This window comes from Brassica napus, chromosome C6 (genome assembly GCF_020379485.1).
Source record: "Brassica napus cultivar Da-Ae chromosome C6, Da-Ae, whole genome shotgun sequence".
Taxonomy (NCBI): domain Eukaryota; kingdom Viridiplantae; phylum Streptophyta; class Magnoliopsida; order Brassicales; family Brassicaceae; genus Brassica; species Brassica napus.
The window spans coordinates 41,194,592-41,338,770 of NC_063449.1; the positions used below are offsets into that span (position 1 = coordinate 41,194,592).

At 34.0% G+C, this 144,179-nt stretch overlaps 13 protein-coding genes, 1 long non-coding RNA gene and 2 other non-coding genes across 19 annotated transcripts; 6 read left to right on the forward strand and 10 right to left on the reverse strand.

Annotated features, from left to right (window-relative positions):
• Positions 1 to 16,080: 16,080 nt before the first annotated feature.
• LOC106406572 (proline-rich receptor-like protein kinase PERK9) lies at positions 16,081 to 20,220 on the forward strand. The gene is made up of 9 exons (XM_022704795.2): positions 16,081 to 17,878; positions 17,954 to 18,349; positions 18,429 to 18,512; positions 18,623 to 18,693; positions 18,960 to 19,036; positions 19,124 to 19,271; positions 19,353 to 19,514; positions 19,595 to 19,911; positions 20,011 to 20,220. Exons 1-8 carry the CDS (start codon positions 16,774 to 16,776, stop codon positions 19,787 to 19,789), a joined length of 2,238 nt encoding a protein of 745 aa, XP_022560516.2. The 5' UTR covers positions 16,081 to 16,773; the 3' UTR covers positions 19,790 to 19,911; positions 20,011 to 20,220.
• Positions 20,221 to 20,436: 216 nt separating this feature from the next.
• Positions 20,437 to 20,999, forward strand: LOC106406573. Its single transcript, XM_048761823.1, is given in 2 exon segments — positions 20,437 to 20,937; positions 20,939 to 20,999. Coding segments are annotated over 2 exon segments (444 nt in total). The 5' UTR covers positions 20,437 to 20,554.
• LOC106406571 (putative phospholipid-transporting ATPase 9) lies at positions 20,914 to 27,031 on the reverse strand. The gene is made up of 10 exons (XM_013847265.3): positions 26,279 to 27,031; positions 25,649 to 26,070; positions 23,694 to 25,153; positions 23,351 to 23,627; positions 23,186 to 23,274; positions 22,967 to 23,075; positions 22,677 to 22,886; positions 22,383 to 22,607; positions 22,114 to 22,305; positions 20,914 to 21,816 (listed from the first exon to the last, which is right to left on the reverse strand). The coding sequence occupies exons 2-10, from the start codon at positions 26,054 to 26,056 to the stop codon at positions 21,187 to 21,189; spliced, it is 3,600 nt and encodes a 1,199-aa protein (XP_013702719.2). The 5' UTR covers positions 26,057 to 26,070; positions 26,279 to 27,031; the 3' UTR covers positions 20,914 to 21,186.
• An 8,439-nt stretch (positions 27,032 to 35,470) lies between these two features.
• LOC125588530 (secreted RxLR effector protein 161-like) lies at positions 35,471 to 36,229 on the reverse strand. Its single transcript, XM_048759924.1, has one exon. The coding sequence runs from the start codon at positions 36,227 to 36,229 to the stop codon at positions 35,471 to 35,473; it is 759 nt and encodes a 252-aa protein (XP_048615881.1).
• Positions 36,230 to 42,323: 6,094 nt separating this feature from the next.
• LOC106406873 (lysine-rich arabinogalactan protein 19) lies at positions 42,324 to 43,370 on the forward strand. The gene is made up of 2 exons (XM_013847615.3): positions 42,324 to 43,063; positions 43,158 to 43,370. Exons 1-2 carry the CDS (start codon positions 42,380 to 42,382, stop codon positions 43,251 to 43,253), a joined length of 780 nt encoding a protein of 259 aa, XP_013703069.2. The 5' UTR covers positions 42,324 to 42,379; the 3' UTR covers positions 43,254 to 43,370.
• On the reverse strand, positions 43,289 to 44,269 carry LOC106406874 (mitochondrial protein import protein ZIM17). Its single transcript, XM_013847616.3, has 4 exons — positions 44,031 to 44,269; positions 43,842 to 43,953; positions 43,642 to 43,776; positions 43,289 to 43,542 (listed from the first exon to the last, which is right to left on the reverse strand). Exons 1-4 carry the CDS (start codon positions 44,168 to 44,170, stop codon positions 43,435 to 43,437), a joined length of 495 nt encoding a protein of 164 aa, XP_013703070.2. The 5' UTR covers positions 44,171 to 44,269; the 3' UTR covers positions 43,289 to 43,434.
• Positions 44,270 to 44,923: 654 nt separating this feature from the next.
• On the reverse strand, positions 44,924 to 49,173 carry LOC106402596 (phosphate transporter PHO1 homolog 1-like). 2 transcript variants are annotated; one of them, XM_013843363.3, is made up of 13 exons: positions 48,583 to 49,173; positions 48,193 to 48,496; positions 47,942 to 48,097; positions 47,643 to 47,866; positions 47,480 to 47,551; positions 47,193 to 47,322; positions 46,782 to 46,905; positions 46,437 to 46,686; positions 46,194 to 46,343; positions 45,951 to 46,103; positions 45,565 to 45,843; positions 45,344 to 45,480; positions 44,924 to 45,250 (listed from the first exon to the last, which is right to left on the reverse strand). In XM_013843363.3, exons 1-13 carry the CDS (start codon positions 48,805 to 48,807, stop codon positions 45,160 to 45,162), a joined length of 2,295 nt encoding a protein of 764 aa, XP_013698817.2. In that variant the 5' UTR covers positions 48,808 to 49,173; the 3' UTR covers positions 44,924 to 45,159. The 2 variants fall into 2 exon arrangements, with proteins under 2 accessions (XP_013698817.2, XP_013698816.2); XM_013843362.3 differs by having other exon boundaries at positions 47,643 to 48,097.
• An 8,398-nt stretch (positions 49,174 to 57,571) lies between these two features.
• LOC111204057 (extensin-like) lies at positions 57,572 to 58,316 on the forward strand. The gene is made up of 3 exons (XM_048759925.1): positions 57,572 to 57,905; positions 58,029 to 58,117; positions 58,209 to 58,316. Exons 1-3 carry the CDS (start codon positions 57,572 to 57,574, stop codon positions 58,314 to 58,316), a joined length of 531 nt encoding a protein of 176 aa, XP_048615882.1.
• A 17,756-nt stretch (positions 58,317 to 76,072) lies between these two features.
• Positions 76,073 to 77,167, reverse strand: LOC125588531. The gene is made up of 3 exons (XM_048759926.1): positions 77,140 to 77,167; positions 76,699 to 76,844; positions 76,073 to 76,603 (listed from the first exon to the last, which is right to left on the reverse strand). Exons 1-3 carry the CDS (start codon positions 77,165 to 77,167, stop codon positions 76,073 to 76,075), a joined length of 705 nt encoding a protein of 234 aa, XP_048615883.1.
• An 8,532-nt stretch (positions 77,168 to 85,699) lies between these two features.
• Positions 85,700 to 85,771, forward strand: TRNAP-AGG. Its single transcript has one exon. It is a non-coding gene; the product is annotated as a tRNA-Pro (tRNA).
• A 535-nt stretch (positions 85,772 to 86,306) lies between these two features.
• On the reverse strand, positions 86,307 to 87,149 carry LOC106405197 (protein IDA). The gene has a single exon (XM_013845781.3). The coding sequence runs from the start codon at positions 86,677 to 86,679 to the stop codon at positions 86,449 to 86,451; it is 231 nt and encodes a 76-aa protein (XP_013701235.1). The 5' UTR covers positions 86,680 to 87,149; the 3' UTR covers positions 86,307 to 86,448.
• Positions 87,150 to 89,924: 2,775 nt separating this feature from the next.
• LOC125589412 lies at positions 89,925 to 90,031 on the reverse strand. Its single transcript, XR_007325605.1, has one exon. It is a non-coding gene; the product is annotated as a small nucleolar RNA R71 (small nucleolar RNA).
• Positions 90,032 to 100,442: 10,411 nt separating this feature from the next.
• Positions 100,443 to 102,830, reverse strand: LOC106406655 (piriformospora indica-insensitive protein 2-like). The gene is made up of 2 exons (XM_013847352.3): positions 102,088 to 102,830; positions 100,443 to 101,717 (listed from the first exon to the last, which is right to left on the reverse strand). The coding sequence occupies exons 1-2, from the start codon at positions 102,301 to 102,303 to the stop codon at positions 100,638 to 100,640; spliced, it is 1,296 nt and encodes a 431-aa protein (XP_013702806.2). The 5' UTR covers positions 102,304 to 102,830; the 3' UTR covers positions 100,443 to 100,637.
• Positions 102,831 to 105,548: 2,718 nt separating this feature from the next.
• LOC106406656 lies at positions 105,549 to 107,342 on the reverse strand. Of its 2 annotated transcripts, XR_007325466.1 has the most exons (4): positions 106,620 to 107,026; positions 106,449 to 106,541; positions 105,978 to 106,353; positions 105,549 to 105,834 (listed from the first exon to the last, which is right to left on the reverse strand). It is a non-coding gene; the product is annotated as an uncharacterized LOC106406656 (long non-coding RNA). The 2 variants fall into 2 exon arrangements; XR_001281591.3 differs by having other exon boundaries at positions 105,549 to 106,353; positions 106,620 to 107,342.
• A 160-nt stretch (positions 107,343 to 107,502) lies between these two features.
• LOC125589279 (glutathione S-transferase T3-like) lies at positions 107,503 to 110,546 on the forward strand. Of its 2 annotated transcripts, XR_007325465.1 has the most exons (3): positions 107,503 to 107,960; positions 108,054 to 108,122; positions 109,762 to 110,546. XR_007325465.1 is itself a non-coding variant. In XM_048761824.1 (2 exons), exon 2 carries the CDS (start codon positions 108,590 to 108,592, stop codon positions 109,421 to 109,423), a length of 834 nt encoding a protein of 277 aa, XP_048617781.1. In that variant the 5' UTR covers positions 107,503 to 107,960; positions 108,054 to 108,589; the 3' UTR covers positions 109,424 to 110,546. The 2 variants fall into 2 exon arrangements, 1 of the variants encoding a protein (XP_048617781.1); XM_048761824.1 differs by having other exon boundaries at positions 108,054 to 110,546.
• Positions 110,547 to 119,590: 9,044 nt separating this feature from the next.
• On the reverse strand, positions 119,591 to 119,998 carry LOC106405055 (CLAVATA3/ESR (CLE)-related protein 12-like; the record flags this gene model as incomplete). Its single annotated transcript, XM_013845669.3, has 1 exon — positions 119,591 to 119,998. A coding segment is annotated over one exon (408 nt), but the record flags the coding sequence as incomplete, so codon positions are not given.
• Between the last annotated feature and the right edge of the window lie 24,181 nt (positions 119,999 to 144,179).

The following is a 144,179-nucleotide window of genomic DNA, read 5'->3' on the forward strand; positions in this document are numbered from 1 at the left end:
ATAACGGTACAAATAAAAAAAATACTAACCAAGTGCTATGGCCTCATCGTGGGTTGGGTTGGAGAAATGGGAGATGCTCTCGACCTGGTTGTTGAACCAATAGATGAACTGGCATGACCCCCGGATCCTGGTGAGCAGCAGCGTGAGGGGCAGCGTGAGGGGCAGCGGGAGCTGGAGCGGGAATATATGCGGGAACCGAGTCATTAGACGATCCCGATGCACGGGAAGTGCTCACCGAACTATGTCGAAGACGGGCTGCGGGGCGGGCTTCATCCTCGGCCCTAAAAAAAAAATTAATACATCAAACATATTTTCAAATCATTTCTATTTTTAATGTTTTCATTTATATATTTACAAAAGACTATTAAACCTTTTATTATACATAGTTTATTACTAGAAACTTATAAAAAATAACAAAAAAATATAAATTTTTTTATTATACATGATTTATATATATATATATGTATACAAAATTATAAAAAATTTATAAATATAGAAAAATGTAGTTAAAAATTTATAAATGAAGAAAAATGTTGTTAAATATTTATATATATTTTTTTAAAACGTTTTATTATACATAGTTTATTAGTGGAAACTTATAAAAAATTATAAAAAATTTTAAAATTTTTTATTATACATGATTTATATATATATATATGTATACAAAATTATAAAAAATTTATAAATATAGAAAAATGTTGTTAAATATTTTTAAAAAATTTTAAAAACGTTTTATTATATATATTTCATTACTGGAAACTTGAAAAACGTTTTTAAAAATAAAAAAAAAACGTTTTAAAAAATCAAAAAAACGTATTTAAAAATCAAAAAATGTTCCAAAAAAAAACTAAAACAACAATCCAAACAACAATCCTAACTTATATATACTAAACTATCAATCAAACAACCTAAAATCCGAGATCTAACTTCCAAAACCCTAAACAATTGAGATTAAAGAAGGTTTGAGATGATTCTTACATGATTTAGGGTTTGGGGGAGGAATCGCCAGTGTAGAGGGAGGAATCGCCGGTGTAGAGAGAGGAATCGCCGGTGAAGAGAAGAATTTAGAGAGAGATGCGGAGATAACGAAGAAAGAAGAAGGAGGAGGGTTATTATATCAGACGATTCCGACGGACACGGGTTCGTCGGAATTCCGTCGGTATAATTAAAATATACCAAATGCCAATTCGCGAAAATTTTCAAGTGGTTTGGTTCTCCCGGGCAAATTGAAATTCCGACGGAATGTGTCCGTCAGTATATTCCGACGGACACATTCCGTCGGTATATTCCGACGGAATTCTGACGACTTAGTGTTTAGGGTGTTGATTTCTAGTTTCTAAATGCAAAATCCAAATCTTTGATAATATATATAGTATTTGCATAAAGATTTAACAAGAAAAATGTTTTTTAACACGATTTTACACAATAACATTTTTTGTAGTGTAAGCTTATATAAATATGATTGTATAAGTATATAATGTTAAGATAGGATGTTATGAAAACAATGATATGCATACATAAATATTTTAATGACTTGTTATATTTGAACGATTGCGATCTAATACTATACTAAACACTTATTATGTGTTATTTTCATAGTTTTGGCATCAAAAATTTATAGATTTTTATGATTGAAACTTTATAGAAAAACACATCGTCGGTATTTCGTCGGAAAATACCGACGACATTCCGACGAACTGGACAAGTTCGTCGAATGTCGTCGGTATTGTCCGACGAAATACCGACGACCTTTCCAAATTTCAATGAAACCCATTGTCATCGCTATGTCGTCGGTATATTGCGAGGGATTTCCGACGGACAAATAAAAAAAAAAAAAAAAACTAATCAGAATCTTCTGAATCTTCATCAAACTCCCCAACCTCGGCTTCCGGCTCTGAATGTACGACAACATCATGTCCAAACACAGTCAAATTCTCAACGAGTTGAACATTTTCCAAATCTTCAACTGCCTGGGCGTTGCTGGTAGACTCTGGTTGCAATGGCTCATCATCATCAGAAGTTCCATCCACTCGTCCTCTTGGGTTGATTTGCGTTACAGTAACCCATGGATCGTCTCTGTACGTCACCCGAGGGTAACTGATGTAGCACACCTATACATATCAATTATACAAGTATTAGTAAAATATATAACATTAATTAATTATATTGGTAAAAAATTATGAATAGATTGACATACCTGATCAGCTTGCGAACCAAGAATGAAGGGATCATAATATTGAAGTTTCCGCCGCGAATGAACTGATGTAACACCAAACGCATCAATCTTCACTCCTCTATCTGGGGTGGTGTCATACCAATCACAATAGAATACTACACAACGCAATTCAACCATTCCAGGAAATTGGATTTCCAATATTTTTTTTATGTTGCCATAGTAGACATCGTCACCAGAAGAAGATGAAACACCAGCATCATTTGTTGTCTTAGAATGACCTTTCCTTTTGAATGCATAGCCTCGCGTACAAAATTTAGGATATGATTTGACCACATAGTTTGGTCCCTGCACAAATTCGCGTATCCAATTATCGAACACAAGACCTCTGGCCAAACCATTATTCACCTATAAATTAAAAACATATATGATTGAAAAGTTAATTAGTTTATAAATATTAAATTTAAACTAATCATTTGCATAGTGTAATATGATATATGACTCACATAACTACGAAGCCACGCAGCAAATCCGTTATCTCTAAGTTGTCGAAGCTCATCTTCTGTTGCATGCCTGTGAGTCATACGCAACTCCGCCATATATACACTATATACAAAAATATTATCAATATGAAATAAATTTATTGAATATTAATCTAACAATAAATGAATAAATATTTTTACCTCTCATATTGTAGAACATCTTCACAGTTGGTGAGCAAATATGTTTGCAAATGAGCGTGCTCAGTGTCCGTAAGTCTCCGCTTCGTGAATTTTCCACTAAGTCGTCCTATTTCCTTAAACATGCTTGGGACAGTAACATGATATGTTGCTCTCTCCCCTCTATCATCATGCCGAGCAGGTCTTCGGTGTTTTGTATGCACTTCTGGTGGAAAATAATTTTCAGCAAAGATTGCAGTTTCTTCATTGATCACCTGTGCCACTATAGATCCTTCCACCCTGCTTTGATTTTTGACCATCTTCTTCAGATGATGCATATAACGCTCAAAAATATACATCCATCTGTACTGCACAGGACCACCAAGTTCCAATTCTCTTGCGAGATGAATAGCAAGATGTTCCATTACATCAAAGAATGATGGAGGAAATATCTTCTCAAGGTTGCACATGCTGGCTGGTGCGTTTGTCTTCAAATTATTAATACCCTCTTCAGTCACTACTCTGCTGCATAAGTCGCGGAAGAAAACACTAATTCCTACATAGATAAAAGACATAATTTTTGTAAGTATTAAGTTTTTATAAGCATAATTGTTAAATATAAAAATAAATTAAATTGTAAAAATATAATATACCTGCAATTGCTTCATGAACATTACGTGACAATAATGCTGAAAAAGCAAACGGAAGGAGGCGCTGCATAATTACATGACAATCATGACTCTTCAAGCCAGTAAAATTTCTTTCGCTTCTATCAACGCAGTTCCCCAAATTTGATGCATATCCGTCAGGAAATTTCACTTTATCTGTAATCCAATCAAAGAACTCTTCTTTTCTAGCACCATCCAGCCGATAAATGGGAAAAGGGGCCGTACCGTTCTCATCAACGTGAAGTTCAGAACGATCACAAATATCGACTAAATCCAACCTTGACTTCAAATTATCCTTCGTTTTACCTTGGATGTTAAGGACTGTGTTCATCAGATTATCGAAGAAGTTCTTCTCAATATGCATGACATCTAAATTATGCCGCAATAGATGACTCTCCCAATATGGCAGATCCCAGAAAATACTCTTTTTGTGCCAGTTATGTAGCTCTCCAACCGCATTGACTCGAATGTTTTCATGTCCACCTACATCTGGCGTCCTTTCTGCATCAAAATACCTAAACTGCTTCAACAAATCTTTCCACTAACTTCCTCAGGTGGACCATCAAACACCTGCTTGTTCTTCGTAAACGAAGTCTTACTCCTGCGGTATGGATGATCAGGTGGTAGAAATCGTCTGTGACAGTCAAACCAACACGTTTTCCTTCCGTTCTTTAGTTGGAAAGCATCTGTGTCATCTTGACAATATGGACATGATAGCTTCCCATGTGTTGTCCATCCAGATAACATACCATATGCTGGAAAGTCACTTATTGTCCACATAAGTACTGCCCGCATCTGAAAGTTTTCTTTGCGCGAAACATCGTATGTCTCAAAACCATGCGCCCATAGTTGTTGCAACTCATATATTAGTGGTTGAAGAAACACATCTAGTGATCTTTTAGGATGATCTGGCCCGGGAACGAGAATTGAGAGAAACAAAAACTCTCGTCGCATGCACAAGCTCGGCCGTAAGTTGTACGGTGTCACAATAACTGGCCATAGAGAATACTGTCTTCCATGCTTTCCAAATGGGCTGAAACCATCAGTAGATAATCCAAGATAAACATTTCTTCTCTCTTCCGCAAATTCTGGATATGTTGACTGGAAATGTTTCCAAGCCTTTGCATCTGAAGGATGTCTAATCTCACCATTTGTGGAATGCTCTGCATGCCATCTCATTGCTTTTGCTGTGCGCTCACACTGATACAACCTCTTCAATCTTTCCGTCAAAGGAAATACCACATTCTTTTGAATGGGATCGGAACTCCTCCCCTCGTCTCCTGATAACGAGGTTTCCCGCAAAATTTGCATACATTCTGTGTCTCATCCGCTCTCCAGTAGATCATGCAGTTGTCAATACATACATCTATCACTTCATACGGTAGTTGAAGACCTGCAACAAGTTTCTGAACCTCGTAGTATGAACCCGGTGCAAGGTTATCCTCAGGTAGAATACCTTTGACAAAATCAGTAATCGCATCCATACATTCTTCAGCCAAATTATAGTCTGTCTTAATACCCATTAATCTAGTTGCAGATGATAAGACTGAATGACCATCTCTACAATTTTGATACAAAGGTTGTTTTCCTGCATCCAACATGTCAAAAAATCTCCTAGATCCGGGGTTTGGTTCTTCCCCTCTATAATGATCATGTACCATCTGCTCAGTACCTACACCATAATCTATATCCGTTCTAGATTCTTCTAACCTAATATCAGGCTGAGGTTCACTAACAGGCTGAGGTTCGCTAGTACTACCATATTCATAACCAGTTTCCCCATGAAGGTACCAAACTTTATAATTACGTGAAAACCCTTTCATATACAAATGAGTCCAAACATCAAATTCTTTTATAACCTTATTATTATTGCAAGAAGAGCAGAGACATCTTAACATACCACTTTTTGCATCCGGTTGCTGTTGAACAAGCCTCATGAATTCTCCAATCCCTTGAACGTATTCTTCCGTAAGCAAATTGGTGTTCGGATCCAAATGAGGTTTATCCATCCACGAACGATAATAAACTTCTGAAGACATGATTTTCACGGAATTGTTATGACTAAAGAGAATGAAGAGAGAATGAAGTGTGAATGAGTTGAATGAGGAGGGGTTGTATTTATAGGAAATTGCTTACGGACCTCCGACGACTTTCCGACGAAATTCCGACGGATGTAAAGCAGTCCGTCGGAATTCCGTCGGTATTGTCCAATCTCAAACGGCTATACAACGGTCATATATATTTGTCGGCAACGGTCACATGGTTCGTCGGAATTCCGTCGGAAAATACCGACGGAATTCCGACGACTTTACTGTTAATCGGAATGTCGTCGGAAATTCATCGGAATATACCGACGAACTTCCGACGACTACAACGGTTACATTTTTTATCGGAATGTCGTCGAAAAGTCGTCGGAATATTCTGACGACCCTTGTTTCGTCGGAATTCCGTCGGAAATGGCCGACGGAATTCCGACGACTTCATTTTTTTGGATTTGGTCGGTAATCCGTCACAAATCCGTCACAAATGTCCGACGACATTGGTGTCCGTCGGAACCTCCGTTGGAATTCGGCGTGTTTTCTTGTAGTGTATATAATAGTTACAATTTTAATATTTTAAAGAAATTAGATACATTGTAAATTTAAAATATTTATTTTGTATTAAAATAATAAATTGACATTACTAAAACAATAAAATCTTATCAATATATAGCGTTTTAATTTTTACGAATATGCTATATATTTATGGTTATAATACTTGTCAAGATAGAAAATCTTATAATTAGCATATCATTAGAATGTAATGAAAATAATAAGATTTTTTTGTAATTTTTTATTCCTTAACCCAAAAAAATATTAGGGAGATCAAAAGGGATCAAGAAAACTCCTGCTCTTGCTATCAAACAACCTTCAAGAATAAAACTCAAAAATTATGATATGTCATAGAGTAAATATTCTATATATAAAAGACATCATATCAAAGTGTATTGGCAGTTTTGATATTGCATAATATTACAATTTTCCTTTAATGTATATTTAAGGAGTTTAGATATATTTTGATTTTTAAAATATTTATTATATTTTAAAATAATCAACTTACATTCATAGAACAATACAATCTTATCAGTATACTTTTAAATTACGTTTTGATTTTTACGAATATGCTATATATTTATGGTTATAATACTTGTTAAGCTAGAAAATCTTATTAGCATATTCTTTTAGAATGTAATGAAAATAATAAGCAAATTTTTGTTTTTAATTTGTAACCATTATTTAGAACCGAATAAAATTTAATACTATAATTGCATAATTTGGAATTTTAATATATATTATTAATACTACATGAAATAAATTTATACTTGTGAAACTTAGTGAAACATTTTGTTTACATATGAATGTATGAGTTACATTTTTACACTTGAAATGTGCATATAATATAATAATAATTTGCAATATTGGTAGTTTGGAATATTATCACTGAATGAAAGGATTTTATACAAATGAAATTTGATGAAACATTTTTCAAATGAATTTTTGACGTAATATATGTTACAAGTATTTCTATATGAAATGATTGTAGAACGTTATATATTATATAAGTGTAAGCCACAAATGAAATTATTTTTCTTATATAAGTATAAGCCATATTTTTTTCGACAGCTAAAAAAGATTCCTTTATTCATCATGTTTGTAGGCCATCTCCAAAGTAAAAAACAAAACAAAAATGCTATGATATTTAATAGTATACATAATTAACAGATATATCATATTTTAACAGAATATAACTATTCTCACCTATTTTTAAGGTTGTATTTTTGGTTGATCAAAGCAAATATCAAGACATTAATAATCTAGAATTGGTCTAACATAGACTATTGTATAGTAAATAAAAAATAGGACCCTAAATTATAGATTAGATTATATGAATTGGAACAATTATACGGATAGCTTTTAGTAGTAATAGATATAAAGAAGCTCTGTTTTGTTTTGATAAATTTTGAATTGATAAATTATACCAGTCAATAAATTAGTCTAAATTAGCGTTAATATGAAGTTTTGATTAAAAGCTAATAGTCATACATAATTATGTAACAAGCAAGTTATAAATGAAATCAATGCCAAGCTCGATCCCGAATGATCTTTTTTATTGATAAACAAGTTAGCAATCGCATTGCACTCTCAGGCCAGAAGGAAGTGGTAGGTACCCTAACGCCTTGGGGCTGTGGTTTGATACAAGATGAGGGAGGAGTAGAAGATTAGTTTCAATATCATTCTTTCAATGCAATTCTATCTGTTTTTACACATTATTACAGTCGTAGTACAAAAGTTTAAAAAACATATAAATGAAATCAATAAAAACCATCAAAAACAAGTAATGAAATATGGGAATTGCAATACTTGACAGAAATTTTACATTACTGACTTGTACATGTACTTAATTATGATGAAAAATATATTTCTAAAAGGTTTCACTGTTTCATGTTGTCTTCACCAGCAAAAAAAGCTGAAAGAAAGGACGTTTATATTGTTGCGTCCATTTAGGAAAAGGTGTTTTTAGCCAAATCAAAATCCATGTAAACATTCTTATTGAATATTTTTCAGGGAATATACTAATTTTGATGTTAATTTTGACCATTGTAAACTTTATAACTTAATTACTATTAGATCTCGATCCGCGCGGTTGCGCAAATGTTTTTTTTCATTTATTTTTATTTAAATATTTTGTTTTCAATTATAAATTGGTATATATTATAATGTATATGATGTGTTTCTATCACTTTTTTAAAATATAATAATTTTAACGTATATTTTTTTTTATTGAATTGGTTGTTTGAAACTTTCACAAATTATTAACAAATTAAACTTTTAGCTTCATAGATTTATATTGTCGAGTGTATTAAGGTTGTTCAAACATAATAATATTAGAGTATACTTGTTCTCATCAAATAGATTGTTTCAAACTTTCACATGTGTTTATTTCTTCTTATATATTTTTTTGTTTGTTGGATTAGTATTTCATTATTGAATAAATAAATATAAATAGAATTTGGAAAATATTAAAATATTATCATCTCCAAAAATAATCAAACATTTCACAAAATAAGAAAGTTAACAAAAACTAAACTTAAAGCTTCGTGTATAAATGTTATAAAGAATTTAATTAAACATTTAATAATATTTTGTAAATGAACTATATACAAAAGACAAATCAATGTGAAATCAATTTAGTTTTAAAAATGTACCTGATTAGGTATAGAAGTCTCGAGAAATATTTTTGCTCCTTGCAGTCTCTTTCAAATACGATGGTACATGATATGGAGGTAAAAATTGATAACACAGTTTTCATATCATTTTTTTTTTGCTTGGAAAGGATTGATAGTTTTTTTTAGTTCCTATAATGTAGCAATATTGTGTTATAGACATATTATTTAGTTCTTATAATCTAGAAAGTGAGTTAGTTAGACCTATAATAATGATAAGATTAGAGATTAAATGTAACATGACTTTCTAGTAATATGTCCATTAGGTCCATTTAAAAAAAAATTCACACATGAATCAAAGTTGTGACTTCTGTTTTAATATATAAGATTTCACAAAAAAAAAAAGTTAACAAAAACTAAACTTAAAGCTTCGTGTATAAATTTTATAAAGCAATTAAATAAAAATTTAATTATATTTTTTAAATGAACTATATACAAAAGACAAATCAATGTGAAATCAATTTAGTTTTTAAAAATATACTTGATTAGGTGTAGAAGTCTCGAGAAATATTTATGCTCCTTGTAGTCATTTTCAAACACGTTATTTAGTTCCTATAATGTAGCAATATTGTGTTATAGACATATTGGTGATGATTGGTTCAACTGTGGCTCTAAAAATTTAGCTGTAAAAATTTAGCTGTATGTAAATTGGTTGTAGCTGTAAAGTTGTTACTGTAGATTTTTTTGCAAAGACTTTTGCTGTAGTTAAATTTGTTGTAACTGTAAGGCTGTAGATATTTTTAAAATAAAATATGTGAAATCTGTGATGTATATATAAAATAGTTATTTTTTATCAATTAAATAATTTATATTAATATTTTTTATAAATTCTCAAAGTTTATTGTTATTTAAAATGTGATATGTAAATAATATATATTTTATTTAAAATATTTCAGTAATTTTTACAACACCCAAAATTGAATTAAATATTTATAGATGTTTTTAATTATGATTATCTAATTTATTTGATAGTATAGATAATTTTTTTATTTCACAGATTCTACGGCCTATAAAAGAAAGCTTTAGGTTTTTTACCTAAAATACATTAAAAAAATTTTGCTTTAATTTTTTTTGCTGTAGTTTTACAAATAAAGGTAAAACATGATTGGTAAAAGTTTATAAAAACTTGATTTAGGTTTTAACTATTAAAAATAAAGCTACAATATGATTGGTAAAGTTTAGTGATTTAAAAGTAAATAAAGCTAAAATAAAGAAATAAAGCCCAACCAATCACCCCCACTATTTAGTTCCTATAATCTAGAAAGTGAGTTATTTAGACCTATAATAATGATAATATTAGAAATTAAATGTAACATGACTTTCTAAGAATATGTACATTAGGTCTATTTTTTAAAAAATCACACATGAATCAAAGTTGTGACTTCTATTTTAATATATAAAATATCATATAACAGACTTATCGTTCATTCCCAAACACTGCATTAAAATAATATATTTTCGTTTTACTTAAGGATTTGTAGTTTTTTCTTTCTATAACCTATTAATTTTAGAATAAATTTCAGAAATAGTTTATATACTAAAAATGTTAATTTTATCTATCACTATTTTTCATTCCAAATAATTTTATATATAGTTATTTGTTTTAAAGGAAATATATATTTAAATTTTGAGGTCTTTCTCCCCCAGCGGACCCGCGGGGGTTCGCAATCCTAATATACATAATACATATATTAACCCATTGGAAATGGTCTAAAGAGTATCTGTGTTGTATCATTGGATACTGTCTTGTTACTGTTAGATAACTTATACTTAGTGTTTGATTTATTTATCTGTTAGTACGAACTCAGTTTCATTAGATGAAGGCCCACAAAGGTTATAGAGTATGAGAATCTAAGAAGAAAAATTATCAGACATAATTGTCAACTTTCTACAAGGATTTTTGCTTGTATTGCATAAACAAAATAACATTCATCTGATATATGTGATCTTAGAGTATCTACTATGTAGGACTTTATTTTTTCTTTCAAAATAGAATAAAAGTAAAAATAAAGTAAAAAAACTTCAATCCTACTCCATTTATCATTTCATAACAGAGTGATAAACAAACAAAAATAGATTACTCTATTTATAAATTAAACTTTATTATGGAATGATATTTGGAGTTGAGTTGGAACAATTCTTACTCTATTTTTATTTTTGCTTCATTTTAAAGAAAAAAATAGAGTACAGTTAGAGTGCCTTTATAAAATTATCTTGTATGATTATATGGAAAATCAACACCCATTAGTAGCGATTTGGCCATTGTGTCATCTTTGTAACTAGGTTCTCCAAAAAGAGTTACCTATCAAAATTAACACGATTATTAGGAAAATACTATACAGTATATTTATTTACTTTTAAAATCGAGATACTCAGCCATCCTATTTTACAAAATTTAGCAGATTCTGCAACTTGTCCTGGGCTGCACATGGGCTCATTCTCGAGGTCCATAGTTCAAGATGGTATTTGGGGAGGGGAATACAGTGTTAGATTTTGGCCATATGTTTCTTCTCTCTTGTCCATAATGTGAACTTTAGTGTGTAGATAAACCTCTGATTCCTGATACTGGTTAATAGAAAATACCCAAACTTGCAGTAATCTTCATAAGTAATTTAGATTAAGATATTGAGAATAGTTGGGGTTAGAGCTGTTGTTTTCCTGACTGTTTAGCTTTAGTTGACTTAGGCAGAGAGACCTGAATCCATTATGTGGATAAAGAAAGTAGCTGCATGCATTTGCTTATGTTAATAATTCTTTTCCGAGTGTTCTTCTGTTTTTAATTGTTCTGTATAGATAATTCACTGAACAGACATATATTGTGCAAAGAGCAAATGAGAAAACTGGGAGATGCGGCCATTCATCAAGAGCTCAAGATTTATCAAATGGCTTTCAGATTAATAAATAACTAGAATTTAACCCGCACGTCCGTGCGGGTATTATATTCATTTAATATAACGGTATTGTTTTACCTGAATAATGGTAAATAAAATAACAATAATCATACTAAATATAAAAATTGTAAATTCAGTCATTTATAAATACAATAATTGTAAAATTTGCATTTGTAAATATAATTTATTGTTTCAAATTTTCATTTTATTTCTCGTTTCTTGTATACTAATAAAGCAAAATCTAAAAAAAATATGCTATGTTTTTTTTTTCATTTTGATGTGAGTAAAGTTTTTTCGTTTGTAAATAACTAAATCTACCATATATAAGCAAATGAACAACAATATGGATCAATATTTTTTATATGATTGTAGTATATAGTGTTAGCACGTTAACTATTTGAAATAATCAAATAAATAAATATTTTTTAAAACATAAGTTGGATAGTTTTCATTTAATTATATATATTTACAGCATTAATTTTATAAGAAATATATTATTAAAATTGAAAATTTGGATGTAACTTTGAAATTTAAAATTTTGAAATGATAAATAATTTATACTATATGATTTTGGTTTGGATTTTTGTATTTAGATTATTAAACATAAGTTACATTTACATATGATTTTGATTTTATTATATGATTTTAGTATGGATTTTTGTATTTCAAAAGTGCACAAGCTAAAATATTTATGATAAAAAGAAATTAACTAATAAAGAATAAATTATGTTTGCATTTACCAATTTCACGTACAAAAAGCCATAGCAATCATAACTTTGCTCAAATACTTTAATGAAACGGTATAATGAAAATATTACGTATGTACCTACTATCTAGCATATTTTGTCTCTAATAGAATATTGGGAAAATTGTTTTTTAGAGCAAAAAATGATAACTATGTCTTTTTAGACTAATATCTATTTTGTGTCATTTTTTGCCTATAATACCCTTTAATATTTTTGAAAATAAATTTAATAAATAGTTTTACAAACAAACAAAAATTGAAAAAATAGTAACTATTGATAAAATACCTATATGAACTTAGTTGGTATTTTTTTCAGTTCTAAAAATGTTTAAATCATAATTTTCAGATTCTGTTCTAAATAAAATATAAATGACATTCTACGAAGTAGAAAACGAAATCCATTTTTTCGTTGAATCTACAATGTTTAGAATACGTGATCTACGTAAATAAGAGTATTCTAAAAATATTTAGAATACACATTCTACGCTTAACCTACCGATCTAAAATCTTTAGAAATCAAAATCTACACATTAATATAAATCTAAAACACGTAGAAACCGACTTCTACAGATTTATTGTAAATCTAAAACATGTAGAAATCAAAAGTTACACATTACTATAATTCTAAAAACCTGTAGAAACTGATTTCTACAGATTAGTTGTATTTTACGAATAAGAAATCAGTTCCTAAAAATATGGAAACAAAATATTTGAGAATATTCACTTTCATATTTTGAAAAATCGTTTTTTTAAAACAAAAAACCAAAAAAAAATGTGGTAACCTTCTTCTCACGCCGTCTTCTATATTCCATTGATTGTTCACAAAAATTTCACAAAAATTTCACATTATTTCCACCAAATCAGTGTGAAATTGAGTGAGTTAGGGTTTATGAACTTGAGACTTTAATTTTCTCCCCCTTTGTTCGTGAAGGAGATGAGAAATTATGGGTTTCATCCCAAAGAAATCGAGTTTAAAGAGTTGAAATCGTATTTGGTCGGTTCAAATCAAGTGGGAAACAAACCGGATATAACCGAAGAAAACCAGAAAATCGATTTGGAATACTTACGTGGGCACGAGATCGATCGGTCTATAATTCGAGATCGGTCGATCTGTATGAAATCGACCTTTGCCGATCGAGTGAAATAGACCAGGTCGATCAGTATATGCTTAGATCGATCGATCCGTTCGACCTTGTAATTTCGGATCGATCGATCCCGTTTGATCGAACCCATTATTTATTATATTTAAAAATTACAATTTTAAAGGCATTATTGCTATTTTGAAAATAATAAGCTTAATGGAATATAAAGTATATGAGATTAGTCTAAAGGGACATAGTTATCATTTTATTGTTCTAAAAAAACAATTTTCCCTAGAATATTTAGGATTTTTGCGTTTATATCATAGATTTTTTTAGGAAATGAAAGATTATCATCTTTTAAGTTGCTGTAATAGTTAAATATTAGGGAATCTCACTTACCATTTTTATGGAAACTTATATATTAGTTTTTGTAAATTTATTTGTTAATTAAAAATAGAGTGGCATTCACTTGTAATTATTAAGGAAAACTTACGACTAAATACTAATTGTACTTCAGTTTTAATAGTTTAGATTTGCTTTTAGGCTAAAACCTCTGGCATACTTTTTGTTTGAAGATTACTTTTGCTCTTATGAATCTACAATGGATTTTCCTTGCGAATCCATCTGTTCCCCTAAGAAAAGTGTGCCACTTTCAATCCCGTTCTTTAAAGTTCGTTCCCCATGTGAAACATCACTGAAAACACCAAAACCAGTTTGACATATTCTGCAGTCACATCATGAACACATGTTACCCGTATGAACGGGGGATATATACCTTCATTTATAAAACAATACAATGGAGTCAATGTAGCAACCATATTCTGGAAACACATAAGTGGCAAAAGCAGAGAGGTGGCAGGTGTTTCCAAGTAATAACACCGCTCTTGTACAATGATGCAGGATTAAACAAAGTGCGTTTTAATTATAATTATATAATGACTACTCTTTTCAAGATCCTCACTTAACTCACACCACATGTACCAGTAAAGAGATGACGCGGGACCCTCTTTTTACTTTGAGGGCTTGTTCACATTTCTGTAATGATGAGAGAATGTCACGTGGTGACTCGTGACTGGTGAGTATGTAAAAGAAAGAAAACGGAAATGTTTTGGGATCACGAGTTGTAGTGAATGTTTGGGTTATTTTTTGTTAAATGTTTGGATCAGTGTCTCCCCCTTTCACCTTTTTGCCTTGTTTATAATTTTTCTTGTGAAAATCTATCATAAATTTTCTGGAACCGGAATCCATCTATACTACTAGTGTTTTAAGTTTTGAAAACGTAATACTATTCTTGTTTTCTAATCATGTTCACATTAGTTATAAGCAATTATATAATAATAAGTTTTGAAAATATAATTTAAAATGGAAATAATTTATCTACCAAAACTAGCTTAACTTTATGCTGTAAAAAAAAAAAGCTTAACTTTATTATCTAATTGTCAAGGGAATTTTTTTATTATGCTCAAATGTTTTTTTTTGTTTTATTATTTCTCTATTTGTGTTATCACTCATCACCAATTTATAAATCTGCTATATAATGATGAAAAATAATATCGGATTCAATCTATACAATTTTAGAGAAAATTAGTTAAAATACTCTAAGTAGGTTATCACTTTTCAAAAATACATTCAATCAAAAGTATCTTAATGTTTGAATTTAGAATTTACTGATTATTGTTTGCGGTTTAAAATTCAGAAGATGAAATTGAGTTTATAAACTTCTGCAAATGTTTAATAAATTATTCTTAAACATTAATAAATAAATATGAGAGTTACTTTATTTTTATCACAAATTTAAAGTATATATGAAAATAAAATATATTTGAAAAAATAATATAAAATTTGTGGTAAAATTGAAATTCTTTATAAAAAGTATTTGATTGAATTTATATGCTCCTGTCTATATGTTAATTACGCTTATACTCAAAATTTATTTATATGTGAGTTACCCACGCGTTATTATATTTTTAACACTATCTAACCAGAAAGATTTCCACATTTTCTACCCATAATAAATAGAAACCCTTAAATATTTTACAATTTACAGTATGCAATTATATATTAAATACTATATAGTTTCAAATATTTTATACGTACCCCTCAAAGACAACTATATGTATTATTTATTTATTTATTTTTGCTAAAAATATATGGATTATTCACAATTAGTTTTTCTTTTAATAAAAATAAATTGTATTATGTGACCTCCTTTGGTCAAATTGTATATCTGTAAAAGTCTGTAGATGCCATGTGCTATAAATGAAACTGCTAATAAAATATACGAAACTTTGTCCTTTTAAATGAAATGTACGATGTCAAAAGAAAAGAAAAAACGTAAATATATATACGCAACCGAGAATTATAAATTAATTTCTCAAACGGTCAAGTCAAACTATAAACCATCTTAGAAAAGTCAACATGAAATATACATCTTAAATACTAGTATAGAACAACATCTCGATATCAGTTTAGTAGAAAAAAGTTAAGAAAAATAAATGCACAATTTGAAATATTTATCTTTTATCTTGTCAAAGAATTTGATATATTTATCAGTGTTTGTATTACAGTTAACTGATTTATAATTTATGGCTAATCGTCTACTTAACGTCAAGTAAAAAAAGAATGTCAGATGTCATGTGAGATTGATACACTAGAGACAATATTTCTTATAATTATCATCGATAGATTGATGACAAAGCGCGTTATTATATATTAAAATTGAAAAAATTGGTAAGTAGCATAGTTTGATTATTTGGATCGGTTATGAATTTAATTATTTCCTTATAAGAAAAGCAAACAATTAAGACCTCGATTTTTTGACGACCGTTGATTTTGACGTAGCATTGAAGTATTCCCAGAGAAGGAGGACGCAGAAAAAAAAAAAAATAGTTTCTTGTTTTTGAAGCCCGGAAGAACATTCGATTCATTGTTACAGATTCAAGTTTGGGAGTGAAAGGAGACAAAGCTACTCGTGTTCTGTAGCATGCCTTTTTGGTCTTTTAATGGCTGAAGACTTTTCAGTTTATGGTGTGTTCAAGTGAAGAAGCTATTACAGATCTGAGGTAATCTCAGTGATCTGGTTTTGTCTGAGTGATCTAACTATATCATCCTCGTCGTCGTTTCTCTCTGTCTCTCTCTTCTTTGTGGTTGGAGTAAGTTAGGGTTTAATCAAAGGCAGAGTTGCCGCTTCTTCACGTTAAGTGTTTTTTCCGGTTGGTAAGAGTTTGGTGGACCCAAGAAGCGTGTCGGTGATAAGAAAGTAGATTGGTTTTGTTTGCTGTCGGAATTTTAGATGGCTACATCTCCGGCAGAACCTCCTGTTTCAAATTCTCCACCGTCTCCACCGGTGGCTTCACCGCCTTTGGGCAATTCTCTTCCGAGTAACAATGCAACTTCACCACCGCCGTCTCAGTCTCCTCCTCCGGCCACACCACCACCAGTGACATCGCTGCCTTTGGACAATTCTCTTCCGAGTAACAATGCAACTTCACCACCGCCGCCGTCTCAGTCTTCTCCTCCGGCCACACCACCACCGGTGACATCGCCGCCTTTGGGCAATTCTCTTCCTAGTAACAATGCAACTTCGCCACCACCAGTGACACCGCCGCCCTCTCCATCACCACCGCCACCAAACGGAGCTCCTCCTCCGGTTACAACCTCCCCACCAGATGGATCACCTCCTCCTCCTCCTCTGCCAAAACCACCTGAGGCGTCTCCTCCCCCACCGCCACAGCCAGTGATCCCTTCACCTCCTCCTGCAATTCCACCACCGCCACCGTCGGTGCAGCAACCGCAAGCTTCTCCTCCACCACCTCCACCAACTCCACCATTACCCCCACCTCCTTCATCTGTTTCTCCTCCACGGTCTTTGCCTTCACCACCAACCTCACAACGTTCTCCTCCTCCGCCGGCTTCAGAACGTCCCATTCAGTCTCCACCTCCACCGCCTTCAGAGCGTCCCATTCAGTCCCCACCTTCACCGCCTTCAGAGCGTCCTGTTCAGTCTCCTCCTCCTCCTCCACCTTCAAGACCTCCCACTTCATCTCCTCCTTCTCCTTCGCCGCCTTCAGAGCGTCCTATTCAGTCTCCTCCTACTCCTCCACCACCAGAGGATACTAGTCCACCGCCTTCAGATTCTTTTCCACCACCAACATTCTCTTCTCCTCCTGTACCAGGTTCTAACAATCCACCTCAGAACAACCCTACTCCTAGTTCTCCTGATACTTCAAATCCTAGTAACAGTAGTGGCCTTGGTACTGGAGCTATCCTTGGCATCACCGTCGCAGTGGCGCTTGTGTTGTTCAGTCTCATTGGCCTCCTTGTCTGGTGCATAAGAAGACGAGAAAAACGGCTTTCAGCTGTTAGTGGTGGCTACGTCACACCATCACCAAGATCAGGTACTACTTTGATTAACATGTCACTTTTGTTTCTTACATAATGCCATTTCTTGATCTCTCACTACACATGCACAGACTCAGCTTTCTTTAGAACGCAGTCATCTGCACCAGGGAGTCATCGCACGTACTTCTCACAGTCACAATCAGGTGGGTTAGGCAATTCAAAGGCCTTGTTCTCGTACCAAGAACTTGTCAAGGCAACAAACGGGTTCTCGCAAGAGAATCTTTTGGGCGAAGGTGGGTTTGGTTGTGTATATAGAGGGGTGTTACCAGATGGGAGAGTCGTAGCTGTGAAACAGCTTAAAGTTGGTGGAGGACAAGGTGACCGTGAGTTCAAAGCTGAGGTTGAAACCCTTAGCAGAATCCATCACAGGCATTTGGTTTCCATCGTGGGACATTGCATCTCTGATGACCGTAGATTGCTTATTTATGATTTTGTCTCTAACAACGACCTTTACTTCCACCTTCATGGTTAGTAAAAAAGCATTTTACAATTCATATATACATGGATGCACACACCACTGGTACTTACATTACGTCTTCTGAATAGTATCCAAAGAGCTTCTGGACTGGGCAACACGTGTTAGAATCGCTGCTGGTGCAGCTCGTGGACTAGCTTACCTCCATGAAGATTGTAAGTTGCTTCTCACCTCACTGGTTTTAACCTTTTCAGCCATTTTTTCTTGCTTTTGATTGTAACCTTTTAAACCATTTGGCTATTCTTACTGAGCTGTCTATTGTCAGGTCACCCGCGGATCATCCACAGGGACATTAAGTCGTCTAACATTCTTTTAGAGGACAACTTTGATGCTCGGGTAACACATTACTCCCCCTATTCTTGATTTTTCAAGGTTTTAGTTACATGGTGACTAGTGCCGGTCCTGAGATTTTGGGGAGGCTTGAGGTGATTTAGTAAAGGTTTTAAATAATTTTTTTTTTTTTACAAATTTGGGAAACTATATCTATATAATTCGTTTCAAAAAAATTGTAGACTAATGTTTCACCAGGCTATGCCCAAGCCCAAGACCGGCTCTAATTATTGGTGAATTTGACAATATCTAAACCTCTCACTCTCTTGTAGGTTTCTGACTTTGGTCTTGCAAGATTAGCTCTTGATTGTAACACTCATATCACCACAAGGGTTATGGGAACATTTGGGTACATTCTTGCTTGCCTAGTTTTGATTAAAGGGCACAAGATTGGCATCTACTTGATATTTTTTTTATCTCATTCATCCTTTTGCAGCTACTTGGCTCCTGAATATGCATCAAGTGGGAAACTAACAGAGAAATCAGATGTATACTCCTTTGGAGTTGTTCTTCTTGAGTTAATCACTGGACGTAAACCTGTTGATACATCTCAACCACTTGGAGAGGAGAGCCTTGTTGAATGGGTACACCTTCTATTCCAACCTTACTTAACCTGTAAAACATGATTAGTCCTTGAGCTGTTTCCCATCTCTGTTGTTGTTCAGGCACGGCCACTGATAAGTCATGCCATCGAAACCGAGGAGTTCGGTTCTTTAGCAGACCCTAAGCTTGGAGGAAACTATGTGGATTCCGAAATGTTTAGAATGATTGAAGCAGCAGGAGCCTGCGTGCGCCATTCAGCTGCCAAGAGACCCCGGATGGGACAAGTACATAACATTTTCTCTTCATGTTTACTCTCAAGAGTTTTTTACTTTTGCTTAGAAATTTGAAATGTTTTTATTGGCAGATTGTGAGGGCTCTTGAGAGTTTATCTGCGGAAGACCTCACTAATGGGATGAGACTAGGTGAAAGCGAGGTCTTTGACTCAGCTCAACAGTCAGCAGAGATCAGATTGTTCAGAAGAATGGCTTTTGGTAGCCAAAACTACAGTACAGATTTTTTCACACATACTAGTTACAACAGCAGAGACCAAAACGTGTAAATATCATACACAAGATATGTTTTTTTTTATCTTCTCGGCGTTAAGAGGGAACAAAACCCATCAAGAACAGCTAAGTTTTGTCTGAAAAGCTCCCAAGCTCACTTTCTTGAGTGCTCAAAACAGTATGAATCTCCTTTTGTTTCTTTGTTTACTCTTAACTTGTGTTCATGTTCTTGTGTCCATATGGTGAAACTAAAGAGACTACCAAATACAATTTGCAGAAACAGACGAGCATGTGGTAGAGGAAGATGAGGAATAAAGGTTTACTTATGTTCTTGAGCAAGAGGGTTTTGTTTCTTACATGAAAGCACTTTTTGTATCTATTTTTTTTTATGTTTCTAATTTTTTTTTAAATCTTTACCTTCAAGTTTTATGATAAATCAACAAGGATCTTTCTGTGTCTCGTTGAAGAACGTGTTGATCTGGCTCAAGTTATACATCTAAGAAGACGCATTTACCCCTATGAATCACCATGATGGAGAGTATAATCAAAGGAACGTAGGAAACAAAAGAATCTTAGTTGCTTTGACGTCCAAGATACCTAAACAATGCTTTTTTAAAGTGTAAAGATCCCTTGTGGATTTTCATACAGTTATGAGAAAAAACAAACACATGGGATGTTGCTTTGCGTTGCATTGTTGATACCAATATTGGCAAAGGAACACATTCCTTTGACACAATCCTATGTAACCTCTCAATCTATGTTTCCTCCTTCCTTTATATCTTTGTTGTTTTACCTTAACAGTTTTCAATGCATCAAAAACAATGGAACAAGATTGTGGTGCTTTTACAGCAGATTGTGTTGTCCTCTGTTGCTGCTGTGAGTGCTTTATCCTACAGTTCTTTATCTTCATCTTCTACAAGATGCCTTCTAAAGTTGCTCACAAGATGAAGAGGTTTGTCATCAGGAGGCTGCTCAGAGGAAAGAAGAGAAGATTGCTGCCTGCAAAGGATGAGGATTGCAGAGAAGAGGAGCGTTTGCCTGGTGATGTCTCCAGAGTTAGTTGCATGGAAGATATTGAGGAGATGTTGCATGAGCTCTCCATGGAGGGAGAGTTTGTGTTTGGGAGTTTCTGGCGTCAAGGAGAGACTACAAACGATTTTGACTTCGGAAACTCACAATATGAAATAGAAGAAACCAATGATCATTCCTTTGTCATTGCTCATCACACAAGATGTCTTCATTGCTCTAAGAATGACAATATATTAAAGGAATCTTGAAAGAGCCAAAGAGAAAAGACTTAGATGCTATCTCTCTACTAGAAGTATGGTGTATAATCTTCAGAGTTCACTGTAAGAATCTACTTTGTTAATCAGGCAAGGCGCTCAAGAATCAGAATGTACAACTGGTTAACAGTCTATTTACGTCCTGGCAAGTCAGTTGTAAAATGGTTAACTCATGATTCAGGCTCTGACCTCCTCACTGATCTCTTTTTAGCTTCTAATCTCGCGGTGAACCCAACTGTTGTAGGCCTTATTGATCTTTGCCTCACCATATCACAGTACTCAGGGTCATTACACTGACCCTCATACCTCAGCCACTGTATCATCCCATGGTACATTGGGAAGAACCTCATCTGAACCGCGGAGTAGATGAAGTAAGGCAGCAAAGTAGATACAACCACAAAGAGAGTGATGACCCAGTAAGAAAGCGACGGCGCCAGAGCTTCAACAAAGACTCTATACGCACTGGTTGATATACTCGCTGGAAGCTCTCCGTAGACGGTCATGAAGAGGTACCAAACGAGGATGGATCCCCAAATGACAATGTGCTGGATGAGTGTGAAGTAACTGATGGCTAATGCCATCTGCAAGTTCACAACCCAGACGATGCATGTGTACATTGTCCCTCCTAAGATCTCTTTCCCAGGGGTTTTGCCTTGGTGGTTGAAAGCTTGTGGCTCAAGAGAGCTTTTGCAGAGGAAGAAGATGATTACTGCGCTGTAGAATCCGTTGAACATCCATCCAAGTATCCTCCGCCAGCTGAAGAGAACGTTTTGCACACCTTCTTGGTATAACAGTGGAAACTGTGAATCCAAAGACAAAACAAAGAGTTTAGTACACATTGTTTAATACTCCCTCCGTTCCCGAAAGAATATATTAAAAATACAATATATGGTTACAATTAAATTTATTATTTATTTTTACTATACACTTTCCAATAACTATCAACCAATGATATTTAATCAATTTAAATAAGTTTAATTAATATTTCTTAATTATATACAAAAGTACTTTAAAAATATTGAAAATCTAGTATTTATGGAACAAGAGGGAGTATGTCAGAAGAGTAAAGCTGTTTTAATGTAATGAAAGAAGTTTACCTTGAGACAGTACCGTGCAGATACATCTTGGTCGAAGACACCAAGAGCAATAACCGGAAGGGACGAGAAGCAAACATTGTAAAGAGATAGGAACCAATCGTTGTAAGCAGGTGTTGATGAGAATGTTGTGTATGCTTCATACAAGAAGAGAGTGAAACCAAACGTAATGTTCTTGTAGAAGAAGTAGCAAATCTGTGAAACAGAGAAAACTACTGTCAAGATTATGTTAAAGAGACTCATGTCACACGCACACTAAAGTGGGTATATACCATTGTTGAGATACGCCTGTAACACCAGTGTCCATGGACTAATAACAAACGTTCCAGATATCTAAACTGAGCAATCGCAATGTCACTTGACATTACAGCCTGCATGCCTTCCACACCGCTGATGCCCACACCAATATCTGCTTCTTGAAGCATCCCAACATCATTTGCGCCATCACCAATAGCTAATGTTGTTTTACCATTTCCAGATTTTACTAGCCTTGCCACCTACATTTGCCATGTACTTCTTGAGAAAAATCTTGACAGTAAACAAAAGTTTAAACCAAAGAAACTGACCAGAGCTTTCTGTTTTGGTGATGAACGACAGCAAATGACAGAAGCACAACCAACGGCGAGCTCTAAGAAGATGTGTTTTATATCATCGTCCAAGGCGTAAGCAAGTGACTTCCCATCAATGATCAAAGCAAAAGCATCAGAGTTCCCACCAGCATACTTTAGCTGAGTCTTTCCATTGATTATCTGCAATAAGACATTCTCTTTTGATGCCTGCAAGATCAAACCAACCACTTTGATTCATTTTATCTTACATAATCTTCTGAAGAACTATCAATGTTTTTTTAAAAAACCTTAGCAATGGCATCTTTCTCTCCAGTTTTCTCCAGTGAGTGGATCTCAGGGGTCTCCAAGTTGATTATGATCTGCTTCATGTCTTGTCTGAGTAAACTACTGGCAAAGCTGTCAAAGAGACGCATACAAAAGAGTTCATAGAGTGGAGAGAATAAACAAACAAAAAAAAACTATATACATGAACTCAAAGAGTAGGTGATACCCAGAAAAATAGATACCCAATATTGATAGCAGTCTCCATTTTGTCACCAGTCAAAACCCAAATCTTGATTCCTGCTTGTGCTAGCTTGTCAATGCAATCAGGGACCTGAAAAAAATCAATGTTAAAAGTGTTTTCAATACACTAAAATGATTATATGTATAACATCAGTGGCCATGCTTACTCCATTTTGGAGTTTATCCTCAACAGCGGTAGCTCCAAGAAGGATCAAGTCTTTCTCAACTTTCTCCGTGACTTCCTCTATCAATGATTCTCTATCAGCACTAACCGAGCTCTTTGCTTCACTGATTCTCACACTAAAATCTTTGTATTCTTTCTCGTCGAGTTCACGGTATGCAAGTATCAAAGTTCTAAGGCCTGCATCAGCATACTCGTTGACATGGTCCCTTGTTTCCACCTCAAACTCTCTACCGTTCTTAGAAAGTCTCTCAAACATAACACTGGTCAAAGAAACAAAATAAGTTCAAAAAGGAAGATATGTTTTTTTTTAATAAAGTCACACTTACTTGTCTGCTCCTTTACAAAGTAGTAAGAGCTTCCCATCTTCATCCTGCACTATCACCGACATTCTCTTCCTTGTGCTGTTGAACTCAAGAACGTTCAGCACTTTGTACAGCCTCTCAACTCTTTTGCCAGTCACAAGATCAAGCTCTCTTACAGATATACTAGTTTGAGTTCTGTTATAAAACTCAAACCCAAGCTCCCTTGCTGCAATAACAAAAGCTGCTTCATCAGGAGACTCAGCCTCATAAGAGATCTTCTCTGTGTCCTCATCCCCTTCAGGTATCACCGTATGGCACACCGCAAGCAATCTCAAAAACTTCTGAATAACATCAGCGTGAGGTTCAGTGACCCAGTTCCCATTCATTATCCTCTCATCTCTAAAATTAAACCCTTTCACCTTGGCCTCTTCAGCAAACGGTTCCTTATTGTACTCCACATCATCGCTCTGAAGCACCAGAGGAGAGCCTTTCCTCCTTCCCATAGCCATCTCAACCTCAGTGACGCCGCGTCCGTAAGCCGTCCCGGCGACAGAACACTTGATGAACTCCATGGAGTTGCAAGTCAATGTCCCAGTCTTGTCGGAGAGGATTGTATCCACCTGACCAAGCTCCTCGTTTAAATTAGAGGTTCTTGCACGAGCCGGCTTGTTGGCTTCCTCGTAGTACATGTGGATGTCTTGGTTGATGAAGATGCTCTGAAGGACTTTAACAATCTCTATCGAGACATACAAAGATATTGGAATGAAGTAGCTGTACAGCATAGCCGCTGTTAGGAAGTGATAGAAGGCAGCAACATGAGCTCTCTTGGGGTCAAAGAAGATAGATGAGCTGTCTGGTCTCAAGTACCATCTCTTCACCACACCGTCCTTGAAGTCATCTCTTGTTGTGACTCCAAAGATGACTGAGCCAATGAATGACATCAGAACCACCATGAAGAACATGAGGTAGATGATCTTATCCATCTTTCTCTCAATCATGCTTCTCTTGGAAGGAGGATCCGTTGAGTTCTGTATGACCTTTGTGTCGTGACCAGTGAAGATAACCGCGCCGAAGATGAACTCGGTGTTCCTGAGCTTTGAGTCTCTGAGGAGAAGCTGTTGAGGGGAGAGAGGGTACTTGGTTCCTTTAAGCTCCATGGTTCCGACAAAGGAGTACAAGTTGGCGTTTGGATCCTCGCATTTGACGAAAGCTTCAAAGCCTTTGAAGTTAAAGTCTTCCCTCAAGGAAGAGGTTACTTCTAGTCCTTGTTTGACTTTGAGATTGGTTTCACCGTCTAGGTTCATCGTCTCTACGTAGCAGATAGCGTCCTCGTAGCTAGATGAAAGGAGAACAAGATCTGCAGGGAAGAACTGGTTCTTTTCTACCTTCACTATGTCTCCGACGCTTAGAGTCTTCCACTCCTTGGAATCAAAGTTCCCATCTCCTCTATGCACTTTTACTCTCCTATTATTCACCTCAATGTCCTAATAACATGAAAATGCTTGTATCTTTCAGACAAGATCAAGAAAAAGACTAGTCGTGGGCATATTATCCGAAACCCGAAAACCGAACTGGAGCTAAACCGAAAAAACAAAACCAAAACCGGACCAAAGTTTACAAAAACTCTAACGGTTCCTATTTCTCTATTCCCTACAAAAAATGGAAACCCAACCTGAACCCGACATTATCCGAACCCATCCGATCCAAAAGATCCCTAACCAATCCAAATGATTCTATATTTTCAAATACTCTCAGATTAAGAAATCAGTGTAGGCAGCGTCTAGGCGCCGCTTAGTGGATAAATCGGATCCGATGATTTTTTCAATCCATTCTTTTAAAAAAAAATTGGTCTAGATGTTAAAAAAATCGTTCTTGGCAATAATCCTCTATGATGCACCTAACCACCACTTAGCCATTTATTGAACATTAAACAAGACCATAATTAAGATTGCAAGAAACTAAAGAATCAAAGAGTATACCTGCTTGTTGCGGCGCCAATCTTCAACACCTTCTTTAACCATAGTAGCACCAATAACGAAAAGGAGAGGAAAAATGGCGCTTGCAGCAGTGTAAGGAGCCAAGGGAGTGAAAGACAAGACGCCAGTGACCAAGAAGTAGAAGTTTGCGACTCTTCTGAACTGCTCAAAGAGTGATTTTGGCAAGAAAGTGGCGAGAGTGTACTTGGTTGTTCTCACGTAGTTGTCGCTGTAGCTGCTCGAGTCAGCTTCGGGTGAATCAGGCTCGTTGATGAAGACGAGACGAGAGTAACCGGGTCCTCCGATTTGAGAGTGGTCTTGCTTGAAAAACGCTTGAGTGCATGTGAGTGTGTAGAGCTTGCTTAAGTGGATTCTTCTCCTTCTTCGTCTCTTTAGTCCACTTCCTGCCATTGATAGGGAGAGATCTGCAGGAGACAACAAAAAACTTTGAATCTTTTTTGGATATTCAAGAAACCCTGAAAATTATATTCAGACAGAACTGAATTATTATAATAACACCCGCGAGAACATTTTTAAAAACGAAGAAAAATAAAAGTTGTATCATTTTTTTGGCTTTTATAAATTAAAAGAAAAAGAAAAGAAAAAAAAGACAGTAAGCGATTAAGGCAGGACCTCAAACCAACCGAGGAGAAAAGCAGACAAGACCGTGACTGGTTTTATTCTCCGGCCTCGTTTTCTGTGACTCTCTCCGGTTACCAAAATTTGTTTTTTTTTTCTTTCTCGGGAAAATGAGAGTTTTTTTTCTAGGGAAAATGGATTTAGAAAAATTGAGTGAGTGAGAGAGCTGAGATCAAGAAGGGTGTTTACGAAAGGTTGTGATCTATGAGAAAGTTAAGATCTTTATAATCTTATAAGCCAAGAAATTGGAGCTTGAGTGAGAGAGATCTCATGGATTTTTATGAATTTATAGCCAGAATGATCTTCTGCCAATCCAAACAAATTGGGAAGACGAAGAGGACGAGGAAGAAAGAAACAGAGAGAAAGTGCCAAGATTCGGACAAGTCATGGTTCCCTTTCTACAAATATAATTAATAATAATGTTTGATGGAATAACAACAGCAAATCTCAAATCCTCTCATAAAAAAAATAATTAAAAACATTCAATAGAAGGAAACAAACTTTTGCTCTGTGTACAGACAGAACACAGAAAACTGGACTTCTTCTTTTTTTTTAATTTGTATGTTCTAATGATTGTCAGATTATCAGAAGAACATACGAGAAAAAAAAAAAGAAGTGAGAATTAATTTTGGTTAGAGAGGGGAAAGATGAAGAAGGAGAAGAATCGATTGGAGGAACATTAGATGCGCCGTCGTGGCGGAGAGAAGGTGAGACCAGCACACAAAATGCGGGTCAAACACACTTTAAATTCATCTATTGCATGAATGAATTCTTCTTATTTAATACTATAGATATTCTCTCTTTATTACTTTTAAGATTGTTTTTGTTTCACAATAGAGATGTTTTCATATATCTAATCTAGGTAACTTTAACTTTATCAAAAACTGTATATTCAATTGTGTTTTTATTATTTTTGTTTATAATTAAATAAATTAGTTTTAAATTATATTTTAATGATTTTCGTCTATAAAATATAATGTTCTTAATATGTATACAAAGAACCAAAACTTCATCTATAATAAAACGGATGGAGTAGTATATAAATGTCTGTACCTTTGTCGTTAAACTCTTGCAACAAAGGATTGATCCTTCTGGTATAACCCAACCATAAATAGGAGGACTGTACATTTAATTAGAGTAATTAAAATGTGATATTCCCTCCGTTTCATAATAGAAGTAGTTTTGGCTAAAAACACGAAGATTAAGAAAATTATTATGTTTTTAAAAAGTATTTTATAATAAATAGGTTAGATATAATTTAACCAATAAAAAATAAGTCTATTTAATTTGATTGGTCACACTGTATTCAATAAATGTAAAAGTTACATAGAAATACGAAAACTACTTATATTTTGAAACAAAAACATTTCTCTAAAACTACTTACAATATGAAACGGAAGGAGTATTATTCTATTTTAAAACCATTATATATGCTCATATTACTTTTCTTCATTTTCTCTTTGACTAATAATATATATAATGAGTACAACTCCATAAAAAATGGAATAATTAAATATAAGATGTTCTTATGTTGATTGCAAAAGTTCATATTATAATGAGAGTACTGATGAACGAAGGTAGTCACGTCACATAAGACTCACCAAAAGCAAATTAAAATCGATCTTCCAGAGTCATATTATTAAGTTGATCCGATCCCACCAGACAAAACCCCAGTCTCGAGATCATATGGAGATATCTTCTTTTTTATGATACTGTTGGATTGCTTATAGACTATAGTGAAGGGAATTTTGAGCTAACTCAATCAGATCTGATCCAATACAAGAATGGATGGTAGTTCAAACAATTTAGATAAATGAATTTAAACATGGAAGATCATGCATGTCAACATATCATATGCACATTTTTGTTTGGTTTAAAATTCAAAATCCCACAAACACTCAATTTATCATAATAGTGCTAATAATGAAATATTTTTTTGCTCAATGAGTTGGGGGAAGTACTTTATATTCTCAAGAATTTGGTATGGGTTATTAGGGGACTTTGGATTTAATGCATAAAACATGCCACCGGCTTTGTATAGTTTGGTATGCATCATTTATTGAATGAATGTGGCTTTCAAGTTTCAACTAAATGTACTTCCTGGTTCACAAATACATCATAATTTATTAAAATGAAAATTGAACAATCATATTGATTCATATCGTTAGTTTTGCTCTGTTTGAAACGTTAATGCATGCAATTAATCAACTTCCTCTTGGTGACAAAAAATAAATAAACTAAACGTCTGTTTCTGCCTTTCTAGGTATCACTTATGTAGAGGCATACTTTTTGTTTGCAGCCTCTTAGGTTTTCTCCTGTTTTAGCCATTACTATGCTACAGCAATGAAAGGTGTGTAAAATCTATAATAGATTCTAAAGATCACGATCAATTATTTTATGCATTTTGTTTCATGCACACGCAATCATCGTATTAACTAATAGCGCTGGGAAATTGAGTTTACTCGGGTTATTCAGGTTTCAAGTTATTGAGGTTGTGGTGTTTAGGACTCGCTCATGAACCGAACATTTTTTGGATAGGGTCAGTTTTGGTCGGGCTCCTATCTTTTTATAAAACCCAAAACATAACCGAGAATTAGAAATTGTTCGGATTTAGTGTGTGGCGTTTGATTTTGACTGCGAGGGATCTTCCGCCGGAATGGTTTCCGCACGACCTGGAGTGGACTTCTTCCATTATTCTTCGAGCTTTCTCTCCCTCTACGCAGGTCATGAGTGGCCCGGAAAATCTTCATTTATAGAGTTCTCCATCGACCAAGACGTATCACGCGGATTGGGTCTTAATCTTTCGGGCTGCCCATTTTTCTGCCGGGAGTTTCCCGTCGGCGATTTATGCGAGGATAGATTCTGTCCAAGGTTTACTGAATCCATATTCGGACAGCTCTGGATCCTGCACTCCCTGGATGTCGACTTCATCGGGATCGCCGTCGGGTAAATCGATTAAGTTTATAATGACAAGAGGCCCGATGCTAGGATGCTCTATGAACTCTACGGCAATTACCCTGCTCAAATCCGGATCTGAACTAGACGCCAAGACGGCTAGGGCGTCGGCCTGAGCGTTTTCTGCAGGAGGGATCCGAGTGAGAGCGAACTGATCGAAACTTTGAGCCAAGTTTGGAACAAGATTTAGGTAAGCATCCATTCTCTCGTCCTTTGCTTCGTATTCCCCATTGTATTGGCTTGCTACAAGTTGGGAATCGCAATAGGCGTGAATGCTGCGTATCTTCAGGCCGTGAGCCAATTGTAAGCATGTGATTAGGGCTTCGTACTCGGCTTCATTGTTTGAGGCGTGGAACACTAGTCGTAATGACTGTTCCAGCACTTCGCCGCAAACTTGACTAGCAATTACTGCCATATACTTTGTTATTACGTCCATTGACTACCATTTTACAGTCATAGACTTCATTACGTCCATTGACTTACGTGTGGTATAATTTTTTATTAATAAATTATATTTTATATATAATTATTTTAAAATTAAATAAATAATAATGTTTTATATTTTGGATATTCGATTATTTGTTCGATTTCCGATTTGGTTCTAGTTTTTTGGGCTTGGAGAAATAAAAATTGTTCGGATTTTTATAAATTTTGGTTTGATTTCAGTTTTGCTTTTTTCTGATTTGGTTATAGTTCTGTTTTGGGGTTTTGGATAATATACCATATTAAGTAAATCATCTTAACGTCGTTTTAGCTAAATCACTTTCCTAAATTTTAGTAGAGTTAAACAATGTTCAAGCATATTTTAAAGATCAGTCCTGTGATTAAATTTGTTGACGATTGTTCGCCGTCAGCGAATATCGATGCTAGTTTTTATAGTGTGCATGGATAGGCTGTAGGCGTTTTAAACGTTTAAGAATAAACTTGACTCATCTTGTGCATGGAAACTCGCTAGGCGCTACGCGTACGGCGAACCCGAGCCTAGCGAGTTATCCGAAAATCAAAAATAAATCGGGGAGTACTCGGGGATTTTTTTCTGATATTTTAGCCAAAGATACGTATATATATTAAATATGATGAGTAATAACGAAAGTAGAGCGTGGCCTAGTGGGTCGGGTTGTCTATTTTCGGTCAAGGAACCCAAGTTCGAATAGCAAGTGGTGGGATTTTGCTCTATTTTTTCGTTTTTCTTTAATAAGTTTTACAATTACGATTTTACCCACTTTTTCTTCAATCTGCAGGTCGTGTTTATGCAACACTTCCATGGCGTTCTCATGCTTTTTATCGTTTTCACCATTTTTCCTTTGTTTTATGCAGTAAAGTTACTAGATCTACTTAAAAACATCAGATTTCGAACTTAAAACCTAAGAAAATCATTTTTCCGTATAATACAACCGAATCGTTGCAAATCGCCACGCTCACCCACCGTATCACGTTTACTCGGCCGCGGCCAGGTGGACGCGTTTTTGAACATGGGTACGAAGTAATATTTATGAGGTCATTTATTTTTAATATTTGTTTTTAAAATACACAAAAGTACAATAACAATATTTTGTTTATTACAAAAGTCAGCAATAGAAACTATCATAAAGTCACAAGGTACATATACGCATAAATGAAGTATTACGGGTGATCTTAATTTGTAGAATTGATCATCACCATATGTATTAACTCAACTTTTTACTCTGTACGTATAAACGATTTGCTTCGTTCACTCTTAGAATCAGAACTCTAAAAGTTAATTAATTGGTCATATATGGTAATTGATCATATTTGGTACACTGGTACTTGTCATTATGGCACCAAGCGAATTTCACTTTACGGCGAATGAGAACGCATCCGATTTTTTCATATAACTAACGTTTGAATTGTTTTATGTCGCATGACTTATCTCAGTGTGCAGAGGTCGACTCGTATTTTATTATAATATGACATCGATGTGTGCCAATTTAATATTTTTTATTGATGGCTTATCCAGTAGTTTAGAAGTTGTTTTAAAAGTTGAGCAAATAGATTTTATATGATTCGTAGACCTAATTCAAGATTTGGGATTTTCTCAAAATATCTGAATTTGGGATAATTTTGTTTATTATCTGGATATCTATACTAAATTCTTATGCTTATATTCTAACCACCGTGATAACACATATAAATATATTGTATATATGTCACTCTATCCAAATACTTTTAATGCATTTGTCTAAACATGACAAAGTCAGTAGTCTGCAGTATTTTCGTATGCGTTTAATTCGGTAAATCGAACTAATACAATGTTAACCTAATTAACAAATCAATTCAGAAAACTAAATATATTTGATTATGTTTTAAATAGAATCATGTTTTTTCATTGGGAATCAAGATAAAAGTTTTACAATATATATATATATATATATTATATTTAAATTCATAAATCAGAAATCTTAAAAGACAAAATCTAAGAGGGAACCTAAGTTCTGATTAAACAACACCGCTATTTATTTCTCTTACCGAAACACTCGAGCTGTATTGTATGCGTGGTGACCGTTTGGCACGAAATAATTTGCATCTATTCGTGGGTCGGGTTCACTAGTCAAAGTATCGATTGCGCAACTTTTCAAGTTACTGGTCCGTTGATTTGTGGTAATTCTTGGCACATCTAATCTACGATAAAAAAATTAGTTTTCTATTTTAAAGTTGTAATATACTATGAATTTAGCTTCAGAAAACATAATTTGCTTTATGCAAATGCAACGAGATGCCACACTCTCAATAATGTCGACATGAAAAAGGAAAATAAGACTAATATGCCCATGAGAATATCCCCAAGATTCCCCATGCAAACGAGAGTAGCTACAGTAATTATATAATACAAATCATGTCTTATTCAGTTATCCCTTATTATCAATTATTTACAAAGCCTACCATAATTTTCATTAAGCAAACATACATTGAATAATTACATATATTGACGTAGTAATATATTTCGAACACGATGATAGAGATACACATACTCCCTAAACATGATCCAAAGTACTCATAAATCTACCAAGCTACAAAACGGTGTCCAACATTTGATTTTTTGTAATGGTTATTTATATATCTTCGGTGGGTGTCTCCTCATCGGTATCAGGCAAATTAAAGAAAACAAGAGCAAAGAAGTTTCTAAATTGTCCGTACATGTGAAGTATGAACAATTTATTAGTAATGCATGATACCGATTATTTATTCATGAATCGACGTTGACGGGAAGAAAAAAAAATAATTGATGTTGACATAAATAAGGAGAGCTTGCCACGAAGATGGTAGGAGCCGACAGAAAGCTAAAGTCCATAATTAATTTTTTTGTTAAAAGATAGTGTACTAATGATCGACTATAGACCATAACTTAGTATTCCTCATTTATTATTGTCTATTTTCTACCAGCGATGATAAACACAAATGAAACACACGGCAAATTGTAAATTCTGATTCGAGATGCAATTTTAGAAACCTTAGCAAAGAAAACTTTATAATGCAACCAAACCAACTCAAAGTAAACAGAAAGAATTAGAGGTTGATTGTTTGCAGTTTTTGAATTAGTTTTTGGTTTCTGTTTTTCTAAAAACTATTTTGCATCCGATCAAGATTTTGAAAGAATAGATTCCCTAAAATGCAGAGAAACTAGTTTTTCCAAATAACTGCTTTCTTAACATAAAAACCAAAAGCCAAGTTTTCATAGTTTTTTTCATCAAACGGTGGTTTTCGGTTTTCTAAAAATTGTTTTTATCATATTTATGCTTTAATGTAAGAAAACAATAAAAATGATAATCACTATAAACAAATAAAGTTAAGTAAAATTCATTTTCTTACTATTGGTACAATTTATTAAAATCTGTGATATATATATTCTTTTTGTAGTTTTATTTTTTAAACACAAAATTAACTTCTAAGTTAATTTTTTAAATATTTGACCAAAAAAAATCATTAATCAAATTTTTGAAGAACCAAAAATATAATAAAATTTGAATTTAAGAATTCAAAATAGATTTATAATTTTATACGATTTCCCAGACTTATAAAAATACATTTAAATTTTATTTAGTATGTTTAAATAATCTAACTATTTATATTTTTGTTTATAATATTTGAATTATAGAATAATTTTAAAATATAAGATTTTTTTTACTTTTTTAATTATGTATTGCCATTTTTGAACTGCATTAATTATGAATTGTGGTTCATCTATTTAGTTTGCATTATTTTCTCTTTTAAAATAAATTTATTAAATAAATAAATATATTTTAAGTGGTAATATTTTGTATTATTTGTTGTTTTCATAGTAAGTAATATTTTATTACTAATTTTTATTTCAACTTCATACAAAAATAAGTAATAAAATTATAAAAAGTATATATAACTTATGTTTAAACATAGAATTAAATTTTGTATTATTTGTTGTTCTTTTGAAATAAGCTTATGTGTGTTTTGTAATGATATTATATTTTATTATTCCAGAATAAATATTTTACTATTGAAAATATTTTCATTTCATTATTTTATAAGCAAAAGCTAGAAACTAAAAACCAAAATCTAAAATCACCATTCATGTTTTTCAAAAAACTAAAATCTATTGCAAAATTAGAAACCAAAAACTAAAATCTAAAATCCAAAAACCAAAAACTAAAAATCAAAAACCAAAAACCAAAATCTAGAAACCAAACAAACAATCATCACCTTAATTGAGTCGATGTTCCAGTTTTTGGGAGTAAAACCTCCATTAGATTAGATGCTGGTTAATTACATTTTTATCATTAAACTTTGAAATGTTATTAGAGATCTATGTTTATTTATTTATTTGTGATTAATTAATTCTCTGATGTTTATTGGAAATATTTGGATTATGCGCCCAATATATTTTCTTTTTAAGTGCTTGTATAATTAAATAAAGTTGGTAGCCATATAGTCTAAAGTTGTGATTGGTATTTACGATACTTTTTCCCTAAAGATAATTACTTTAAGATGACGACGAAATCTACGCGGTTTACGGAATCTTCAGTTAACCGAGACAATTATTCCATCAAATGTGATTTGAGAAATAAATTGAATGCTAAATATTTTCTCAATTATGGTTAACATTTTAATTTAGACTTCCGTATACTTGACATTTTCTTTTGCTTTTTGCTTTTTGTATATTGTTTACACTCTACAAACTTGAATACACAATAACAACAAACACAATCCATTATCAGGTGTGCAACATAAGTACATTAAGTAGGGAACAAAACCAACGGCGAGTCAGTGAAGCAACTTCTCTTGCACAAAAAATCTTGTAAAAACAATTGATAAAAAGCGTTTAAAATCGTCTGATGTTAAGCGAAACACAGGAAATACATAGTATGAGGATATACAAAAACTTGCTACCTACAACTAAACAGTATATAGATTTATCGCTAATTATTGAATTTGTTTAGACAAATGATTGTGCTAATTTTGTAATCTCTAAATTATCAAAACTTATTGGACCATATAAAATTAAGTGGAAGGTTGTTTCATATTGTATAAATATCATATCGGAGACTTGGCATTTCGGATGATATTTTTACGTACACATCCCATTCGTATCATCTAAGGACACCACTTTGGTCAGTACAACATCTTTGGTCTTTTTTTCGTCATCCTTTTGACGCAATTATATGTAACTTTAGTGTTGTCTTATTTTCTTTTGCCTTTTCGATCTCTCTCTTTTTTTTTTTACTACTTTTAGAGCTACACTTTACGTTGCTCAAAAAAAAAGAGCTAACACTTACAAACCATTTTTCAATTTATGTGTTGTATGGTTTGATTATATAGGATGAATTCAAATATATTTTCAAAGCATCAGATGCTTTATTTTCTTTTTGGTAAATTTCAGTTAAGCTCTAGATAACGACAAAAGATAACTATATTCTAAACCTGATTTCTATAACTAGAGCTCTCTTTCAATGATAAAACTAAACACCTATACAAAACCCGAATTTTGCAGCAGGGCCAAGTTAAAGTCACCAAGAACACAATGTATAATAAAACCTTTCGCTTTGTTTTATTAATATTTCTTAACTTTCTTTTCTAATGTTGTAGATATCATCCTTACATTGTATCTCTATATATAAGTAATAGAAAACCTTAGTTTTATCCTATTACAACATGATCTAGAAAATCTTAGACTTATCCTAAACCTATTAGTATTTGTTATCCAACTTACTTTAGGATAACTTGTTGTCTAAGCAATAAAGCTTATCCAACATTCACCCCCTTAAGCTTCATGTTCTTTTGAGCTAGATCTTGTACACAGATCTTCTCCCTCATCTCTCTGAATAGTGTCTTCGCCAATGCTTTAGTAAGTACGTCCGCGAGTTGTTCCTTGCCAGGGACGTGTTCTACATCAAGTTGATCACTCTCAATGCATTCACGTATGAAATGAAATCTCTTGTGGATGTGCTTGCTTCTTCGATGAAACACTGGGTTCCTAGTTAGTGCAATAGCTGACTTATTGTCGATTCTGATCAATGTCTTCTCATCTTTTCTTCCTGTGATCTCAACCAACAATTCTTGAAGCCAGATGGCTTGCTTAGCAGCTTCTGTAGCGGCGACAAACTCTGATTCACAAGAGGAGAGAGCAACTATCTCTTGCTTTTGTGAACACCAGGTTATAGGTGTATCTCCAAAGCAAAATAAGTGGCTAGTGGTACTCTTACCATCGTCTATGTCAGTATTATGACTACTGTCGCTATAGCCGACAAGTTTCTTAGTTCCTCCTTTCTTATATACCAAGCCGAAACCAAGAGTGCCTCGTAAATATCTCAAAACTTGTTTAAGGGCATTACCGTGTGACTCTCGTGGAGAGTGCATATATCGGCTTAGTAGACCAACCGAGAAGGCTAGGTCAGGTCTTGTGTGGAGGAGATACCGAAGACAGCCAATCCTTCGTCTGTAGACAGTTGCGTCTATCTCTGGTTCTTCTGTTGATTTGGATAGCTTGAGACCGAATTCCATAGGTATTAGTGTCGGGTTGCAAGTATTCAAGCCTGCTTCCTCCACTATACGCTTTGCATACGCTTCCTGTTTGATCTCAATTCCTGATGGCACTTATCTTACTTCAATGCCGAGATAGTAACTTAACTTTCCAAGATCAGACATCTCAAATTGCTTTGACATTGATACCTTGAACTCCATGATCGCTGAGAGCTTATTGCCGGTGATGAAAAGGTCATCTACATATATAGCTACGATCAGAAGTGACTCTCCGTCTTGCTTACGATAAACAGAACTTTCCTTTGAGCACTTGTTGAACTTCAACCTTCTTAAAATCTGATCAAGCTTAGTGTTCCAACATCTCGGAGCTTGTCTTAACCCGTATAAAGCCTTTGATAATTTGAAAACTTTATGTTCTTCTCCCTTCTTTTCAAATCCTTCGGGTTGAGATACATAGACATCTTCGTTTAGTTCTCCGTGTAGAAACACAGTTTTGACGTCCATATGGTGAATCTCCCATTGGTTTGCAGCAGCTAACGCGGTTAAGAGTCTGATAGTCTCAAGCTGTGCTACTGGAGCGAATGCTTCTTCGAAGTCAATACCTAGTTCTTGAACATAACCTTTTGCGAGAAGCCTAGATTTGAACTTGTTGATTGAACCATCTGCGTTTCTCTTTATCTTGAACACCCACCTGAGTCCAATGACTTTCACACCTGGTGGCTTTTCAACCAGTATCCACGTTTCATTTTTGTTTATAGAATTGATCTCATCTGAACAAGCATCTTTCCATCGCTTGTCTTTACTTGCTTCTTTGTAGTTGATCGGTTCGTCATTAAGAATGAGAAGTAACATCTCACATTCCATATCTGCAATCATGATGTAGTCTTTAAGGTGAGTTGGCTGTCTAGTTTCTCGGGTTGATCGTCTTGGTCCTTGTGTAGTGTCATGCTCTTCGGCATGTTCTGTTTCGGCATGCTCTGTTTGTTCTTCGGCATGTTCAGTTGTTGCTTCAGTTTGAGTACTGCTAGCTTGTTGATTACTGATGGTGAACGGACCGTAGCCTTCATCATTAGTAAGTCCCCATGATAGATTAAACATACCAGAACCTCTGTCTTCAACCTGTTTCGCTCCCTTCCAATTCCAACACTCATTCTCGCTGAAAATCACATCTCTGCTTACAATTATCCTTCTCGAGCTTGGATTATAAAGCCGGTAAGCTTTAGATCCAGGTTCTATGCCGAGGTGGACAAGAGATTGTGATCGATCATCAAGCTTCTTTAGGTGGACCGAGTCAACTTTTGCGTGTGCAACGCAACCAAAAACCTTTATATGACCAACATTCGGTTTTCTTCCTTTCAGGCTCTCGTATGGAGTTTGATCCTTTAAGGCTCGTGTAGGCACTCTGTTGATCAAGTACGTTGTGTGTCTGACGGCTTCGCCCCACATATAATTGGGTACACCTTTGGCTTTCAACATACTCCGCGTCATCTCCATCAAGGTGCGGTTTCTTCTCTCGACAACGCCGTTTTGTTGCAGTGTGTAAGGGGCTGTGAGATGGCGCCTTATGCCATTGCTGCTACAGAACTCTTGAAACCTTGCTGAAGTGAACTCACCCCCCTATCTGTTCTCAGGGTTCCAATCTTCTTGTTGACTTCTTTCTCAACAAATATCTTGAATGATTTGAACTTTTCATAAGCCTCTCCTTTATCTTTTAAGAATATGGACCACATATACCTTGTGCAGTCGTCTATAATCACAAATATGAACTTGTTGTTTGCGAGCGTGGCTGGCGATATAGGTCCACATAAGTCTGCGTGAAGAAGTCCAAGTGCTTGTGATGATCTAAAAGATGTTGCTTGAGGGAAGGATAATCTAGTTTGTTTTCCAACTAGACAAGAATCACAGAGCTGATTGTCTCCTTTTATATCTGGTAAGCCAACTACCATCTCTTTCGTAGACATAGCTTTCATGGTCTGGAAACTGATGTGTCCAAGTCTCTCATGCCATCTCCATGGAACTTCTTCAATCTTTGCGTGTAGACAAGTAGGTTTACCAATCTTAAGAGATATCTTATACAATCGGTTTGAACCTCTCTGAACTTTTGCAAGTAACCTTCCACTGTTATCTTTCATGGTAAGATGATCACCTCTCAGTCTTATATCGCAGCCCTGCTCAGTAGCTTGACCTAAGCTTATTATGTTACTCTTAAGCTCAGGAAAATAGTAGATATCCGGAAGAAGTTTTTGTTCCCCTGTCTTTGCTTCGAACAGAATAGAACCTTTGCCTTCAATGTTGATGTAGGAACCATCTCCAAATCTAACTTTTCCTTTTATCTTCTCGTTGATCTCAGAGAAAAAAGATCTTTCACCGGTCATATGATTACTGGCACCATTGTCTAAGTACCAGAAACCTTCTTCATGCCTTTCACGAGAAGTAATCTTCTCTTCATTGAGAAATACAATCTCATGCATAAGCAGCGTGATATCAGCTTTCTCCGTCTCTGCAACATTCAACTCTTGATCATCCTGTTTCTTTTCAGGACATACAGAAGCAAAGTGACCTTTATTCTTGCAGTTGTAGCAAACAATCTGAGAGTAATCTCGTTTTTCTTTGTTTCTCTCCTGCGAGTTGTTTCTACCACGGCCCCTTCCTGCCTCCACGACCACGACTCTGATTGTGACCTCTCCCTCGTCCTCTCGTATCATTAGAACTTGAGAGCAACAGATTCCCTTGAGGATCTTGAGATTCTTGAGCTTCTTTAAGTTTTACTCGTTCCTCAAAAGCCTTGAGTCTACCAATGACATCTTCGTATGAAACTGTATTCAAATCTAGCAGTTGCTCAAGCGACGCTGTTATGTGAATATATTTCAGTGGTAAGCTATCAAGAAACTTCTTTACTACTTTAGATTCCTCGATACTTTGTCCTAAGGTAGATGCTTTAGAAGTAAGCTCAGTTATCTTGGTGGAGAAGACATCAATAGTATCCGAGTCGTTCATCCTCAGCCGATCAAATTCATTTAACAGAGTTTGTAGACGAGCTGTTCTTACACGTTCAGCTCCAAGATTTCTGGTTTTAATAGCTTCCCAGATATATTTTGGTGAGTCATCTTCTCCTGTTTGTAAGACCAGACTTTCAGGTAGAGATTGAAATAACAAAGCTATTGCGACATCCTTCTTCTCTTCATCTTCGGTTCCAGGATCGATAGATTCCCAAACTTTATGAACACGCAAGAGCACCTTCATTCTCTTTGCCCATACCGTGTAGTTAGTTGAGTTCAGCATTGGGCAGACAATTGTGTTCGAAATTCCTTCTTTCCGACCTACTCCCTTCGTCTCTATCAATGCTTTCGAATCTGCCATGGCTTCCTCGTATTAAGCTTGCAATAACACAAAAGAAACCTAGAGGCTGTGATACCAAAATAAAGTCACCAAGAACACAATGTATAATAAAACCTTTTGCTTTGTTTTATTAATCTTTCTTAACTTTCTTTTCTAATGTTGTAGAGATCATCCTTAGATTGTATCTCTATATATAAGTAATAGAAAACCTTAGCTTTATCCTATTACAATATGATCTAGGAAATCTTAGACTTATCCTAAACCTATTAGTATTTGTTATCCAACTTACTTTAGGATAACTTGTTGTCTAAGCAATGAAGCTTATCCAACACAAGTTAAGAAAGACAAATACCTAGAAGTGAGTTAACTTCAACAAATGTAAAAGAACATTAAAATTTTAAAATAATAGAAAATGATAAACAAAAGCAAAGACGATGGACCACACACAAAATAATAGCAAGTGAGCAGGACGAAAAATGGAAAAAGAAGAAGAAAGGGATACGAAAAATAGTTGGTAAAATATAACTGCCACAATACTAGAAAAAGAGCATAGAAATGGGAAGGCAAACAGAGAAGCCTAATTGGCTAATGTCCAACGCATGTCACTCTACCTACAAATCTCAGTGGTCCTTAACTTCTACTTCTAACCAACCTCTTGAGTACTATTATCTAGAAAATGCATACATACAAATAAGTCACGTAACAAAACCATTACTGACATCACCATGTTATATCATCATGCCTTTATAAAATTAACAAACATTGTTTTAGTCGTGATATACAGAAGATAACAGCTATCGGACCAATAATCTGCCTTAATGATAGGAGATATTTTTCGTACCAATTGTTTATTTTTAATATTTTACTTACTATCCTTTATTTTTGGGACGCGGAGAATTTCATGTAACAAAGAGCTCAAGACCAGATGGTAAGGCCCCTTGCTTCCCTAGTGTGTGGGTGGGTTTTTGTTTTTGAAGAAACAATATTTATGAGAAGATGTCACTTTCTAAAATTCTTATTGGATTAGGTATTTTTTGGAACTGCGTTATTAAAAACTACCCACTTTCTACAATCTGTTCATTAAAAACTTGTCAAAAATATGTTCTGGTCTATCAAAACTTGCTCATCACTTAGTAATAATGCTCCTTTTTAACTAAACACTTAAACTTAGTCGATTAGAAACCAAAACTAGTATATATTTTGCACATATATATATATCTTACAAGTAACTCATCCATAGACAAGTTTATAGGTGCTAGATCTCGAAGCTGGACATGTTTTGATAGAACATAACGTACTTTTGAACAAGTTCTGATAGAAAATATCAAAAGTGGTAGTTTCTAATACTTTTTTTTCTTAATATGGTAGATCCAGAAGATTTTGTTTTAAAAGGGCTGAATGAGGAAAAACCTAAATAGTGTAATAAAATAATTATACAAGAGGAATTTAACACTTTTGATTTATTGTAGTACTGATTCATTGTAACGTCTCGATCCGTCAACGTGAGCCCATGTACCTATTCTTATCAATGGGTTTCACCCTCTTCGATATCTTGCGCGTTATCGAAAGAGTTCAAAAGAACTGATATAACCCTGTAACATGATCATATCCCATATTTTGTCCTAACTCATACGATATTAAGATTGATCAGCAATCCGCAATCTGATAGGTTATCCATTTTTTAATTAGTCCAGTTCAAACATATTCAAATGGTTAACTGGAAAATCAAGTGTATTTTATATCAGAGGTAACCAACATCAATTTTTATGTCTTTTCTATTTAATCTACTAATTACTGGGGTATTACGTACGTTGATCCCACAGTCCGCAATAGCATCTCCAGCTACTGAGACTCTAACCCTACCTTAACTTCTGACATGCTTTTTTGGTTTTCAACTTCTTAAGACCTAGTCTGCTTGATATCACGGATTGATGGTCTTCTTCAACAATCTCTCTGCATGATTGCGATCTCTTCCTCCTCTATGCTGTTTATACTTGGACAAAGTATTTTCTTCTATTTCCTAATCTATTGAAGTATAAAATCTATGGGTCTTTGCCCGTAGCAAACACTATCTGGCCTGGGCTGTATCATCTTTGTATCTTTTTATTTAAATAGCAAACTTATCCTCAAAAACAAATATACCACCATAATTACAAATTACAATATCGGCCTAATCACTTTCAATATGTTAGATGAAGCCCAGTATATTCAACAAGCCCATTATATTTTTAGTCTCGACTTTAATTTTATTAACTCAGATCCACCTACTCCTACCGGTCATTATCCCTTGAAACTCCTGAACAAGATGGCATCAGATCTTACCGGGCGCTTTTATGTCAGTAGAAGAAGCTTACCTCCAAATCCTCAGTGTTTATGTATGTTTAACGCAGCCAAAACACGTAAGTAATATTAATTCCCAGTGTCTTTTTGTTCATTGTAATGCCATTGGTTGTAACATTAATGCACAACTTCAACTGAACACTACCAATAAAAACGTTTGTGAAAAAAAGGTAAATGTTATTGCCAGTGATCTAGACTCGTTACCAGTTTTAGGTCGGAAGGAAGCATCAGTCCCATTTTGTTTATGGTTAACACGTTTTTTAGTTGATTAGTGCGTAATAATGACCTGAAATTATAGCCTATTCTCCACTACAGTTAGAAGCAACGTAGCATTCTGATGAAGACTTGATCTGTTTAAACCACACCTAACCCATCGTTGCACCAAACTTTCTTTTTTTCATTCATACTTCAAGAAATCTCAATGCTCCTAAACTCTTTATATAACACACAATACTTCACCAATTGTGACTTGGAGCTTCCATCTCAAACACAATGGATTCAACTTCAATCATTTGGTCTCTTCTATTAGCTTTTGCTCTTATCTCTCCCTTTAGTGTCAATGCACAAGGACCTGCCGCTTCACCAGCAACCCCCACCACCACTACTCCTCCTCCAACCATCACTGTTCCTCCTCCAACCACCACTGCTCTGCCACCAACAACCACTGCTACGCCACCAACAACCACTGTTCCCCCCCCAACAACCACTGCTCAGCCTCCAACAACAGTCGTTCCGCCCGTTTCAGCTACTCCGCCACCAGCAACACCGACTACACCTCCACCAGCAGTTACTCCAACTTCATCACCACCAGCTCCAAAGGTTGCACCAGTAATCAGTCCAGTAACTCCACCTCCACAACCACCACCAAGCCCGCCCGTTTCAGCTCCAACCGTCTCACCACCACCAGCTACACCACCACCTGCACCGGCCTCTCCTCCACCGGCGTCACCACCTGCACCAACTTCTCCACCACCAGCACCAGCCTCACCCCCTCCAGCGCTTACGCCAATAACTCTACCACCAGCTCCAGCTCCTGCTAAGCACAAGAAAAAGCACAAACACAAGCGGCATCACCATGCCCCGGCTCCAGCACCAACTCCTCCAAGCCCTCCATCTCCTCCAGTTCTAACAGATTCCCAGGACACTGCTCCAGCACCATCACCTTTTCAGAACGCGGTAGCACTCAAACTAGAATCTTGAAACGAAACACACTCTCACTCACCAAACTGAGTTTTATAACCTTTTTTTAATTTATTCTCTGGTTTTACAGAACGGAGGAAATGCATTGAACCAGCTACAAGGAAGAGTAGGAATGTGGCTCACTACCGTAATGGGAACTCTTGTTCTTCTGGCTATGGCAGCCTAAATTTTCTAACTCTTCTGCTCTATATCACCTATGTATCCACTTGAAAAACTACATTTTTTTCCCCATTGTATACCAACACATTGATTAAAAAAAAATAATACATTTTTTTCTCTATTATTTGCGGAAAATATGTTATTTCTAATCATATCTAAGAAGAAGAAAGAAAGAAAAAAAAAACAAATCAAATTTGATCAGTAGTTGAATCCTTGGAGGTTTCTTTGCGGAAGTCATACTCAACAATGAGACCAAGATTGTCAACCAGTTTATGATGCTTAAGACATCCTCCACACTGCCAAAGAGAAGAAGAAAAGAACCCTTTAAAGACTATCAAACCAACCAAAATGACTATGTTTTGTCTCTCGGACAATTAAACAAACATGTGGTGTACCTGGACAAAGACAAGGCCACGCTCATAAGCCAAACGATTGATAAGCCGTTTAGTTCTCTCTCCGCATGAGTTGCAACTGAACTCCACTTGCAAACTTCTCCTTGGCAGCTTAATATCTACAGAAGCAACCTGTCCCTGCATTAACAAAGTCTCAGACAGAGACACAAACACCATCAAAGACCAAACTTAAATTGAGTTACCTCCTCTTCTGGGTTTAACTCGGAATCATCATCAGTGAGAGACCCAAAAACAGAAAACAACCGATTCCTTTGCTTGCGTGCTACCTCCTCTACCACTCGAACAGTTCTTGACCTGAAAGAAACATCAAAAAGGATGCAACTTTAGGAGATTTTCGTGACCCATGAAAGGAAAGAGTTAAGCTTTGGGACCTGTGTTGAAGAGCAGATACAGGGTTTCGCTTGTAGGAGAGAAGATGCGGCTTGTGGAAATTGATTGGCTTTCGATTAAAAGTTATCGGAGAATAGGTTGGAGCCAAAGCCGGGGACAAACAAGCCACCTTATTCGCCATGTTATCGCGTCCTTTGTCTGTCTCACGGCGTTGCCTCTATCGGAGAGCTCAGTAAATGGTAAGCTCTAGACGGAGTTGATTTCTACTGTTTCTAACGTCTCAGATCCGGCCACGTCATTAGACATAAATAAAACTAACTCTGTTTCGTAATAAAAGAGTGAGCCACTCATATTAATTAAATCATGGTTTATTTTTAACTAAAAAAATTTCATGCACAGTTAAGAATAATATATTCCATTGATAAAAAAAAATATATATTCCATCTGTTTCGCAAAAGATAAAATTTTCTTAAAACATTGTTTCAAAATACATATTTTATACATTTATATTTTTATAATGTAATAATGAAAAATTATTAACTTTCAAAAATTAGTTGTTCTTAATTATTTTTATTGGTTAAAATTTATAAACAATAATTAATCACAAAAACACATTTATCAAAAAATCTAATATATTTTCTTAATATGTGTAAAAGGTAAAAACATCAAAATATACATATTTTAAACAGAAAAATATTATTTTAAAATAACATAGATACATCACATATTTTTCAAGTTATGATTTTAGTCGATAACACAAAATTAAACAATATTACAAAAAAAAATTGGATTTGGATTTGGATTTGGTTATCTCTACATTAACCCTTTTTTGTCAAGTGCAATAAAAAAAATAAACCCTTATTATCAACACTCAAACTTTTTATGTAGATGAAGTTGCAAAATAATTTAACCCGCAATTTTCAAGAAAATATGATAGTAAAACTTATCTCATTTTTTTTCAATTTTTAATGGTCAAGAACAATGAAGAAAATAGGGAGAAGTACGAGTCTTTATAGTTACATCAATTTTCGGACAAGAATAATTAATATTTAAAGATTCTTGATCAGATCACAAAATATGGTTGATCAAGAAAAGAACAAATCCTTCCCTCCCTTCCCTTGTTCTTTCAAATCTATGACAAAGCTAATAATATACATTGATTCGGTCAGATCAGTCTTCTTCATCAACCTCTCTGAAAGGAAGCGGTACTGTCTTCACAGCTCGAAACTTCCCTGCATTATTTAGATGCTCATTCTCCAATCTGCAACATTGGTTTTGTTTTTCATCCATCAGTATATATATCCTGAATCTGATACCAAAAAAAAGATCCTTAAAAAAGGAAGAATAGTTTTACCGGTAAAAGTTCCAATGTCCTCTCCTGATAACTTCAAGAGCAGCCAAGAATAATCCTGTGACTCTATAATCCACATGCTCAAAACTTGAGTGCAAAACTGTTTGTAGCCATGCCAACCTCAGAACAAGATTTAGAACCTACAAAAGAAATAACAGTTAAAGATTGTTAATAAGTTTATATTTATGTGTGAACTTTAGTGTTAAGAGATTTGGATTATGTACCATAGAGAAGTAGTAAATATATTTTTGGCGAAGCATGAGTTGGTTTCTAAGCCAAGGGTTATTGGAATTATGTTGAAGTAAACCCCAATCTTTTACAAAGTCCCAGTACAATTGGTAAACTGTGGCTATACTTGACATAGCCACCACAAGGCAGAGCCAACCAGTGCTCCTCTCTTTCTCGTATGCCACTTTGGTTCCAGCTGCTAACATGGCTGAGACGTACTTCCCTAGGTTCACTAGGTGGCTCATTTCGCCTTCGTCAAACCACCTCCTTGCACACTGTCGCAGAGACTTTTTTCAGTATTTTTATAAAGTGGAGACCCTAACTTGGAAAACAAGAAACAGAAACTTGGGAAAGAAGGAATCATGTTTAGTTTAGATTTTACCTGCATAGCTCTCCAGTAGTACGGGAGGAATGAAACTGCGTAGGCAAGATCTCTGTAGTACTTGACTCTCATACAATATCCATAGTCCTGTGTTGCGTAGCTGCCGGTTATATAGTAGCAGGCTATGTATTCAAGGTTCCTTAGCATCGGTACCTGTGAGAATAAAGTTAACCCATTTTCAAATATCAGATTCAGATTTTTAGCTCCGTTTGGGTTCATGAACTTGTGATTTAAGGTTAGTACCTGGCTGCAAAGTTGATCAGCCATGAAGAAATCGAGCATCACGACTTTGTAAAGAGGTGAGAACACAATGTTTCTGATTACTGTTATAAGCCGGTAACGGCTCGACTTGTAGAAAATGTTTAAGGGACAAATCAGTATTAAGAAGAAGACCTGCAAAACCACCAAAAGAACCAAACAGATATAGATTTGAAATTTACAAAAACAAAATACATGATGAAGAGTGACTAGTGTTTGTATATTTACCAGTAATAGAAGGCCAGGGATCACTTGGACTTGCCGCAAGGAGTAACCTTTTGCGAGAAGCAAGAGATGAACAAACATGACACCAACTATCACAGACATTGAAGCGGTACAAATCAAGAAAACATCTCTGAACTTGAGCTCATTTTTGGACCCAAGTTCGAAGATGAAACTATAGTTTATCCTCGCTTTTCGCCACATAAATATGTTGCAACCGTACAAGAATAAGTGCAGAAACAAGAGCCCAAACATGCTGTATAACACCAAAAAAATATCAAATTGGTATTAGCTTATATTTGATTAATATCTCCTCTTTATAATGATTAAGTTTTTAATGAGATCACTCGCCTAAGTACAGGATATGCAGTTTCCATGTAGAAAGTGTTCTCCGAGTGTTTTCTATACATTCCAGTCAAATGAGCCACAATGATGTAGCCAGCAAGAAGAGCAACAAAGCAACCAGTGAATAGACCTGAATAAAGATTAAACCAAACCCATTTAGTCTCAAATTAATCATAATTCATAAATCTACAAAGATTCTTCAGGAGACAGGATAATGTTTTCAACAGAGAGTATAACAAAACCTGACCCTCTTAGTTCTCCACCCAAAAAAACCTAAAAAATATTAAAGGTTGCATTGTGGAATCCTAATGTGTATGTGTGTGATGGGGTCCAAAGGCTTTTTTATTTTGGAGTGCTTGCAAGTGCCAAAAATAAAAATGTCACAACATCAACAGGTAAAATGTTAAAAGGGCTCACCAATGAAGAAGGTGACAGAGTGAGACTCTTTACGGTGGTGCGGTTTCAGATATTTCATCGCCTTTCTGCGATTTTCTCCTGCGAAGTGCTTGATGAACCATTCTTCAACTTCATCTGATAGATTTATCACCTGTCATGTCCAAAGATTACAATCATTATTATTTTTTTTGTATTTTTTCATATTCAAAGAAAGTATATGATAAAGTGATAAGACAAGAGCGTAGGTATCAATTTTCCGCTTGCACATACTTGAAACACACAAAATCTAAAGTAGAGTTTCAAGTTACCTTGTCTGAACTGTTGAAGTAAGAACTCTCCACCACTTTGAGATAAATTGGAAGGATTTGTTTTCCAGTAACCTGAAACATGAAAGTATTGGTCTTATAATTGATTTTTTTTTTTTTTTTTATAAAAACTTTGGTTAAAAAGTTGCTTTGATTTAAGGATTACCTTATCAAATTTCTTGAGAATGTTCATGAAGGCTAACATGTTCAAGCTTCTGTAAGTTTTGAGATAATTTAACCCTTTGTAGAGTTCTGTCAAAGCTCCTTTGATCATTTTCTCAGCATGACTTAGCTTTTTCTTGCTGATTCTCAGCTTGTTGACTCCATCTGGACCACATTTCTTGGACGATGACTGGTTGATCAAATCTTCTTTGATCAAGTAACTTATAGCTGAGAATGTACGAGAAGGGTTTGTCAATGGAATCTTTATCTTGAGATTCTTCCCTTGACAGTTGAAAACCCTACCAGAAACCGTCCTCAGCTTGGAGTCCTCGCTGTTGATCTTGATCGATTCTTCTGATCTTGGGGTCTCCAATGCTCCTACTCCATTGTTCTCCAAATCGTCTAAGCAAGATTCTTGAAGTTGCATTTGATCTGTTCTGCTCCTAACGGAGTCTTCCTCTGTTTCAAGAAACAGAGCAAACTAAGTAAACCAATTCTTGAAATCCAAACAATTAACCAATGAACTTTGAGATTTTATAGTATCTTCTTATTACCGCATGAGATGGTGCATGATATGGAATCGTCTTCCTTTGATTCTTGAGTAGACTCTCCATTGGCTTGCTTTTGTTTGAAAGCATCTTTGAGCTCAATGAGTATCTCCATTTGCTTCTTCATACACTCTCCTCTCTCCAAGAACTCTTTCTCCTTTGTCTTGTAGAACTGGTTCACTTTGTTAAGCTGTGTGTCCAGACACACAAAAAACTCTTTTGCAGCGTCGGTATCATCAGCAATCTTCTCCAGAAGTTCCGTCTCATACACGTCACTGTTACTTCCAGAAGAGGCAAGCTTTGTATGCACCTGTTCATTATATATAAAATCATTAGTACAAATACAAAATGAAGAATTGATGAAAAATACAAAAGGATGAAGGTCAGTTTTAGTACTTTGATGGCACGAGAGCTTTCGCGTTCCTTGTTTCCGAAAATGGAAAGCTTTCCTAAAGAGGACTTGATGGTTTTGATGAAGGAAGTTTCTGTTTGTTTCTTCTCAACTTTATTGGTAAGCAAATGGATTTTTTTGAGGTCCTTCTTGAGCTGAGAGTAATCGACAAAGGCGTCTTTCCATTCAGGTACAAGCTGCCCCTCGAATTGTTTTGTGAACTTCACCATACCTCTCCTCTCTTAAGTCCTTAAACTCAAAAGAAGAAGAAGAAGAAGAAGAAGAAGAATGTGTGTTTGTTTTGTGAGTGTAGGACAAGAGAGGAGGATGAGATTTGTTTTATAGTGGACAAAAGAAAGGGCAGAGAAAGAGAAGAATATATTTGACTGGGCTTGCTTACTCCTACTGATGATGCCTCACAAAGCACATTCTCAAATATCCTTAGAAACCAAATCTCATGTACTAATTTTTATCCTATGCTTCTTCCACTTGTGCTTTAAGGGAGGTAAATCTTGTCTCATGTAGGGACCCTAGATTCTTGCCTCACCGCCGCCGGAGCTTCTTGCACCTCTCTCACCACCTCAAGATGTTTCATCTATGAGTGAAGCTTGTAACGAACTATATAAAAGGTAAGTGTAATTGGGGTATTGTAAATGGGATAACCTGCAATAGTAAGTGGATTGTAATTTAGTAATATTTTGTGTGAAAAAAAAAAGGAAGGAGATAGCTGAAATGGACCAAAAGGAAGTTAGGTGTCGAGAGACACAAAAGGTGAACTCAGATTGGACCAGCTCGATTTCCACTACATTTCTTTCGAATGGTAATGAGATTTTGAAAACATATAAATCTTAAAGAATCAGAAAAGGAAGAAGAAGAACGACCAATCAAATTATGATTTCATAGTTTCATATTGCAATTCCGGATACTGCCAAACCATGTTACAGGAATCAATTGGTGTAAGTGTTTTCCAATCAAAACATGGATTAATGTTCTTTATAATCCACTTCATGAAATACAAATTACAATGAAATTGAAAAAGTGCATATGCATATAGAAATCATTTGTATACTAAATTTCTTTCGTCTATTGCAAAGTTATAACTGGCGGCGATATGTCTCAGCATTAGTTTGAATTGTAATTTCAGTAACAAAATTGTATAAACAGATAAATATGAGAAAATTGTAAAAAAGAAAGAAAGAAAGCGTGATCTATAGCAGCTTCATCTAAAAAAATAATGAAATTGAGATATTACTAAAAATATATAATAATACTTTTAAAAAAATTCAGTGTTCTATTAAAAATAAAAATTAGACACATAACCAAGGACGAACCGGTCTGGTGGTTAAAACGCTTGAACTTTCTATTAAAATCTTAAAAATTACATTTTCATGTTTATTAGGGATGTTTTACTCTTCAAAAGAAAATTAAACCATATGGTATGCACGCTTTAGAGGATATATGTATCAACCAGTTGGTATGTTTCCTAGTCATTCAAAAAACTTAAAAACATGTATGCTATAACATCTATACATTTAGCTGACTGTATTTTGCATAACTAGACAAAATTCCACCTTATAGTATCATAAAGCATATAATTTTGCATTCTAGTGTCCATAGTGGGAAAATGTAATCAAAGTATGAGGTTATATACAAACATTATGAGACTTCAAAGTGTTCACTGAGGAAACAAATATTTCATATAGTTTTATTTCTTTCCATTCTCCAATAATCATGCATTGCAATCTACACATCAGTTTAGATGCCATATTTTCATATTATAATCATTTGTGTTCGGTAGTTTATTATGAAAAAAATTGTGAAATTTTCTATCTGATATTTAGGGAAGAAATTATTACAAAGCACTGGATGCTCATGAAGCTTTATGCACGCGGTTTCTAAGTACGTTTTTGAGCAACCACTCGAATGGATGGCAATGAAAGTGGATCATAATGTGCACAAACATATTCTATTCTCTGTACTACTGCTAATAATTTCTCTGTACTACTGCTAATAATAATAGCAAATATTTTGCGGATAAGAAACTATAATTCAAAGTATTGTCTCCTAAAGGATTTTCGGATAATGAATACATATATTTCACTACTAATGCCTCTTACCTTCTGCCTAATTGGTTACATATTTATTTATTTTATAAGAGAACATAGGGTCAATAAAAGGAAAAATACAATGAAGGCAGCAGGCAGCAGGCAGCAGCATACGGCGGCCTTCCAATTACAGAAAGTCCATATTTAATGGAACATTGCTTTTCCTCATGAAAAGGATACAACCAATTTAAATATAAGCAAAATGTTTAGAAGGGGTAAAAAGTTGAAATATCCTCAAAATTTTAACCGATTATACATTTATACCATAACAAACTGTTTTCATGTATTATCACTTAACAATCGAATCTTTGAAATAGTGAACTATGATAACACAAACTGATTTTTTAGAACTATTTTCTCAAATAGAAGATACTATGTATTTTTTTTACTATCAAGTGGTACCCTAATTTTCTCAGTCGAACTAGTAAACCTAAATCTATACACTATAATAGTTTATTACATAATTAAAATTTCTATAAATTTCTGTAAAAAATTAATAAAAAAATCTGATTCTAAGTTCGCCAATGTAGGATATGTTAAAATAATTAAATTAGAAAAACTAAAAAACTTTTAAGTAAATATATGATCCTATTAAAATTATAAATTAATAATTACTACATATAAATAATTAATTATATAAAGTTAATATAAACATAAAAATACTATTATGTTCTTTTTCAATATAACATTCATCCTTTGTATAATTTTTTTATGATATGTTAAAAATAGGATTTCTGGATTTTTTTTTAAAACTTAAAACTTTGATAAGTTATAATACTAATCGCCTGAAAAAAAATCCTAAAAATTATTTTCTCATTTTTTTCATTTTTTTTGTTCAGTGAATAATTTATATGTTTGCTTTTTTTTTTGAAAATATGCCATAATGTTTGATTTTTTTGGTGGACATATTTTTAGAAAACTATTAGCTAAAATAATATATAATCTCAAATATAATTTTGAATGGAAATTTAATATTTTTATTTGGTTTATATTTTTAATGTTTGGCTATTATTACATTTTAACGTTAGTATTTAAGACATATTGGGTTTAGAATAACTCATAATTATTATAAGATATGAACTTGTTTAACATGATACGAATTATTTTATTATATAATTAATAAACCATTAAATTCTTTTTGACATGTTATGAAATCGGACTTATAGGGTGATCCAATAATTAAAAGCTTGTTTGGTTCACTATCTATTTAAAATTTTAAAATATTGTCGAAAGCAACTGGTCATTTTCCCGAACATGACAGGTCGGGACCTAAATCGATAACTAAAATTAGTATTGATTCAAATGTTTCCATGAGAAAATACGGTAGCACTACAAGAAAACGTAGCAGTAACAACAGCGGTTTACGACGAAATTATTTCCTCGTAACTTTACATGGGCTTTACAACGCAATTACGACGAGACATTATTTCGTCGTAAACTCCATGGTAATTTACGACGAAAGGATTTCTTCGTAAAGTCAATGTAAGTTTACGACGAAAGTACGTGGAATGCGAAATAGTTGTAAACGTTACATCGACATTACAACGAATCATGTTACCGTTATATAAAGGTGAAAACGTGTATTCAATGTGCTTTAACTTACCTAAATTCGTTGTAAAGTCGTTGTAAATGTTCCATGTAAAATCCATGTAAAACTTTTCTTGTAAAATCATTGTTATATTTCTCTATATATATATGTCATTTCCCACAACTCTCTTCTTCACAACACACAACTCTCTTCCTCTCGAACCTGATGGCGTTTAGACTCTGTTCCTCATTCAGCCACCAATTACTATTTCGAAGATGACGATAAGGAACATGAGTCATTCGTCTGTCTGCCAATTCAGTGGAGCGACAAGGAGAAGTGGACGGAAGTGCAGTTGGTTTATACTTGAAAGGAACCTCCGACCATCGTCAAAGGTTCCTCTCAAGTACAAACCAGCTGCACTTCCGTCCACTTTCTCCTTGTCATTCCACTGAATTGACAGACAGACGAACGACACAGGCTCCTTATCGTCGTCTTAGAAATAGTAACTGGTGGCTTAACAACGCAATTACGACGAAACCAACGAAACCAAATTTCGTCGTAAACGCCATGTAATATTACGACGCAAGTACGTCGAAAAGTAAACTTTACATCGACATTACAACGAATCATGTTACCGTTATATTTAGGTGAAAACGTGTATTCAATGTGCTTTAACTTACCTAATTTCGTCGTAAATTCGTTGTAAATAATATGTTAAAACCATGTAAAATCGTTGTTATTTTTCAACTATCCAACTCGAAAATTTCTCTATATATATGTCATTTCCCACAACTCTCTTCCTCACAACACACAAACGGGAGAAAAAAAATCCGAAAAAAATCAGAAAAAAAAAGATTTGAAAAAAAAATCTAAGAAAAAATGGCCGGTGGCGGTAGTATTTACGAGTTACGGAGTTGGATGTATTTGCACAAAGATTCCGACGGGAGGGTGACAAACGCATTTCTGAGCGGGCTAGAGACATTCATGCACCAGGCGGGCTGTACACCGATCACACAGGAAAGCGGTAAGATGTTCTGCCCCTGTCGGAAATGCAAGAATTCAAAATTTGCACGTAGTGAAACTGTATGGAAGCATTTAGTAAACAGAGGATTTACACCACAGTACTACATTTGGTATCAACATGGAGAGGGTTATGGGGGAAATGAAGCTAGTAGTAGTAATAATAATTTTGAGGATGGTCATCATAGTGAAGAACCGAATCATTTGCATAATGAATATAATTATCATCAAGATCATGAGCAGATGGTAGATCATGATAGGGTTCAAGATATGATTAGTGATGCATTTTTAGAAACAACTACAACAATAGCTGATGGAACTGGAAATGTAGAAGAACCTAATTTGGATGCAAAAAGGTTTTATGAAATGCTAGATGCTGCAAATCAACCAATCTACACTGGTTGTAGAGAAGGTCTCTCTAAATTGTCTCTAGCAGCTAGGATGATGAATATTAAAACGGATCATAATTTACCTGAGAATTGCATGGATGCATGGGCGGAGTTGTTTAAAGAGTATTTGCCAGAAGACAACGTGTCTGCTGAATCTTATTATGAGATTCAGAAATTGGTTTATAGTCTTGGGTTGCCTTCGGAGATGATTGATGTTTGCATCGACAACTGCATGATCTACTGGAAAGAAGATGACAAGTTAGAAGAGTGTCGATTCTGCAAAAAACCACGATTCAAACCGCAAGGCCGTGGGAGGAATAGGGTACCGTACCAAAGGATGTGGTACCTACCAATTACAGACAGATTGAAAAGATTATATCAATCTGAGAGGACTGCTGCATCGATGAGGTGGCATGCGGAACATGTCCAGAGAGATGGTGAGGTTGCACATCCATCAGACGCAAGAGCGTGGAAACATTTCAACAAGGTACACGCAGATTTTGCTACAAATATTCGGAATGTCTATCTTGGGTTATGCACCGATGGATTTTCTCCATTTGGAATGTCTGGTAGACAATATTCTTTGTGGCCAGTCATTCTTACGCCGTACAATTTACCGCCGGATATGTGCATGGAACAAGAATTTCTATTTTTGACCATATTAATCCCTGGGCCGAAGCATCCAAAACGGTCTCTTGATGTTTTTCTTCAACCGTTGATAGAAGAGCTAAAGCAATTGTGGTCAGAAGGGGTGTGGACGTACGATTGTTCCTTGAAAAACAATTTTACGATGCGAGCAGTTCTGCTGTGGACGATAAGTGATTTCCCTGCTTATGGGATGTTGTCTGGCTGGACAACACATGGAAGATTATCTTGTCCATATTGTCTTGGATCGACGGATGCTTTTCAACTGAAGAATGGTAGGAAGAGTTGTTGGTTTGACTGTCATCGTCGCTTTCTTCCACTTGCCCATCCGTACAGAAGAAATAAGACATTGTTTCGGCACAAAAAAATTGTCAGAGACGGTCCTCCTCCATATCTCACCGGCCAGCAGATCGAAGCAGACATTGATTATTACGGAGCTCAGGAAACAGTTAAAGTTGGAGGAAATTGGCATGTTCCTGGAAATATGCCTGATGGATATGGTGTGTCTCACAATTGGCATAAGAAGAGTATATTTTGGGAGCTACCCTATTGGAAGGATCTTCTCTTACGCCACAATCTGGATGTCATGCATATTGAGAAGAACTTTTTTGAGAACATCATGAATACATTACTTAACGTCCAGGGAAGACAAAAGATAACAAAAAGTCAAGGATGGACTTACCTGATATTTGCTCAAGAAGTGAGTTACATATCAAGAGCAATGGAAACGTTCCTGTTCCCATCTTCTGGTTGTCATCAGAAGCCAAAACAACCTTGTTTGACTGGGTTGCATCAGAAGTTAAGTTTCCTGATGGTTATGTTTCAAATCTGTCAAAATGTGTTGAACGAGGTCAAAAGTTCTCCGGAATGAAGAGTCATGATTGTCATGTGTTTATGCAACGACTTCTTCCATTTGCTTTTGCCGAGCTCCTTCCAGCAAATGTCCATGAAGCACTTGCAGGTAATTATAAAACGTTAATATATTTACATATGTTATGAAATGTTATTAATTTGATTACTTTTGCAATATACAGCCATCGGCGCTTTTTTCAGAGATCTCAGCACACGTACGTTCAAGGAAGAAGTCATCGAACAACTTCATCATAACATTCCGATCATATTGTGCAACCTGGAGAAGATATTTCCTCCTTCATTTTTTGACGTCATGGAGCATCTAGTTGTCCACCTACCATATGAAGCATTGCTTCGTGGACCTGTTCACAACGGATGGATGTATCCGTATGAGCGACAGATGAAACATTTGAAGGGGAAAGCAAGAAATCTTGCAAAGGTGGAAGGTTCAATAGTTGCGGGAAGTTTGACAGCCGAAACATCTAACTTCACATCATACTACTTTGCTCCAACTGTTCGTACGAGGAAAAGAGTTCCTAGAAGATATGATGATGGTGGAGTACCGACATCATATCCAATTGATGGTGTTCCTGACATTTTCTGCGAAATTGCAAGGTTTGGTGGTAAAACGAAAGAAGTATGGTGGTCATGTGAAGAGGATAAACATAGTGCCCACACTTATATTCTGCTCAACTGCGAGGATGCAATGACCCGTTACTTTGAAAGGTAAATATTTTTGTGAATGTTAATTATATGAATTGCAGTTAATTATGTATGACTTGATTATTTGTTTAATTTGCAGCATGTTTGTATCTCAAGTTGAAGAAGCAATACCAGGAATATCTGCAACTGATGTGGACACACGTAAAGATAAGCACTTTGTCAAGTGGTTAAAATCACAGGTACGTAATATATCTCATACATTGATTAATTAAGTAAGTGTTTTGATACTTCAATATTAATTAAGAATAACTGCTTTTTGCAGGTTGATTACGACGATCCTTATTATCCCGTATGGTTTCACGAATTGGTTCAAGGTCCAGTTGCAAAGGTCACCACATCACCTATGTATTTCACACGAGGATTTACCTTTCACACATACGAGTATGGGAGACATCGGGCAACGAGTAACTACGGAATATGTGTGAAAGGTGAAACGGACTTTTACGGGATCTTGCAGGAGATTATTGAAGTGGAATTTCCGGGGTTATTGAAGCTAAAATGCGTCCTCTTCAAATGTGAATGGTTCGATCCTGTTGTGAACCGAGGGATTCGGTATAACAAATTTGGTGTTGTGGATGTCAATTTTGGGAGAAGATACAACAAATTTGAGCCTTTCATTTTAGCTTCACAAGCCGAGCAAGTAAGCTTCCTTCCTTATCCTCGGCTTCGAACTTCCGGGATAAACTGGTTAGCTGCTATCAAAATTACACCTCGTGGACGCATTGTCGCTGGAGAAGAACCGCCCTTGCAAGAAGAAGACGCTATCAATGAAGTTGAGGTACCAGAACAACCAACTGATGAAATCCTTTTGATCGACCCGCAAAACTTTCAATATGAAGATATTCCCGAAGATGCGACAGATGAAGCACGTGAAGACGAGTTCGAGAGAAGCGACGATGATGATTGTAATGATAGTGATGAGAACGAAAACGATTTAGAGTGATGTAATATTGATGAGAACGAAAACGATTTAGAGTGATGTAATATATGTCTCTGATGTTGTATTTCTCTATTGTAACGTATGTTTAAAGAAATATTGTTTTTTTACCATCCTAATGTATGTGTAACAAATGTTGTTTTATATAATATGTATTTGTGTTAATTTAAAAAAAAATTATTTGGAGTTTTAGGGTTTTAGAGTTTAAGTTGGAGAAAGAGCACAAAGTAGTAGAGAAGAAGAGATATGATGTTAGATGATATGTGACTTTGGGGTTTAGGGATTTCATTCTCGGTGTTTAGGGTTAAGCATTGTAAAATCGTCGTAAACCGATTTTTCGACGTAATTTCGTCGTAAATGGAAAAACGCGGGCCTGGTAACTTCGTCGTAAACGTGGGCCTTGTAAATTCGTCGTAAACCAATGTTTCGACGTAATTTCGTCGTAAATCGAAAAACACGGGCCTGGTAACTTCGTCGTAAATTTAAAAACACGGGCCTGGTAACTTCGTCGTAATGTTACGAGGAAGTTACGAGGAAACCGTTTTTATATATATGGGAGAAGTCTTTCAGACGAGCACTGCTCGTATCTTCCTCCCTAACTCCTCTCCCCCTCTAAGGTAACTTTCTCTCTCTATCTTTTTTTTTTTATAGTTTAGGTTGTTAGTTTAGGTGATTAGTTTAGGGAATTAGTTTAGGTGATTAGTTAACGGAATTAGTTTAGATGATTAGTTTAGAAAATTATTTTAAACAATTCGTTTAGGATATATATTAATTTAATTTTTTTAAATTTTCTAGATGGCTCCTAGACCGAGACCAGCAGCTCCTGCACCTACGTATGCGGATTTGTTTGGCGATGGATCTTCCTCTAGCGGTCCATCGTCTTCTTCCGGGACAGTTCCAGACTCTCACACATCTCGGAGAGTTCCTTCGACCCCTCCTCCTCTTCCATCTCAGATGCCTCCCCCACGAGCTCCACCTGTCGCCCCGGATCAGCCTGCCCCACCGGCTGCAGTTCATCCCGATTTGCGGGTGCCAGCTCATGCACCATTCGCAAGATACACCGTCGAGGATTTGCTTGCCCAGCCCGGACGAGAGGGTTTACACGTTCTGGACCCCGATAGACCCCCAGGTACTTATTGGTAAGTACATAAAATTATTAATTTTAAATTTAAAATCTTTGATCAATTTTTTTAACAAATTTGTTATATTTGCAGGTTTGGGGCTAACAACCGTGTTAGCCGGAGCGTTTCAGAGACGATGAAGGGATATTATGACGGCCCTTATCCCAACTGGACCATGACTCCCGATCACGTCAAGACGACGTGGTTTAAATGTTTTGCGGTAATTATATTTACATATTATTAATATTTATATTGTTAATTAAATAATAATTATTTTTTTTTCTAATCTTTTAAAATGTTTGTTTTTTCAGCAAAGGTGGAACTGGTCCGTAGGAATCACCGAGAGGGTGAAGAGCGAATTTATTGCAAAGGCGAAAACTCGTCTTTGCAACACCGTCTCCGATTGGAAGGACAAGTGAGAGATTTACGGCTATGAGGGGAAGCCGAGCGGGGTCACAAAGGAAGCATGGGATGGCCTCATCACCTATTGGAACGAACCCAGCTCCATCCGCAAAGCCAACTCCTCCTCCGCTTCCCGAAGAACGAGGGATAAAGATGGTCATTTGCCCATGGTTCATAGATCCGGCCAAAAACCTCATGCCGGAATTCGTCTCGAAGCTGTAAGTTTTATTTAAATTTATAATTTTCATTATTTTAAACTTGTATTTATTAATTATATTTAATTTATTTATTATTGTTGTTTATTAGTTGGAGAAGACGGGAGTTTTGCCATCTCTCTCGGACTTATTCAAGATGACTCACGCCTCACCAGATGGGGTTTTTGTGGATCCTGCATCCGAGAAACTCTTCAACGCTGTGGTGTCTCGAGTTGAAGAGCAAGAGACGCAACTTACCCAACAGTCTGCAGATGGATTACCCGTCAAGTTGTCAACCGTAGAGGTCGACCGGATCTTCGAGGAGGTAAAATTTAATAATTTTAATTTTTTTTCTTTATTTTATTATTAACTCTAAATACGGTTTTATATATATACATATAGGTGGCTCCTAGAAAGAAGGGAAGGACGGTTGGAATAGGTTCCGTTAACGAAGTTGCAAGGGCGACTTCGTCATACTATTCGAGACGGGACCAGGACAACGACCAGATGCAGGCTCGCATGGATACCCAGCAGCAGCGTTTGGACTCTCTCGAGGGTTTGCTGGATGTGATGGCGGTGGGAAATCCAACTTTGCAGAGAGCTTTGGCGGAGAGACGAGCAGCTCTCGGGATGAGCCAGCCGGATCCCGAAGCAGGAACGTCTACAGACCCGAACCCCTCAGCCAACTACTTCGATGACCATGATGTTGGCCTTTAGTTTCCTTTTTTAATTTCTTTTGTTTTGTATAAAAAATTTAAATTCTATTTAATTAATGAATTTATAGTTTTTTTAAAAAAATTATTTGGTTTCATATTTAATTTTATTTCAAATATTTTAAATTTTAAAATTATTGTTTTATAAAATTTATATAATTATTATAATTAATTAATATTTTAAATATGGAGATGTAAATTCGTTGTAAAATTCCACGTTAAGTCCTCGTAACGTTTACGAGGAATTTACATGAAGTCGTTGTAAAGTCCTCGTAAAATTTACATCGACTTTACGTGGAAGCCTTACGTGGCTTTTATAACGAACTATTACGAGGTATTTACATCGTCATTTACGAGGGCATTACGATGAATAGTTTCATTCCGCTTTACGAGGAATTGACTTCCTCGTAAACGTAACTAGGACTTTACGACGAAACCTCCGTTACGACGAGCGTTTAACAACAAAACGCGTTTCGATGTTAATTCGTCGTAAAACCCCTATTACGACGAATTTACAACGAATACCGCCCTCGTAAAAAATATGTTTTCTTGTAGTGTAGAAAACAATTTATAGGCTAATAAAACAAATTCTAAGTGGTTTAGTATGACAATTAAATTTTTAAACCAATGAGACAAGAGGATGGTGATGGTCTGAATCGGACCGCATTTATTTATTTATTTTTCTTTTTCTTTTGAGCAGGCTGCATTTAGTTGTGTTCTTCTTACTGATCATGGCAATTGCTTCCACGTTTTCTGTCCAGCTTCACATATTTTATTTCAACTCCCACTTCTTAAAAATATACTAAAATAGTTAGATTCAGACAATTTAACATAAACTCTTATTTTTTCTTCTTCTCATGGGATAATATTGAGGTGATGATTGTTTCCATTAGTTTTTGGTTTTAATTTTTGGTTTTTAAATTTTAGTTTTAGATTTTGGTTTTTGGTTTTTAACTTTTAGGTTTTGGTTTTTGGTTTTTAACTTTTAGATTTTGGTTTTTGATTTTCGGCTTTTGGTTTTGGTTTTTAGTTTTTAGATTTTGGTTTTGCTTTATTCTTAGTTTTTTTATAAAATAAGCAATACATTGTTTTAAAATAATATTTTTTTTAAATTACCATTAAAATTTATCAAAATATAGTGGCTGTTAGTTAAAATAAAAACATCACCATGTTTTAAATTATTTTATTTTAAGTGTTATACTTAAATATAATTAATAAAATATCTATAAATTATAAAAATTAAAATATTTTAAAATTTTGAAACTATTTATAAATTTTATTACATAAAATATTTTTTGTTTTTTAGAACTTGAATGGCTATGTTTCAAATTAATATAATATATTGTATTAATAAAATATTGTAAATTTTATAATTTTTAGTTGTTGTTTATTATGTATAATAATATTATTCAATAATTTATTTATAGATATTAAGAATTAATTGGCTACAACTAATACTAAAATTATCTATATTTATTTACATATATGAAACACATAAATTATTTTACATTAATGTTAAATGATAAAAAAAATTGTATGGGAATTTTATCTTTATGAAAATATTATTTACTTAATTATTAATTAATTAAAATATAGTATTTTATACAAAATAAAAAAAAAATCGTTTTTATATTGAAAACTCACAAAAGTTGGTTTTTAGCTTTTTTTCACAAATTGTTTGAAATTTTGAAAAACTAGTTTCCCTAAATTTTAGGAAATTTGTTTTTTAAAAAACTTGATTGGCAAGTGAAATAGTTTTTACAAAAGCAAAAAGCAAAAACAAAAACAAAAACTACAAACAATCAATCTCTGAGTTGTTTCATCCAGTCCTCGAGACTAATATTTAAACTTACATTTTCGCTTTTAAAAACATACAAAATCCTTATCATAAATATGTGTATATATATCAAACTTTAAATTATGTCAAAGTTGGTCCACCCTTCTTCAAAATCAGAGGGTAGATGATCAACCGGCCAGATATTTATGTTGCCACTGAAGTTTCTACATAAACAATAAATGGCATTTTACATGAGAAACAAGATAATGAGACCTTGAACACGATATTATAAAACCCTCGACATGGCTCGCGTATTCTCCCATTCTTGATATTGTCTGCTAATGAGACGTCTAAGCAAAGCTAGGGTCAATGATTTTGGCGAGATCACTATAATCACATATCGGATTTAAATTTGTACTCAAAGAAGAATCCAACAAGCGCTAGGCATTATCTATAGAATATAAGGTATATAAATATTAAATATATATAGTGGTGACATGTAACTTAGTGATTCTATGAGTTAGGTTAATCAAATCTTAGAATCTAATTCATATGAAAACTTTAGCTAAACCTAAAGAAAATCCATTTTGTAAGAATAAGATACCAACCTTCAATAGTACACTTTCTTTGATGTCGTAAGGAAAAGGTAGGGCCCAACTGTAGTCTGTAGACTATACGGGGAATATCGGTACGTTGAGTCTCTTTCTATAAATATACCATATCCCGCCTTGGTCTTCAATTTTTATTTTTATTTTGCTTCTGAAGCATTGCACGAGTAAATTTCAGATCAGACAATTTTATTTCGTTAATGACATTTCAAAAATTTGTAAAATGAGAAACGATGAGCTAGATATATAGTTCACCATTTTTATATATCAGTTTACCATTTTTATTAAAAATAAATAAGCATATACACATATATATATATATATATCATGTCACATTTATTTAGTGAAAATGATTGTACAAATGACATGTGTAAAATCATTTTTCAAATAATGTCTAGGAAACTAGAAGATAGAGACAAACACACGTATATAATATTTTTTCCTTGTTTATTTTCTCTTAAGTAGGGTTGTTGTTTCTTTTCTCAAATAATTTGCTAGCAACATTGTAAAATTTTCAGAAAATGATATAAATTTTTTACCGTTTTACCCAAAAAATAATTCTTCAAAAATCATTTTAAAATAAATGATATTGCAAAGATAATACTCACTCCATTTCATAATATAAGTAGTTTTGGCTAAAAGCGCGAAGATTAAGAAAATTATTATGTTTTTTAAAAGTATTTTATAATAAATAGGTTAGATATAATTTAACCAATAAAAAATAAGTCTATTTAATTTGATTGGTCACACTGTATTCAATAAATATAAAAGTTACTTAGAAATACGAAAACTACTTACATTTTGAAACAAAAAAATTTCTCTAAATCTACTTGCAATATGAAACGGAGGGGAGTACAACATAGCTTGTGTTTAGAAATAAAAATAAGAAAATAATATATTGAGTAGTGGTTAAGGATGTTTTCCTTGGTAAAGGTGGCGAGTTTCATTTGAGTTAAAGAGCATAGTGTTAAGCCTAAATAAATAGGGACTTTGTCAAAAAAGGGCTTAAATAAGTTAATGTTTAAAAATACAATGATGAATTTTAACCCGAAAGGCGTAAGCATACGCCATTGGCATAGTGTAGACAATATATACTTATTTAGCAACCTCTCACGAAAGTACGTGTATGTCGCAGTGTCTTTTTGGGTTTTATTTAACTTTTGGAAACGTGCAATTCTACACTACAAAATTTATTTTATTTATAATTACAGTTTAAAAAGAGTAACAACGATGGCTAGCTTAACTACTAGTATATGTCTTAGCATATGCTTTCAACTTAGGCAACGACGGATTCGGATTCTTACAAGCGGATATATTAAGAATCAGTTATCTTCGAATCGTTAAGAAAAAGGTTGATTTGGAGGTATTTTATGATGTCGATGTATTTCTACTTGAACTAATTCTATGTGTTTGGACAATTTACATGATACTATTCATTATGCAGTGCATGTATTTGTATATAAAGTCTTGGTCGTTTTACCTGCCAAAAATATACCATATAGATGCATATACTTTTAATTAGTATTCTAAATACATGTATGTAACAACTAACATAAAACAATATACTCGAATAGTAAAACAATTCTTGCAATATTAGTTAAATTAGTAATATACAATGAGAAGGTACATGGTTATTATAATCTTAGCTTCAGAAGGTTATAGTGCGACAAAGCTGTGGATCAATAAAGGAAGTTTGATATTATTCTCTTCATGAAAGTATCCCTCCTAATTCAGAATTCTCTTAATTGTACTATATTTTAATGTGGAATCATAATTCGTTTTACGTCTGTTTCAGATAACTCAGAAAAGAGGTATATCCACATGAATTATCTCACTTAGCCTTTTAACAAAGCAACACTTGGCTTAACTAATTGATTTAAAGAATCGCTGTGGTACATTGCTCTTTTTGGAGCTTAGTTGCTTAAATGAATGAAATCCTTTCTTGATAAACCAAAAAAAAAAATCGTCGTGGTACCCTACACACTATGTCATTCAGGATAGATACAACGAAATGAAATTATTTTGTATTAAACATAAAATATATTTATTTTTAAATTGTAACTCAGTAAAAATATATAATCACGACCTGCTTTTCGAATGTATTATATTGTTTATTACCTTTGCTATATCGTCAAATATATTATCTAGTTAACAAATTAGTACAGTGAAACAATATGTTTCGTCAATTTAGGAGGAAAGAAATAATGGATCGTGTTTCTTTCTTCGAATGTTTTTGATTACAAAGACATATGAATAATTGCAACAACAAATTAAAAAGAATCAGTTGATCATAACTTTAATTCCCCTACACATTTTACAATGAACGTATTACGAATCTGAATATATACCTTTGTCATCTTATCTCGTATAATTTATTTAGTTTAGAATACTATATGAGAAGGTAATGCCTTATCTTCTTAGTATAATGCCGAGGATAATTCTATTGTTAACCTTTTTGCACATCTAGTTTCATACTTATATTTTTCTCATAAAAACAAAAAGTATCCACATACTGGCATACATATGCATTTGCCTATAATCATGTTGCTTTTAGGTAATTTAAACTTTGTAATAAAAATCTTTTTTGAAAAGATTTGATACTTAGAACAGGAATTTTAGTTTTTCTGTTAAAATAATTTTCTGATTTTTTTAAATAAGAACTTTATAGTTTGATATTCTTAAAAGAACATTTTATATTTTTATTAATACTGAAAAATTAAAGTTAAAATGTATGGTCAAATTTTTTTCCTAATCTTCTCTAACGCAAACTTTTTTTTTTATCAAATTACAACTATCAAATTTATAAATTAAAAAAAAAGCTTCTAAAGATTGGATTATGCTTGTACCAAACAGAGGACTTTATTAATATTGAGCAAATAACCTAATATTTAACTTAAAAACAAGATGATTGATCAAACTTAGAATTTAGAGTAGAAAAGTAAAAATAAAAGTTATTAATCGTTTTCTTTTAGATCATTTTCAAAAATAAGAACAAAAAAATTTTAGGTAAAAAACTAAAGTTTAGTCTGATATAGTGAAATTAAAGTCATATGTATTATTTTTCTTTGATTTTATATTTAATGTTTCTGTTTATCATACATAATTTAGTATCAATTGTATTTACTTAAATATTTTTTACAGTTTTCCGTTCAAATATTAAATTACTTTTTACTAATATTTTGAGTTTTTCATAAGGTTTTTAAATTTAACTTTATCACTTATCTAAAATAATCTGAGCTCGTTTCCTAACTTCAGCCCATATCTTTTATTTTGATGATATTTTACTGACTTTTCTTTTTTATTTTTAATATAAATTAATACCAGATTTTTCTTCTTTTTTTGAATTGTTTTTTTAATAGGCTTTGGAAACTTAATTTAATGAATTAAATTACTCATAAAGTTTTATGTAAAATTATTCAAAATATTTAAAATTTAATGTAAAAATTATGATAATATGCAGTGATTATAATCTGGATTTCGTAGACTTATCTTCTTTTATATTTCTTAACAAAAGTTCAGAGTTTTTTCGCAGACATGTTCTTTAGTGAACTACATGATTTTATTTTAATTGAACAAACATTCATTATTTATTTCAGTATTTCAGTTACTTATTAATTGGACCAGTGAGAATATTTACATAACTAGTACAAATACTGAATTTTCATAGAAAGATTAATATTGTAATTCATTTGATCTTCAATATTTGATCAGACGAATATTTTCAGCTGAAGTTTTTTTGGGTACACTGTATATCTTTTTCAGATTTAATATTTTTACTTTAAGAAAAGATGTAGCCAGCTCTTTTAGTAGACATTGCCGAAGCGTCAGCGTTTCAAAAAATACAAAAGAAACAATTTTTTTTACGGCATCTGTCATTTAACAGATGATGCTGCGTTCTGGAAAACAACCGCATCCTCCACTTTTTCTGCCGCTGGTTTTTATGGCATCAAAAAGCTCCGCTAATTTCTAGTCGCCGTACTTTTCGCGTCTTAGTCTAGAAACATTAGGGGAAGAATTTATTCACGCTTAAGTGTATTTTCTGAGCAGCTAAACGCTGCGGCAGCGTCTACCTAAAGTGAAAGTAGTGCTTAACAGGGTCCTTCACAATACGTCATTTCATCTTATCTATATCTGCTCTTTTTCCATTTTGATACTTAATTTTTTATACTTAATTTCAGTTTCCGCTAACTAATTCATTAAATTAAGTTTCCTACTTACACATGTATCTATTATGTATCTTGGATCTAAAAACATGAGAAATTTTCAAAAGTTGTGTTATAAAAATTGACATAATAAACGAAAATAAAAGTTGTACCTACACATGAACCTCTGCAGCCTATTTAATTCTTAATACTAAATTTGGATCCGCGCAACCGCGAAGATGTTTGTTTTTTGTTTTATATATATAGATTTTTTTTCCGATCATTAGTGATATATATGTTAACGTTAATCATATACTTAAATGTTTATATAACTATTTCAAATATATTAATTTTATAATTTACTTGTTATAATTAATCGATTGTTTAAAATATATTTATCAATTTTTATTATATATTTATTTATTTTTATTTGAATTTAGCTATTAAAAAAATTAATATATCATGAAAAAACAAATTTAAATTTATTTATATTTAATTTATGTTAAATTTTGACCCGCTCGTCGATGTTGTATTTCCTTTTACCAATATATTTTATGCTTCTTAATTTTAGATAATATATTATTGTATATATAAAAATCTAAGATATGTTAATTTTAGGACAAATATTATATAGTTTGCTAATTTTAAATCGTCATGTCATCATATTATATTTTTGAGAATAAAAATTTTAAACTTATCAATTTAATATACTTTTAATCATATTTAGTTAAATATAATAATCGTATTTTAACATGATGATTATGATTATAGAGTAGATAAAAATATGATAGAATTTTATTTTTTCATTTTATAAACGATAACTTAATATATATTAATGCATAATAATAATTCATTGCTAATTAGGAAATAAGTGAAAATATTTACATAAACTTTTTGAAAACTAAGATATTATTAAAATATTTTTCGAAAGATTTATTATAATTTTAAAATATAATATTAAATATATATTTATATTTAAAATGAAAAGATATCATGATTAACGTAGTTACAAAGATTTTTTACATATATCATATAGTTTGATTATGTTAACCCGTCTTACAAATATATTATATTTCTATTTTTGTACATAAATATTTTATACTTATGAAAATAAAATATATAAATTTATCAATTGAATAAAATTTATCATATTTAGCTCAATATAAGAATTTTCTTTTGATATGATTGATTATGATTACAAAATAGAAAAAAATAGGATATATTTTTTTATTTTTCACTTTATAAACAAAACAGTATATATTAATTTATAAGAATATTTCAAAATTAACTTCGAAATTATTTAAAATATTTAAATATAATTTTTGAAAATTAAGATTTTGTTAAAATAATTTTAAACAGATTTTCTTAGAATTTTTAAATAAATATATTTATATTTAAAATGAAAAGATATCAAAAGATATTATGATTAAAGTAGTTCAAAGATTCTATATATTATTAGCTTAGTAAAATATATTTTAATATTTTTCTAAATAACGGTCCAAATTAACAAATCACACATGGAAGAAGTCATGACTTCTATTTTAATAGATAAGATATTAAATATATATTTATATTTAAAATGAAAAGATATCATGAATAAATTAGTTACAAAGATTTTTTAATATATCATATAGTTTGCTTATGTTAACCCGTCTTACAAACGTATTATATTTCTATTTTTGAACATAAATATATAAATTTGTCAATTGAATAAAATTTATCATATTTAGCTCAATATAATAATTTTTTTTTGATATGATTTACTACACAATTTCCTAGATAATTTTTCCATGCTCATGCACGGGTATAAATATTTCTAAAGTAAATATACTATAATAATTGATTGCTATTTACTTTTAATTTTAAATTAATTTATAATTTATATGCATCATTTACATTAATAATATTATATTACTTTAATTATACATATGATTTTATATATGTTATATCTAATCAGTTTTGTTGTTTTTATAGTTGATTTAGTTATCATTTGGGCAAATTGGATTGCATCTCTAAATTTAACTATAATATTTTTTATTCTAAATTTATTAAATTTTGATTAATTTCTTATTTGCATTTAGGTTGTTGTTGTCGTAGAAATGTAAACATATTTTATGAAGATTATGTATATAACTTATTGTGTTTAAAATAAAATAAAAAATAAACTAAAGCGTCTGATTCCAAAGTACATAAATTAATATAACGATAATATTCTGAAGTCCCATACATATATATACATTTTACAAAAGAACTAAATTGTAACAGTTTGTTAATATTTTATTTTCATTTTTAATATGTTTTTAGTTGTCCTATGATTTATATTTATAAACTAAATTACTATTCTTATAAAATTATATATTCTATCGTAGTTAAATCTATTATTTTAGATATATGTTGGATTAGTCGAGTCACTCATGTTGTGAGTATATAGAGTTACATATATTCTTTCAAATTTAAAATGCAGTATAATTATTTTTTATTATAATTATGTCAAATGAAATCAATTTTATTTATCATTTAAATGTGCATGTATTTTCATAATATTTATCAAATTATATGTTGATGTTTTTTAAAAAATATTAGAAAATAAAGCGATGATCAATAGGAAATTACATGCATAAGTAGCTGATACATTTTTGGAAGCTCATGAACACATATCAATATTTACAATAATTAAAATATTTTATAAATTCTAAATAACTATATGTCTTTGATTTATTGAATGGAAACTGATATTTATTTTAAATAATCTTAAAAATGAAAATTTAGATTTGTTTTGGTATTTTGATTATGGTTATATTAAGTTGTACAAACATAAAAACATAAAATTTAAGTGCAAATTTAATATTAAGAAAACAAATAACTTTAATAATGATAAAATATAATATATCTACCTCATTAAATTATTTTGTAATTATTTGATCAAACGATGTATATTTTTAAAATCTATTTTTAGTTTTTTTAATATCTCTTAAAAATAAACAGTAAACAAAATTGTGATTGTATTTGGAAATAATATTATATAAGTAAATTATAATTTATCGATATTTTTTTTCGTAATTGAAAGATTTTATAGTCAACTAAATATATGAAAAATAAATAACACATTTAAATAATACTAATTATTAACTATTTTTAGTCAATTAAACATATATTAGTTTATGTTACTTAATTATTTTATGTAATCATCTAAGAAAATAGATAGATATATAAAAATATTTTTATTGCTTTGAATTTTTTTGTATTGTTTAAAATTATGTTTTAAAATCAATAGTATTTCTTTTTCTAATATCATGATTATCTGTGTAAATTGTTTTTAATGAAATCACATTATATACAAATTTATATTTTTCATCTAAGAAAATATAGATATATAGAAAGTATTTTATTACTTCAAAAGTATATTTTATGTTATTTAAAAATATTTTTTAAATGTAATATTATTATTTTGTGAACTTTTTATTTTTTATGAAATCATTTTATATACACATATATATATATTTTTTTCAATTCTTTATTTTAACTTTATAAAAACATTTCTTTTTTACTATATGTATATGTGTTTTTGGTAAATTTTAAAAAGGAAACTAAATAAAAAATAAAAAATAGTATTTTAAATGTAATAATTTAATTCATTAAAAGTATTAGTGTAATCAACCATCGTGAGAATTAATGTGAGAGCAACACATAAGAAACTGACTTCTCAAATAATATTATAGATATTTTGGTAAAATTCGATATAATTTAATATATATCATTTTAATTTAATTTTTAAAAATTAAATACACTCACTTATAAAATACTACAACAGATCATTAAACCGAAATAACCACACCATCGTTGACAAAAAATAGAAAGATGTACCACACAATCAAATAATATTCCATGGGAATATGCTCTCTCCAGACATATGCGTAATATATTATTCTTTTTCAGATATGTAAAAAAGGTTATGATTCAACGTTGGAGAAAAGAGATAGTAAAAAGCAGCTGAAAACTAGTGATAAAATTATAGAAGACTAAAGTTACTTTTAATCCACAACTTGGTAGTGGATTTTAGAGATTAAAAGGTGTTTCCCAAACCTTATAACTATTGTTTTATTTATTTTTGTACCTGGAACCTTATAACTATTTAACTTTTTGCATATTTTATAAAACTAAGTAATTATTACACAAGGTGTATTTAAATAAATCGATTTTTACCTTGTTCCTTGTTTTGTTATGTCCCTTTCATGAATTCCATTATCAAACAAAAATGTATTTTGATTAGAATAAGACTATTTTTGGTGTAAGTGCTAACAGTGCAATATAGGGCTGGGCAAATAAACCGAATCTGACTATTCGAACCGAATCTGATCCGATAAAAATAAATTCGAACCGATCCAAACCCGATATAAATACCGAATAAATCTTGTTTTATGATATTTCAGGTTATGGATATTATCTGAACCGAACTCGAACCTAAATGGATATCCGATAGAACCCGAAACATTTCAAATCCCAAAAAATACTTGTACCAAACATGATATCGATTCCTAATACGTATTTAAAATACACTAAGATATTATTGAACATCTAAAATAATTATATATTACATGAAGGTTGATGGTTGAAGGTGACGGTTGAGGCTTGAATTTTTTAGACTTTTGTTTTGTTTTCATTGAATAATTTTTTTCATGAGGAGAACTTGGTTTTTCATTTTATGCTTTTATTTATTTGGTTTTCTTTATCAATAACTATGTTTACCTTTCGTTTGGTTTTGATTGATTATGTTTGATATTTTTTTCTTATTTATGAATCGATTTTACTTATGTTTTGGTTACAAAATAGGTATAAATCAAGTACTTTAAAACCGAAAACCCGATTTTACTTATGTTTTGGTTACAAAGTTGGTATAAATCAAGTACTTTAAAACCGAAGAACCCATTGGGACCCGAACCCGAAAGTACATCGGGTTGTAGCGGTTCTTTGAAGATTTACTAACCCCGATCCGAATCCGATAGAACCTGAACCGGTCCCGAACTGAATTTTTATATAACCCGAATGGGTTGATTTTGATAAACCCGGAAAACAAAAATCCGATTGGACAAAACCAAAACCCGATTGAGACTCCGAACGCCCATACCTAGTGCAATAAGACTTTAAATCTCGCAATATATATATATATAACATTAACAACATATTATCAGTTTAAAATAAAAATAGTAAAATTATTAAATTAGTTTAGAACTAGAAAGCTACAAAAATTATTCATTTCGATATTCTGTTTTTGCATCATTGCAGTTCTTGATTTTGTGTCGTTACTTGTTTTGTTTACCTTTTATTTTAATAGTTATAGCTCAAGTTCACTGGACCTATAAGATAACAAATATTCAAAAAATTGAATTGGCCCAATGGAAAATTAAACTCTCGCCTTTCTATTTTGAAGTTACATGCACTTCTAATTCAGTACACTTTACTCCCTGTTCGGGAACGCGTTAGGCGCTAGTCGGGCGGTCGGGTTAGACCTAGCGCCTAAAGAAAAAATCGGAGATTAATCAGAAATTATGCGAAGCGGAATTTTTAGATGGTTTACTATGCGAAGCGGAATTTTTAGATGGTTTACTACGTTATAAAACATGTTAATCTTTAATTGTGTATAACATTAATACATTTTCATATTTAAAATTGTATAAAACACACAAATAGAATATATAAACTTAATATAGTGTAATTTTCATCAAAATTATGAATATAAATGATATTTATAAAATTTTAGATCAAATAAACAAATAGAAATATTATTTAAAAAAATAATAATAATAAAATAATAAATAAAGAAAATAATAAAAATAGATTAGGCGGCCGCCTAGGCGGCTAGGCGGTCATTTAGGCGGTCTAGGCGGAAAAAAATCGGATATCCAATTTTTTAAACCGATTTGGCATAAATCGGGGCGGAAGAGTGACGCGTAGCGCCTAGGCAGCCGATTTTTAGAACAGAGACTTTAGTTATGAATAAAGAAAAATTTCCAAAAATACCAACTGCTTACCATTTTTCAGGTTTACACTAACTAATTTTACCCTCACTTTTAATGAAAGATAAAAAACATTTATTACCATAGAGTTAACTAATCTAAACTTAGAGTTTAGAGTCGAGGGGTGGTTTAGGATATTTGGAATGTAAAATTTAGGATTCTAATAAATATATAAATAAATACTTAAAAAAAATAGAAATAGTTTCAAAAAGAAATTTTGAAAAAAAGATTCAAAAAAATAATTTATAAAAAAAATCGAGTTTGAAAATGTATAATCCAAAAATATAAAAAAATTATTTTTTTTTAATTTTTTTTTGATTTATTTAAATAATTATTTATTATATATATATAAATAACAATGGTATAAGAGTTTTTTTCCACTTACCGAAGACTATATTTTTGAAATTTTCTCTTTAGCTGTGGTAAACATGAATAATAATACAAAAAAGTGGTAAACATGAAAATTTCTCATGAATAAATACACTACTATCGTTCCAAATCCTAAAAACTATAATGACTACATAAACTAGTGGAAAATAGTGGAAACACTGTGACATAATGGTTTAAATTTAAAATTTAAACTAAAAAATGCTGAAATACTCACTCCGTAAAAAAATATTCCAGATACGCCTCTTTTTTATTTTATTTTTAATTCGAAATCTATATAGAAGACTAAAATCCTTAAAGCATCTATCATCTATCTATTTACAAGCACTACTATTTCTACTTTAAACCTATTTTTTCACTATATCACAGATCTAAACTTACGCCTCTATCATTTTCTCTCTATTTCTTTTCTCAGATATATGTTCTCTTTCTGCAAAATCTCTTATGCATTTTTTTATTATAAATTTTTCATTCTTTGATTTTTCCACCTTTTGCAAAATCTCTTCTTCTCTTCTTCTTCAAAATCTGTTCTCTTTTTTTTCTCCTTTTTAGATCTGTTTTTTTCTTCGAATTTTGTTCTCCTTTGTTTCTGATCCTTTTCATATCTTCTTCTTCTTCTTCTTCTTCTTCTTTTCTCCTCTCTATTTCTTCCTTTTCTGTTCGATTTCTTCTTTTTTTTTTGATTATCTGTCAATTTCTTTGTCTTCTTATTTAATTTTCTCCATCTTTTGCTTCAGATATATTATGTTACATGAATATATGAAAAGTACAACTTCAACCCAGAAACAAAGTTTACTAATTGTACAATCGTTCAAGTACAACTTTGTAAAACTGTAGAATTTGGTTAAACTAAGTACAAAGTGTTACCAAGTTGTACCTCGACAATGGTACAATTTAATAAAACTTTGTATCTAGTTAAACCAAATTGTATGATCGTTCAAGCACAACTTGGTAAAACTGTAGAACTTCTAAACCGTAAAACTCCGTAAAACTATAAAACTTGTTACAACTTTAGAACTTGGTAAAACTGTAAAACTTGGTAAAACTTCACAACATTATTGAGATCTAAAATTTTGAAATATGAAATTTGATTTAGGGGGAGGGGAAACAAAAAAGGTAAAATTGGAATTCTATTATTTCATTAAGAGTACGAAAGTATGTAGATTCATTAAGAGTACGAGAGATTACTTTTTTCCATTAAGAGTAAATGAGACTTTTGTCCTTAAAATTTTCTATATTAGGTTGAAAATTTGACTTCTAAAATATTCAGTTTCTTAGTAATTATAGAATGCAAAGTTTATTGAAATTTTCAGAATGATGTAAACAAAACTGTTCGTTATGATTGTGTGTATTGAAGAGAGCATGTAATCGAGGATGTCGTACATATAGAATTTTTTGTTGACTAGAATGTTACGACGAGAGCTATATCGTAGAATCGCTGTCTGTGAAATTGTCCATCAATATTAGTTATGTTGCATGTAGTTGATTATCATATATAATATAAATAGAGATTATATGATTATATAATTGACAATTTAACTAGTGTTAAAAAATTAATGAAAAATAAAAACTTATTTTGTATTAACTATTTCATTTATATAAATTTATTCATCATTTTAATTCACTATGATTAATTTTGTATTTAATATTTTGAATAGTATACCAAATGTTTTATACGAAAAAAGTTTATATGCAAGACTTTTTATTAGAGTGTCCTTTGTGTGAAACTCCGTAACAATCTTCATTTATTCGGTGTGGCTCCTCCTCCTCAGTCTTTTTTTTGTTTGTCCAGCGTGAGATCTTACTGTGGTGGTGCTGGGTCCGTGCATGGTTTAGGGTTAGTGTCCCCGGTTGTTTGCTAGTTGTGTTGATATTTCTACACATGTTGATGTTCTATTATATATTGGTGATATTCCATGTAAGTGCATGCAGTTTTGGGGTGGTTGGATCATGGGCTCATCAACTCTTTCTTTCTCCGGTGGCAACACGTTTGGTCATCACCGGTCTAAACATTGCAGGTTTTTTGTATAACCCTGATCCAAAATAAATAAAAATTTCATATAGAGAAAATTTTAGAAAAATATACACATAATCGAAAAATATTTATACATTCCATGGGCCCTAGTCACTCGCTTATGTAGCTTACGCTACGGACCGGTGGTGCGGCGTTTGCTGCGGGTAATTCTTTGTGTATCGTCTACGAGTCTTCGGCCTTGGTGTTGCTTGTTAAATTCATGTATTGAGTTTTTTTATTTAAAACCAATTGACGATAAATAAAATATTTATAACTTTTTTATATATTAGTGTTGGTCTCTTTAAATTTTTAATGTAAGATCTCAACATGCTTTTTCGAGATCATGATTATTATCGGCCCATTTCAAACTAGATCCCACTTTAGGATTGACAATAAACCTTCTTGATCCACTTTACTTGGGTCAACAAAAGAAGTTCTGATAATATATTACATTCAGACTTATCGTATACTTCCAACTTAAAATCAATTGGTCCGTTTAAATTTTTGTGGGATAAGTCTCGTATGTTGCTTCTAGTTTATGTGTTGTATCGACCTTGTGGCTTTCTGTGTTTTCCTTTGCTAGTCTGAATAAATGACACGACAACGTGGTTGTTTGGTGTCAGGCCAAGCTCTTTACATTTGTCTTTGGGGGGTGAGTCAGATATGCATTCGACCCGAATTGATTTTGAGTAGGGCTTTCACCGAAAGGAAGTTTTCGACCAATCCGATTTATGTATAGTTCGATTTTTTGCTGAACCGAATGTTACGGTCACAGTTGATTTGCCGGACGCTGTAATTTTTGTCGAATCTACCTATCGACGACATCATCAGTTTCTTGGCTCTTCCTCTACCGCCAATGCAAACCTCGTTTGGATGATGTGCAGGTTGGAGCTTGTTTTTTTACTTACAGGACCAAACAATTAGATTTCAAAAAAAATGTAGGAGTCAAGGTTTCCGGGGTTTTGAGGATGATCATGTTTCTCTGCAGTTCGTGATAACTGATATGCTTTCCCATTCGTTTCCGATCTACCAAAGCCGTAGCACGCTTTAATGGTTTCGTTCCTTTGCTGGATTTTAGTTCATCGCCTTTTCGGTCACATGTTGTAGTGGTTTAATTTTGTAATAAATGTTAAGGCAATTCTCATAAATAATCTTTTTAACTTTTTGTTATCAAAATAGCCTTAAAAATAACCAAAATAGTCTTTTTTGAAATTTTTAATTTTTAAAATTTGAAACTCCATCCTCAAAACTTCACTCTTTAATTGTAAACCTTAAATCTAGTTTAGTTAACTGTATGGTATAAATGTATATTTACTTTTTAATAAAAAAAATTTTGGTTATTATTTATTATTATTTTTTTTTTGGAACACGGTCATTTTTTTCTTTGAAAACTATTTTTATGAAAATAAACTAAAAATGTTATTTAAAAAATTTCTCTAAATGTTATTTAGTCGTATTTCTTACCTTTCGGTTGGAATTACTTTTGTATTTTTTTGTCAAAAATTAAAATAGTATAAGATTTATCATTTTACAAAAATAGTTATAACAATATAAAAAACATTTGTTTTTTTTTTGAACACAACATAACTTATATTAAAAACCCAACACCCAACTATGGTGTGGACGAGAAGGTAGCATTACAAAGAGCAGCCTTAGCAAGCTGGTCTGCAGGGGAATTGAAACGTCTTTCAATAAACTTAAATGAAACAGCAGCGAAATTAAAAGATAGAAAGTCGATATCCTGGATGATCCCGAAGAGTTCAGCCGGAGGAGGTCTCGAGGTGATTGCTACTAGGAGCGATCTGCGATCTGTTTTGAAACATATGCTATTGTAGCCACGTGATAGGGCTTTGTTGATTGTCCAGCGTAGTGCTAGAGCTTTGGCGGTAAGAGGTGATGAGACATGTCGTTCCACGCACGATTCCTAGTGTATGATCTGTCCTTCCTTGTTGAAGAAGATACATCCATAAGCTGCAGTATTAGTTTCTTTTTTCCAAGCAGCATCAGAGAAACCAAGAGTTAGAACATCCTGATCGGGTATGTTCAACGTCTTGTGTCGCGGTTCTGGTGGTGGTGAGGTAACACTTTGTGCTGAGTTCCATTCTCGGGCATTCCAGATAGCCTTAGAAACTGACTCCTCAGGTGATATCTTCCTATCCTCAAAAATCAGTTTGTTTCTAGCTGTCCATAAGCTCCAGCAGACCCATGGGAATATATCTGATAAAATTCCCAGGGGAGGGAGGCAGACTGAGCTTTTGCAGTGTTTCAATGCATCAGAAAATGCTGTAATGTCCGTAAAGTTGTCGGGGTCGAAGTGCGGTGAGAACAGAGAGGATGCCCACACTTTCTTGGCGTAGTCGCAGTGGAGGAATAGATGAGGAACTGTCTCTAGCATACCACAACGTGGACACGAGGTGTTATGGAGCATGCCTCGGAGTTGCAAGTTAGCTCCTACCTAACTAGGATAAACTCGGTCACGTTTTCATGTTCCAATTGAACTAGTGCTCCTTGTGTGATTTTCCATAGGAAGACCTGTAGTTTTGGCGATACCCGCCCAGTCCAAAGCAGAGCTTTCCAGTTGATCCTAGACTGTGGAGTGTGTCTCTGGTTCTCTAGTTCCGCTGCAGCAAAATACCCAGAACGCGTGGAGTAGATTCCACTCCAAGCACCTAACCATACAACCCCGTCTTTGCCTCCTGTTATAACAATATAAAAAACATTTGTTTAAAATAATAAAAGAAGTGTTATGCGTGGGACATACTGTTGTAACTTGCAAGACCATGATTAATCCGGGGTTCTTAGAGTGGGGGTTCTTAGTGGAAGTTAAGAAACAGTTTCTTAACTTCCGCTAAGAACCTCATCCTAAGAACCCCGGTTAATCATGCTCTAACCAATCATAACTACAAAATAATGGAAGAAAGGATAGTCAACAACCAAAAGAAAACAAATCGCGGACGAGAAGGTCTGGTTTATCACACTGAGACGACAGACCGAGAAATATGTAGACAGAAAGTGCCATGCCGAAAGTCGCCGTTATGGTATTCCTCGTCAAGTGAAACTCGGTGTTGTTGGGTCTCTCTCTCTCTCTCTCTCTCTCCCACTACAAGAAAACACACCAAATTCCGACGGAGGTTCCGACGGACACCAAGGTCGTCGGATATTTGTGACGGAATACTGACAAATTTCCGACCAAATCCAAAAAAAACTAAGTCGTCGGAATTCCGTCGGCCATTTCAGACGGAATTCCGACGAAATAGGGTTCGTCGGAATTTTTCGACGACTTTTCGACGACATTCCGATAAAAAATGTAACCGTTGTAGTCGTCGGAATTCCGTCGGAAAATACCGACGAATTTCCGACGACATTCCGATTTGCAGGAATGTCGTCGGAATTCCGTCGGTATTATCCGACGGAATTCCGACGAACCATGTGACTGTTGCCGACAAATATATATGACCGTTGTATAGCCGTTTGAGATTGGACAATACCGACGGAATTCCGACGGACTGCTTTACATCCGTCGGAATTCCGTCGGAAAGTCGTCGGAGGTCCGTAAGCAATTTCCTATAAATACAACCCCTCCTCATTCAAATCATTCACACTTCATTCTCTCTTCATTCTCTTTAGTCATAACAATTCCGTGAAAATCATGTCTTCAGAAGTTTATTATCGTTCGTGGATAGATAAACCTCATTTGGATCCGAACACCAATTTGCTTACGGAAGAATACGTTCAAGGGATTGGAGAATTCATGAGGCTTGTTCAACAGCAACCGGATGCAAAAAGTGGTATGTTAAGATGTCCCTGCTCTTCTTGCAATAATAATAAGGTTATAAAAGAATTTGATGTTTGGACTCATTTGTATATGAAAGGGTTTTCACGTAATTATAAAGTTTGGTACCTTCATGGGGAAACTGGTTATGAATATGGTAGTACTAGCGAACCTCAGCCTGTTAGTGAACCTCAGCCTGATATTAGGTTAGAAGAATCTAGAACGGATATAGATTATGGTGTAGGTACTGAGCAGATGGTACATGATCATTATAGAGGGGAAGAACCAAACCCCGAGTCTAGGAGATTTTTTGACATGTTGGATGCAGGAAAACAACCTTTGTATCAAAATTGTAGAGATGGTCATTCAGTCTTATCATCTGCAACTAGATTAATGGGTATTAAGACAGACTATAATTTGGCTGAAGAATGTATGGATGCGATTACTGATTTTGTCAAAGGTATTCTACCTGAGGATAACCTTGCACCGGGTTCATACTACGAGGTTCAGAAACTTGTTGCAGGTCTTCAACTACCGTATGAAGTGATAGATGTATGTATTGACAACTGCATGATCTACTGGAGAGCGGATGAGACACGGAATGTATGCAAATTTTGTGGGAAACCTCGTTATCAGGAGACGAGGGGAAGAGTTCCGATCCCATTCAAAAGAATGTGGTATTTGCCTTTGACGGAAAGATTGAAGAGGTTGTATCAGTGTGAGCGCACAGCAAAAGCAATGAGATGGCATGCAGAGCATTCCACAAATGGTGAGATTAGACATCCTTCAGATGCAAAGGCTTGGAAACATTTCCAGTCAACATATCCAGAATTTGCGGAAGAGAGAAGAAATGTTTATCTTGGATTATCTACTGATGGTTTCAGCCCATTTGGAAAGCATGGAAGGCAGTATTCTCTATGGCCAGTTATTGTGACACCGTACAACTTACGGCCGAGCTTGTGCATGCGACGAGAGTTTTTGTTTCTCTCAATTCTCGTCCCCGGGCCAGATCATCCTAAAAGATCACTAGATGTGTTTCTTCAACCACTAATATATGAGTTGCAACAACTATGGGCGCATGGTTTTGAGACATACGATGTTTCGCGCAAAGAAAACTTTCAGATGCGGGCAGTACTTATGTGGACAATAAGTGACTTTCCAGCATATGGTATGTTATCTGGATGGACAACACATGGGAAGCTATCATGTCCATATTGTCAAGATGACACAGATGCTTTCCAACTAAAGAACGGAAGGAAAACGTGTTGGTTTGACTGTCACAGACGATTTCTACCACCTGATCATCCATACCGCAGGAGTAAGACTTCGTTTACGAAGAACAAGCAGGTGTTTGATGGTCCACCTGAGGAAGTTAGTGGGAAAGATTTGTTGAAGCAGTTTAGGTATTTTGATGCAGAAAGGACGCCAGATGTAGGTGGACATGAAAACATTCGAGTCAATGCGGTTGGAGAGCTACATAACTGGCACAAAAAGAGTATTTTCTGGGATCTGCCATATTGGGAGAGTCATCTATTGCGACATAATTTAGATGTCATGCATATTGAGAAGAACTTCTTCGATAATCTGATGAACACAGTCCTTAACATCCAAGGTAAAACGAAGGATAATTTGAAGTCAAGGTTGGATTTAGTCGATATTTGTGATCGTTCTGAACTTCACGTTGATGAGAACGGTACGGCCCCTTTTCCCATTTATCGGCTAGATGGTGCTAGAAAAGAAGAGTTCTTTGATTGGATTACAGATAAAGTGAAATTTCCTGACGGATATGCATCAAATTTGGGGAACTGCGTTGATAGAAGCGAAGGAAAGTTTACTGGCTTGAAGAGTCATGATTGTCATGTAATTATGCAGCGCCTCCTTCCGTTTGCTTTTTCAGCATTATTGCCACGTAATGTTCATGAAGCAATTGCAGGTATATTATATTTTTACAATTTAATTTATTTTTATATTTAACAATTATGCTTATAAAAACTTAATACTTACGAAAATTATGTCTTTTATCTATGTAGGGATTAGTGTTTTTTTCCGCGACTTATGCAGCAGAGTAGTGACTGAAGAGGGTATTAATAATTTGAAGACAAACGCACCAGTCAGCATGTGCAACCTTGAGAAGATATTTCCTCCATCATTCTTTGATGTAATGGAACATCTTGCTATTCATCTCGCAAGAGAATTGGAACTTGGTGGTCCTGTGCAGTACAGATGGATGTATATTTTTGAGCGTTATATGCATCATCTGAAGAAGATGGTCAAAAATCAAAGCAGGGTGGAAGGATCTATAGTGGCACAGGTGATCAATGAAGAAACTGCAATCTTTGCTGAAAATTATTTTCCACCAGAAGTGCAAACAAAACACCGAAGACCTGCTCGGCATGATGATAGAGGGGAGAGAGCAACATATCATGTTACTGTCCCAAGCATGTTCAAGGAAATAGGACGACTTAGTGGAAAATTCACGAAGCGGAGACTTACGGACACTGAGCACGCTCATTTGCAAACATATTTGCTCACCAACTGTGAAGATGTTCTACAATATGAGAGGTAAAAATATTTATTCATTTATTGTTAGATTAATATTCAATAAATTTATTTCATATTGATAATATTTTTGTATATAGTGTATATATGGCGGAGTTGCGTATGACTCACAGGCATGCAACAGAAGATGAGCTTCGACAACTTAGAGATAACGGATTTGCTGCGTGGCTTCGTAGTTATGTGAGTCATATATCATATTACCCTATGCAAATGATTAGTTTAAATTTAATATATATAAACTAATTAATTTTGCAATCATATATGTTTTTTTTTATAGGTGAATGATGGTTTGGCCAGAGGTCTTGTGTTCGATGATTGGATACGCGAATTTGTGCAGGGACCAAACTATGTCGTCAAATCATATCCTAAATTTTGTACGCGAGGATATGCATTCACAAGGAAAGGTCATTCTAAGACAACATATGATGCTGGTGTTTCATCTTCTTCTGGTGACGATGTCTACTACGGCAACATAAAAGAAATATTGGAAATCCAATTTCCTGGAATGGTTGGATTGCGTTGTGTAGTATTCTATTGTGATTGGTATGACACCACCCCAGATAGAGGAGTGAAGATTGATGCGTTTGGTGTTACATCAGTCCATTCGCGGCGGAAACTTCAATATTATGATCCCTTCATTCTTGGTTCGCAAGCTGATCAGGTATGTCAATCTATTCATAATTTTTTACCAATATAATTAATTAATGTTATATATTGAACTAATACTTGTATAATTGATATGTATAGGTGTGCTACATCAGTTACCCTCGGGTGACGTACAGAGACGATCCATGGGTTACTGTAACGCAAATCAACCCAAGAGGACGAGTGGATGGAACTTCTGATGATGATGAACCATTGCAACCAGAGTCTACCAGCAACGCCCAGGCAGTTGAAGATTTGGAAAATGTTCAACTCGTTGAGAATTTGACTGTGTTTGGACATGATGCTGTCGTACATTCAGAGCCGGAAGCCGAGGTTGGGGAGTTTGATGAAGATTCAGAAGATTCTGATTAGTTTTTTTTTTTTTTTTTTAATGGTCCGTCGGAAATCCCTCGCAATATACCGACGACATAGCGACGACAACGGGTTTCATTGAAAATTGGAAAGGTCGTCGGTATTTCGTCGGAAAATACCGACGACATTCTGACGAACTGGACAAGTTCGTCGGAATGTCGTCGGTATTTTCCGACGAAATACCGACGACATGTTTTTCTATAAAGTTTCAATCATAAAAATCTATAAATTTAGATGCCAAAACTATGAAAATAACACATAATAAGTGTTTAGTATAGTATTAGATCGCAACCGTTCAAATATAACAACTCATTAAAATATTTATGTATGCATATCATTGTTTTCATAACATCTCATCTTAACATTATATACTTATACAATCATATTTATATAAGCTTACACTACAAAAAATGTTGTTGTGTAAAATCGTGTTATAAAACATTTTTATTGTTAAATCTTTATGCAAATACTATATATATTATCAAAGATTGGGATTTTGCATTTAGAAACTTGAAATGAACACCCTAAACACTAAGTCGTCGGAATTCCGTCGGAATATACCGACGGAATGTGTCCGTCGGAAAATACTGACGGACACGTTCCGTCGGAATTTCAATTAGCCCGGGAGAACCAAACCGCTTGAAAATTTTCGCGAATCGGCATTTGGTATATTTTAATTATACCGACGGAATACCGACGAACCCGTGTCCGTCGGAATCCTCGGAAATAAAAACCCTTCTCCTTCCTTCTTCGTTATCTCCGCGGCCTCTCTCTCTCACAAACACTCCGGCGATTTCTCCCCCTCTCCGGCGATTCCGGCCTTTCTCCACCTCTCTTCACCGGCGAATCCTCTCCTCACCCTCATATCTCTTCCCCAAACCCCAAATCATGTAAGAATCATCCCAAACCTTTTTTTTAATCAATTGTTTAGGGTTTTGGAAGTTGATCTCGGATTTTAGGTTGTTTGATTGAAAATTTTAGGATTGAATGGATAGTTTAGGATATATAAGTTAGGATTGTTGTTTGGATTGTTGTTTTAGTTTTTTTTGGAACATTTTTTTATTTTTAAAAACGTTTTTTGATTTTAAAAAACGTTTTTTGATTTTTTAAAACGTTTTTTTTTTGATTTTTAAAAACGTTTTTTGATTTTTAAAAACGTTTTTTGATTTTTTAAAACGTTTTTAAAATTTTTTAAAATTTTTTAACAACATTTTTCTATATTTATAATTTTTTATAATTTTGTATACATATATATATATATATATATATATATATGTAAATCATGTATAATAAAAATTTATAATTTTTTTTAATTTTTTAAGTTTCCACTAATAAACTATGTATAATAAAACATTTTTTTAAAAAAATATAAATATTTAACAACATTTTTCTTCATTTATAAATTTTTAACAACATTTTTCATATTTATAAATTTTTTATAATTTTGTATACATATATATATATATCTAAATCATGTATAAAAATTTTAAAATTTTTTATAATTTTTTTTAAGTTTCCACTAATAAACTATGTATAATAAAACGTTTTTTTAAAAAAATATAAATATTTAACAACATTTTTCTTCATTTATAAATTTTTAACAACATTTTTCTATATTTATAAAATTTTTATAATTTTGTATACATATATATATATATAAAAGGTTTAATAGTTTTTTTTAAAACGTTTATAAAACCTTTTGTAAATATATAAATGAAAATATGTTTGATGGGTTAATTTTTTTTTTTTAGGGCCGAGGATGAAGCCCGCCCCGCAGCCCGTCTTCGACGTAGTTCGGTGAGCGGTTCCCGTGCATCGGTATCGTCTCATGACTCGGTTCCCGCATATATTCCCGCTCCAGCTCCCTCTGCCCCTCACGCTGCCCCTCACGCTGCCCCTCACGCTGCTGCTCAACAGGATCCGGGGGTCATGCCGGTTCATCTATTGGTTCAACAACCAGGTCGAGAGCATCTCCCGTTTCTCCAACCCAACCCACGACGAGGCCATAGCACTTGGTTAGTATTTTTTTTATTTGTACCGTTATATTTTTTCCTTTAATTAACTTGCTAACTTGTATTTTTTTTAAAGGTTCACCAAGTCGAAAAATGGCATTAGCCGGAGCATCAACCAGATGATGTACTCCATGCTCCGTTTTGGATATCCAAAGTGGAGTGTGATCCCTTCCGACGAACGAGAGTTGTGGTTTCGTCAGTTTGCGGTATAGTAACTCTTCATTTTTTTAAAGTTTTTACATTTTTTTACATATATTTACTTATTAAATTGTGTTTGTTTTGTAGCAAGAGTTCAACTGGCACTCCGATCTTACGGAAACAGTCCGTAAGATATTCAACGAAAAGGCCATGGACTCTTACACAAAGCAGATAAACGCGTGGAAGACAGTTTGGCAGAAGAACAAGAAGCCACGGTTCATCAACGGGACGGTGTGGGAGCAGTTGATAGCTCATTGGGAGAAGGAAGACACTGCAGAGACGTCTTCTAGGAACTCCAAGAACCGGAAGAGCGATCGTGGCGGGAAAGGTATGTATGTGCACAACCTCGGCGCTTGCTCCATGTCTACTAAGGAGGATGAACTTGTAAGTTTTTTATTATTATTTATCTTTATATTTTTTAAATAAATATTTTATATATTTCTTGGCTAATAATGGCGGTTTTTTTAGATCGAAGCAAATGACGGTAATCCCGTTGATCGTCTCCAACTCATTAAGGTGGCTCACACTAACAAGACGACGGGTCAAATTCAGGACCCCGTGATCAAAGGTGTAGTTGATTTGGTGGAAGCTAAGATAGTTTCTCAATCTCAGCCTCTCTCTGATGACGGCGACTCCACGGGAGCTTCAACCAACCTGTCTCTATTGCAAATAAATGAGATGGTTGAAAAGGTAATTTTTTTTATTAATATATTTTTTTTATAATGTCGATTACTTACTTGTCCCTATTTACTTACTTTAAATATTTTTGTAGGCGGTTCCTAAAAGGAAAGGAGGCCGTTTAGTTGGGTTGGCCCGTCGTGCTTCTTCGTATCCGGCATCTTCTTCGCAAGCTCCGTATGCCGATCCCATGATTCTCGAGGAGCTACATGACAAAGATGAACGGATTGGGGCATTGGAGGAGCAGAACACCACTATCCTTTCGGAGAATGCCACTATCCGTTCGGAGAATGCCACTATCCTTGCTGAGTTGGCATCCCAGAAGAAGTTCAACACCGAGATTATGCAGAAGCTAGATCGTTTGATGTCTTCGAGTTCATCTTAGTTTATTTCGGCTTTTTAAAACTTTCGGAATGTTTTTTTTTTCTATTTCGGTTTGTATGAATTTTAAACTTTATGAATGTTTTTTTCCTATTTCGGTTTTTATGAATTTAAATTTTATAATATTATTAGTTTTAAATTTCTGATTTTTTAAATTTATTAATATCAAAAAATATATAAAAATGCAAAATTGATTTGTAAAAAAAAAAGGGTATATACCGACGGACAATGGTCGTCGGAACATACCGACGGACATATATCCGTCGGAATTTACCGACAAACCACATTTCCGTCGGAATATACCGACGAACGTGGTCCGTCGGTAATTTCCGACGAACGTGGTCCGTCGGTAATTTCCGACGCCCAAAGTTCGTCGGAATAAACCGAGGAACACTCTACGTCGGAATTGTCCGACGAACGTTCTTCGTCGGTACGTAGTTTTCCGATGAACTCTAGTCTTGTGTATCCGCATCGTAATATCGTCGGAAGTTCGTCAGAATGACGTTTCTCGGTATTCGTCAGAAAGTCGTCGGAAGTTCTGACGAAATTCCGACGAATTTTTTTTTTCCGACGAAACGATACCGACGGACGGGTTCGTCGGAAATTCGTCGGAATCGGTCTATTCCGACGAATTTCCGACGATTTCGGCCATCAGAATCCCCCTGTTTTCTTGTAGTGTCCTAAATTCTAGTCACTGCGAAATTCCAGCTAATCTTTAATTTTTTGAGCAGGCGAGAGCTTCGAAGGATGCGCAGCTAGAAAAGTGATGGAGGCAACGGGACTATAGATAGAGAAGATGAAGCTCTTGACTGTCACAAACAACGTCAGGCCCAGAGAGTGCGAAGGGTACGTACGATTGGTTGTGACTCTTCCCGACGCCTTTGTTCTTGTCTCTTAATCCTTTTATGCCTGTGGGTACCAAATACTTACGAAAGGGCATTTGGTCTAGTGGTATGATTCTCGTTTAGGGTGCGAGAGGTCCCGAGTTCAATTCTCGGAATGCCCCTTTCTTTTTCATTTTTAATATTTTTTTGTTGGTCTCTGTTTTCCTTACCAGGGCTTATTTCTAATCATCCAGAGGAAAAGGGACTGCTATGCTACATAAACATGTTTCAACTACGTATTGTGGGCTTTATTGTTCTCTAATGCTTGATTCCACTATACATTCAAACTCTTAAAGACGATTGATGTCTATTTATTAAGTATATATATCTTCTTAAGAGAGAGACAAATTTCACAGTACAAGTGTGTTTGTTACACATTTATTATAGTATATCTTAACAACTTTTAGCACGTGTTAACTTCATGAGCTTTCGACATGAGTTGTCCGGTATCTAATTGATGATAAAGTTGTTAACTTCATGAACTTGCGACGTAATTCAAGAACATGCCAAGACTGGCACGAACATGTGTTTGATTAAGCGGATGATGTGTGATGCTGGATGCAGACTGCAACACAAGGCTTACAAGATGAGTTAATTGAATTTCTTGATCTTTATATGACCATCATGAACTCAAACAAATTTTAGTTCATAATCATATGAAAAAAATCAATAGTATAGATAGACGTGTGCAAGCATATACAAAGAGTACATACTATGTGTAACTATGTTGATCTAAACTATAAAACAAAACCGCGAAAAAAAGTACATTGAATAAACAAAAAGATAATATGAAAAAAAATCAATGAGGATGAGAGTCAATAAGAGAGTTGTGTCTCTTCGAAGGGGCAGAAGGAGGAATGGGAACACCTTTGGGCAAGTAACCAGAAATAAGGCTGTCTTTAAACCCTAAGCTCTTCCTATTCTTCATCTCCACGGTGGCTCCAATTCTTGCAGCGGCCACATAAGAAGAGCTACTCGCCGCCAGAAACAGAACCAGACAGAGCAGAACCATCGTACGACACGGAGCCATTTAGTAATAAATGTTTATGCTTTTTGTTTTAGTTTAACTCGTTCGTCTATTAGTAATGGATGAAATGAATAATGTGTAAGTATATGTGTTTATATAATATGCGCGTGTGTGTGGATTTGATGGAAATAAGTGTAGCGGAAATGAGGGGGAAAGAGTGGAACGGTGAGAGAGGAGTGAATCCTACGCTAATGAGAGACTTTGAATTTTCCTTATTAATTTAATTTGAAAATCTTCAAATATGGAGTTTTATTTTGGTCGCCGTCGTCGACTTTTGTTTATTTTATGTATTTTAGAATGTAAACAGTTCCATATTATACTTACGAAATGGGAATCTGGTTTGAGGTGACCGTCGTTTATTTCAAGATTTTACATTTTATTATGCCAAGTTCATTGACGAGAATATTAAATAGTTATATAGACGTCATTACTGTTTAGCTAGTTTTGTTTTGTTGTTGTAATATTCAAACTCTCAACAGTAATTATCATAAGATGTCGAATACTGGAATAGTAAGGCAAGCTTATCTTTTCGCGCTTTCGTAAGTATCATAATATCAAACTTGACTTGTGCTTGAACACCAAATATTTCGGGCACAAAAGAAGAAATTAAAACCATAACAAAAATATATTAAGTTTCTGAAATCTTAATATAAATGCCAAAACGCTAGTATAATGATAATTTTAACTTGATATATGTTATATACCATATTGTAAAAAGACTAGAACAAGTAACAGTTAGTATATATAGGATATAATCATGATACGAAAAAGAAAAACTTATGTTTAATGAAACGAATGTGTAGAATTAATTAATTACACGTGCTTTTCAACACAAGTATGGAAAAATACTGAAAGTTCATGCAGAAAACACGTTAAAACAATGTATACCAACCTAAATCTTTTGCGTGAGAAGGTATTTTAAGAAAGTAAGACAAACAAGTTAGTTTGGAGGGTTGACTAGCTTACACACTATTTGATTTGACAGCGGTTTTTATTCCTTTACTCCATTATTGATATGGATATCCACCTGATTCTTCATTTAAATCGGACTTCTTCCTTTGAATAGACTTTTCTCTGTATTTTACAAAATGCCAAACCAAAGTAAAGTTCAAACATACTTCCCACGTTTAGACATGTCGCAGAAAGTCATACAAATACAATCCCTCCTATGATGAAATACTGATATTCCGTGTTTTTAACGGTTTTAAACTCGTTTTGGAGCAAATAAATGGTCGGTTTTAATTAATGTTTTGGTCTATTTGATGCGTTTTGGTGTTCTTAAGTGTAATATGCAGGTTACTAGATAGCTTGAAAGAAAAGAACGCATTCGGGATTTATTCAGAAGCAAGATGGACCGAACGAGAAGTATTGATCGCACAGAGCCACAGATCGACCGATCCAGACAACGTGGATCGACCGATCTCACGCTTTCATGCCCTAGATCGACCGATCCGGTCCATGTGGATCGACCGATCTCAGGCGCTACGGGCTCCACACGCACAAACGAGCTTTTCACTCCTTTTTACCCACTCCCCTCAATAATGCACGGAAGAACTCGACTTGGAGACTCAGAAAAGACCAGGGGCGACCAAGGAGGAGATTTACAAGTTCTAGAGAGAAGATTTGAGTGTTTTGTACTTGTTTTGGTGTGATTTGTGAAGATTTGTAAAGGAGTTCATCTCAAAACCATTTGGAGAAGATCTTCTGAACCTTTACTCTGTTTTAATACAATCTTATCATGTTTTCTTCATCAAAATCGTTTTGTTCTTGCTTAGTTATGTGTGAGTAGTCATCTAGTTGGGTTTAGGGGTTCTCATAGGGGATTTCTTGATGTTTTGATCCATAAAACGTGTGTAGACTAAGGGATTACGTTTTGGTTCTTCATCTAATGGATTTCTTACTGCTTGAACTGAATTGATCACTTAGTTCATGATTTCAGATTGTTTGATGCACCGAAAGTGATTGTTTGAACTTCCGAAAATACTTTAGATGAGCAAAGTGTCCTTAACCCTCGGAAGTTGATGTTATTGCGCTTTGTGAACATATTGAACCTGTTCTTAATGCTTGTTTAGAAATTGAAACTCAGCGGAAGTTAGTGTGGAGATTTCTATAACATAGAGAATTAGCGCTACGGAAGTAGGTTAATTCTAATATCGTGTTTGAGTTCTAGACGGTTCTTAATATATCCCTGTGTCTTCCATTAATTGTATCTTGATTAAAAAGAAATCCCTGAGAATTCCCAATGCCCAACGTTTGTTTTAAAATAGTTTTCAAATCGTTTAAATCATCTTTTTACATGCTTGTTTATGTTTTGTGACACTAAGAAAATTAAATAAAAACCATCAAAAATATATCTTGATTCGCTGTAGCTATTAACTTGTCTGCAACTCTACGTGTGATCATCGGTCCCTGTGGATTCGATCCCGTATTACTACTGCGTACTTTACTGTGCACTTGCAGTTAGATAATCGGGTTAAAACTCGAGACATCAAGTTTTTGGCGCCGTTGCCGGGGACCATTTGGTCACCCTAGAGTTAATGATCAGTTTAAGACTATAGCATTTTCTTTATTTTGTCTAATGTTTCTGTCTTTCTCTTTCTGTTTGTGTTTTCAGGTGAATGAGCGGATTTCATACTAGAAGCAAAGGATCATCGAATTTAATACCTTTGGAGTTAGAGCTCGGCCGCCTAGAGAGACAAGTGAAAAAGAAAAGACTTGAGTCCGCTGAAGAGGTTGAAATGGCTGAACACCAAGAAGACCAATTTCAGGACAACCCGCAAAATCCAATTCCTGTAAATGAACGAGAAGGCAACAATGCTGGTGATAATCAGCAGGCTGGTGTAGCTGCAAGACAACAGGCTGGAGACTATGGCATGCCTAGGATGACGCTTGCACATTATGATACACCAGATGCATTCTATGCCGATCGTTCTGGGATTCGCCCACCTCCCATTGAGAGAAGAGACTTTGAGATCAAGACTGGTCTCATTAATTTGGTGGAGAAAAATCCGTTTCATGGAAACCCGTCTGAGGACCCGATGTATCACTTGGAGCATTTTGAGCGAGTCTGTGACACCAGCAGACATAATGGAGTTCCTCAAGGCGCTTTGAAATGCAGGTTGTTCCCGTTTTCCTTAGCTGATAAAGCTATCAGATGGTTAAAGTCCATCCCTCCAGGATCTCTTACTACATGGGAAGAGACAAGAGCTGCTTTTCTACAGCATTTCTTCACCAAGTCAAGGTCCACATATCTGAGAAGCAGAATTGGAAGCTTTCAGCAACTTGATTCAGAAAGCTTTCATGAGGCTTGGGAGCGTTTCAAGGAGTACACACAGGACTGCCCTCACCATGGCTACACTGATGTGAGTTTGCTGAACATTTTCTATAATGGAGTTCATGAAGAGAGTCAAGATGCCATGGACACAGCAAGTAATGGTGATTTCATGACCAAGACTGTTGAAGAAGCTTACACCTTGTTGAACAACCTGTCATCCAGCAAAGCAAACCGCAAGTCAAGGTTTGATACCAGCCAGAAGGGTGTTGGTTATGAATCCAAGAAGATAGATGAGTTGAATGCCAAGATTGAGATGCTTCTCAAGAGAGATCAGAAATCTGTGAAATTTGTGGAGGAGCAAAGCTATCGTTCCTCACAAGAAGCTGTTGGTGATGATTCAGATGATATGCAAGCTGATGTGAACTACATTGGTGGTCAAGGAAACTACAACAGAGGCTACAATCAGAACCTTGGGTGGAATCAAAATCAGCAAAATAATCTGTCTTACCGGAGCAACAATGTGGAGAATCCACAACATCAGTCCTACCCTCAGGCAGGAAACAGGCAGAACCAGAATCAGAACCAGAGTGTGTTCAACCAAGGAATTCAGAACAGAAATCAATATCAGGGGAATAACTCGGGCAACTCAGGATTTCAGCAAAGGCAGCAGTACAACAACTATCAGAATCAAGGAAATGCCTCTTCGTCACAGCCTTCTCAGGATAACGAAATTAAGAAGATGCTGCAAATGGTGCTAGAAGGTCAGAAGAATAGCACTGCAGAGATAAACACCAAGGTGGATAACATGTATGGAGAGCTTAATGGGAAGTTCGAAGCTTTGAACACCCATTTGAAAGTTTTGGAAAAGCAAGTTGCTCAAACCGCCTCCAGCAGCAGAACAGCACCTGGATTTCTACCAGGGAAGTCAGAGACGAATCCCAAGGAGTTTGTGAATGCTATAACACTTAGGAGTGGAAAAACGATTGAGGAATCGAGAGAGAAAGAGATCGACCGATCTCAAGAACAGATCTGGGTTCAGGAGTGAGCCTAATGCCTTTCTCTGTCTCTGAGAGGCTAGGCATGACGAACTACAAACCTACAAGGATCTCCTTGGTCCTTGCTGACCGATCAGTGCGAAGACCAGTCGGTGTACTAGAAAACATCCCTGTTGGTGTTGGAAAGGGATATGTGCTTACCGATTTTGTAGTTCTGGAGCTGGAAGAGGAACCTAAAGATCCTCTCATTTTGGGCAGACCATTTTTAGCTACTGCTGGAGCCATGATTGATGTACAGAATGGGCATATAGACTTACGTCTAGGAGACATGGCGATGAGATACAATGTGGAGAAGGTGCTGAAAAATCCGACTATTGATGGACAGACTTTCTGGGTTGATACATTGACTGAACTGGTGGAGGAAATGGATGAAGAGTTGCACACTGATGATCCTCTACAAGTCGCATTGACCCAAAGGGAGAGTGAGTTCGGGTTCATGAACCAAGAAGTGGTTGGATTTTCTGAGATTTTGGATTCAGCCTCACCGATTGAGAAGCATGTCGCCTATGTCAGCCTTGAAGACTCAGGCACCGATAAAACCGTCAAACCGTCATCCTCCCAACCAGATTGGAGTGAGGAGAATGCTCCAAAGGTGGAACTTAAAGCCCTCCCAGCTGGGCTGAGGTATGCATTCTTGGGACCGAATTCCACATATCCTGTTATTATTTGTGCTAACCTGAATAATGTGGAGACCGCTTTGCTTCTTTCAAAATTGCGAAAGTATAGAAAAGCATTGGGGTACTCTTTGGATGATATTACAGGTATTTCTCCAGATCTTTGCATGCACAAGATTCACTTGGAGGATGAGTCAAAGACGTCCATAGAGCACCAGCGAAGACTGAATCCCAAACTGATGGAAGTTGTGAAAAAGGAGATTCTAAAGCTGTTGAGTGCAGGGGTGATCTACCCAATTTCAGACAGCACTTGGGTGAGCCCGGTTCATGTGGTTCCTAAGAAGGGTGGCATCACTGTCATCACAAATGAGAAGCTGAGCTGATTCCTACCAGAACAGTCACAGGGCATAGGATGTGCATTGACTACAGGAAGCTAAACTCAGCCACAAGGAAGGACCACTTCCCACTTCCTTTCATTGACCAGATGCTGGAAAGACTAGCCAACCACCCCTACTACTGTTTTCTCGATGGCTACTCCGGGTTCTTTCAGATACCCATTCATCCAGACGACCAAGAGAAGACAACATTCACCTGCCCATACGGTACTTTTGCCTACAGGAGAATGCCTTCGGATTGTGCAATGCTCCTGCCACTTTCCAGAGATGCATGATGTCGATCTTTACTGATCTTATTGAGGACATTATGGAGGTTTTTATGGACGATTTCTCAGTCTACGGTTCTTCATTTAGCGACTGCCTTGCTAATCTGTGCAAGGTGCTGGAAAGATGTGAGGAGAAGAACTTGGTGTTAAATTGGGAGAAGTGTCATTTCATGGTGAAAGATGGCATTGTTTTGGGTCACAGGATATCAGAGCAGGGTATCGAGGTTGACAAAGCAAAGATTGAAGTTATGACCAGCCTACAGCCTCCCAGGACAGTGAGGGATATTCGGAGTTTTCTGGGACATGCCGGTTTCTACAGGAGGTTTATCAAAGACTTCTCTATGATAGCGAGGCCACTCACCCGTCTGCTGTGCAAAGAAGCGAAGTTTGTTTTTGATGCTGACTGCCTCGCTGCGTTTCAGATTCTCAAGAAGTCTCTAGTCAGTGCTCCCATTGTGCAGCCACCAGATTGGGACTTGCCATTTGAAATAATGTGTGACGCAAGTGATTACGCGATTGGAGCTGTTTTGGGGCAGAGAAAAGACAAGAAACTCCATGTGATCTATTATGCCAGCCGAACGCTTGATGATGCTCAAATCAAGTATGCTACCACTGAGAAGGAGTTGCTGGCAGTAGTTTATGCTTTCGAGAAGTTCAGGTCCTATTTGGTGGGCTCGAAAGTAATTGTGCACACAGATCATGCAGCCTTGAAGTACCTGATGACGAAAAAAGATGCTAAACCGAGACTCTTAAGGTGGATCTTACTCCTACAGGAGTTTGATATTGAGATCAGAGACAAGAGAGGAGCAGAAAATGGAGTGGCAGATCATCTTTCCCGAATGAGAGTGGAAGCTGAAACACCACTGGATGATACATTACCCGAGGAGAATGTCTATGTGATCACCTTGCTGGAGGATGAGTATTTGGATCAGGCTGATTGCTGTGCCATGAGACAAATTCAGGATGATCTCCCATGGTTTGCAGACTTTGCAAACTACCTATGTGCTGGAATTGAACCACCGAACCTGAAGGGATATGAGAGGAAGAAGTTCATGAGAGATGTGAACCACTATTACTGGGATGATCCCTTCCTCTACAAGAGATGCTCAGATGGTTTATTCAGGAGATGCGTTCTGGAGAATGAGATGCAAGGGATTCTTTTCCACTGCCACAGCTCAGAATACGCAGGCCATTTTGCAACATTCAAGACGGTTTCTAAGGTCCTGCAGGCTGGTTACTGGTGGCCTACACTTTTCAGAGACGCCCATGAGTTTGTCTCAAAGTGTGATGCATGTCAGCGGAAGGGTAACATCAGTAAGAGAAATGAGATGCCCCAAAATTTCATCCTTGAAGTTGAAGTTTTTGATGTATGGGGAATTGATTTTATGGGCCCTTTCCCATCTTCTTATGGAAATGAGTACATCTTGGTTGCGGTTGATTATGTCTCCAAGTGGGTGGAAGCAGTAGCCAGCAAGACAAATGACTCTAGTGTTGTCAAGAAAATGTTCAAGACAGTCATTTTTCCAAGATTCGGGATCCCGAGAGTGGTTATTAGTGATGGAGGCTCTCACTTCATCAACAAGACGTTCGATAAACTGCTGAAGAAACATGGAGTAAAGCATAAGGTAGCTACACCTTATCATCCTCAGACAAGTGGGCAGGTTGAAATATCGAACCGAGAAATCAAGGGATTTTGGAGAAGGCTGTAGGCAAAACAAGGAAAGACTGGGCTGTGAAGCTTGATGACGCCTTATGGGCGTATAGAACCGCCTACAAGACTCCCTTGGGCACCACTCCTTTTAATCTGGTCTATGGAAAGTCTTGTCACCTACCTGTGGAATTGGAGTACAGTGGTTTTTGGGCAACGAAGTTGATGAACTTCGACATTAAAACCGCTGCAGAAAGGAGGATGGTTCAGTTGAACGAGCTGGACGAGATTCGGTTGAACGCCTATGAGAACACCAAAATCTACAAGGAAAGAACTAAGGCGTGGCATGACAGAAAGATAATCCCGAGAGACTTCGCTGCTGGAGACAAAGTCCTTCTGTTCAACTCTAGACTAAAGCTATTTCCTGGAAAGCTTAAGTCTCGTTGGTCCGGACCTTTCACCATCACAGACGTTAGACCTTATGGAGCTGTGGTCTTGGAAGACAATGGGAGGAAGTTCACAGTCAATGGGCAGAGGCTGAAACCTTACTTCACAGATGCAAAACCCGAAGAAGGAACCAACATTCCTTTAACGGAACCCGATCTCGCCTAAGGACAACAAAATAGTCAGGCTCGCGACTTTAAACAAGCGCTGACTGGGAGGCAACCCACATGGTTTGATTTTCTTTCTCTTTTGTGATTATGTTTTCTTGTGTGAATTGATTTTTGGTTGTGTTTTTAGATGATTTTAGGGCATGTATCACGATCAGGCATAGATCGATCGATTCACGACACTAAGATCGGTCGATCCAAGGCACGGATCGGTCGATCCGGGAAACTAAGAGCGGTCGATCCAAGTCAAAGATCGGTCGATCCATAATTATGGGATCGGTCGATCCAAGGTAAGCCATGTCCGGTTTGATTTCACTCAAATTAAACCGGAAAACACCCATACAAACACCCACTCGCGAAAATGTCGATCAAAATTGATGAAATTTCATCTTCCTCTCCTCTCAAACTCTCTCAAACCTCTCAAGAACACCCAAATCGATTTTCATCATTTCTCAACCGATTTTTGTAATTCTTGGTGCTAAACTCATTAGTTTTTCAAGCTCTATCCGTTTCTACCATCAGTTTTCATCAAGACACAGGTATGACTCCTAAATTTGGAATCTAAAATCGCCCTAGGGTTGGATGTAGGGGAATCTCCGAATTCTAAATGGAATAGCATCTAGGATGGTTTATTTGTGATGATTATACTCATGGGTTACCTTGATTGCCCATTTGTGGGTTGATTTGCGATTGAAAAAAAAAAAAAAAAAAAAAATTTATTTTGGAGTTTAATTGAAAAACGAAAATGGAATGAGTGTGATGTGTTATCTTGAGTTTTGAGAAGAGATGTGTGCTAAATTTTTACATGTTTAGGGGATTGATCAAATTGATTTTATAAGAGTGTTTTTCTATTTGTCTCTTACTTGGGTTTTGATGAATTAATTTTGCAGATAATGCCTAAGAGACAGAAGAAGCAGGGTGAGCGTGGGAGTTCCTCGGTACAGACTGCTAGGCTCAGCACAAAGGGCAGGTTCCGAAAGACGGATAGGTCTCATCCTGCGAATCGAGAGATAACACAGCAGTGGGATATACATGATGATGATTTCTATGAGCAGATGAGGGGAGTGGAAATATGTCCGTCGCGCTTCGCTCACAGAGACACTACAGATGCATTGGGGATAACCGAGGATATTGAAGCCTTGTTCGAGAAGATTGGCCTGGGGTACATCTTCGATCTCCACTGTGATTGCTATGCTGATTTGACCAGGCAGTTCCTCGCATCAGCCCGCCTCTACCATCCTGACGAGGACAACCCGGTAGCTGATAAGGCGATGTTCTCCTTCATTGTGAACAGGCAGTTCCACTCCATGACCATCTTTCAGCTGTGCGACGTCTTTGGGTTCGGGAAAGGACGTCAATCTTGTGTTCCTGACTTCCCGGAACACAATGATTTCTGGACATTCATCGCTTCAGGAAACTTCATCTCTCGAGAGGCCAAGCAAGCTAGATTCGTAGCCCTGTTCTGCGATATGCAGTGAGAGTGATCAGCAGTGTTATCTATGGGAAGACGGAACCCGCTGCAGTGACAAAAGATGAGCTAGCTCTTCTGTTCATCGGGGCTGGACACCTATGGCCTCAAGGCGCGGACATTACCTATGTTAGCGGGAAGGACATAAACATAGGAGCTGTGATCGCGGAGAAGCTTGCGTACTTCAAAGTTTCAGATACGAAGAGATGTGGGTTTGGAGCGGTTATCACACAGATCTTAAGGCATTGTGGAGTGTTTCTTCCACCTGTTGACAGAGTGGTGGATAAGAAGGGGATGTATCAGAACTTTTTCGACATGAGAGCACTCATTAGCAGCCACTACCTCACCGGCCCTTGGCGAGGAAGCATCGACAAGTCCGCCCCTCATATCTACCAGTTCCAGAACCAACAAGGGAGAGAGCAATTTGTCAAGCTACCCGATACCGCCATCACCGAGCTGACTGATCCAGGTGCCCTCATATTTCTACCACCGCCTCCATCTCTCTGCACCAGACCCGCGACACTGAAGAAGAAAGGAGTCGCATCATCATCGACACACCAGCAGGCACCACATGATGATATAGAGGAGGAACCTGAAGATGAGGAAAGTCTTTTCCCCACGGATTTCACTCCGTATATGCTGCCACCAGCACCTCCCGCTACTGCATCCGCTGCTGAGATCAACGCTTGGTCCATCAAGAGCCATCAAACCAACAACTCCATACTGCTGAAGATGTGGAAGGGAATCTGCAACATTAAGAAGGGATGCGCATCACAGCCAGCTGTTTCTGGAGATAGCGATGACGACTCAGGCGCTCACGACACCGCTGCTGGACCTGAGGCAGCGGAGGACTCTGATGATGATGGAGCCTTGGAGAGGCGCTCCAAGAGGCGTACTGACCGCAACGCCTGATCGGTAATCTCTCTTGGAATTATTTTCACACCGAGACGGTGTGAAGTAAGTCTGGGGGAGGATGCTACTTATGTACCATATTGCTTTTATTTCTCTTATTTTCTTAGTTTATCGGATTTGATTGTTTTTTAAAAAAAAAAAAAAAAAAAAAAAAAAAAAAACTCTCTACGTATTTTTCTCAGACCCTGTGATGATTATTAGACTATTTCCTTGTGTGTTGTGCATTACATTTCATATTGACCATTTTTCAGGACTGTTAGCGCAGACAAACCGAGGAACCACTTGACCAAGCAACCTCTCCTTAAATCTTTTATCAAGTCTCGGTGAATTGTAATCGACTCAACTATTTTTGACCATTAATGAATTTAATTTCTTTTGACCAGGAATCAACATCAGGAAACGGTATACCATATACACATTCAGGATTTTCTTTACCACATTCTACCACTTTTTAATAATCCTGAATGGCCAGACTCATCAATAGTTTGGTACCTCACCTACACCTTACCCTTTTATTTCATCTCCATGCATTCTTACACAATGATCATATGTGCATACATGTGCAAAAACAATGGAGAAATTAGGGTAGACATGGTTCATCCGACTGCTTAGGTAGGATCGGAACATTTAGGTGGTTAGACACGGACCTGTGTGTCTAGAGGTGTAAATAGAAAAATTGGGTGTTGTAAGTGTGTGATTGCATCGCAGTGTATATATTCGATTTCGGTTTGTATAAGTTTTCGTTCTAAAAAAAAAAAAAAAAAAAAAAAAAAAAAAAAAAGTTCATGTTTATATCTCATTCAATAGATTTGATTTAGACATTTTATTTTTATTTTGTGTACCAGAGATGATGCGTTGTTTAAATTTGGGGTTAGAGTTTGAGATTTGTTGGGTTTTGATCATTTGAACTTGAGCAGTTCGAAAACGTGGTTATCAATATACTCGGTTTCTCCAGCGATTTTGCATAATGTTTTGCATTTTTTGTTATCGCTGATACCCACAAACACTTGAGCCTCACCTAATTAAACACTAAAACAGCCTCCCAAACACCGAGCCCGTTATACCTGATGGAGATATCTTTGGTGGAAAGGTCACGCACTTTTTAATGAATGTAAAGAGTTGATTACTTGAAACTGAGACTTGCAGGTCTGAAATATGGAAAGGTTTGCGCGGTCTTGGTGGGGATTTGGAATGAATGCCTTGACAGTCTCTGATTTAAGTGGTTAGCGAAATCACAAGGTAAGGTCTACTGAGGGTTAGTGAGCTCCCAAATTTTAATCCTCTTTACTTGAGGACAAGCAAAGATTCAAGTCTGGGGGAGTTGATATTCCGTGTTTTTAACGGTTTTAAACTCGTTTTGGAGCAAATAAATGGTCGGTTTTAATTAATGTTTTGGTCTATTTGATGCGTTTTGGTGTTCTTAAGTGTAATATGCAGGTTACTAGATAGCTTGAAAGAAAAGAACGCATTCGGGATTTATTCAGAAGCAAGATGGACCGAACGAGAAGTATTGATCGCACAGAGCCACAGATCGACCGATCCAGACAACGTGGATCGACCGATCTCACGCTTTCATGCCCTAGATCGACCGATCCGGTCCATGTGGATCGACCGATCTCAGGCGCTACGGGCTCCACACGCACAAACGAGCTTTTCACTCCTTTTTACCCACTCCCCTCAATAATGCACGGAAGAACTCGACATTGGAGACTCAGAAAAGACCAGGGGCGACCAAGGAGGAGATTTAGAAGTTCTAGAGAGAAGATTTGAGTGTTTTGTACTTGTTTTGGTGTGATTTGTGAAGATTTGTAAAGGAGTTCATCTCAAAACCATTTGGAGAAGATCTTCTGAACCTTTACTCTGTTTTAATACAATCTTATCATGTTTTCTTCATCAAAATCGTTTTGTTCTTGCTTAGTTATGTGTGAGTAGTCATCTAGTTGGGTTTAGGGGTTCTCATAGGGGATTTCTTGATGTTTTGATCCATAAAACGTGTGTAGACTAAGGGATTACGTTTTGGTTCTTCATCTAATGGATTTCTTACTGCTTGAACTGAATTGATCACTTAGTTCATGATTTCAGATTGTTTGATGCACCGAAAGTGATTGTTTGAACTTCCGAAAATACTTTAGATGAGCAAAGTGTCCTTAACCCTCGGAAGTTGATGTTATTGCGCTTTGTGAACATATTGAACCTGTTCTTAATGCTTGTTTAGAAATTGAAACTCAGCGGAAGTTAGTGTGGAGATTTCTATGACATAGAGAATTAGCGCTACGGAAGTAGGTTAATTCTAATATCGTGTTTGAGTTCTAGACGGTTCTTAATATATCCATGTGTCTTCCATTAATTGTATCTTGATTAAAAAGAAATCCCTGAGAATTCCCAATGCCCAACGTTTGTTTTAAAATAGTTTTCAAATCGTTTAAATCATCTTTTTACATACTTGTTTATGTTTTGTGACACCCAAGAAAATTAAATAAAAACCATCAAAAATATATCTTGATTCGCTGTAGCTATTAACTTGTCTGCAACTCTACGTGTGATCATCGGTCCCTGTGGATTCGATCCTGTATTACTACTGCGTACTTTACTGTGCACTTGCAGTTAGATAATCGGGTTAAAACTCGAGACATCAAATACTAACACATCTTTATAATATTTGTGGAAGATTTATTCTTGGGTTCACCCTAGGTTCACCTCCTAGGTTCACCAGTCAATAGGGTTTCATTATTTCAATTTCGATGAAACAAAATATTATCAAGTTATATTATGTTTTGAAAATTAAAAAAGTTAAAAAAAATAGCAGCTACAGAAAAAAGAATTAAAAAAATCTTTTTAACGTCGTCGGCAAAACAGTAAACCCTAAATCCTAATCCCTAAACCCTAAATCCTAAACCCTAAACCTTTGGATAAACCTAAACCCTTGGGTAAACCCTAAACTCTTGGGTAAACTCTAAACCCTTGGGTAAACCCTAAACCCTTGGATAAATCATAAACTCTAAATAAAAACACTAAACCCTAAAACTCTAAACCCTAAATCCTAAACCCTAAACCCTTGAATGTTTTAGTGTTTAGTGATTTTGATTTAGAGTTTAAGATTTATCCTAGAGTTTAAGATTTATCCTAGAGTTTAGGGTTTACCCAAGGGTTTAGGGTTTAGGATTTAAGGTTTAGGGATTAGGATTTAGGGTTTAATGTTTTGCTGACGACGTTAAAATTTTTTTTTTTTGTAATTACTATTATTTTTTATTTTTTATTTTCTACTTTTTAATTTTGAAAAGATAATATAATTTGGCAATATTTTGTTTTCTATTTTAAAAGATATCAAATATAAAATAACACAATACTATTGGTTGGTGAACCTAAAGGTGAACCCAAAAATAAGTCTCCGTGGAATGCTCAAAACTAAACAATTCGAGTGTAACTTCTTATTAAAATAAACCCATCAAATTTGATCATTTTGTGTTTGTTTTTGTTATTACACTACATTTGATCGCCTTCTTGTTTGGTGACGCTGCAGAAAAAACAATAAACGATTTTTTTCCAATTGGGGTTTCTTTCTTTTATTTATACGTACACATGTTATGTCTGATACTTACTACTGCTAGTAACAAAAACAGAAAAAAATGCACACAAGATATATTGGCAAAGTTGAATAAAATGCATGGTTGAAAGAAAAGACCACAGCTTCGTATCTTTCCAAGTTCCAGATTCTGTCTTAAGCCAAAGTCACCGCCTTCATTCTCTTGCATTGGTTCACTCCAAAAGGAGCATGATCACGAAGGTTCTTGATTTCATCACCGTTGTAACACAGATTAGGGTTTCCCCAAACACCAAGTCTTCTTCCCATCCTCTCATAGAACTTCTTAGAGAACTCCAGCTCTCCACTGATGTTATTTCCATTTACATAGAGCGCGTTTAGACAAGGCATTTCGGTTTCCATTTGAGGAAAGAGTTTGCCTCCGAGACTGTTGTTGCTTAGACCTAAGAACCTCAGTTTCTTGAGCTCCAAGATTGACCATGGAATCTCTCCTTTTAACCTTGTGTTGGAGAGATCTAAAACCACCAAATTCTTCAGATTTCTCCACTTTATTCCTGTTAAGTCCCCTTCGAGATGGTTATTGGACAAAACAAGTTCAACCAATGAACTCATCTCTTGGATCTCTTTGGTCAGTCCACCTGAGAATCTGTTGTTCCCAAGATCAAAAAGCGTCAGATTCTTTAAGGACTGTAGCTCTATAGGTACCTTTCCTTCCAAGTAATTGTTACTAACATCCAGTTTCAGCAGTGAACTCAATCCTCCAACGCTTAAAGGCAACGGTCCAGAGAAGAAATTCCTGCTTAGATCCAATATCAATAATCCGGTTAAGCCATGGACCTCCGGTATTCTCCCTGTAAACCGGTTTCCAGACAGCACTAAGCGTCTCAGTCTGGTTAACTTGGCTAAATTCTCTGGCAATGAACCTGTTAACCGGTTTTCTAGCACCACTAGAGATTGAAGATTGGTGAGGCTAGTGATGAAAGAAGGGAGTTCACCGATCAGTCCCGGGTTTGATCTGATCTCAAGCGTCTCCAAGTTGTTAGAGAGATCCAGCCACTTCTCGTCTGAAACTGAAGCTAGATATTGGTTTGGTGATGTGAAGCAGTTGAATAGAGAGAGAGATTTGAGGTGCTTGAGCTCAAAGAGTTGTGGTCTGATCACTGGAATCTCAGTACAAGCAAGAGAGTTGTCTCGCATAGACCCAAAGGTTAAAGCAGTCACATACCAAAGATCATCAAATAGATCACAAGTTACACCCTGCAGAGTTAACAACAAAGAATTAAATATTTGAGGAGGATATATATATATATATATATAATTGAATTTTATGTTACACAAAAAGAAATGACATTATTCTCTGAAACTGGAAATGATAACTTATTATTATTCCACTGGTGAAGTTGAGTACACACCAAAATGGAACAGAGGAATTTTGATTAGTAATTACTAAATAAAGAAAGTAAATCTCATTTTTACTATCTTCTGGCTTTAGATTACATATATAGAAATTTACTTCAGATTTTCAACCATCTTTATAAGTTCAACATCTTTTATCATAATTGGTACATTTTTGTTGCTCTTGAGTGAACACAAAAGGAGATCAAAGAAGAATGATGAGAGAAAGAACCTGGATCGGAGTCCAACCACAAGGGTCAGGAAAGAGGTAGGAGCCATTCCAAGAGTCACCAACAAACCCTTGAACTGTAGAGTAGAGAGCAGCTTTCTCTGTTTCCCCCATTGGACCTCCTTCACTTTCCTCTGTTTCTGCGCTGCTCCAGTTCACCACCAAACACCACACACATAGTAAAAAATATAATTGCTGCTTCTTTGTGAATCTAAGCATCTTCACTGAAGCTATAGTGAGAAGATACAAGAAGAGGAGGATAAAAAAGTCTTGTGTGGATCTTATCTCTGTATTGGAATTATTCCACTTGTTGAAGCAAATGTTGGAAGATGAAAACAAAGCTATCACCACAATGTGTTTATGGGACCCTTTTGAGAACCATGAATGTTGGTTGATATGTACACAAGATTTTTCCAAGAAAACAACCCTTAATAGTATTCTTTTTTTTTCTCCAATAGAGATTAGTTTGAGACAAGAAATTTCATGAGAAAAAGAATAACGGTTTAGAGGTTCCTCTGCTTTCCATCTTTGTTTCTCTTTAGGGTTTGTTGTAGAGGAAATGCCAAGAAGTAGTGACCCAAGAAAGAACAAGAGAGTAAAAGCCAAATCTGTTTCTCTAACTTATGATTGCATAAAAACACAGCTGTATGTGTTATATAGACATCTGTAAGCACCTTAGCAGTCTACAACATGACAAAACTGAATTTATGGGGTTAAATCCAAATAACCGACTAAGCATTTGCAATTTTTCAAAATGTTCATAACAGGTTTATGGTTTGTTAAATACCATAGAGTATGAGCATATCGAAGTAAGCTGTAAAGTTTTTTTTTGGTCTAAAGTAAGTTGTAAAGTTATAGGGTATATAGCCAGAGGTTTAGACAAGGACTAAGCATTAGCAATAAAGATTTATAAAACAAAACCTTTAAAAGCAAGGCACAGTTAACAAAGCAGAGAAAAAAATCAGAAACAATAATGGTAATGAAAATGATAAGAGAGAAGGTCGAGTGAAAGCGAAAGGCAGAGAAGATCCAAGTCCTTTACAAGAGAACTGTTAATTCTTTTTTTTTCGTCAATGTTTTTTTTTATAAATTAAATAAATGGATCAAGCCTAGTAATCGGCTGAAGCTCGAATACAACAAAAAATGGCTTAAAACTCAAGAGACTACGGGCTAAACAAAAGACTAAATGAGCCCTCGGCCCAGACCCAGAAACCGGACGACCTGGTCGGATAGCAAGTCAAGGAGGCTAGATACGTGGAGATATCTGCTCCGTTCATGCGACACGCGTCGCAACCGTCTCAACTTAACAGTCTCCGCTTCTACGCCGCCGAAGCATCACCATCTAAACATGCGTTCGTCGGAGCTTGGAAACAGACAAGCCTCCAACGAACCCATAACCGTTCTTCACCGCACTATCTTCACGCCGGCGAGTTCCATCGATCACCGAGATCTCCACCAACTTTGAATCACTTCAAACCCTAGACAAGCGAACCGAGAACCACTGCTTTCTTCCCTTGAAAGTCGTCACCATCGCCAGAAAGCTTCATCGTCTAACGATATCTCATCCGCAGTGACCCAAACACCCACCTTAACGGCAACCTCACCGAACTTGACACAAATCGAACTAGTAACCTTAACCCAAAGGACACCGGGTTTCTAAGCGGCAGCGCAGAGATTTGCAAGCCTCCACTCTCCATAACTAAAAGCCGGCGAAGGCGGAGCTAAAGGAGACTCCCCTTCCCAGAAGCTAAAGTCGGCGACGGTGGATCTGAGTAAGCCTCCACCTCCTGCATAAAACCGATGAAGACGGATCTAGATTAGCTTCCATCTCCCGGAAAAACACCACAACTGAGCATGCAAGGCGCTCCCTCTCCACCGTGGACCTCCAATCGAGCGCGTCATTACTCCAAGAGCCGAGCCACTGTTAGAGATGGTTGCGGTACCAGAGCTCGGACAAGGCGGTCGTTGACAGGACGGCAGAGAACGGGTTAAAAGAAACAACTTCAGCGAAAGAGAAAGGGCTCTGGCGACGGCACGGACGCTCACGTGCTGGCCGTACGCTGGTCCCAAAGTAGATCTAGAGAGAACTGTTAATTCTGCAGCACCATTTTATTATTATTTGTTATAATAATCTCTTTCCTTAGGTTTATGAATTTTTTATCAAGTATTTTTTCTTCAAAAACAGTTAATTTATCTGTCTTAAAATATAATGTTTTCGAAAATATTAATGTTTTGAAATATGATATTTTCATATTTGATAAATTTTAACTTTAATAACAACTGTGTAATCAATCATATTTTACAATATGTTTATAATTGACTAAGGGGGGTGTATTGATTATGAAATTTGAAGTGATTTGATTTTTAATGAGTTTTCAAATGATTGTAAGAGAATCTGAGAATTTGGCGTGATTTTTGTTAAATAACTCTAGAATTCCATATAAAACCATGAGATTTGGATTTTTATTTTTATAACTAAAGAACTCCTCTCAAACACTCTAGAAACACTTAAAGCACTTTAAAATCTCTAACTTAAATTTTGTTCAATAACAGTGGATTTCAGAGTGTTTTATAAAATGACAAGTTTAATAACACTGGATTTAAAACTAGATTTCAAAGTATTTTTTTAAATCCATGTTTAAATAACAGTAGATTTGTCATTTTAATACAAATCAGCTCAAATTCCAAATTGAATACACCCCCTAAGTTGTTTTGGATTATATTTTTGATAATATTTTTAGATGAAAATAAGTTTTAGTCTCTCTAGCCGAAACATATATGGAGTAATATTTTTTTGAAGAAAAAACATATATGGAGTAATATATTTCTTGAAATTAATATATATATATTTCTTGAAAAGGAATAAAAATAAATGAATACGACGAGGAGATAGTTAAAAAGTTAAAACTCAATCTAACTCAAAATGAACATAAGCTTAATCGAGTGTAACTAATTAGTAATGTTACTTGATTAAGAACATTCAGAGAATTAATCAAATGTCACAGAACTCTGCAACTGAAATCTAATGGAGATATTTATTTCTAGAGTAATGAAAGGCGAGTGATGGATGCTCTTGCATGGCCATCTTTCCTTTGGACCACACTCATTTTGTACTAACATTGAAAGGTGAGGCATATCTACTCACTCTAAACCTATTCATTACAAAAACTGAAAATCTTGGTAAGATCCTACATATAAGCTGTATAGTCCTTTTCTTCTTTTTTAGCATTTTGTGTTGTGGACTTGCTTTTCTTTTGTTTGGTGATTTTCAGGCAAACAGAACCAAAAATAGATGTCAGGTCGATGACAATGACTTATGTAACTTTGTTTCTTATCTCTGAATCTTTGTGTGGTTTCCTTGAACACCAGCACTATTACCGATGTAGAAAGCATATTTGAATCAAATGTTGCATTTCCTACAAAGCCCTTGGTTCCAAGATTACACTTGCTTTTGTTTCAGTTGATTGAAAAAGAAAGTAAAGTTTTATAAATAAAGTAAACAACACATAACAGGATGTTTTTTTCTCTCAGGAAACTCCTACTTATGGGATAGTTTTGTCTTTCAGAGAAAGAGAAAGGGAGAAAATGATTAGGTTGTGAAAAAGACCCAAAGCTTCTTTGATCATGCTGAAAGAGTGAAAGTTCGATCATCCTCTTCACCGCTGCCTCCTGCTTCTAACGGTGGATCTTTGAGACTTTGACTGGCCTCTTTCCCATACTTGTATCCTTGAACTCAGTCTCTGCTTCAATCTGTATAAAAACCATTACTCAGAAATCAGAATTGAATAAATTCTATGATTAACATGCCCACATATTATACAGAGAAAAAACATCTGCACATGCTGGCAAAAAAAAATTGGAATGATCTAATTTGATGTTTCAAGGAGTCGTACCTTAACAATCTTCTCATGTGTTACTGCCTTACAGCATTTCCACTTTCCCTGTTATTGTCACATAGCGGTGGAGTATAATTATCCTTGGGACTTGGCACTATTCTGATATCGGCATTGACACTCTCAGCTTATTTTTCCATGGAACCTGTTGATGCTTGTGCTTTACCTTCTTCCGTTCCTACACTGAAACGAATTTCATACGTATATAAGTTTCACCTCTGTTCAAGCTCCATTTCAACCTCCTGCATTCTGGAATCTACAACAGCCTTCTTCTGATCATCAAGGTGCTTCGAACATTGTAACTGTAACGTGACTTAAACATGGTATCCCCACAGACCTAGGAGACTAGTTATCGTGAAGGCGTATATGCCTGCTCCTAAAAGACAATATAATTCATGACTAATAGAGGTGGGTGGGTGGGTATGTGTCTCTAACATAAGCTAAAAATACGATATAAGAAAGTTGGCTGACCTGCCTCGGTCACAAGTCACAACAAGCTTATCCTCAAGCTCATGGAGCTGCTTCTCCTTCATATCCACTTTTAGTCTTCATGGCCTAGACGTCCTGAAACAACAATTAGTTAATATATATATAGACCACCACATGCAGGAAGCGAAAAATAATTGCAACGAGAAACCTCACTTATGCTTCAAAGAAATGTCACTTAGCATATAAATGTTTATAGATTCTTCTTCTCTCTCTCTTTTTTTTTTAAATTCTGACTTAGCAATATCAATCTGGTGCTGCATCTCTTCTCTTTCTTCTTAATAATTATGTCCTCTATATAGGTTAATGCTTCTTTTAGCTTCACAATCTATCTTCTGAATATCGTTGGCTTCATCAGATTCAGAGGTAGCTCTGAATAGACCCTTTGGCGGCGGAGAAGGCTTCGTGACTTCGCCTGCGAAAGCTACGAACTTTCCCTTCCGATCGTTCGCTGGAAACTGTTTCCGTCAAAACCCAACAACTCTTTTTCCCTCGGAACACGCGAGCTGCGGTGGACTGTTTCACTCGCCGTAGTGGAAGCAGAGGGCATCTGCATTGGCGGGTCATGAGGGGTTCATGGGCTCGGGATCTAAGGGCCTTTCGTATTTTTAAAATTATAAAAAGCCCGATATTTGGTGAACCGGGTCGTCCGAATGATACCGTATGAGACGGGTTCACGCCACGTGGGAAGAGGTCATTGGAGGTGTTTTTTATTGTAGACGGAAGCGAAACAAGGGTTTCGCGATCTGTTTTTCATTTTGTCTTCTTTCTCATTTTACTCCGCCTCCGAGGTGATTTTTCCAACGACGGCGACGCCGGAGCTTTTGTCCATCTAATCGACGGCGGACTATCTCCTCCACGAGCTCAGGTGAGAATCGAGTATATTAAAGGTTTCATACAATCGATTTTGTGGTCCAAAGCGAAATCGATTTCCATTGTTTCGATCGAGTTAGGGTTCCAAATCAAAAAGGGGGTTTTCGATTTATGGTTCTAATTCGTCATGCGGTTTGGACTTAGGGTACTTAATCGAATTAAGAGGCTCGTTTTAGGGTTTTAAATCGTGTGATTTGTGGTACAGATGGACCCCGCAGAAGAGAGAAGAGAGATGAAGAGGCAAAAGGAGCACTACATCATGCTTCAATGCGCGGCTGATGCGCAATACGGGATTCCGACGAGGTGTCTGTGTGGTTTGCGGATCATTAATGAGGTTCGTGGGAAGGAGGAGTACGACAGCCTTCCTGGGAAGCGCTTTTTCACGTGCAAGAACTACGAGGTAAACGATTCTGAGTCCCCTTTCAGTTTGTATAAGTTATTTGCTTATGGATAGTTCTGATATCTATTTGTTATGTTGTAACCAAGGATGATGGGTTGCATTTTCGTCATCCTTGGGTGTTTGGTGTCCAGGAGGAGATCGAGAGTCTGACAAAACGTGTGAAGGAGTCCGAGGAGGTGATTCTTTTGATGGCAAAACTCAAGCTTCAAATTGAAACACTGGAGGTGAGTATGCTCCTATTTTTAAATAATACAGTAGTTGTGTCCTTTTACGTTGATGAAAATTCTGACATTTGTGAGTGTTTTCTTTTTTTCCAGGAACAGGTTCACGACCTCAATGTCAAAGTTCGTGTCCTACAGAAGGTCTGCTTCGACTAAAAACAGAAGGTACGCCTCAATCTCATGAAAACTGTTTGAGTGATTGTTTTATGTGTGTTGGTTGGTTTATGTGGGTTGGTTGGCTTATTTTAGTTGAAAAAACGGCAGTAGAATTTAATTTTAAATTGAAAAATAGGTAATTTTCAATCTCATGAAAACTGTTTAAGCTTTAACTGAACTAGAAATATAATTTTTCTTATATATATGATCCGGTTTGAACTTAGACTGAACTAGAAGTTTATCGACAACTATAAGTACAATGATTTGATGTGTAATGAATGCATACCTTTGGTGGTTGGTTGCTGTGATTTCGTTGCTTTGATGTCTTTGCTGTGATGTAGTAGCTGTGATGTAGTAGATTCATTAATTCTTACATTAACTATAATGAATGTTTGGTAGTTAGATTTAGTTTAATTGTTCTCTGCTAAAAGTAGTTTAAAACCATAGGACCTCCTCTAGAGAAAACACAAACGAAAATGGATCCTCTCTACGCTAACTCTACCGGGTTTGTCCACTCTCCCGGTTTTGTTAACCTCTCATCTTCACAGAACACTCAAACAATAGACGTAGAATCTTCTCAGTTCCCTAGCTTTAGTAGTCAGAGCTCTGTAGGTCCTAAGCCACTGGAAAGGCGGAAGTGGACGGCAAAAGAAGACTTGGTGCTGATCAGTGCTTGGTTGAACACCAGCAAGGATCCGATTGTCGGTAATGACCAGAAGGCAGGGGCATTTTGGAAGAGAATAGAGGTCTACGTTAACGCCAGCCCTCAGCTCAATGGCTGTCCTCCTAGAGAGTCTAGTCAGTGTAAGCAGAGGTGGGGGAGAGTGAACGACTCGGTGGGGAAGTTTGTAGGATCCTTTGAGGCCGCTTTGAAGAACCAAGCTAGTGGCCAAAATGAGAATGATGTAATGAAGGTTGCGCATGAAATCTTCACTAATGACCATGGGGCATTGTTCAGTCTAGAACATTGTTGGAGGGAACTCAGGTTCGATCAAAAATGGAGATCACATTACCTGTCCAAAGATGGTGCAAAGGACAAAGGCAAGGAATCTGCGGACAAGAGGAAGGATCAAGCGGAGGTGGTGGTCGAGGATGATGAGGTGCGGCCTCCTGGTGTTAAGGCTAGCAAAGCAGCGAAACGGAGGAAGCACGGGAATGAAGCAGCTTTTGATCAAATAAACGACATCCTAGCTGTGAAAAATGAGATATCGAAAAATAAAATCCTTAGCCGTCTCCTAGCCAAACCAGAAGACACACTATCTGATATTGAAGTCTCTCTTAAGAACAAACTCATATCTGAAATGCTTTGATTTGGTCAGTGGCTTGAACTTGTTTATTCATTTGTTCTGTGGCTTTAACTTGTTTTATTTGCTTGAACTTGATTGTGCCTTAAAATTGATTGTGGCTTTAAAAATTGATTGTGGCTTGAACTTGTTTATTCATTTGTTCTGTGGCTTTAACTTGTTTTATTTGCTTGAACTTGATTGTGCCTTAAACTTGATTGTGGCTTTAAAAATTGATTGTGGCTTGAACTTGTTTATTCATTTGTTCTGTGGCTTGAACTTGTTTATTCATTTGTTCTGTGGCTTTAACTTGTTTTATTTGCTTCGCTAACTTGATTGTGTCCTTCCTCTTTTTCGTTTTGCAGGTCACGGGCATCAAGTCACAAGTTTGCAGGTCACGGGTAGTGTTATGTTTTGTCTGTTTTATGTCTAGTTGCTCAGTTTGTTTGACGGAAAGTGTAGCATTTTCCTTCTGACTACACTTCTTTTTCACTTGTTTCACGGATGTAATGAAGACACCCACGGGTGTATGTACTAAAAACTTGGTTCACGGATTTGTAAACAAAACACCCACGGGTGTATTTCTATGGATGCTCTGTATATACTATGTCTTTCATTATCTGAAAAACTTCACAGCAGAAGGAAAAAAAAAACTATCATTCGCTAGTTTCTGGAAACCAAAAACATCAAAACTCATTGCCTATCTTTCTTTATCTTTCATTATCTTTGCAAACCATAACATTTTCTATCTCTCTGCAAACAATTTATTTCTCTGTTTCCAAAACAATTGTCTATCTTTTCACTTTCCAAAAATACCAAAAGTGTTTTTCTTTCCAAAATACTTGACCAAATTTACAAAAAACGGAAAACAATGTCGACCTCGTCAAGTGATGAAAGTGATGAAGTAGATGAAATTCTAAATGAAGCCTTTGAAGAAATTGTGGATCAACATGTTGATAATTTCATCGATTCAATCATTAATGTTCAAGCCAACACCCGGAATAGACGAGGTTATATCGAAAGAGATCGAGAACAAGGACAGAAACAGCTTTGGGACGACTATTTTAGTGATCATCCTACATATTCAGCAGACATGTTTAGGCGGCGTTTTCGAATGAACAAGCCATTGTTCATTCGCATTGTCGATCGCCTAAGTAATGAAGTTCCATACTTTCAGCAAAGAAGAAATGCTCACGGCAGGTACGGACTTTCTGCACTTCAAAAATGTACAGCGGCTATACGTATACTGGCATATGGTCAATCGGGAGATATGTATGACGAATATCTCCGACTTGGTGAGAGTACATCACGTTTATGTTTGGAAAATTTTACTAACGGAATAATACATTTGTTTGGAAATGAGTATCTAAGAAGACCTACACCGGAGGATCTTCAACGATTACTCGATCTTGGAGAGGCACGCGGGTTTCCAGGTATGATAGGCTCGATCGACTGTATGCATTGGCAGTGGAAAAACTGCCCAACGGCTTGGAAAGGCCAGTACACACGTGGTTCAGGGAAGCCGACAATTGTCTTAGAAGCTGTGGCATCACAAGATCTATGGATATGGCACGCATTTTTTGGCTTGCCAGGTACTCTCAACGATATCAATGTTCTTGATCGGTCACCAGTTTTTGATGACATTTTACAAGGTCGAGCACCAAAAGTTAAGTTCAAGGTCAACAACCACACATATCGTATGGCATACTACCTTACTGACGGAATCTATCCAAACTGGACAACATTTATCCAATCCATCCGACTTCCTCAAGGTCCTAAAGCAGAGCTATTTGCCGAACGTCAAGAATCCACCAGAAAAGATGTTGAACGGGCTTTTGGAGTATTGCAAGCAAGGTTTGCAATAGTTAAAAACCCGGTTCTACTATGGGACAAGGAAAAAATAGGACAGATTATGAGAACTTGTGTCATATTGCACAATATGATAGTAGAGAACGAACGAGGCAGATACACTCTAACCGATACATCTCAGTTCGAGTCGGGAGAGACAAGCAGAAGTTCCAAGGTGAAAAGTAGAACAAGTTTTAATATCGGTAATATGCTAGGCATTCGCAATGATCTTCGGGATTCAGAGAAACATGATCGTTTGAAAGCTGATTTAGTTGAAAATGTTTGGCAAAAATTTGGTAACGAAGATGAATAATATTTGTATGTTCAAGAATTCTCAAAGTATTTAATAATATGTTTTTGTAATAAATTTGTTTATGTAATCTATCTTAAAAAAAAATATTTTAAAAATTATTATATTTTATTCATGTATTGTCATATATTGAAAACTTTAAAAAATAAAAAAAATATTATTTTATTCCTATGAACCCCTTTTTCAGATTCACCAATGCAGCAGCACAATAGGTAGAAGTTCATCACTATTTATGGTCCCATCAAAAAATTAATAAAAAAATCTTATGAACGTGCAGATGGAGGTGTTATTAGAGAAGTGTTTCTCTTCGCACTCTTCGGTCGTTGAAGTTGCAAACGACAATATTTATTGGGCCACTTTGGGCTTTTCTTTTCCTTTTTCCTAACCCAGCTTTGAGGCTTCTATTCCCGCCCCCACATTAAACTATATGAAAACTCCTTTTTGAATATTCATTTATATTTTCAAATTTTATGTATTAACTTAAAACTATGTGTTCTACCCGCATGTGCGGACATAGTGTCCTTATAGATATTTATCTGTTTATAACTATTAAATCAAAAACAACATAATAAATTATTAATTATGTTTTTAAAAAGATAAATCAAATATTAAACTTTATATTTTATAATAAAAAATATTATTTCAGATAAAAAACACAACATATTTAAGAATTATCTTATGTTTTAAAAATATATTTTATTTTTTGAGAATTTTATTATATTTACTTATAGTGAATTATCAAATATAACATATAAATAAAATATTATTAATATATATTCATTAGTTTTTATCAAAAAATATATATTCTTATTGTTGAGTTAAAATTAAAAAAAAAAAATTCCCATATATTTTAGAAAATATATTTATTTGTTTGATTAGCATTTAATTATAAATTGTTTTATATCTAACTATAAATTTTATAATAAAATATTATTTTCAGATAACAACAGAATAAATCTAAGAATTATCTTATGTTTTAAAACATGTTTTTATTTTTGAAAATTTTATTATATTTATTTATAGTCAATTATTTAATATAATATATAAATATAATAGTATTAATAGAAATTCGTTTTAATTATTTATATTTTAGATAATTCTTAGTATTATTAATTTTAATCACTTATTTAATCAGATATGTTTTAAATTCGTTTTTATTTTCAACTAATTTATATAATTTATTCATTAAGGGTATAAACGATTTATTATTAATATTAATCATTTTTTTAATCAGATAGATTTGAAATTCGTTTTTATTTTTTGACTAATTTATATAATTATTCATTAAGGGTATAAACAATATTAATCGCTCTAACTTTTAACGTGAGAGTTCCGCTGCAAAATTTTACTTCACAAATAATAGTATAGATAGATAGATGTTTATCTCCTTTATTGAATTTCAGAACAAAAAAAAAAAAATCAATAGGCACAGTGTTACTTTAACTTGTTAGATACATGATTCAACTTGATTAGTTCATAAGAAAGCAATTTAAAAGCGATAAGCATCAGAATTGAGACTGAACGCTTGCCTTGTCATGATTGTGGGTTGACTCGGTTGTGTTTTGCTTCCGAGATCGAAGCAATTTCACGTGTATACAACACCCGGTTTAGTACGGCCTCACATACTTAAAGATGTTAATACTCTAATAGATATTTCATCACATTCGACAAAAAAGGTAGCAGGGAGAAAAAATATACATCTCTTATTTATTAAATTCATAACAATTAGGAAAAAAATCGAAGATATTTGAATGGTGACTAAAAATTGAAAGGAAAATTGAAGTTTGCTTTATTCTTTAAAAATTACACAATTTATCTCATTTTTTTAGAAGATTATAAAAATATATTTTCATGAAATTTGAAAATAACAATAAATAATATTATTTATTTATTTCTATTATTTTTCTTTTTCATTTTACTGTTTAACGTACTATTCTCATCAAGTTAAACATAGATTTGTTTTTGCATTGTTGGAGGATCTTCGAAAACACTACTGTAGAACCTAAATTCTACACTAAGCATTTGATAGAGATCAGGGTTTGATCTAGGGAAGACAAATGATATAGGCAACGATATCTTTAGAACACAACGATGTTAAATAATTTCCAGTAGTTGAAAATAGACTTTATTGATGAATAAGATCGAATACAATGAATTGAATTAGATCGAGTGATACAAACGAGATCGGTAAAGAAAGAATCTAAAAGTGGTAAGACAACAAGATCGATGTAAGTGTGTAGCTCTCTCTAGGGTTTTCAACGTGTCCTTCTATGTTTCCACTCCTCTTCCTTTATAGTAAGTCCACTTCGAGATCTCTGTGGTAGCTCCGAGATCTCAGCTTTTTGTTGCACGATCTCCGCGACCTCGGCGACTCCTTCTCGAGCTCGTATTCTTGCTACGGGCTCCGGCCCTTTAAGGCCCATGCCTTTGATCGCGGCCCATTATGGTATTGACCAAAATTGGGCCAACAACTACTACTAGTGTTACAATACATAGGCTTTGACAATATCTTTTGTGGTGCATGTTTACTTGCTCTCTAATGACAAGTCTCAATAATTTTAAGAAACAGCTGTAATATATAAAAAAATTCATAGAGTCATGCACTAACAACAATTCATTTTGAAAATCTATTTACCCTCTCTCGTTTCGGAGACTCAATCGGCATTTGTGGCAGGGCGTTTGATCTCTGATAATATTCTTATAGCTCAGGAAATGTTTCATGGATTAAGGACAAATAAATCGTGTCAAGAAAAGTATATGGCAGTTAAAACGGATATGAATAAAGTGTACGATAGGATATAATGAGAATTTATTAAAGCTTTACTACAGAAGATGGGTTTTCATCAGCATTGGATTAAATTAATGATGGAGTGCATATCCTCGGTTCAATATAGGATTCTCCTAAATGGCCAACCACGAGGGCTCATTGTACCACAAAGAGGTTTACGACAAGGAGATCCGCTGTCCCCTTATTTATTTATTCTGTGTACTGAGGCATTGATTGCAAATATCAGGAAGGCGGAGAGAGGGAAACAATCAACAGGAATTAAAGTAGCCAGAGCATGTCCATCGATTTCACATCTATTTTTTGCGGATGATAGTTTGTTCTTCTGCAAAGCTCAAACGGAAGAATGTCACACTATTTTCAGGATTTTAAAGGAGTACGAGGTGGTTTCAGGGCAACTGATAAATTTTGAAAAGTCTTCGATTCAATTTGGACATAAGATTGAGGAATCGGCCAGGCGGGAGTTAAGAGATATTTTGGGTATTCAGAATTTTGGGGGGGGGGGGGAATGGGATCTTATCTAGGATTACCGAAAAATCTTGGCGGTTCGAAGATTCAAGTTTTCAGTTTTGTGCAGGATCGTCTAAATAATAGGGTCAATGGTTGGACTTTTAAGTTTTTCACAAAAGAAGGGAAGGAAGTGATTATTAAATCAGTGATTACGACATTGTCGAACCATACGATGTCGTGTTATCGTTTACCTAAGGCAATCACAAAAAAGTTGACGAGTGCTGTAGCACAATTCTGGTGGAGTCCTGGGGGTAGTTCAAGAAGACTGCATTGGAAATCATGGGACAAAGTATGTGTCAATAAGGAAGACGGGGGCTTAGGTTTTAAGGATATAACTAATTTCAATACTGCAATGCTTGGTAAGCAGTTATGGAGGCTGATAGAAAAGCCAAACACTTTATTCTCTCGAGTTTTCAAGGGAAGGTATTATAGGCATGCCTCACCTCTTGAACCGATCCGCTCATATTCTCCGTCATATGGCTGGAGGAGTTTTGTATCTGCTAGATCTCTGGTAAGCAAAGGACTAATCAAACGGGTGGGAACATGTTCTTCTATATCTGTATGGAATGATCCCTGGCTCCCAACCACTCGTCCGAGACTAGCCAACAAAAATCAACACAAATTGTATCCAGATCTTACAGTGGACTCACTTATTGATCCCACTTCGCGAAGATGGAATTCGTAGGTCCTCCGGGATTTGGTAGACCCACAGGATGTGAAAATTATAGAAAGTATACCACTGAGCAGAAATCAGATGGGAGATAGAGAAGGATGGCATTTCACAAACAATGGAAGATTTACGGTTAAATCAGGATACCAAGTAGAGCGGATCTACCCAGATAGGAAACGACACCATTATTGATGGGACCAACAGTTGATGCTCTGAAGGCATTTTGTTGGAAAATCCGGTGTCCACCAAAAATAAAACATTTTCTTTGGCAATTGGTATCAGGGTGTGTAGCAGGTAAGAAGAATCTGAAGGCGAGAGGGATGCACGGTGAAATTTTTTGTGCAAGATGAGGAGCGGAGGAGGAGTCGATTAACCATGTGTTTTTCGAATGTCCTCCAGCACTTCAGGTTTGGGCTCTTCCAAAGATACCAACAAATCCAGTCATTTTCCCAACGAGTTCTTTTTTTACGAATATGAATCATCTTTTTTGAAGGGTTGTTCCACGGATGGAGGATCATCAGTTTGCTTGGATACTATGGTATATTTGGAAAGGAAGAAACAATAAGGTTTTTAGTAATTTGGATATGGATCCTATGGATACTCTAAAATTGGGAGAAACGGAATCTACACTCTCGGCAGATGCACAACTTTTGAATGAACAAAAAAGGGGATCTCAGATACATATAACGACTCTTCCGTCAATTCCCAGACGATGGTGTTTTACAGATGGATCATGGAAAGAGGGTGATATTTTCTCTGGTCAGGGTTGGTTCAGTACGTTAAAAGGATTTGAGGGACTGATGGGAGCAAGGAATGTACAGGCCACTATAACACCATTACATGCAGAGATGGAGGCGCTACTATGGCCTATGGAATGTATGAGAAACTTATGACAATTTCCGGTTACGTTTGCAACGGATTGTTCTCAATTGGTGAAGATGGTTTCAGAACCAAAAGAAGGGCCAGCTTTTGCAAGTTATTTGGAAGATATCAAGAGTCTGAAATAGAGTTTCATACGATCAAAGATTATTCATGTACCAAGAACGCAAAATACAAAGGCGGATAACCTAGCACGCAGTGTCAGGACACAAACGTCTTTCGTCGTTCACATGGATCAACATCTCCCAGCGTGGTTTACAGAGTTAATATGAATATGTAATGTTATTGAAAAAAAAAAACAACAATTCATTTCGAAGCTTTGATCCAGTTAATTAACTGAGGTATTTTTCAATTATCATTTACTTGGTGAGTTTAGAATCTTATGTTTTTAGACGTTATATTATTTAAATTTCTATATATGTATATCATTTAGTTTAAACTAAACCAGACCCTGATCCGCGCACCAGCGCGGATATGAATTTTCAGTTTTTAATTATTTATGTTATTAAATGATATATTTGTAATATTCATTCATATTATATTCATTAAGTAAATACTTTTTTGCATCTTAAACTATCTATTTTTTTATGAATGTGTGATATCATATTAAAAAAATGAGTATAGAGTTAATTAGATAATTTAAAAAACATAAATTTTTCTTTTGTGTGCGATATCATATAAATAATGATCCACCCAGTTAACAAAAATCATGATTATTTTATGTGTAATTATTTTTATTTTGACCATTTCCTTAAAACTATATTTAATTTTACATATTTTAATTAGAATATTTTAAATATCTTTTCCTTTTTATTTGAAATGCAACTCAATATTTTTTTTAACAATTATAATAAATTATTTAAAAATATTTTTAGAATTTGTTTGAAAAATATGAAAATTACATTTTAAATTAAAATTATCCTAAAATATGATAAGTTTTGATGTAAACGAAAACTCAAATTATGTCAAAAATAATGATATTCAATGATAATAACAATTTTAATTGATTATTTTTAAAACAATACATTTACAAATATAAAATGAAAATACTATAATTAAATAATAAAAATATAAATAAAAATCATAAATTTAGCAAATGACAACTGAGTTATATTATGCTAAAATTTTCTTTCTAACAATTTATCAAATGACAAATGAGTTATGAGCAAATAATACCATATAATTTTTAAAAACATAGCTATTCTTAAATATTTTTTGAATAAATAATTATTTTTAAATTTAATCAAAAAAATAATATCCGTACAATTGTGTGAGTCAAATTCTAATTTTATTGATGCATGTTATATATTAGTGTTGCATGTTTTAGGTAACATTTTAATGATGCATGTTTTTAAAAATCTCCATTATTAAAATTATGCAGGTAAGGATAACTCATGAGTTTTTTGGTTGATTAAATGACATTATGTCTAAATTTATTTAAGGATATTTCATTAAGGTAAATGAAAAAGACAAATAATAAAATATGAAGTTTAAATTCATTTAAGCATATTTCATTAATGTAACCGAAAAGACAAGTAATAAATTAGGCAGTTTTATTCGTTTTAGGATATTTTATAAATGCAACCGAAAAAGACAAGGAAAAAAAGGAGTTTAATTAATGAAGTAAGAACATTTTCAAATGGGTACTTCTCTTTTAATAATATATATTTCATTAATGTAACTGAAAAGACAAGTAATAAATTAGATAGTTTTATTCGTTTTATGATATTTCATAAATGCAACAGAAAAAGAAAAAAAAAAGGAGTTTAATTAACGAAGTAAGAACATTTTGAAATGGTATTTTTTTTTAATAATATAGATGAACTAATGTATTTAGAAAGTAAGGTTTGTATGTGTTACCGACGCTTATTTTATTTTGCCTTTATAAAATATATCACAAGGTAACTACGCCACAAAAACCTAATCTTTGAAAATAGGTCCCATTAAAATATGATGGCACACAACACTAGACTCATGTGAAGGGAAGCAACTATTATGGAAAGTATAATAAATTATTTTAAAATCGTTCTTTTTAATATGCTAGAAGACGATATAATTTACCCTAAATTATTAATTCAGTCGTTTACCATTTGTACATATTGGTCCCTCTTTACACTTTATTATTTTGTCAACAGCATTTGTAATATAATATTTTAAAATAAACAAATTAGTTGGTATAGAAAGAAACCAAATACAGAAAAGTCGGCACATCCTGAGATTGAGAGACAGTGAAGCTTTGTAAAATGACAATTTCCTTATTTTTATCGAAAAGACAGCAAGACACTATACTGGCCAAAGTCGTGTTCAGATTTACCAAATAAATGTCTTTACCATATTAAATTTAAACTCTATTTACGAGTTTTCTTTTTTAGTCTATTTACGAGTTAGCTTAACAACACTAGTTAGACTGCATGTATATATTGATAAAGTCAGTTACTCAATGTATTGTTTTTTTTTTTTGGTAAAATAATGTATTGTTTTTAACAGTATGAATTACTCGATGTATTTTAAGAAATGAAAGTGGACGATTTACATATAAATTTTTGCGTAATATATAAGCGTGAAAAAGAGGCTATAAAAAACTTGTAGTTCAAATTTCGGACGTATGAAACAAATATTAGTACTTTCTTATCATATGTTATATTTGTATATTTCTTTTAGAGATAGTATATTTGTATCTTATACTATGTATTATTTTGTCTTTGGTATAATAAGGCATCTAGAATAACTCTCAGTTGTGACGTGCCGTTGCAGCTACTGGTTGGCTAATCCCAAAGTCAAAGCAATTATATGATGATCCATCATCATTATAATCAACGACTAATTTTTCTTCAAATTGATAATTAATATACATAACAGTCAACATAAGGTAACAAAAACAAAACAAATCAAAAAACAAAACAATCATTTTTTTTTTCTCGTTAACCACAATAACCAAGAGATGTGAATTATTTCTTGATATTAAACCAACATATTTACAGATAAAATCGTCAAAGTAAAGCTAAGATATACTTGTGTACACATGATAAAAAAATGTATCAAGACCAAAACTATGAAAAACCTATTAAAGAAAACAAACAAAAAGATCTAAATCTTTAATATCCTCCTTTAAGACAAAAAAAAACTAGGTAGTCTGATCAGGCTTTGGTTTGAATGTTACAACTCTAATCAAGCACGTGTAATCGTCATTCATCAATGGTGCAACGGATTGGGTCCGGAGGGAACTCGGCGTTTCTCCACTCCATAACGGGGATCGATCTCATCGCCGTCGTCTTTCTCGCCGGAAGGACGATGATGGTGGTTGTTCTCTCGGGGATGGAAAGGAGTGAAGTCAAATCTATGGGAGAGAGCTTTTCTGCTGACTAATCTAGTGGTGTAGGGACTGCGGTCCTGGTGCTTCGGCATCGACGGCTCATCCGCATTAGGAGAGTAAAGATGGTGGAGGTTGAAGGAATACAAGTAGTGGAGGAGGAGAAAGAAGAATGAGAGCCAGAGAACTATAAAGAGAATTTGAGAGAATTTCAAAGCCATGGAAGATGAGAGGAAACAGAAGATGATGAAAGATATTTTGGCATAACAAGAGCCAAGAGGCCAAACTTTTTTTTATAATCTGCCAAAAAAACTGTTAATCAATAAGAAAAGGCCAAAAAAATGTTGTTTCTAAGTTTGTGGATGTATTTCGAAAGAAACAGAAGAAAGTTTTGTTGGACAGTTCGGAAGACAATATTGTAAAAGCTAATCAATATATTTATATATATATTATAGTTGACAAAGTGTAAAGTTTAAGAGATGTGAGGGAGTGGGATTTTGTCTTTTCAACGCAGGATGCTTTATCTGTGTGCTCTATTTTTATAAAAGTAGCCCAGTTTATGTGTTAATTAAAGTTAGAGTTATCCCTGTTTTTCTTTCTGTTGTTAGAAGAAAGTTTGATAACACTAATAACTGATTTCCTTTTCTGTCTTTCTTTCTCGTGATCTGTATACCATCTAACAAGGATAAGAAATCCGCGTTGTGCAGAGTGAATTTATTTGTATATATTATCGATAAATTTTTATATATTTTTAATTATTTTATTTATACATATATAATATTTTTTGTTATTATTATATAATTTCTTTCCGATGGAAGGACTTAGGAGTGTTCAACCCGGCAAAATCAAACCAATTAAAACCGAACCGAACCGAAATAGAGAAAGTGGTTTGGACTTGGTAATACCAAATGGATGTCATTTTTGAAAACCGCGGTATATGGATATGGTTTGGTATATAAAGCGATCAAACCGAATAAACTGAATAAACCAATCATTTAAAATATAGTAGTATAATTATATGTAAAGTTTATAACATAATTAAGAATATATACATAATTTATTTTATTAATTTGATTTTTATATTGAAACGTTGTTTTTAGTAACTTAATATTTTTTTTTAAGTTAAAAGATATGTTTTATTTTTATCAAATTAAATAAAACATAACGTTTACCCTCTTGTTAACAAATATGAGTGTTTAGATTTAGTTATTTATAATATTATGGATTACTAATTTCTATTATTTAAAAACTATTATAATTATTAACTTAATATGTTTACTAAATATTTTAAATAGTAAAAACCGAAATATCTTCATGTTATATAAAAACTAATATCTAATAATATAAATAAAATCCATAAAATACTTTTTTTTTAAAACAAATTTATGGTATTTTGGTATTTTGATATAAAACCGAATAAACCGAAAACCGACGGTATATAAACCAAACCAAACCAAAGTAAATATGGTTTTAATATGGTAGCTATTTTTCATAAACCAAAATATCGAAAAACCGAAAAAATCGAACCGCAACCGAACCGATATCCGGATTGAACACCCCTAGTTAGACCGGATCATTTTTTTATTAAAAATGGTGAAACTAAACTATAATTAATATATTATGGGTTGATCATATTGGACATTAAACAGACTATGACACAAAAACTTTATTTTTTTTTCACCGAACACATTTTTGAAAAAATTGAACAGTATTGTTTCCACACTTGAATTATTTTGACATTTATCTTCCATATGGTTTTAAAAAGTTTCAGATCAACCATCGAATTGATACATGTTATTTTAATGCTTTTAGTTGTTTGGTTAAGAAAAACTTACATTTTTGTAATTTAAAGTTGTTTTAAAAAATTTAAAAGAAAACATATAAGAAAAAATCTAACATATATAAAAAATAAAATATATAAGGTTTTCTTATTTTTTTAATTTTAAGTCGTTTTAAATTTTTTTAAATATTTTAAATATAACATATAAAGTTTCCCCATTTATGTAATTTCAAAGTCATTTAAAAAAAATCAAAATATAACATATAAGAAAAAAATCTAATTTTTTATTATATGGTTTATGTAATTTTTAAATCTTTTTAATAATATAAAATTAAACAAAAATGAAAGAATGCAAAAATTGTTATCAAATCTTTATTATTCATAGTCATTAATTGTCATATATATGTTAATCATATTAGATAATTCCGTAACTTTTATTTAAGGAAAGAATACACATTTCTTATATTTTGGGTTATATAATGTTGTTAGTATATTTTTAAACTATACTTTATATTAGATGCTGTAGAATTCTTTAAAATGAAAATTAGAAGGAATTTAGAAGTGTCACCTAGGATTAGAGTTTTTTTTAATTAATACAAAATCAAGGTTCTAATTTTTTAAATGTTTCTCAATTAATATATAGGGGATATACTAATATAATATAACCTTTTTATATATTTGTACATATAATATATTAGCATAATGTCGTTAACAAAAAATAGCAATCGAGAGTAGCTACAAAGGCGAAATTTTAATATTAATAGTAGCTTTAATTGTTTAAAGGCGATTTTTGTTTGTATCTATATGTTTTATAATAAAAAAAAACTTTAGATGGACGCATATTTTGAATTTAAACATGATAAAATGAATTATGCATACTGAATCCAAACATGTCATCAGCGGTAGGGTTTGACATTTTATCCGCTAAATTTGATTTGATTCGTTATTTGTCTCGATTCGATCCGAAATTTTCGGATATCCGTAAACTTTCGAAGCAAAGCAAATACTAAAAATCAATTACTAAAAATCAATATCTGTTAAAATCGAAGCAAATCACAAATATCAAAATTTTGGGAAGCGGATATCCGCTCCGAACCGGAAATATATAAATATATGTACATTTTGATTATACTTAATGTTTTAAATGTATAAGTTTATATAATTATTATTATAACATATGATTTGACAAATTCTATTCACATTATTTCTTATATAAAAGTATTACATAAAAAAGAAGAGAAAAAATTTATAAAACAATTATATTTTTTTTCTTAAGTTTTGTGTTATTATAATTGTTAACTAAGTTTAAAATTTACAAAATATGTAGTTTCACTATTTCTTTAATTTTTATTTTATATATCATGTAAAAAAATATATTAAAAAATAAATTTGTATTAATAAAAGCGGAAATATCCGGAAGTATTCGTAAATATCCGCAAATATCTATTTATTTTCTGGGGTTTTTGCCAAAACTAACCCACAACTTGATTTTAACCCCAAACCTATACCCAAACTTGAATCAAATGCAAAACTAACCTAAAAGCCAAGTGAAATTACAACTCAGCCCCTTGTGACCAAACAAAAAAACAGAAGCCATTTTTACGAATATAGCCCTAGTAAATCGTCTGAATCGTCTGAGATGTTGGAAGTCGTCTGGACGACTGAAGTGTAAGTCGTCTGGTACCGGTTTATTTTAAAAATAATGTATAAATCTTGTAAAAAAATATTTTGATGCGTGAAAAATAAAAATCAAGTAATTATAAACAGTTTTAAGTGATATAAATTAAGATATGATAAAATTGATTTGTTTAGAAGATAGATGAGTGGAAGTAGTGAATCATAAAATACTTTGGTTTAGGAGTTTGGCAAACATATGTTGTAGTATTGTATGTATTGTTAGGGTTAGATTTTGGAAAACTAAAATGTTTTTTTCAAAAATTAGTTTTCACCTATGTGTGTTTATTTATGTGTATAGTAAACACTTTTCAAGTTTGATTTGATTTTATGAAGTCTTTAATTAGATAATTAAATTTAGGGGTTATGTTTAGGGTGTGGACGACTTATATTTCAGTCGTCTGTTGAATAATTTACTCGGACGACGTTTATTTCAGTCGTCCACATCGTACCGAACCTTTAATTTTACCAATGTACGTTTTAACCTAACCGGATCATTTTACTCGGACGACTTACATTTCAGTCGTCTGGTTAAGAAATTAAAACAGACGACTTACATGTAAGTCGTCCAAATATTCCCGCCTAAATTTTTTTGTAAAATTATTGTCCCGCTTAAATAATTTAAACCAGACGACTTACTTGTAAGTCGTGTGGAAAGTCTTCTATTTTAGTTTCTCGCTAAAAATATTTAATTTCCCGCTAAAAATATTAAACTCTTCTGGACGACTTACATGTAAGTCGTCTGTTTTAATTTCTTCACCAGACGACTGAAATGTAAGTCGTCCAGGAAGTCGTCTGAGTCAAAAATATTTAACCTAATTGGATTTTTTGTCTCCCTATATAAAGAAAAATTTACACATTCTCTCTCCTCCTCTCAAATGGCTGCAACAAAAATGTAATGTTCATTATTCTAAAACTCTCCAACCTTTCTCTAATCTCTTTGATTTGAAAACACCAAACTTTGTATGAATTTTTCAGTTTTGTCTCATGTATTTCTTACTAATCTATCTCTTTTGCAGGTTTTTAATCAAATGGTACTCATCTTCCACTAATTTAAAGGTAAATCTATTAATTTTAGATATGTATTTTTGTGTGTTCTATAAATGTAAATTTATCTAATCTTGCACTCATTTTCTCTATTTTTAAGTCATTTGAACGTTTTTGGATATGCAGGTTTTTCAGATCTGGATTTGATATGCAGGTTTTTTAGACCTGGAAGACTTCTTGGACGACTTACCTGTTAGTCGTCTGGAAGTCGTCTGGACTTCTTGGAAGTCTTCTGACAAAGTCGGCTGGACTTTCAGGAAGTCGTCTGGACTTCCAGGAAGTCGTCTGGACTTCCAGGAAGTCGTCTGGACTTCATGGAAGTCTTCTGACGAAGTCTCCCTTTCATAATAGATCTGAGCGTTTTGGTAAGTTCTTATGTCTGATTTTTCTTTATTTGGTAACATCTTGTTGTATAAAGTTCTAACTTTTTTCCCAAACTAAAACTCTCCAAACCCACTCTAATCTCTTTGACTTGAAAACACCAAACTTTATATGAATTTTCCAGTTTTGTCTCATGTCTTTCTTACTAATCTATCTTTTTTGCATGTTTTTAATTAGATGGTACCCATCTTCCACTAATTTAAAGGTAAATCTATTATTTTTAGATATGTATTTTTGTGTGTTCTGTAAAGGTATATTTATCTAATCTTTCACTCATTTTTCTGTTTTTAAGCCATTTGAACGTTTTTGGATATGCAGGTTTTTCAGATCTGGATTTAATATGCAGGTTTTTCAGATCTGAAAGACTTCTGGGACGACTTACCTGTTAGTCGTCTGGAAGTCGTCTGGAAGTCGTCTGGACTTCTTGGAAGTCTTCTGGACTTCTTGGAAGTCTTCTGACAAAGTCGTCTGGACTTCCTGTAAAGTCGTCTGGACTTCCTGTAAAGTCGTCTGGACTTCCTGTAAAGTCGTTTGGAAGTCGTCTGAACTTCCTAAAAGTCTTCTGAAAAAGTCGTCTGAACTTCCTGGAAGTCGTCTGGAATTCTTAGAAGTCGTCTGGACTTCTTAAAAGTTGTGTGGTCTTGTCTACTCAAGTGGAATCCAAGCTTTTCTTTGTTGAGGAATGATCTATAAAAGTTTTGTTTGTGGTCTGTTTTGTGAATTGCATGTCTACTCTTTTAGTTGTGAATTTTTTGTAAAATCAGTAATAATGTTTTCCAAGATGTATTAAATGTGCTAACAATGTGTTTACACATTTACAAATCAATGAAATAATAAACTTCAGTAGCCTTTTCCTTATCTTTGGATCTCTCATATGCAATAATAAACTCCAATGGCCTTTTTCTCATCTTAATAAACAAGAATGTTGGTAGCTTTATATTGAGGGCTTTTTGCAGAATTGACCTATAACTTAAAGTCAAACACAAAACTAACCTCTTTTTTTTTTTAAAATTGGTTTTGCCCTATTCACCCCACAAGTTCATATAATTTACGAAAATGCCATCAATTTTTTTTTCTTTTTTTTCCGAAAATGACATTTTTACTCTCTCACCCTCATCATCTTCAAGTAATTACAAGATTGTCATTGTCATCAATACCACAACCACCATGAACAACCAATTTGAAGCTCTTAATGCTCCCAAAATCGATTTACCTTTTTTCTTTTTCCATTCTTGTGAACTAAACACAACATATCTCTCACTTTCTCTCCACAATGAGCTAAAAAAACCCAAGATTTTGATTCTAAATTTTTTATGGTTCATAGAGTCATAGAAGCTAACGATTCTGGGTAGGTTACTTTCGTTTGTGATTCTGTGTGCTTGGAGAAGCTTTATGTATGCTAAGGAACTTATCTCACAAGTTTAAGGTATGACATCGAGTTTTTTTCCAGATCTGTTCGTCAGACGACTTACTTGGGAAGTCGTCTGGCTGTAGACAACTTACCTGGAAGTCGTCTGGTCAACGCAGAGGTTATTTTTGCAATTGACTTTGAAATCTGTAACCTGAGACGACTGAAAGTTAAGTCGTCTGTTTTTGTTTGTTTTCAAAAAAATTTCCAAAGAACCTAGACGACTTACATTTCAGTCGTCATAGGTTAGTTTTGCATTTGACTGGATAATTTCAGAAGTTTGACTTCCCCAGACGACTTACATTTCAGTCGTCTGGCGAAAATTAAAATAATAATATTTTTTTTAAAGTAGACGACTTACAGTTAAGTCGTCATAGGTTAGTTTTGCAATTGAAAAAAAAACTTCAAAATTTAATTATACACAGACGACTTATAATTCAGTCGTCCACGAGACGACTTACTTGTAAGTCGTCCCCGAGACGACTTACTTGTAAGTCGTCCAGGATTTTTTTCCGAGATTCTGGTCAAACCTCGTAAATCCTGGACGACTTACATTTGAGTCGTCTCATGGACGACTGAATTATAAGTCGTCTGTATATAATTAAATCTTGAAATTTTTTTTTCAATTGCAAAACTAACCTATGACGACTTAACTGTAAGTCGTCTACTTTAAAAAAATATTATTATTTTAATTTTCACTAGACGACTGAAATGTAAGTCGTCCAGAAAAGTCAAACTTCTGAAATAATCCAGTCAAATGCAAAACTAACCTATGACGACTAAAATGTAAGTCGTCTAGCTTTTTTGGAGTTTTTTTAGCCAAACAATAGTAGACGACTTATTTTTCAGTCGTCCGAAATAACAGATTTCAAAGTCTATTGCAAAAATAACCTCTGCGTTGACCAGACGACGTATAGTTTAGTCGTCTGGACAACTTAGATTGAAGTCGTCCGCGCCTTCTCCGCTAGTTTTTAAGTCTTCTACGTTAGTTTTTGAATAACTTGTATTTTTAAGAGTGATAAGTAACTTCAAGATATGTAAAACTCATTTACAAAATATGTTCTCCCTTAGTTTTACTAAATTTGACTAAGTTTTTCAACGCAAACTTATAATAAAATATGATATGCTTTGACTAGTTACTATTGTTTGTTTCCATCTCTTAAGTATTATTGTTATAGACAATAATGATGACTATTGTTATGAGTTGGAAGAAGGGTTAAAATGCTTCTTAAAAATGTTGTATCAATATAAGGGTTTTTGCGAAAACTAACCCACAACTTGATTTTAACCCTAAACCTATACCCAAACTTGAATCAAATGCAAAACTAACCTAAAAGCCTAGTGAAATTACAGCTCAGCCCCTTGTGACCAAACAAAAAAACAGAAGCCATTTTTACGAATATAGCCCTAGTAAATCGTCTGAATCGTCTGAGATGTTGGAAGTCGTCTGGACGACTGAAGTGTTAGTCGTCTGGTACCGGTTTATTTTAAAAATAATGTATAAATCTTGTAAAAAAATGTTTTGATGCGTGAAAAATAAAAATCAAGTAATTATAAACAGTTTTAAGTGATATAAATTAAGATATGATAAAATTGATTTGTTTTGAAGATAGATGAGTGGAAGTAGTGAATCATGAAATACTTTGGTTTAGGAGTTTGGCAAACATATGTTGTAGTATTGTATATATTGTTAGGGTTGGATTTTGGAAAAGTAAAATGTTTTTTTCAAAAATTAGTTTTCACCTATATGTGTTTATTTATGTGTATAGTAAACACTTTTCAAGTTTGATTTGATTTTATGAAGTCTTTAATTAGATAATTAAATTTAGGGGTTATGTTTAGGGTGTGGACAACTTATATTTCAGTCGTCTGTTGAATAATTTACTCGGACGACGTATATTTCAGTCGTCCACATCGTACCGAACCTTTAATTTTACCAATGTACGTTTTAACCTAACTGGATCATTTTACTCGGACGACTTACATTTCAGTCGTCTGGTGAAGAAATTAAAACAGACGACTTACATGTAAGTCGTCCAAATATTTCCGCCTAAATTTTTTTTTAAAAATTATTGTCCCGCTTAAATAATTTAAACCAGACGACTTACTTGTAAGTCGTCTGGAAAGTCTTCTATTTTAGTTTTCCGCTAAAAATATTTAATTTCCCGCTAAAAATATTAAACTCTTCTGGACGACATGTAAGTCGTCTGTTTTAATTTCTTCACCAGACGACTGAAATGTAAGTCGTCCAGGAAGTCGTCTGAGTCAAAAATATTTAACCTAATTGGATTTTTTGTCTCCCTATATAAAGAAAAATTTACACATTCTCTCTCCTCCTCTCAAATGGCTGCAACAAAAATGTAATGTTCATTATTTTAAAACTCTCCAACCTCTCTCTAATCTCTTTGATTTGAAAACACCAAACTTTATATGAATTTTTCAGTTTTGTCTCATGTATTTCTTACTAATTTATCTCTTTTGCAGGTTTTTAATCAAATGGTACTCATCTTCCACTAATTTAAAGGTAAATCTATTAATTTTAGATATGTATTTTTGTGTGTTCTATAAATGTAGATTTATCTAATCTTCCACTCATTTTCTCTATTTTTAAGTCATTTGAACGTTTTTGGATATGCAGGTTTTTCAGATCTGGATTTGATAAGCAGGTTTTTTAGATCTGGAAGACTTCTTGGACGACTTACCTGTTAGTCGTCTGGAAGTCGTCTGGACTTCTTGGAAGTCTTCTGACAAAGTCGTCTGGACTTCCAGGAAGTCGTTTGGACTTCCAGGAAGTCGTCTGGACTTCATGGAAGTCTTCTGACGAAGTCTCCCTTTCATAATAGATCTGAGCGTTTTGGTAAGTTCTTATGTCTGATTTTTCTTTATTTGGTAACATCTTGTTGTATAAAGTTCTAACTTTTTTCCCAAACTAAAACTCTCCAAACCCACTCTAATCTCTTTGACTTGAAAACACCAAACTTTATATAAATTTTCCAGTTTTGTCTCATGTCTTTCTTACTAATCTATCTTTTTTGCTTGTTTTTAATTAGATGGTACCCATCTTCCACTAATTTAAAGGTAAATCTATTATTTTTAGATATGTATTTTTGTGTGTTCTGTAAAGGTAGATTTATCTAATCTTTCACTCATTTTTTCTGTTTTTAAGCCATTTGAACGTTTTTGGATATGCAGGTTTTTCAGATCTGGATTTAATATGCAGGTTTTTCAGATCTGAAAGACTTCTGGGACGACTTACCTGTTAGTCGTCTGGAAGTCGTCTGGACTTCTTGGAAGTCTTCTGGACTTCTTGGAAGTCTTCTGACAAAGTTGTCTGGACTTCCTGTAAAGTCGTCTGGACTTCCTGTAAAGTCGTCTGGACTTCCTGTAAAGTCGTTTGGAAGTCGTCTGAACTTCCTAAAAGTCTTCTGAAAAAGTCGTCTGAACTTCCTGGAAGTCGTCTGGAATTCTTAGAAGTCGTCTGGACTTCTTAAAAGTTGTGTGGTCTTGTCTACTCAAGTGGAATCCAAGCTTGTCTTTGTAGAGGAATGATCTATAATAGTTTTGTTTGTGGTCTGTTTTGTGAATTGCATGTCTACTCTTTTAGTTGTGAATTTTTTGTAAAATCAGTAATATTGTTTTCCAAGATGTATTAAATGTGCTAACAATGTGTTTACACATTTACAAATCAATGAAATAATAAACTTCAGTAGCATTTTCCTTATCTTTGGATCTCTCATATGCAATAATAAACTCCAATGACCTTTTTCTCATCTTAATAAATAAGAATGTTGGTAGCTTTATATTGATACAACATTTTAAGAAGCATTTTAACCCTTCTTCCAACTCATAACAATAGTCATCATTATTGTCTATAACAATAATACTTAAGAGATGGAAACAAACAATAGTAACTAGTCAAAGCATATCATATTTTATTATAAGTTTGCGTTGAAAAACTTAGTCAAATTTAGTAAAACTAAGGGAGAACATATTTTGTAAATGAGTTTTACATATCTTGAAGTTACTTATCACTCTTAAAAATACAAGTTATTCAAAAACTAACGTAGAAGACTTAAAAACTAGCGGAGAAGGTGCGGACGACTTCAATCAAAGTTGTCCAGACGACTAAACTATACGTCGTCTGGTCAACGCAGAGGTTATTTTTGCAATTGACTTTGAAATCTATTTTTTCGGACGACTGAAAAATAAGTCGTCTACTATTGTTTGGCTAAAAAAAACTCCAAAAAAGCTAGACGACTTACATTTTAGTCGTCATAGGTTAGTTTTGCATTTGACTGGATTATTTCAGAAGTTTGACTTTTCTGGACGACTTACATTTCAGTCGTCTAGTGAAAATTAAAATAATAATATTTTTTAAAAGTAGACGACTTACAGTTAAGTCGTCATAGGTTAGTTTTGCAATTGAAAAAAAAAATTCAAGATTTAATTATATACAGACGACTTATAATTCAGTCGTCCACGAGACGACTCAAATGTAAGTCGTCCAGGATTTACGAGGTTTGACCAGAATCTCGGAAAAAAATCCTGGACGACTTACAAGTAAGTCGTCTCGTGGACGACTGAATTATAAGTCGTCTGTGTATAATTAAATTTTGAAGTTTTTTTTTCAATTGCAAAACTAACCTATGACGACTTAACTGTAAGTCGTCTACTTTAAAAAAAAATATTATTATTTTAATTTTCGCCAGACGACTGAAATGTAAGTCGTCTGGGAAGTCAAACTTCTGAAATTATCCAGTCAAATGCAAAACTAACCTATGACGACTGAAATGTAAGTCGTCTAGGTTCTTTGGAAATTTTTTTGAAACCAAACAAAAACAGACGACTTAACTTTCAGTCGTCTCAGGTTACAGATTTCAAAGTCAATTGCAAAAATAACCTCTGCGTTGACCAGACGACTTCCAGGTAAGTTGTCTACAGCCAGACGACTTCCCAAGTAAGTCGTCTGACGAACAGATCTGGAAAAAAACTCGATGTCATACCTTAAATTTGTGAGATAAGTTCCTTAGCATACATAAGGCTTCTCCAAGCACACAGAATCACAAACGAAAGTAACCCACCCAGAATCGTTAGCTTCTATGACTCTATGAACCATAAAAAATTTAGAATCAAAATCTTGTGTTTTTTTAGCTCATTGTGGAGAGAAAGTGAGAGATATGTTGTGTTTAGTTCACAAGAATGGAAAAAGAAGAAGGGTAAATCGATTTTGGGAGCATTAGGAGCTTCAAATTGGTTGTTCATGGTGGTTGTGGTATTGATGACAATGACAATCTTGTAATTACTTGAAGATGATGAGGGTGAGAGAGTAAAAATGTCATTTTCGAAAAAAAAAGAAAAAAAAATTGATGGCATTTTCGTAAATTATATGAACTTGTGGGGTGAATAGGGCAAAACCAATTTTCAAAAAAAAAAGAAGTTAGTTTTGTGTTTGACTTTAAGTTATAGGTCAATTCTGCAAAAAGCCCTATTTTCTGGGTATCCGTTTTTCTGGATATCAGTATTTTTCCGAAGCAAAGAAAATTGAAAAAATAAATATCCGTAACATACGAAGCAAATCACAAATACCTTCAAAAATACGGATATCCGATCCGTGTCTGGCCCTAATCAGCTGGATCAAAACATGATAGAGTGAACGAATTATGCATACCGTCGGGCGTCGGGGGAAAATAAACAGTGTTTGTAAAGATAAACCAACAAAAAGTATCAAGTCAACGATTTTTTTTTATTTTTATTTTGTAAATGGGCTTTCATAAGTCAAAGATATTTTTTAACAAAATATCATATTATTATCATGAGGATGAATATTACGATAATAATACGTACATAAACAGAATCAACATTGGTTAATCATTGATATACAAAAGGCAAAACCATAATTATAAGGTACTAAACCTGGTAAAGAAAATAGTGCATCGAGGTATCTTAGAATTCAAGAAATTGAAAAAGAGGCATGATTGTAACTTAGCAATTATGAAAAAAAATATCTGGAATGGTGAAAATAGTATAATAAAATCTTCCGAATAATGAAATATTTGATTTCATAGTTGTGTAATCGATGGTATTATATTTGCAGAAGAAGATTGCATTCACTCGTATTGTATTAATAGGTCTAATTATAGTCGACGTGTGAACAGAGTAATGAATGAACTATCGATCCATTGCCTTTACATGTGCTCTGAAAAAATTAGCTATTGCGTCGTGGACTTTTAATGAAACCACGTTCCACATATGACTTTCTTTAAGTATTTTGTTTCCGATAATAAATTTGTTTCTGTCATAAAAGGTTGACTTTCATAGATGCAAGGTGTTATTTTTCCCTTGTTGCACAATATATCATATTAAAACTTGCATATATTAAATCACTTTTTATAAAGGATAATCGTTAGAGGTATATATACTATGAATCGTTTATATGTGCTTTGGTGACATGTATTATAGGGTTGAGTTGCGGTATATGTTAATATAAATCACCTTACTCATGTTTCACGGTACCTATATAATTTTAAATAAATATACAGTTTTCTTTTTCGTAGAAGCTTGGATTTTGGAACATTATATATTTTATGCAAAGTTTTTTTAGTTAAGGGATATAATAGCATTTAACCTAAACGTCCAATGATATTTCTTTTTTTTTTGGTTTGGGGTTCGGTTAATGCTAAAGCATAGAGAAGAACTGCATCTAATTGAATGGCTCAAACCAACTAAATAGTACAAAAGTTTAAGTTAAAACCTAAGAGATGAGAGAATAGGAAAGTATGATAACAACTATGGATTTTATCTTTACAAAAACATATGGAATATATCCGATATTTGAATATATTACTAGATTTTGATCCGCGTTTAGAAAGCGCGGATTTTGTTTGTTTTTCATTTATTAATCGAAAACTGATTTACAAATTACCATTATTTTTGTTTCGAACCATAACAATTGAGTTTTTAGGTTTTTATCATTTGTTTTCTTTTCTCTTCAAAATATAGTATTTGTTCGAAATAGGGTAGTTGTTCTATAATAATGTTTGAGTTTTAAGATTTGTTTTCATATCTAACCTAGATTCATGGTTGAACCTATAGACCTGATACATTGTATATAATTCGGTTCAGATTTAATGAAAAATTCGTTAATTAAAATTCTGATATAACCTGGTAAAAATCTAAAAACTCACTATTAACCTGCGATCTGATACCATTGATCCGATTACAAAATATCTGATGGTAATTTTTTTAAAATTGATTAAATTACTCATATATTTTTTTAATATTACATAAATTAGTGATTCCTTAGAATTTGTTAAAAATTTATTATGTTATCCAAATAAAAAATGATAATATAAAAAAACTTATTGATATGAAAATATTAGTTTATTTTCGTTATTAATAACCTATTATAAGTTTGTGTTTTTATTTTAGATTTAAAAATTGATTTTAAGATAGTTTTTAAAATATTCTTGAACACTCGTAATTGCCATATAAATATTATGTATAAAATGACATTATACATGAACAAATGATATTCAAATATGTATATGATATATGGTGTAATATAGGATTTTGGTTTGTATTGAAAATCTGTATAATATTCAAATGATCTATTTTGAATATTGATACGTATATTTAAGAAAATAATATTTTCACGTTTCTTAATTTATTTATAGTTCATAATATATTTATACTTATATTAAATATAAAGTTAGTATATCTTTTAAATATATATATATATAAGCTCATTATTTATAGATCCATTTAGGTGTATCTGTAGGCTCAAAACCAAAAAAACTTAAACGCTATTAATGAATTTTATTAATAATTTATAAAAATAAGGATATTTTTGAGAAAACCGCAATTTTCATTAAGGATATAATTTGGAAATGATCATTTTTAATGATATTGATTATAGCTACACATGAAGATGATAATAGACCAAATGAGGTTTTGGGAGTCCTACTCTTCATATTTTTCAGCTCTATACTTCAATATTTTTTGCTTGGGAAAGAGATATATAAATCTTTCGCGGCTGGGAGATTTACATTCGACTCATAACTTTTTCATTCCCATTAAACAAGAAATAAATGGGTGAAAGAATTAGTGTAAGTTATGGGAAAAGTCGAGGTTCAAGCCAAATGAAGTTTTTAAGAAATTGGTTATACTTTATGTGTTAATTAAACTGTATACCTATTATTAAACGATAAGGCTTGACATAGATTAAGATTAATCAGTGATATACCTAAAGTTTTAAGATTTATATATACAATAATAACTGCTGCCTATATGGTTGAAGATTTCATCATTTGGCTATACGATTGACGATAATAGGGTTAGGATATGATTTCAAAGTTTTCGACTGCGATTTCAGTTATAATTATTAATTATGAACGTCTACAAAGTAAAAACTTCCAACCTTTTGAAGACTTTGAAAACCAGTAAATTCTTTGATAAATATCAGTTAGTTTTCTAAGAATTGAAATAAATCATTTATAATCCATGCCCATTTTTTTTTTGTTCAAACCATGATTTCATTAATTAAACCAAAGGGGTTTTGAAAGCCCACAAGGCCTGATTGGCTACAGAGTCAGCATTGTTATTAGCCAATCTAGGGATAAAAGAAAACTTAACGGACTTAAATGAAAGCGCAGAGTGGTAAATATCATGGAGAATGCCAAAGATCTCGGTCTTCATCTCTTGACGGTTGATGATTTTAATGAGAGTTTGGGAATCAGAGAAGATCGAGATGGCTTCAACTCCGCGAGCAAGGGAAAAGTTTATGGCTGATCGAACGGCCAAAGCTTCTGCCATGAGGGGCGACGATACATGATATGCTGTCGCTGAGTGTTGTGAATGTGAAACCAAATCATCAGCGATCCAACTAAGTCCTGCTGCTCCTGTTGTATTGTTCCAGGCAGCGTCCGTGAAGACCGATAGAGATCCAGATCTTCTAGGGATTGGTTCGATTCTGATCAACGGTTTCGGAGGGGGTGAGCTTGAATGGGGCTGAGTCAGCATCCAGTCTCTAGCCTCTGAGATTGCTTTTAGAATGGTTTTCTTCTGATGTGAAGTCTCTCTTTTGAAATATCAGATGGTTTCTTGAGATCCAGAGAGTCCAGATGATTGAAGCTGAGAGGGTACCTGCGGAGAGGCCCATCGGGGGTAGCGAGGGGAGCTTTCTGATTACTTCCCAGCCAGAGCGGAAGGAGGTGAATTCAGTGGTTCTTACGGTGGACTTCAGCGGCGCTAACTCCCTCACCTTCTTCGCATAGGGGCAATGAAACAGCAGGTGTGTGATGGATGCAACTGCATTACATCTTTTACAGAGAGGACTAACAGGAATGTTTCGAAAGGCAAATTGTTCTCCTACTGGCAACGCACCATGTAGGGATTTCTAGATGAACGTTTTAACTTTTTCAGATGTTTTGATGTTCCAGACATTGGAGATCCAATCAACATTGGCACCATCATAAACTGGAGTGAGGGTGTGGCTTTCATCTCTCAAAGATCTATAGCCTGATCTTGTGGTGTACTCTCCAGTTGGGTTCTTAGCCAGACCAGCTCATCAGGTACCTTAATTGTGCTCGGTTTGATCTTTAGAATTTGTTCTTTGTGGAAAGGGAGGATTTGATCGATCATTTCTATGTTCCATTCCGATGATCCTGGCAGGAGGAGGTCTGAGACCTTGAGGGAGAGGTAGGCTTCTAGTGCTGGACCAATGGGTGTGGTTTTCTCGCTGTGAGAAAGCCATGACTCAGTCCAAACATTCACAGATTCTCCTTTCCCGATCATCCATCCCATCTGTTTAGAGAGAAGATCCCTGCCTATCAACACGCTTCTCCAACCATGCGATGAGGAGGGTTGTTGGCTTGCAGGTTAAAAAGGGTTCTGAGTGGCAATACTTCCCGAGGAGGCGGCGGGCTAGGAGGCAAGTGGGGTTTCTCAAGATGCGCCATCCTACCTTTGCAAGCAGAGCATCATTAAAGGAGGTGATATCTTTAAAGCGCAGCCCTCCAATTCTTTTCGGTTTTGCCATCTTATCCCAAGAGATCCAAGACATTTTGTGTTTATCAAGCTCAGAGTCGCACCAAAATCTCGTCAGAGTTGATTGGATGTTCGAGCATAGGAGCAGGACATCGAGTGGGAGGACATCGGTCCTAGGGCACTCTTGATCATGGTACTCTTCCCTGCGCTTGATAGCATTTTTGATGACCACCTCATTTGGACGCTGCTTTATCCGATCGGCAATAGAGGTAAATGAGTCTTTTTATAATCCATGCCCATTATAAACTAACATTTAGACTAAATCCTGGACATGGGGAAGCTTATATTTCTGCATCCAAAACATTTTTAAACAAAAGACTAATTTGTGCGATACAAATTATATATATTTATACATTATATTTATGCATGCGTATATTCTGAATCAATCACACAAATTATATAATAAATATATTTTTTATTTGTATTCTGAACCAAAATATAAACTGATTCCTAAAGGACATAAAATTAATTTCTTTTATTATTTATAATTTTTGCAGTAGCCATACATACATACACTTTTAATATAATTAATTTAATTTCAAAAATTTATTTATCGAAAATGTATGTTGAAAAATAAGACATTATAAGTTTTTTTTGCTTAAAATTAAGGCATCATATGTTAAGAAAATTATTCAAATGTTCTTACAAAACTATGATTTGTGAATCGCTCGTAGTGAAGCAAAGGAAAAGATGAAGATATTTTAAATCAGATTAAAGGTCTTACAATGCAGGAAAGAGGCTCTTGAGTGGATTGTGGAACAAGAACTGGTGGGTAATGTGCAATTTCAAACCAGCTTTTTAACTGTTTATATTTTCTCTTGCACTAATTCTGAGTGCTCGAAATATGATTGCACTAGTAAAAAAACGCAAACATCAAAATCTCACAAATCTTGAAAATCAAATGCAAACAATATATAAGAAATATATACTGCCAAATGCCACGAAACTAACTATCTTCAAGCATGAAAATGGTAAAAGTAAAACCACTGCCATCTAATATACATACAATATTTAGATTTAGAAAAAGAAAACTAAATGGAATTCTAAAAAGATATAATTTGGTTGAGGGAAGAAGAAATATCTAATATATAATACATTGCAAACGACATCTTGTTAGAAATTTAAAACTAAAAGTATGTTTATTTGTTATTATGTTTCTGACTTTAAAATTGGAAGCACTAGTGAAGGCATAAAATGTTATGGTTCATTTTACCAAATTGCTGTCGTCCGATCTTGATAAATACAGTATAAAAAGAGAAACAGCATACAATACATAACTGTCTGTGGCAAAGAACCTTGACGTTAATAAAGTAACCGGGTGTTCTATTTTGAATTAAGTTATAGCTTCACAATGCTTCTCTCAAAAAAAAAAAAAAATTATAGCGTCACAATCACACTGTAATTTGAATTGTTATAGCGACACAATCTGATTTACATTTGTGATAGCTGTGCTTAAAATTTTCATTTTTCTATAATTTGGGTATGCATTCTGATTTACATTTGTGATAGCTGTGCTTAAAATTTTCATTTTTCTATGATCTGGGTATGCATGATTTTGGGGTGGGCGGGGGGGTGCTTCAAGCATTTTTTTTTGTTAGTCAGCACGACATAGATTTATTAATAGTTCTACTCATAAAGCTTTCAAGCATTTTTTTTGTTTGACCCAATTTCAAATTTAAATTCATGTAAAAGTTACAACATAGATTTATTAATAGTTCTACTCGTAAAGCCTTCTACCTAGGGTAAAAATATCAGGTTTAAATTTATCAGTTGCGGATTTAGTCTCTCAATAGGGAGGGGGGGGAGGGGAGGCTTCAAAACATTTTTTTTGTTTGACACAACTTCAGATTTAAAATTCATCATAAAAGTCAGTACAACATATATTTATTAATAGTTCTACTCGTAAAGCCAGCATTTTTCTTTGTTTGACAACTTCAAATTTAAATTCATCATAAAAGTTACAACATAGATTCATTAATACTTCTACTCGTAAAGCTTTCTACCTAGGGTAAAATTATCAGATTTGAATTTATCACGGATTTAGTCTCTCAATATTGACATTTTGCAAATTCACCCAAATTTAACATGAAACCGTAAATAATGACAACTTACCTGAACAATTGACTTAAATTATTTTAATATTTTATTTTTGAATTACTAGGAAACTGGCCAAAAGCTCGTATATATTCACAGGACAAATTCAAAATAAATTAACTAATTTTAGGGTAATTCCAGCCATGACATAAAATTTTATGTTGAAGATAAATAAATCTGATATTTGGTGAAATAATATAATTTGGAATCAGATCAAATTTGGAATTTTAGAATCTTAGTGTAGTTGGCTTTATGAGAATATACATTTTGAACATGTGATCTCTTAGACCTATTTTAGGTGATCTACTGACACTTCCAACGGTAGTTTCTAATAAAATATCTAATATATTTAAAAAATAAAAATAATGTAAATGTAAATGTAAGAAAGAGAAATAGGAGAGTTTTTCAAAACATAACTTTCTAAAGCTTTTTTTTTGTTAGTCAGCACGACATAGATTTATTAATAGTTCTACTCATAAAGCTTTCAAGCATTTTTTTGTTTGACCCAATTTCAAATTTAAATTCATGTAAAAGTTACAACATAGATTTATTAATAGTTCTACTCGTAAAGCCTTCTACCTAGGGTAAAAATATCAGGTTTAAATTTATCAGTTGCGGATTTAGTCTCTCAATAGGGAGAGGGGGAGGGGAGGCTTCAAAACATTTTTTTTGTTTGACACAACTTCAGATTTAAAATTCATCATAAAAGTCAGTACAACATATATTTATTAATAGTTCTACTCGTAAAGCCAGCATTTTTCTTTGTTTGACAACTTCAAATTTAAATTCACCATAAAAGTTACAACATAGATTCATTAATACTTCTACTCGTAAAACTTTCTACCTAGGGTAAAATTATCAGATTTGAATTTATCACGGATTTAGTCTCTCAATATTGACATTTTGCAAATTCACCCAAATTTAACATGAAACCGTAAATAATGACAACTACCTGAACAATTGACTTAAATTATTTTAATATTTTATTTTTGAATTACTAGGAAACTGGCCAAAAGCTCGTATATATTCACAGGACAAATTCAAAATAAATTAACTAATTTTAGGGTAATTCCAGCCATGACATAAAATTTTATGTTGAAGATAAATAAACCTGATATTTGGTGAAATAATATAATTTGGAATCAGATCAAATTTGGAATTTTAGAATCTTAGTGTAGTTGGCTTTATGAGAATATACATTTTGAACATGTGATCTCTTAGACCTATTTTAGGTGATCTACTGACACTTCCAACGGTAGTTTCTAATAAAATATCTAATATATTTAAAAAATAAAAATAATGTAAATGTAAATGTAAGAAAGAGAAATAGGAGAGTTTTTCAAAACATAACTTTCTAAAGCTTTTTTTTTTGTTAGTCAGCACGACATAGATTTATTAATAGTTCTACTCATAAAGCTTTCAAGCATTTTTTTTGTTTGACCCAATTTCAAATTTAAATTCATGTAAAAGTTACAACATAGATTTATTAATAGTTATACTCGTAAAGCCTTCTACCTAGGGTAAAAATATCAGGTTTAAATTTATCAGTTGCGGATTTAGTCTCTCAATAGGGAGAGGGGGAGGGGAGGCTTCAAAACATTTTTTTTGTTTGACACAACTTCAGATTTAAAATTCATCATAAAAGTCAGTACAACATATATTTATTAATAGTTCTACTCGTAAAGCCAGCATTTTTCTTTGTTTGACAACTTCAAATTTAAATTCATCATAAAAGTTACAACATAGATTCATTAATACTTCTACTCGTAAAACTTTCTACCTAGGGTAAAATTATCAGATTTGAATTTATCACGGATTTAGTCTCTCAATATTGACATTTTGCAAATTCACCCAAATTTAACATGAAACCGTAAATAATGACAACTTACCTGAACAATTGACTTAAATTATTTTAATATTTTATTTTTGAATTACTAGGAAACTGGCCAAAAGCTCGTATATATTCACAGGACAAATTCAAAATAAATTAACTAATTTTAGGGTAATTCCAGCCATGACATAAAATTTTATGTTGAAGATAAATAAACCTGATATTTGGTGAAATAATATAATTTGGAATCAGATCAAATTTGGAATTTTAGAATCTTAGTGTAGTTGGCTTTATGAGAATATACATTTTGAACATGTGATCTCTTAGACCTATTTTAGGTGATCTACTGACACTTCCAACGGTAGTTTCTAATAAAATATCTAATATATTAAAAAAATAAAAATAATGTAAATGTAAATGTAAGAAAGAGAAATAGGAGAGTTTTTCAAAACATAACTTTCTAAAGCTTTTTTTTTGTTAGTTAGCACGACATAGATTTATTAATAGTTCTACTCATAAAGCTTTCAAGCATTTTTTTTGTTTGACCCAATTTCAAATTTAAATTCATGTAAAAGTTACAACATAGATTTATTAATAGTTATACTCGTAAAGCCTTCTACCTAGGGTAAAAATATCAGGTTTAAATTTATCAGTTGCGGATTTAGTCTCTCAATAGGGAGAGGGGGAGGGGAGGCTTCAAAACATTTTTTTTGTTTGACACAACTTCAGATTTAAAATTCATCATAAAAGTCAGTACAACATATATTTATTAATAGTTCTACTCGTAAAGTCAGCATTTTTCTTTGTTTGACAACTTCAAATTTAAATTCATCATAAAAGTTACAACATAGATTCATTAATACTTCTACTCGTAAAACTTTCTACCTAGGGTAAAATTATCAGATTTGAATTTATCACGGATTTAGTCTCTCAATATTGACATTTTGCAAATTCACCCAAATTTAACATGAAACCGTAAATAATGACAACTTACCTGAACAATTGACTTAAATTATTTTAATATTTTATTTTTGAATTACTAGGAAACTGGCCAAAAGCTCGTATATATTCACAGGACAAATTCAAAATAAATTAACTAATTTTAGGGTAATTCCAGCCATGACATAAAATTTTATGTTGAAGATAAATAAACCTGATATTTGGTGAAATAATATAATTTGGAATCAGATCAAATTTGGAATTTTAGAATCTTAGTGTAGTTGGCTTTATGAGAATATACATTTTGAACATGTGATCTCTTAGACCTATTTTAGGTGATCTACTGACATTTCCAACGGTAGTTTCTAATAAAATATCTAATATATTTAAAAAATAAAAATAATGTAAATGTAAAAGTAAGAAAGAGAAATAGGAGAGTTTTTCAAAACATAACTTTCTAAATACCCATTAGAACCTGTGAGCACAAGTGTGTATTTTTAATGGTCAGTTTTTTTATTTAAAAAATTACATTTATTATAAAATAATAATATTTTAGCACTTAGAACTTCAAAATGGATATTGAACTGTTGAGGTTGCTCTAAAAGTTTCAGCCGCCACTGTATCTAACTCATTGCTAGTGAATTAAATTAGTTTTAAACGTGTAGATTCATCATATTATATAAGTATATATAAGTATGTATGCGAAGTAGGAATTTTGGGGGCATTCAACTTGCAAAGCCTGTACGAGCTGCAGTGAAAGTCCATGTGTCTATGAGAATCTAGAAATAAGCTAAAGTTTTGGTAAAAAAAAAAAAAATAATAAGCTAAAGTTTGCCATAAGATCTACTTCTCGACATCCATATCCCATTTTCACATTCTTAACTTCAAAAAAAATAAATAAATAAAATAACTATAGGTTTTCTGTTCTGTTCTCTACGTCTTTAATTACATTATTGCCTATTACAGAGAAATCACAGACAAAAAAAAAAATTGTTTTCTCAAAACTTAAGAACGGTGACCAACTGAAACTATGCATTACTGTAATAAATGAATTCATCTATAATAATAGTAATATTTTAATCCCATATGAAAGTGCCCCCGACTAGCACATATATGATAGAAAGATCCAAACTATGGTTGGAGGGGGGATCTACGTTACGAACGGGGTCACATGCCCCCCCGGCTAAATTTTGATTTCTCTAAATAATCATTTTTAAACTAGCTCAATTCTTATGAAAGTGCCCCCGACTAACTCAAAATTTATGTTGATGCCCCCTACTAAAGTCTCTCCTAGATCTGCCCCCGAGCTTAGGAAAAAACAAGTTTTGGTCTGCAAAACCGATAGACACTCTTTTATTTACTTTTAACTTTAAATAAGAAATGGTCAAGTCTTAGGCGTAGTCCTTTATGTACACTCTTACACCGGATGAAAGGGTTGGTGTCTAAGACTATATTCTATATACAACTAGATTTAAGCGCGGATTATTTTATGACGAAAAATTTCACTAATAAGTTAACAAATATTTTATTAATTTGTAAGAATTTTGTGTATTTATAATATTTTTGCATTTAAATCAATGTTTTTGAATTCGACCCAAAACTCGCGGTTTAACTGGTTAATCCGATGATCCGACAATATTAATTATAATGTTGTTTGAAAACATGGATAATAGTATAAAGAAATGAGTATATTGTTTGGAAACATTAATAGTAGTATAAAGAAAGTATTATTAGTGATTTAATGTATGTTTAACTATAAAGTAAGAAGATGCATTTAATTTAAAAACTTACAAAATAAAGTTGAGGTCCAACACAATGTTTCTGTTTTAATAATATAGATGGTCTATGAATTCAACACCCTACTTTACACATTTTTACAATCCACGTCATCATCTCTTTCTTCCACCTATTAATTCAACACCCATACAAATTTTTTCACTACAATGGTTTTGTGTTATAAAATTCAACATCATACTCCACAAATTTTAATTCATATTATTATTATATAATTTTGATAGTTAAATAATTAAAAAAATTTGTTTGTAACTAAATGAAATAACTAAAATGACATAACTTAATAATTTTAAGTTTATTTTATTTTTATTCTTTACTATTTTTTTTACAAAAAAAACCTAAGATTAATATTATTAAAACAAATATACCATATAGTTGAGGTCCTAAAATTTAATATTGATAAAAATATAGAAATTACAATGAAAACAACATTTTATTATATATATCCAAATGAAATGAAAGTAGTTTCTATTTATAGATCATTAAAAATAATAAATTTTGATATAATTTTTATTTTGTAGCAAAATGTTCAAATATAAAAATAATTAAGTTTGAAATATTTGGTGGAAATAAAAATCATACAAATCTGAAATACCAATCACAATAGAAGATGTAGAAGAGTGGGACTCATTTTATGTTCTTTCAACTAGTTGAAATTATTCAACTGCTGTGAATCTATGTATGCTCTTTTTTAATTCAACACCCTCTTTACAATGATTTAATCAGTTGAATGAATTATTCAACAGGTACATTGCTGATGGTCTAAGACATTATTACTAAAAGTCTGATATTTGGTGAGCTCCTACAGTCCTATTTTTTATGTCTTTCTTTTATCTCCTTTCTTCTGCTCCATATTTTGCAAAAGGGCAGAGTATGATGTTATGGCCTTTAACGTACCCTTTGTGTTTTTTTTTTTTTTGCCTCTCTTCCGCTCTATATTCTTAAAAGGCTTCACTCTTGCCAGCTCTTAAGTATTTATCCAATCTGCTTTGTATGCAACATTCTACATAATATATGCTTTGCATATTTAATAGATACACCAACGATCAAGGTTAGGTGGTCCTACGAGAAAAGAAAAGCAAGAAGGATACCACATTCGAAGGTTAGTTTTCTCGATCTGATTCTCGTAGTTTTTTTTTTTTTTTTTTTTTTTTTAGATCGGAGAAAAGTGCCTCGTCTCTGTGTTGTGTCTTTGAATATTTAAACTTCTAGGGTGGAAGATATATAAATAAACCTAAAGCATACGCTTTATGGTCAGGGCCGGCCCTATAAAATTAAAAGCCGGAAGCAAACAACAAAATTTGGACCTATTAATTAATAGATTTGAAAGAAAAAAAGCATGAAAAACGTTCAAAAAAGATTTTAAAGATTCGAATCTGTGACCTTTCACTTTCAGACAACATAGATACACCAAATAAATTACTGAAGATTTTAAGATTATAGAACCGAAATTTAACATATTCTTGACAGGACTGTAAG

Coding starts and splice junctions, on each gene's coding strand:
- LOC125588531 (XM_048759926.1), bottom strand. CDS start 77,167: ATGGCACTTTCTGTCTACATATTTCTCG. Junction 76,845..77,139: donor TTCTGTCTACATATTTCTCG/GTCTGTCGTCTC, acceptor TTGTTATAACAG/GAGGCAAAGACGGGGTTGTA. Junction 76,604..76,698: donor CTCTGCTTTGGACTGGGCGG/GTATCGCCAAAA, acceptor TATCCTAGTTAG/GTAGGAGCTAACTTGCAACT.
- LOC125588530 (XM_048759924.1), bottom strand. CDS start 36,229: ATGGAATTCGGTCTCAAGCTATCCAAATCAACAGAAGAACCAGAGATA.
- LOC106406655 (XM_013847352.3), bottom strand. CDS start 102,303: ATGCTTAGATTCACAAAGAAGCAGCAATTATATTTTTTACTATGTGTG. Junction 101,718..102,087: donor GTGGTTGGACTCCGATCCAG/GTTCTTTCTCTC, acceptor TTAACTCTGCAG/GGTGTAACTTGTGATCTATT.
- LOC111204057 (XM_048759925.1), top strand. CDS start 57,572: ATGGCTCCTAGACCGAGACCAGCAGCTCCTGCACCTACGTATGCGGAT. Junction 57,906..58,028: donor GGACCCCGATAGACCCCCAG/GTACTTATTGGT, acceptor GGAGCGTTTCAG/AGACGATGAAGGGATATTAT. Junction 58,118..58,208: donor CGTGGTTTAAATGTTTTGCG/GTAATTATATTT, acceptor TTGTTTTTTCAG/CAAAGGTGGAACTGGTCCGT.
- LOC106406572 (XM_022704795.2), top strand. CDS start 16,774: ATGGCTACATCTCCGGCAGAACCTCCTGTTTCAAATTCTCCACCGTCT. Junction 19,037..19,123: donor AGGGTTATGGGAACATTTGG/GTACATTCTTGC, acceptor ATCCTTTTGCAG/CTACTTGGCTCCTGAATATG. Junction 19,515..19,594: donor AGAGACCCCGGATGGGACAA/GTACATAACATT, acceptor TTTTATTGGCAG/ATTGTGAGGGCTCTTGAGAG.
- LOC106405197 (XM_013845781.3), bottom strand. CDS start 86,679: ATGGCTCCGTGTCGTACGATGGTTCTGCTCTGTCTGGTTCTGTTTCTG.
- LOC106402596 (XM_013843362.3), bottom strand. CDS start 48,807: ATGGTGAAGTTCACAAAACAATTCGAGGGGCAGCTTGTACCTGAATGG. Junction 46,344..46,436: donor TCCCTGGCCTTCTATTACTG/GTAAATATACAA, acceptor GTGGTTTTGCAG/GTCTTCTTCTTAATACTGAT. Junction 45,481..45,564: donor ATATTTACTACTTCTCTATG/GTACATAATCCA, acceptor TTTCTTTTGTAG/GTTCTAAATCTTGTTCTGAG.
- LOC106406873 (XM_013847615.3), top strand. CDS start 42,380: ATGGATTCAACTTCAATCATTTGGTCTCTTCTATTAGCTTTTGCTCTT. Junction 43,064..43,157: donor CATCACCTTTTCAGAACGCG/GTAGCACTCAAA, acceptor CTGGTTTTACAG/AACGGAGGAAATGCATTGAA.
- LOC125589279 (XM_048761824.1), top strand. CDS start 108,590: ATGGATCCTCTCTACGCTAACTCTACCGGGTTTGTCCACTCTCCCGGT.
- LOC106406874 (XM_013847616.3), bottom strand. CDS start 44,170: ATGGCGAATAAGGTGGCTTGTTTGTCCCCGGCTTTGGCTCCAACCTAT. Junction 43,954..44,030: donor GTATCTGCTCTTCAACACAG/GTCCCAAAGCTT, acceptor TGTTTCTTTCAG/GTCAAGAACTGTTCGAGTGG. Junction 43,777..43,841: donor AGTTAAACCCAGAAGAGGAG/GTAACTCAATTT, acceptor TTGTTAATGCAG/GGACAGGTTGCTTCTGTAGA.
- LOC106406571 (XM_013847265.3), bottom strand. CDS start 26,056: ATGGCAGGAAGTGGACTAAAGAGACGAAGAAGGAGAAGAATCCACTTA. Junction 25,154..25,648: donor ATTGGCGCCGCAACAAGCAG/GTATACTCTTTG, acceptor TCATGTTATTAG/GACATTGAGGTGAATAATAG. Junction 21,817..22,113: donor CTGCACGGTACTGTCTCAAG/GTAAACTTCTTT, acceptor TTGGATTCACAG/TTTCCACTGTTATACCAAGA.